This window comes from Sus scrofa, chromosome 5, assembly GCF_054392235.1.
Source record: "Sus scrofa isolate SSC_HxYL_T2T_F1_AM1 chromosome 5, Sscrofa_HxYL_maternal_Yorkshire_Landrace_v2.0, whole genome shotgun sequence".
NCBI lineage: Eukaryota > Metazoa > Chordata > Mammalia > Artiodactyla > Suidae > Sus > Sus scrofa.
The window spans coordinates 70,135,647-70,279,825 of NC_139387.1; the positions used below are offsets into that span (position 1 = coordinate 70,135,647).

General features: G+C 41.7%; 3 protein-coding genes across 6 annotated transcripts in view; 2 read left to right on the forward strand and 1 right to left on the reverse strand.

Moving 5' to 3' along the window:
* The first annotated feature begins 37,456 nt into the window (after positions 1 to 37,456).
* Positions 37,457 to 66,756, forward strand: LOC110257980 (antigen WC1.1-like). The gene is made up of 15 exons (XM_084956802.1): positions 37,457 to 37,601; positions 50,261 to 50,575; positions 56,175 to 56,483; positions 56,573 to 56,881; positions 58,607 to 58,699; positions 58,788 to 59,102; positions 60,722 to 61,036; positions 62,347 to 62,388; positions 62,480 to 62,794; positions 63,021 to 63,053; positions 63,447 to 63,584; positions 63,995 to 64,090; positions 64,296 to 64,379; positions 65,393 to 65,539; positions 66,560 to 66,756. Exons 1-15 carry the CDS (start codon positions 37,541 to 37,543, stop codon positions 66,706 to 66,708), a joined length of 2,721 nt encoding a protein of 906 aa, XP_084812928.1. The 5' UTR covers positions 37,457 to 37,540; the 3' UTR covers positions 66,709 to 66,756.
* Positions 66,757 to 75,721: 8,965 nt separating this feature from the next.
* Positions 75,722 to 105,141, reverse strand: LOC110258535 (antigen WC1.1). Its single transcript, XM_084956810.1, has 14 exons — positions 105,022 to 105,141; positions 98,018 to 98,347; positions 91,947 to 92,255; positions 91,548 to 91,856; positions 86,243 to 86,335; positions 85,847 to 86,161; positions 84,750 to 85,064; positions 80,855 to 80,896; positions 80,440 to 80,763; positions 79,475 to 79,606; positions 78,968 to 79,042; positions 78,613 to 78,699; positions 77,565 to 77,711; positions 75,722 to 76,440 (listed from the first exon to the last, which is right to left on the reverse strand). The coding sequence occupies exons 1-14, from the start codon at positions 105,089 to 105,091 to the stop codon at positions 76,295 to 76,297; spliced, it is 2,694 nt and encodes an 897-aa protein (XP_084812936.1). The 5' UTR covers positions 105,092 to 105,141; the 3' UTR covers positions 75,722 to 76,294.
* Positions 105,142 to 120,430: 15,289 nt separating this feature from the next.
* The window catches only part of LOC100627089 (antigen WC1.1), a 24,076-nt gene continuing 327 nt past the window's right edge, over positions 120,431 to 144,179 (forward strand). Inside the window, exons 1-14 of one of the 4 annotated variants that reach the window (XM_084956804.1) lie at positions 120,431 to 120,575; positions 127,946 to 128,260; positions 134,435 to 134,743; positions 134,834 to 135,142; positions 136,467 to 136,559; positions 136,641 to 136,955; positions 138,030 to 138,344; positions 139,889 to 139,930; positions 140,022 to 140,336; positions 140,563 to 140,595; positions 140,989 to 141,126; positions 141,537 to 141,632; positions 141,838 to 141,921; positions 143,143 to 143,289. In XM_084956804.1, coding sequence (XP_084812930.1) covers positions 120,509 to 120,575; positions 127,946 to 128,260; positions 134,435 to 134,743; positions 134,834 to 135,142; positions 136,467 to 136,559; positions 136,641 to 136,955; positions 138,030 to 138,344; positions 139,889 to 139,930; positions 140,022 to 140,336; positions 140,563 to 140,595; positions 140,989 to 141,126; positions 141,537 to 141,632; positions 141,838 to 141,921; positions 143,143 to 143,289 — 2,578 coding nt within the window. In that variant the 5' untranslated portion in view covers positions 120,431 to 120,508. The remainder of the gene's footprint in view (positions 120,576 to 127,945; positions 128,261 to 134,434; positions 134,744 to 134,833; positions 135,143 to 136,466; positions 136,560 to 136,640; positions 136,956 to 138,029; positions 138,345 to 139,888; positions 139,931 to 140,021; positions 140,337 to 140,562; positions 140,596 to 140,988; positions 141,127 to 141,536; positions 141,633 to 141,837; positions 141,922 to 143,142; positions 143,290 to 144,179) is intronic. The other 3 variants (XM_084956805.1, XM_084956806.1, XM_084956807.1) reach the window with 3 other exon arrangements.

A 144,179-nucleotide genomic window follows, 5' to 3' on the forward strand; every position in this document is an offset into this window, starting at 1 on the left:
CCTTGCTCAATTACCTATATTAGTCCTTATCCAATAGGGCTTTTAGGGTTGGAAATGTCCCCAAAGGTTTATGGTTTCTTTGTCCTCTTCTTTCCTCAGATTAAGTCACCACTCCCCCCATTCCTTTTTTATCAGTTGAGGAGTGAGCTAGAGATTTGCATTTCCTACAGTCAACAAAGTCTGTGCGGAATTTGCATTTCCTGTAATAAAACAAGTCCTGTGGAGGTGTTACTCCCTAGAGCCCTTAAGCCACAAAGGTTAATCAATATCCATATCAAAAGAATGTATCAGAGCCCAAGCACCTGCACTATCTGAGTTAGTATTCTGTCTCACTGTGGTGTAGGTCGCAGAAGTGGCTTGGACACCCCCCCCCCCCCCCCCGCCCCCGTTGCTGGGGCTGTGTGTGGGCCAAGAGCTGTAGCTCCAGGATTCAACCCCTAGCCTGGGAACTCCCATATGCCATGGGTGCAGCCCTAAAAAGCAAATAAAACAAAACAAAAACAAAACATCAGTTTAAGAGCCACAGCTAGCTTACCTCTAGCAAACTTCAAGGTAATGAATTACATTTCTTCATAATTCATGTGTGTGCTTAAAGGATTATTTTAACTTTTGACATGCTGTATGCCATTTGTCTAATTAGAAAATGAAGGAGTTCCCATCGTGGCTCAGTGGTTAGTGAATCCGACTAGGAACCGTGAGGTTGCGGGTTCAATCCCTGGCCTTGCTCAGTGGGTTAAAGATCCCGCGTTGCTGTGAGCTGTGGTGTAGGCCAGTGGCTACAGCTCCGATTAGACTCCTAGCCTGGAAACCTCCATATGCCGTGGAAGCAGCCCTAGAAATGGCAAAAAGACAAAAAAAAAAAAAAAGGAAAATGAACAAGGGATATGAAAGACTTGACTTTGGCAGGATGGCATCTAGGGGGTCACAAGTTCTGGCATAATACTTGGATAGTTGCCCCTCTTCTCTGGTCTTCATTGCTGCTCCATTTGGTCAGGTTCTCATCAGTTCTCTCCAGAGTGGATATCAGAGCTTACTAACTAGTCTCTTTACAACTTTCTTATGCTCTAACCACTCTTACAGATGGTCATAATAATGTTGGCAGTGTCAGCTTTAAAAAAAATGCATAACCTGAAAGTTGAGAATTAAATTTTATTTGAGGCAAAATTAGGACTTAAGCCTGGGAGACAGCATCTCATCTCAGCATCCCTGAGAAACTGCTCTGAGGCAGCGAGTGGTGAGCTAGGTTATATAGGATTTTTTGTAACAAAGGGCAGGCAGCAGGAGCCAAAGAGGTTTGGATTCACTGAAATCATTCCTTTGACATGCACCTCTACTATAGGGGCCAGTATCCTGAGTTTTCACAGCTCAGGGTTCACGGCTCATCCTTGGAGGTGGCTGCATTCACAGATGACTGTGAAATTCCACCCCAAAGAGTCAGGGGGAAATAATGTCTGTGTGTATGATAAAGGGCGGGGGGGGGGGGGCGGTGCATGCAGCCATGCACACGTTTTACAAACGTTTGCTGCTGGTCTCATGAAGGTTATTGATAGTCTCAAGGAGCAGACATCGCCATGAAGGATTTTAGTGATTTCATAGTTATAAGGACATGCAAGAATTGGGCAAATTAAATCTCTGAGAAACATCTGACTATCTGAAGACCTGTTCTTCTAGTTTTCCCAGAGCCCAGAATGCCTCATTCCTGATCTCCCACCCTGAGCTACACTCAAGGAGTGCTGTGGGTTGGTAGATGCAGTGGCTCATGATTTAATCTATGTAGAGGCTGATGGCAAGTGCCAAACTCCAGTTCACAGCAGTCTTGTTACGGCAGATACCCAGCAGCCCTGCACTGCAGCGTATCAGCTCTGGCGACAGCCCGGTGGCTGTAGCGTACCAGCTCCGGCAGCTTTGTGGCTATAGTGGATCAGCTCTTTTACCCGGCAAGAAACCAAGCGAGCACTCGGAGAGTTGGAGAACTCAGGTTTATTACGCCGGCGGGCTCAGAGGAGATCGCTCTCCAGAGTCTGAGCCCGGAAGAAGGGTTTCACAAGGCTTTTATGGGCTACGTCTTCGGGTCCAAGCTTGGCTAGTTGGACCGGAGTGACGCCAGGCAAGGTAGTAGATGCGGAAACAAATTTACAAAAGCAGATGCTTGGGGGAGGACTGGTTGGGGCAGTTGGCTAGAATTTGCTTAGTCATCATGGCTGGGGTCTCTCCTTTCTACATTTTATTGGGATATTTTCTCCTACAGTCTCACTGAAAAATTATAGATATTTAAACATTAGTATATTTTTGCGATTAGAAAAAATTAAAAATTTGCAAAATACAAAAATGAAAAATAATCACACAAAATAAAGAAAACGTATATAATATTAACACACAGAGAAAGCACCAAGAATTTGAAATATCAACTTCTGGTGGATAAACATATGAACACAAAATATTTTAAAAGAAATTAGTATTATACTATGCTACAGGTTATTATGTGTACTGTTCTTTAACATTTTTATTCCATCATATACTTACTTATAATGCAAAGTTTTGTCTGTGTATGTTTCCTTCAATTAATAAAACCCTATGAGTGTATATTGCAGTTACTTGTTTTATATTTTAATTATCTTATAAGTAAATAAATTATATTTCATAGTTCTGATACAGAAATGGCCATTTTTCTATATTTTTCATATTTTCTAAAGATTTATTTAATGCCAAAGTTAGAGCCTGACAATATTTTATTGTGGGTTTTTAAAATTTTGTTGTTTTTTAAAAATCATATAGTTTTATTTCTTTTAATTGAAGTATATTGCCTTACAATATTATATTACTTTCAGGTGTACAACATATTGACCTGACATTTTTATACATTACAAAATGATCATCATGATGTCCAGTTACCATTTTCACCCCACGGAATTATTACAATATTACAATATCATGAACTGTATTCCCTATGCTGGACATTACATCCCCATGATTCATTTGTTTTACAACAGGAAGTTCGTAGTTTTTAACCTTCCTCATCTCTTTCCCTCACCCCTCTACCTCCCTATTCCCTTCCAGCAACCACCACTTTATTCTCTGTATCCATGCATCAGTTTCTGTTTTGCTATGTTTGTTCATTTGCTTGGTATTTTTATATTTCACCTATAGGTGAAATCGTAAAGTATTTCTCTTTCTCTAATGTGATTTAGCATAACGGTCTTTTGTTCCATCCATGTTGTTGCAAATGGCAAGATTGCATTCTTTTTATAGCTAAATAAAATTCCATTGTATATATATACCACCTCTTCATCCATTCATCTACTGATGGGCAATTATATTGCTTCCAATCTTGGCTATTGTAAATTATGCTGCAATGAACAGAGTGGTGCATATATCTTTTTGAATTAGTGTTTTTGTTTTCTTCTGAAAAATCATCAGAAGTGGAATTGCTGGACCGTAGGGTAGTTGTATTTTTTTTTTTTTTTTAAGAAAACAACACACATTTTCCATAGTGGCTGTACCCATTTATATTCCTGCCAACAGTGCACGGATTCCTTTTTCTCCACATCTTCAGCAACACTTATTTCCTGTCTTTTTGATAATAGCCATTCTGACAGGTGTGAGGTGATATCTCATTGTGGTTTTGATTTTCATTTCTCGGATGATTAGTGATGTAGAGCATCTTTTCTCATGTCTGTATGTCTTCTTGGGAAAAATGTCTATTCAGGTCTTCTGCCCATTTTTTAATTGTTACTTTTAAAATGTTGGGTTGTATGAGCTCTTTGTATAATTTGATTATTAACCCTTTATCAGATATATTGTTTACAAATATCTTCTCTCATTCAGTAGGCTGCCTTTTGATTTTGTTGATGGTTCCCTTAGATGCATAAAATATTTTTAGTTTAATGCAGTCTCATTTTTTTTTTAACTTTCTTTTCCCTTGTACGAGGAGACATCCAAAAAAAGAGCATTAAGACTGATGTCAAAGAGCATACTGCCTATGGTTTCTTCTAGATGTTCAAGTTTTAGGGTCTTACATTTGTCTTTAATCCATTTTAAGTTTATTTTTGTACATGGTGTGAGGAAGTAGTCCAGTTTCATTCTTTTGTAGGAGACTGTCCAGTTTTCTTGACACCATTTATTGAAGAGGCTATCAGTTCCTCATTGTATATTCCTGTCTCCTTAGTCATAGATTAATTGACCATATAAGCATGGGTTTATTTGGGGGATTATTCTGTTCCATGTTCTATGTGTCTGTTTTTGTGCCAGTATCATACTCTTTTGATTACTGTTTAATATTGGAGCTTATATTTTTGATGATTCCTTCCAACTCTAACTTTCTGTGTGTCTATAAAAAATTTGCAATAATTGTCTCCTCACATCTGATATCTAAACTCATTGAAACTACGTATTTATCAGGAAAGTCTTATTCTAGGTTAACAGGGTTTGTGATCACCACAAGTCCAATACATCACAAATATGCCAATATTTTAGCATCTAAACTGCTTTCCCACACTTCACCACACCTAGAGTTATCACAAAAAAATCATCATTATGGTCCAAAGAACTAACATTCAGGGAGTTCCCGTCATGGCTCAGTGGTAAAGAACCTGACTAGTATCTATGGGGATACAGGTTCGATCCCTGTCTCTGCTCAATGGGTTAAGGATCTGGTGTTGCTGTGAGCTGTGGTATAGGTCACAGACATAGCTCAGATCCTGTGTTGCTGTGGCTGTGTCACAGGCCGGCGGCTGCAGCTCCGATTGACCCCTAGCTTGGGGACTCCCTTATGCTGTGGGTGTGGCCCTAAAGACCAAAAAAAAAAAAAAAAAAAAAAAAGAGAGAGAGAGAGAACTAACATTCAAATTTGAGAAATATGGTCATAGAAGCACAACATGTGTGCAACAGGGGCGAGAAGGTGGGAGGGAAGTGTAACCACAGAACCCAAGATTTACCCAACATCTGCAAAGACACAGAAATGCCAGAAATGCCTTGAAAAGGGCAAAGTTGATGCATGAGAGAGATAGGAGCTCACTCAGATTCTCAGCTTTCAGAAAGGACAGCTGTACTTTCCTTGGTCACTTAGAGAGCCCGAGGTGACAAATCTCTGTCTCCTTCCCCCTCCGTAAGGGAGATACCCCTCACTCACTGATGGAAGGAACAGCGGCAGACAAAGCCACTCGTTTGACTCCTTAGAAATCATCACTTGGGGTTATTCCGTTCTGACTTTGGACTCTAAGGGCAAACATGGGTCTCAAGGACAGAAGCAGAGGTGAAGTAAAACCTGATTTAGGGAAGCGGAGACATTTGTACAAATGACTGAGATTACAGTGACTTCAGGGGAAATTGGGGGCAATTCACTGAATATATTCAACTATAACAATAAATTATATATTCTTATGTATACAGTGGTGTATTGGAGTAGACACTATAGTTATTTAAAATTGAAACCACCATATACTGGAGGCCCTGCCATGGAGCAACGGGTTAATTATCTGACTGCAGTGGCTCTTTTCTCTGAAAGTCTCATCTTTCCTCTTACCCTTATTGCTATTTCAAAATCAAATTTATAACCACCAACTGGAAAAGATTTAGAGCCACTTTTCTTTTAACGTTTAGCATGTACTAGGGGATTTCCTTACTGAGTCAGTCGAAAGATGACTGGAAAGAGAAACATCACAGATGAAAAGGAGAAACATTTCCACCTACAGGAGGTAAGAAGCACTCAGAGTGAAAGCTCAGCTTGATAAATGCTTTCTCCAGAGAGAAGCCTCAGAGGCTTAGCTGAGAGGATGGAAAGTCATGTGCAGAACATGAGGGGGCTGGCTCACTGGGACCACTTTTGCGCACAATGTCTCAAACTATCCAGTGCACAGACTGTGGACCTGACTCTGCTCATGGGCAGAAAACCCCAGAGGTGAATGGTGAAAAAATTCATCTGGCCTTCCTAGATGGCCCATCTTTATAATATTGCCATCTTTATCCTTATCCATAGCATTGCACAGAGAATATCTATATCTAAGCAAGACAAAGTTCCCTGGGTCAGAGACAAATATCTGGAAGCTCTTTCATACATCCCCAGATTCTATAGGATTTCCTACATCCTTATTCCTGGGCATTAACCTCAGCTCAGTTAGGGCCTCAATACTTCCTCATGCCCACAGATTTACCAGGAATGGTCTTCTTAGCCCAGTCCTGACCTAGGGTCCCCAGGTATTTCCCATCGTAAGTGAAAATATGATTTTTAAGGTCATTGAAAGTCCTTTAAAACCCAGAGAAGAGGAAATATTTTCTAAGATCCTGTAGTAAGGAACATATTTGCCAACCTTCACATGTTAATGGGTCCTTTCCCTTCCTTCCATATATACATTTTCTAGGCCTCACATTGAGAAAATTCTTTATGTGTTCATCAACCTCACTGAAGAGGGGGGAAAATGAGAAAAGTACATTGAAAAGGATGGTCATGGTAAATAGGACAGACAGCCCAAAGGCCATCAGTTAGGCGTACGCTGGTGCCTAATTCAAACCCACACATGAAGATATGGAGAAGGACAAAGGGATTCTCTGTGCCAGCTCTGTCATACTCTGAGTGATGGGGATGGTGAAGTCACAGGAACATGAGAGTAAAGCAGGCTTCAGTGGGGATTGGCCAAGCCTTCTCCCCTACACATCATAAAGGAAACATTGGGTAAAATCTGATCGCTTCATTTCGACGAAAGCCTCAGTGGCTCCCAAACACCAGCATATCTAAACTCAACCAGGAAGAGAGAAGGCTTTGGAATCATAGCTACATAAAAAGGGAAAGGCTTGATTGCTCAGGTTCCTCTGCCTTAGAGCCAGCTTTATTCAGAGAGAAAGAAATTTAAACTGGAGGATGAAGAAAGATCAAATGTTCCTGGATAGCAAGTCCAGATCCTTCTCTAGAATCTCCAGAATTCCCTGTAATGCTAGACTTACTCATCTCAGGGATATGTGTCCCATTGATTGTGGGAATACTCCCCAGACACAAGAGAAAGGGATGGAGTAGGATGGTTACACAGTTGAAGTTCCAATAAGGGACCAAAGATAGAGAGAGAGGGAAACCTAGGGAATTTTTGGAGATCACTTTGGAAGTTAATAATTGCCCAGGAAGTCCATCAGAATGAAGCAGCCTTGCTTGACTAGTGGAGGTGCGATGTATGCCTCTGGTCATTGGATGGGGGATGGGGTGAGGCCTGCATTCAGGTTCAGACCAAAAGCAGGAGTTCAAGGGCCACACTTCTTCACATCATGATAGCCCTAGTTTGACTTTATAGGGTCAAATATCTCTAAAAGTTTATGAAGGAGGAGCTACTATCAAAGAAAGAGGAAGAGGCAGCCTTTTGCCACCCCCACTCCCCTTGGTTTATTAAATTGTAGCCCACCTAATCCTCAGGGCAGAGCCTCCCTGCCTGCCCACTTGCATCTCTCACAAGTGTCTTATCTAAATAAACTTATTTCTTGCCTACAACATTGCCTCTTACTAAATTCCTTCTGTGCTGAAGCACAAAGAATCTGAACCTCAGTGAGTTCAGACACCTGGTGAGTGATTCTGATTTAAAAATTGTGGGTTCAAGTCTCAATCCAGGTTTAGGCTGGGTTTGAGTCCTGACATGTGGGTTCAAGTCCCAGCACATTGGTTCAAGTCTCAATCCAGGTTTAGGCTGGGTTTGAGTCCTGGCATGTGGGTTCAAGTCCCAATCTGGGTTCTGGCTAGGTTCAAGCCATAAGTGCTGTCAGCTTCACAGGCACCAGAAGGGGGAACAGTTTATTTTCTGAGATAAATACAATGTTGATTTCTGGACTAAATAGACTATGAGGCAATGGGATTTCTCTGAATATCACCATAATGTGCTTCCTTGGTGCTAAGCTGCAGCTCTGGAAATGATGGGGAAAGAGCCAAGGGATCAGACTGTAGCATTACCTCATACAAGAATATACAGCCCTGCTCAAAAATGGAATTTGCTTTGAAACAGTATCTCCTCATTCTCTACTCTAAAAACCAATCTAACATTTTTCAAAGAATTTAGATCAATCAATTCTCCCCCATTCAAAAGAGCACCTGACAACTCAAGTTGTCTTATGCTTCAGTCACCTTCCACAGAGACTCCCAGCCCACTGCCACAGGGAACACACTGTCCCATCACCACTGCCCAGTACACACAGTGATCTCAATTCCTGGCCTGAACTCAAACATCTCAAAGATGACAGGCCAGTACAGATGTATTGACAAGATATTAGTTTGGTTCCATATCTTTGACAGCATTCAAGACTTGTTACATACCATTTTCAAGCACTTTCAAGCCTCATCTCCATCTGCTATGAATGCATTTCCTCTCAAGGTCCACGAACCCCCTATTTCTCACCCAAAACAGCAAAGAGAAGTCACTGACACCAGGACACTACTTTAGAGCAAAACTGTGCCCAATGCTGGATTGAACAAGAAATATGAGGTCTAAATACTGCTTCTCATCCAGCTGAGAAAATAAAATCCTAGGAAGAACAGGCAAGTGTTGTTTCCATGTCTTGGCTATTGTGAATAGTGCTTCAATGAATACAGGGGTACATGTATCTTTTTGAATGAAGGTTTTATCTGGATAATATGCCCAGGAGTGGGATTGCTGGATCATATGATAGTTCTATATTGAATTTTCTGAGGAACCGCCATACTATTTTCTATAGAGTTATGCCAATTTATCCAATCTCTTGGGATAGAACATAATGGAAGACAGTATGAGAAAAAGAATTTGTGTGTGTGTGTATGTGTATATATATATGTATATATATATATAGGATCACTATGCTGTAGAGTAGAAATAGACACAACACTCTAAATCAACTATACTCTAATAAAATAAAAAGAAATTTAAAAAAAGAAAAGGCAAGTCATTTGGGTCTGCAATAATTGGGGGATTCCTTATGAAACATTAGAGAGGACAAATGACAATTAAACAAATGGAACTGAAAAGAAATGATCTTCTGAAAGTCACAGTGACTTCCCAGTTTCAGAGGATGGAAACAGGGAAGCTAGATGCCTATGTGCCTTTTTTGAGCTTCGTCTTGAGGACACTCTCAGAAGTGAAAGATTTCTCAACCAAAATTTAAAAAATATTTATTGAGATAAACATCCATGGTTAGAAGCTGAAATGAAAAGCAATTGCTGATATTTTACTTATTGCTACTAATAATCAATAGAAAAAAATAGCAAAAATAGCTACTGTGTTTTGTTTCATTCTGAATACTTTCCACAGGAAGACCTTCGTTGTTCATGGGCAGGTGTTTTAGGCCTAAAGATACTCAATGACTCCAGCATATCTTTCTCCCTCCAAAAAGCCATTTCCTTCTTATGCAGAACTCTTTTCAAATATTTTTATTCTTTTTCATATAGAGTCTGTTTATTTCCCCTTGTATAAACATGAGGAAAAAAATACCATTTTAATAATCATGTGTGAGATATTTTAAAATATATATAAATATTTGCTTTCCCATTTAAAAACAGTGTTTGAAACTTCAATGACTCAAAATGTTAAACAGCTAAAGGAAAACAATGTGGAGTTGTTAACATTTAAGTAGTATACAAAGATCATATGGAGATGTATTAATAGTAAAGTGTTACCATCCCTTTTTAAATTTGATATTTAGCATTATTTTATCAATGGTGTGGCAGTTGAGGGGGGTTCTGGAACTTTTATTCCACAGCATTGTTAATATAAGAGATAACTCCTTTTGACTTTGGAAATTTAGCTATGATAAACTATTTATTCAAATATAAGGGAGGTAACCACCCATTGTCCATGAAAAAAACTATTAGGTTATCTTGAATCTCAATTTAGGTCCCAGAAACTGGATATCAATGTATAGTTATAAATAAATATATTAGTATATCCCTTACCAGAAAGCATCTTTGAAGAGCAGTGGTTTCCTGGGAAGGAAATTAAGACTAGAATATTGGCATCCCACACATAAGATATGCAAGTTTAAATAGCCAAGATCTGGATGAAATGGAAAGCTATTGTGATTGCGGTATGCTTTTAGAAAGAAAAGAAGGAGTTCCCGTCGTGGCGCAGTGGTTAACGAATCCGACTAGGAACCATGAGGTTGCGGGTTCGATCCCTGCCCTTGCTCAGTGGGTTAACGATCCGGCGTTGGCATTGCTGTGGCTCTGGCATAGGCCCATGGCTACGGCTCCAATTCGACCCCTAGCCTGGGAACCTCCATATGCCGCAGGAGCGAGGCAAGAAATAGCAAAAAAGACAAGAAAAAAAAAGAAAGAAAAGAAGATAGTTTCCATACTTGGAATTAATTTCTAAAAGGATGGACTTTCAGCAGAGTGGCCATGTTTAGCCCTCCTGACCCAGGACCATGAAGAATAACTGTGAAGAAAAGAAGTAGAAGTAGCTAGAGGAGTCCTGTGGTGTGATCACAAGGTTTTCTGCTGAAGGTAAACAGAGAGCTTCCCTTTGAAACTGAGTTGCATTACCTCTTAGCAATTCCTCACCAACTCTGCCTCTTTTTATGCTCCCCCTAAATGGTGGGGGCTGGGAGACTGAAAACTACATTTCCCAGAATGCCTTACAAGAGGAATCAGAGCCAAGCTCCACCAACCATAAATTCTCCTATTCAGGGGAGATTCAGTTTTGCAGCGGCCTTTGCACTTGCCTGAAAATTGCTCACCTTGGTGTTGCAGCATCCTTTAGAAGTGGTTTCTTGGGGTTTTTGAAACTCCCTGATGAGGATTTTGTAAGCACATGATTTCCTGTAGTAAACCGCTTCCTGCTCTAAATACTTGCAGGGGTTTCTTTTGATGTCTTATTTTAGAGCCTTGGTTCTCCTTGAATTCACTTAACCCTTGGAAGAATTACATTTCAGGAGCAGGGCGATTGGGCTTTAGGGTTGCATCATCTCATTCCAAAGTAGCAAAACATGAGAACAAAAACATTTGTAAGAAATTTGTTGGGCAGGTAGATAGAGAAAGTAAAAGAATCAGTAAGAAATAATTTGAAACTTAGAGAACAACTAGAAAAGACATGCACAAGCCCAGAGATGAAGAAAACAAAAAGTTATTTTAAACTTTTTAAAACACTCAAATTATGAAGAATCATCAGCAAGATTTAATAAATAATGTACTAAAAAGAGAACAATAAAAATAAAATAGGAAATAAAAAAGAAGAAATATGTTTCCCCAAACTGCAGGCACACCTAGGAAGAGAAAAGAATACACAAACATAGAAAATGACACACACCCCAAAGAGACAGATGCAGAAAGAAAAGACCAACATCCTGTGGCTATTTTGAAAATCATCTTACTAGACATATACACAGTTTTACAAACACCAAAATGAATTAGAATTTCTTTCTTTCTTTTCTCTTTTTAGGGCTTCACCTGCAGCATACGGAAGTTCCCAGGCTAGGGGTTGAATCAGAGCTCAGCTGCTAGCCTATGCCACAGAGCAATGCAAGGTCTGAGCAGTGTCTGTGACCTATGCTGCAGCTTGTGGAAATGCTGGATCTTTAACCCACTAAGTGAGGCCAGGGATAGAACCTGAATTCACATAGATACTAGTTGGATTCTTAACTAGCTGAGCCACAATGGTATCTCCAGAATTAGGATTTCAATAGTTCTTTAGCACAAAATATTACAATTATTAGACAACAAAGGGAAGTTTCCATCTATTTTAACTTCCCATTCAATGTGGAAATTTCTCAGCTAACTCTTCTAAAAGGTAGCACCAGACTTTAACATTTCTACTGACAGGAGTTTCTTTCACCTCAAAACAACACATTCGGTGTCTCTAGCCCAGGCATTTCCTCTTTTCCCCTCCCCTCCTCAATCCTCCCCTCCTTCCCTGTCCCCACTTCCTTCCAGTTTCTCTGTTTCCTTCTTCCACCTCCTCTTCCAGTCTCACCCACCCACTCCTTCCCTCCATCCCTCCCTTCCTCCTCCTCTCTTTCTTCCCCAATTTCACCCCCTTCAGTTCCTTATATACTTCTCTCCAACTAGAAGTTCCAAGAAGATGCCTTAATCACCCATCAGGACAAACATACTGCACTTCAAGTGAGGTGAACAGAGAGGTAAGCAGGTAAATGTGATAGGCAAAGATGATGGAGAGTTATGTGTAGGAATGTACATGGAAAAAAAAATCCCTGATGTGGAAGAGGAGAAATAAAATTTAGTTTCACCTGATAATAAAGAAGAAATGTTTGGGGGCCATTGTGTTTTGGGTAGAAAAGGAAAATCTATAGAAATTCCTTCCCTGTGCATCTATTTCCCTGAAACCATATTCCATTGTAAGGTGGGAGAGGAGCCTGGAACTGATACAAGGAAACAGTGTAATCTGAACAGAACATTTTAGAATATTCAGATGAATTTGTTCTGTGATCATCTTAGGCGGAGAGAGAAAATTCTCAGCTACTGTCCTGGATTAAGTGACTGCTTCATTTTATGGGGGCCATGAGCTTTTCTTCCCCTGGAAGAATGACTGCATACATTGCTTTAGGAGAATAAGATAACGTAAGTCTTTCGCCTAAAATTTAATCTTGAAATAGGAAGTTTGCTTGAGATTTGGGTTGAATAAAAGCAGTTGAGTGTAAGATGCTATCCGTTCAAAAAAAAAAATTCTCTGGTAGAACAGAACTTTTCTGAGAGTCTCAAAATATTTATTATATTTTTTCCGGTATAAAAACAGGTAATGAGGGTCGCAGACTCCCTTTCCCATCTGGGATATGACGTCACAGGATTCCTTACAGGTTCAACCCCTCTCAAACTGATGGCCCAGGGGAACAGATCTCAGCTTCAGAATCTCTGGGCTCTCTTGCTATCCTCACGAATAGTGGGGGATCTTTTCTCATCCTGTCTTCCTTCCCTCTGAGAACATCTCTCTTTGGTGACTCCAGAGGGCAGCCTGAAATGAGAAGAAAATTGCTTGACTCCACCTGTGCCCTAGAAGAATAACATCCATTTTAGGGAGCAGAAACAATGGAGGAGATGCAGGTTTTAAAAATTTCTGTACATCATCAAACACTCTGAACAATCCCATCAGGACCAGACTGTATGACTCTTGGCCCACAGTCTGGGAAATTCTTGTCACAAGAGATTATCATTTCTCAAGGTGAATATACAAGATATGGAAGAGGGGCAAGCACAGCTCCAAAACAGTCATTCTTCAGTGACAGACTGACCTTTCCTTTGTGACATTGTCCTGCTTCTCCAAATATCTATGTAGAGCCTCTCAAACTTTGTAATAGTTGTTATACAAGGGGAGTTGTTTCATGAGCTATAAAGAGGTCAGTCTCTGCTAGAGGGCCCACGACTTTTACCTTACACAGCAAAGAGAAAACAGAGCTTTCTCATTAAAAATATTATAGCTGATATTTTCTACATCAGCTCTAATGCTTTTATCTCTAAGGTCCTATGAGTTTCTAAAGAAATCTGGAATAACACTCCCCATCCAACTATATATCTGCAAAGAAAGTCAATCTAGTATATTAGGAGCAATGGTCATCATAAAGTAGGAAAATTACGAAATATTCATATTTTGGCATTTCACTAGACTCCCCATGCTTTGGTTCACATGCAGAATTAGTGCAAAAATAATGTGACAGAGTCCAAGGAACTAATATTCAAATGAGAGAAATACGGTCATAGAAGCACAACATGTGTGCATCAGTGACAGAACAGGGGCAGGAGGGAGGGAGGGAAGTGTAACCACAGAACTTGAGATCTACGCAGCCTCTGCAAAGACACAGAAATGACAGAAATGCCTTGAAAAGGGCAAAGTTGATGCATGAGAGAGATAGAAGCTCACTCAGATTCTCAGCTTTCAGAAAGGACAGCTGTACTTTCCTTGGTCACTTAGAGAGCCCGAGGTGACAAATCTCTGTCTCCTTCCCCCTCCGTAAGGGAGATACCCCTCACTCACTGATGGAAGGAACAGCGGCAGACAAAGCCACTCGTTTGACTCCTTAGAAATCATCACTTGGGGTTATTCCGTTCTGACTTTGGACTCTAAGGGCAAACATGGGTCTCAAGGACAGAAGCAGAGGTGAAGTAAAACCTGATTTAGGGAAGCAGAGACATTTGTACAAATGACTGAGATTACAGTGACTTCAGGGGAAATTGGGGGTAATTTACGTAATGTTTCCAACGATAACAATAAATTATATATTCCCATGTATATAATGACAGTGTTGACTAGACATTCTGGTTGTTTACAAGTAAAACCATGATCTATCATCTTTTACCAAAGCAACCCGATAGCCTTTTACAGAGCGGGCATTTCCATCTTGTGTGAAGGGAACCTAGTCAGAGTACCTGTAGGGAGGTAACATTCCTATGAGGGAGTAATGTGGTGGACTCAGGGAACCTAACCGTCTAGGGTGTCCTCTCCCTGTGATGTAAGCCTGAAGATGAGCAGAGCTGTGCTAACCGGGAGAGACAAGTTGCCTCACATCCACAGTCTGCAGGACGTCTGGTCAACAAGTGGTCACTAGCGCCCCTAGAAAAATGGACTTTCAGTCTCCCCAGGTTGTTTGACAAACTCATCACCTATCCCCATCACAAAGACAACTTTACAACAAGTGCCTGGAGAAGAGGAACTTATTCATTGTCTAGCGAGGAAAAAAAAAAAGTAGCTTAGTCACTGAGTCACTTGAGAGGGAAACCTGGTAAGAAGGGAAACATCTCAAAAAGAGATGAAAAAAAGAACAATGTTTCTACTTACAAAAGGCCCTACAGAATAAACTTGTGTTTATTATGAAGTCAATGAGTTAATGAGGACTCACCATCAAACTTCTGCTTGAAAAATGTTTTTCCGAGAGAGGACTCTGGAGGTCTTAGGCTAAAGAGAACATGAGGGGGCTGCCTCGCTGGGTCCAGGTTTGAGTTTGGGGTTCTTGGCTATCTAGCACACAGATCATGGGAATAACTAACACTGCCAGCTTCTGGCCATATGTACCCAAAGGTGAAGGGCGAAGAATACTCACCTGGCTTTTCTCGATGATCAATCTTTATCTCATTGCTTTCTTTGCCTTTAACAGCATTGCGCAGAGAATACCTGCATCTGAGCAAAACTAACACAAAGCACAGAGTCAGAGCCCATCAGCTGGAAAGTCTTTCAAACACCCCCAGATTCCACAGGGTTTCTTATATCCTTATGCCCGGGCACTAGATAGGCTCAGACATGGCCCCAGCTACTGCCTCATTCTCCACAGTACACCAGGAATAGACGTCCTAGCCCATTCCTAACCTGTGTTCCCCAAGTACTTCTATCCTATATAAGTTCTATCCTATATAAGACTTCTAGCCTTGGGTCGTTGAGACCTTCGAGAGAAAAGAGTACACATTTCTCGGAGTCCCCGTCGTGGCTCAGTGGTTAGCAAATCCGACTAGGAACCATGAGGTTTTGGGTTCGATCCCTGGCCTTGCTCAGTGGATTAAGGATCCAGCCCTGCCGTGAGCTGTGGTGTAGGTCGCAGACGCGGCTTGGATCCCGCCTTGCTGTGGCTGTGGTGTAGGCTGGAGGCTACAGCTCCAATTAGACCCCTAGCCTGGGAACCTCCATATGCCATGGGAACGGCCCTAGAAATGGCAAAGAAAGACCAAAAAAAAAAAAAAAAAAAGAGAGAGTACTCATTTCTCTTCTTGTTCCCCACGTTATTATATATATCTCCTCCTCCCTCTATACACACATTCTCTCATTATAGTTCCTCCTGCCCGAGAGCCCACCAAGGCACTTACATTTCTTTACATGTTGGTCTATCTCAAGTAAAAAGGGAGAAAACATGACAAAGAGAAAAAACACAAAGAGCATAGCAAACAGGGCATAGAGCCAAGGGACACCATTTGGGAGTAAACTAGCCCCTGGTTTAACTTCCGCCATTGAATCTGAGGACACGGAACTCTCTGCCCCAGCTCTCTCATCTCCTAGGTGATCAGGGTAATGAAGTCACAGCTCAGGCACAATAGGAGTGATGAAGATCTGGATGGGGATTGGCCAAGCCTCATCCCATAAATGCTAGATAGAAACAATCTCAGGGAGCTTCACTTCTACCATAGATCCATTAAACCCAAGAATACAAGGTGATCAAGTCACAGCAGCAAGAAGGTAGATTGTATTATACATATTTAGAATGTGCATATCGCTGCGTCAGAATCATATCCATTCACAAAATAAACTATTTTCTCAGACTTTACAGTCTTGGAGCCAATCTTATTCAATAGAATGATGTCTAAGTTAAAGGACCCCAAGAAAGGACAGATTCTCCCTGCCACAGGGAACACTCTGTCCCACCACCACTGCCCAGTACACGCAGTGATCTCAATTCCTGGTCTGAACTCAGCCTTCTTTAAGGTGGCCAGCTTGTGCAGACCCAATGGCAAAGATACTAGTATGGTTCCCAAGGTTTTGCCAGCTTCTAAGACTTATTACATACCATCTCCAGGAGACTTCATGCTTCATCTCTATCTGCCATGAGTGTGTGTTTCAAGGTCCACAAACCCCCTTATTTCTCACCCAAAAGAGCAAAAAGAAATCACTGACACCATGACACTGCCTGAGAACAAAAAATGTGCCCATTTCTGGATTGGACAAGAAATGTGAGATCTAAATACTGCTTCTCATCCAAATGAGGAAATAAAATCCAGGCAAAAACCCAAAGAGTCATTAAAGACTGTGATAATCAGGAATTCTTATGGAACATAAGAGAGGAAAATAACAGTTAAGTAGCTGGAACTGAAAGGAAATTATTTACTGAGAATCAAAATGACTTCCTGATTCTAAGGTATGTAAACAGGAAACCAAGATGTGCCTTTATTGGCTTCATTTTGGATGAGTCTCAAACGTTAAAATTCTCCAACCTAAGTTTTTAAAGAAACTTATTAAGGTAAGAATTAATGTTTAAGGCTGACATAAAAAATTATTCATATGATTTTACTCTTATCATCACTAATAACCACACTAGAATAACATCTATATGATTGTGCTGTTTGTGTGTGTGTTGATACCTTCATATAGAAAGCCTCATGCTTTTAGGCTAAAGCAACATTCACCTTTCTTCTCGCAATAAAACTCTTTCCTCCTGATGCAGAAATGCATTCATTTTAGGCTAAAGCAATGTTCATCTTTCTTCTCGCAATAAAAATCTTTCCTCCTGATGCAGAAATTTATTCATTTTAAAATTCTTTTTCATGAAGAATATATAAAGTCTGTTTGTAACCACTTGTAGAGCAAAAAAAATTGGGAAAAATACAATTTAAATAATCATGAGTGAGGAAGCTTTTTAAAAACACTATACCATTTGCCTTATCCTTTTGACAAACAGGGGGTTTTAAATCTAAAGCTTCATTCAAAATATAAATACAATAATTAAAGGAGAATAGTAGGGGCACAAAGATGTTGAACCTTCCTATACTATAGGAAAATGGTATAGAACTAAAAAAAAATGGTTCATTAGAATCTCTTTCAATTTTCTTTAGAATTTCTTTCCGGAATTGAGATATAATTGACATATAGCATTGTGTAAGTTTATGATATACAACCTGATGATTCGATACCCATATGTGTTGTGAAATGATTACAATAAGGTTAGTAAATGCCTCTATTGTCTCATATAATTACCTTTTCTTTCTTCTTGTGTTGAGAATATTTAAGATCCACTGTGTTAGCAAATTTCAAGTATGTTGTACGGTATTAACTCTAGTTAATATTGACATTAGGTTCTCAGAACTTATTCATCTTATAGCCTGGAGTTTGTACCCTCTGACCAACCTTTCCCCATTTTTCCACTCCCTCAGCCCCTGGGAACCACCATTTACTCTATTTTTAAGAGTTCCACTCTTAAAAATTCCTTATGTAAGAGATATCATAAAGCATTGGTCTTTGCTGTTTGGCTTATTTCACTAACCAGAATGCCCTAAGGTCTATTTATGTTGTCATAAATGATAGGATTTCCATCCTTTTTTGGCTGAGTAGTATTCCATTATATATATTCCATTATACATATATACATATATATGTATCATATTTTCTTTATCCATTCATCTGTGGAACACTTAAATTGTGGTTTCCATATTTTTGGCCATTGTGAATAATGCTGCAATGAAAACAGGAGTGAAGACATCTGTGTGAGATAACTGATTTCATTTCCTTTGGATAGGTACCTAGAAGTTGGATTGCTGGTGGTTCTGTTTTTTGTTTTTGTTTTTTTTCCTTTCTTTTCTTTTTACAGCTGCACCCATGACATATGGAAGTTCCCAGGCTAGGAGTCAAACTGGAGCTGCAGCTGAGGCCTAGACTGGATCCACTAAGCCAGGTCAGGGACCAAATCCTCATCCTCACAAACACTATGTCAGGGTCTTAACCCCTGAGCCACAGTGGGAACTCCCCCCTTTCCCATTTTTTAACTGAGACTTTTTTTTTTGCTATTAAATTGTATGAGTTCTTTACATAATTTGGATATTAACCCTTTATCAGATAGACAGTTTGCAAATATTTTCTCCCACTCCTACACACCTTTTCATTTTGTTGATTTTTTTTCCTTTGCTGTACAGAAACATTTTAGTGTTATGTAACTCATTTGTTTATTTTTGCTTTTTGTTGCCTGTGCTTTTGGTTTCACATACAAAAATTGGTGTCAAGACGAACGTCCAGGAGCATTTCACTGTTTTCCTCAAGGATTTTTACAGTTTCAGGTCTTACAGTTAAGCCTTTTATCCATTTCTATGTAATTTTGATAAAGGGGTATAATGGTGGGGTCCCATTTTATTCATTAGTTTGTGAATATCAAGTTTTACCAACACCACTTATTGAAAAGACTATCAGAGTTCCTGTTGTGGTTCAGCAGTTAACAAATCTGACTGGCATCCATGAGGACGCAAGTTTGATCCCTGACCTCACTCAGTGGGTTAAGGATCTGGTGTTGCCATGAGCTGTGGTGTAGGTCACAGACGTGGCTCAGATCCTGTGTTGCTGTGGCTGTGGTGTAGGCCGGCAGCTACAGCTCCAATTTGACCCCTAGCCTGGGAACCTCCATATGCCACAGTATGGCCCTAAAAAGACAAAAGAAAAAAAAAAAAATGAAAGAATGAAAAGACTAACATTTCCTAATTGAGTATTCATGCTATCCTTATCAAAAATTAGTAGGACTCTCGTAAGAGAACATATTTTCAATAAAATGAATATAAATTACCCAACCATAGTATGCCATTAGGTGTAGAAATTTGTAAGCCACTTAAAAAAATGGTTTTTTGAGACTTACAAAGTACTCATATACTATGCCTTTTAACCCACAGTTCCTCCTCTGAGTATATTCCTGAGAAAAGCTTTCACCAATTTTGAGTAATAGTTGGCTTATATGAAATATATCATTATATAAGTGTTTCAGTAGATTAATACTTTTTTGGTTCCCTATCATCTCTCTCTCACATAGGTTCTACTTATAAAAGCCAAAAACTAGAAATACTTTAATGTCCAAACATAGTAGAACAAATAAATGATACAGACTTGTATTAGAATATCAAATTGCCCTTTAAAAATATTGCTATATACAGTAACATATTTGAATTTTGCAGACATACTATTTTGTAACAGAAGTGGGGAGGGTGGATTCTCACTGTTCGAACAGCTCAACAACAGGAAGACATAATCTATGAAGATAAGTCAGTCGAGTGGCAGGCAGGGAAGGCAGACGTGAAAAACACGAGAAAATACTCTTTCTCATGACAAACACATATATGGGTATATGGTTATGTAACAGTTCTTGAGTTGTACACTTAATATTTGTGAATCTTACATAAGTTTATAACTCCATAAAAAAGTAAAATTAATATTATATTGGGCTTTTACCATGAGATCCTGTTATATAGCATAGAGAACTATACCTAGCTACTTGTGATGAAACATAATGGAGGATAATGCGAGAAAAAGAATTATATATATCCATCCATATATATATATATATATCCATCCATATATATATATATCCACAGATAGATAGATAGATAGATAGATGGTAGTGTCACTTTGTTGTACAGCAGAAATTGACAGAACATGGTAAATCGACTATAATAAAAATTTTTAAAATACTATACAAGGCTTTTAAAATGAGCTGGGGTTTTCCCCTCTATTTTCTTCAATGTCTGTTTTGTTTTAATTTGAATAGTAATTATTGCTTGAGAGTTTAATGAAACTTACCAGTAAAACCATATATCCTGTGTTTTACTGCGAAGATTAATCTTTGACTAGCACTTCAATTCCATTATACTTATCGTCAAATTCAATTTGTGTTTCTTCTTCTGAAAATAACAGAATTATATATACATATTTTTGTAAAATTGTGGGCTTATATACATATTTCTCTCTCACTTAGGAGTGATAGTTTGCTGTACTTAAAATTCCAAATTCAGTGTTCTAGTTCTAAGCTATTACTTTGTTGTCTTATAAGTAATGTTGCTACTGATAACTTTAGATTTGATCTCTTTCTCATTTCTTGGCAGATGATGTGCTCTTTTTCTGGAAATTTTACTTTGCTGTTTAAAAAATTTCCATATAGTTTGTTTGGATGTGAATGTTTTTCCTTATTTCACTTGCAATCTACAAATCCTTCCAAACGAGACCTTAAGTATTTTCTTTTTTTAATTCTGTGAAATTTGCATCTACTATTCTTCAGCTCTTTTCTTCTTTTCAGTTTTCTGCTTCTTTCCTCATGGGGGTCCCTGTTAAGTATATGCTGGTGCTTTTCTCCTGTCCTCTACATCCTAGCATTTAAATTATATTTTCTACTTTCTATTCTTTTCTCTTGCGGTCATGAAAAATTACTCAAATTTTTATTCCAACTCACCCATCTGTTCTTCATCCACATTCATCCTATTATTTATTTCCTAAGTATTTCCTTTAAATTCCTGGCAATTTTGTACTTGCCTGATACTAGCCATGGACATAGCGAGTAGCTTAGGTTGCTGCCTTAGATTTCTATGGCTAAAAGACAAGTGATAAAATGAATTGGGGGAAAAGTAAGAGCAGAACTCTCCTCTGGGCTACACTTGGCATTTTCTCCCCCTGAAGCTCTCTTCCCAGGTTGCAGCCATTCACCAGCCTCTGCCTGGTCCTCTCTCCACTCACCAGTGCAATCTGGGTTTCAGGGTATGCTGGGGATAAGCTCACACTGATGTGGTTAATTCTTTAGTTACTTATTTCCCTGTTTATCTCTATTATTTCTCCAGAGTCGATTTTGGGAATCGGCAACCCCTGTTAGTTCAACGTTTGTGCAGGAATAGGGTCTTGTGGCATATAAAAGAAATTATCCCATTAAAGAAGAAACATTTTGAGAACAAAATACAAATATGGGTCTTTTGGGGGACAAACGACACTAAATATGATCAATAATACACAGTTCAAATTTATAAAATTATAGTTACCCCTTTATCTTTACAACTGATCAATGGTGAATCTGCCAGTTGAGGAAATTCTGTAGAGAGTATAGATTTTTCAGAGCAAAATCAGATATATGAAGTGCACCACAAATTTCTGCCAAGCAGAGATTGGCAAGGCCTCATACATTACTGTTCATCAGATATACTAAAGGCACAGGATGTTTTTCTGTTCATCATTAGGCCCATTTGCACCTGTAACCACAGTAGTATGTAACAGGAAAGAAAATTCTGCTATATCGAAAGAAATAACAGCAGTTGCTTTTGTATTCAGGAGAAGGGGTGGGTTGTGCATAATAGTAAAAGTTAACATTCTATGTGTGCATTTTACAACAGGGGACCAGCAGATGCCGGCTTGCAATCCTTGAATACACCAAACTGACATTCCTTGTAGCAACTCTGCTACGTGGACAAGGTTACCGTATGTACCTCTTAATTAGACTAATCTGTTTTTATGCTGAAATTCCTTCATGTTCCTATACAGAAATGTAGGCGGTCCTTGCCAGATCAAAGCACCAAGTTGATCTAAACTCCAAATAGGCAGAATGTGCAAATCGTATTTAGTGGGAACCACTTATGCTCAAAGATGCCTTAAATATGAGAATCAGGGAACCAAAAGCTGGCCAGGCAGTGACTGCTGAAGGGATAAACTGTTTCTTAGATTTCCAGTCCATGAATCAAGTATACAATCTGGACAAAATTCTTCTTCTTTGTCTTTGTGGGAGGAAGGGTGGTGTACTCTCTCAGTATCTCTCTATTCTTGAGACAGGTGGGTCAGTTTCAAGAGCACTTATGGGTGGCATTTCCAAACCTGTAAGAAAAAAAAACATCAGGAAAGATCAATAGAGACAGGAGAGTGTGTACTAAGTAATGGTGACGGGGTGAAAAATAGAAAGAGAAACCAAGAGAGAAATCCTTCAGGCAGAGGGCATGGGAGAGGACAACAGTGAGATATGAAGATGAGATGAAATTTGCTAATTATTTACATCTTGCCTCAGGCTATTTTCCCTCCTCTCCCTCCTTTAACACTAAACATCAATAAATGTTGACTACATAAAATAAGCGTTTGATAGTAATTTTTTGGAGGAGGAAGAAGCAGCAAAATGTCTATCCCTTCAGTAAGGTGGAGCAGAGAGAAGATAGGAGGCACATAATAAAATGAAGAAAAAGGAGACTGAGAATTTCACAAAAAACACACTTTCAGGAAGTAGTAGTTAAAAGTGAGATAACCCAAACACACTCAAGAACTATTAGGAATAGGTCCAGTAAACAAAGCTAATGAATCAAACCACTTTATTTCTTATTATTCAAAGGACCTGAGAACTTGGACATGTCAGATGTAGGAAGTATACCTGTCCTCAGCAGATGTATGAATGCTAATGATTTTCTCAGGAAGCTCAGAAGAATGGCAAGTCTGACCCTCCTTTGTATAATATGTAATCCTGCTGACCCCAACACAGCAGGTGAGAAACTAAGGACCTCATCCCCTTCCCTTTCCACTGATGGGCACACCTGAGAGTGGAATTTGCAGTTGAGAGTAGGCACTTTTTGCTAGGAAGGACTTATCATTTGACTTCTCTGTATTCCTAGCTTGAATCTAGGAGGTTACTTTATGTCTTCCAAACAAATAATGCAGAGATAGTGAAACAGAGAGTAAATTTATGGAGAGAACGTAACTGCTTATGCTAGAACTGCTTTCCAAAATGTCAGCACCAGTATTTTCCAGGATATGAGTTGAGGAGACTACTCACCTTCACCATGGCTGTAACGTGCTGAGGGCACAAGAATGGGCCAGCTCCCAATGGATCATCACTCACCCTGACTCTAATCCAGATCCCAGATCTTCTCTTATCCACCAAGAGGCACAGAGTTTCTGATTTTTTTCTATAGCCAGAGAAGGTGAGAACAGGGAACTAAAAATTGTTTTCCCAGCTAAAATCTGACCATACAATGGAGAAACTTGAAATCACATACTTTTTTTGGGGGGGCCTCACCCTTGGCATCCGAATTTCCCATGCCAGGAACTGAACCTGCGCCACAACAATGACTGAATCCACAGCAGTGACAACACCAGATCCTTAACTGCTAGGCCACCAGGGAACTCCAAAATTATTTACATTTTAAAGTGTCACTGTACTTGAGGACATAAGAAATAATCCTCATTTAAATTAACCAGGTAGGAGTCCCCACTGTGGTGCAACAGGATTGGCGTAGTCTCTGAAGCCCTGGGATTCAAGTTTGGATCCCCAGCCCAGCACAGTGGGTTAGGGATCCAGTGTTGCCTCAGCTGCAGTATAGGTCACAACTGCAGCTCGGATCTGATCCCTGGCCCAGGAACTCCATATGCCTAGGGACTGCCAAAAGATAAAAATAAAAATAGTAAATTAAGCAGGTGGTACACACTATGTGCTATACCCCAAACTCAATCATGAAAAGTCAGAATTGGGATGGATAATAAGTCGAGGCCTCAGAATCTTCACAACCAAATTTACAAAATTAACAGAAAAACATTCTGTTTCCCATCAACGTCTGTCCTTTCCTGTTCCAATTATGCCTCTGAGAAGTTTTTAGATTTACTTTCAGTCTGATATTTCTGCCACACCTACATCTGCCTCCATCAAATTGAATTCCAGAGTGTACAAGGGAGGAGCCAAAATTATGTAAGAAAAAGTGATGTAATTAGGATAGAACATTTCTGGGATATTCAAGAGCTTCTACTATGAGGTCATCTTGGAAGACGATAAACTTTAACTCTGGATCTAGATTCAGCACCTCTTAGTCTGGCCATAGATCACTCACCTATGGTTTCACTAAGGAGGAGAAAATAATATTTAGTGGGGGTTCACTTTGTGGCTCAGCAGTAATGAACCTGACTAGTATCCGTGAGGATGTCGGTTGATCCCTGGCCTTACTCAGTGGGTTAAGGATCCAGTGTTGCTGTGGGCTGTGGTGTAGGTTGAAGACAAGTCTTGGATCCTCAGCTGCGGCAGCTATGGCAGCTGCAGCTCTGATTCGACCCCTAGCTTGGGAACTTCCTTGTGCTGCAGGTATGTCCCTAAAAAGCCAAAGGAAAGAAAAAGAAAAAGAAAGAAAGAAAGAAAGAAAGAAAGAAAGAAAGAAAGAAAGAAAGAAAGAAAGAAAGAAAGAAAGAAAGAAAGAAAGAAAGAAAGAAAGAAAGAAAAGAGAAAAAAATATATATGGATGTTCCCAGGCCAGGGGTCAAATCAGAGCTACAGCTGCTGGCCTATGCCAGAGCCACAGCAATGCTAGATCCAAGCCGCATCTGGGACCTAGACCACAGCTCTTGGCAACGCTAGATCCTTAACCCACTGAGCGAAGCCAGGGACGGTACCCAAAACCTCATGGTTCCTAGTCGGATTTGTCTCTGCTGCACTATAATGTGAACTCCCAGAAAATATATATTTAGTGGCTAAATGGTTGTGTTAAAGCCTCTAACTGTACACAAAAATTTCTCAAAAACACGGAACTGATGTGAAAGGACCAAACTATTTATTAATGGAAAATGTGTATAAAAATGGAACACAGGTCAGAATTATCCTTTTTGGACATAGGCAATGATATTTTCTGAACCTCTAGTCTGGATCAAAATGTGACATGGTGTTTCAATAGATGCACACTTTTTTCTCAAATGAAATTCCATTGCTTTCAAGCTCAGCACCTTCACTTCCAAGCTCATAGACTTCGGTCAGGAGTTTCTCCTCTCCCAAATCTTCTTTCCTTGAGGAATGTGAAAACCAGCCTGCAATAGCAAATTTAGGGCCTGGTTATGATTATGGCTTGGAGACTAAACAGAGCCCTCTAGAGGCATCAGAATCATAAGTAAGATGAGAACAGCTATTCCTGGCATCTCAGATTGAGATCATTTCTGCATGATATAAAATATATTAGGAGGATTTCCCTTTGTGGCTCAGCGGTAATGAAACTGACTAGGATCTATGAGGATGAGGGTTTGATCCCTGGCCTCGCTAAGTGGGTTAGGGATCCAGCAGTTGCTGTGAGCTGTGGATCTGGCATTACATACATGGCTCGGATCTGGCATTGCTGTGGCTGTGGCTGTGGCCGGCAGCTGCAGCTGCGTATCAGTCCCTAGCCTGGGAACTTCCATATGCCATGGGTGTGGCCCTAAAAAAAATATCAGGAAAAGAATGTTAGATACAAACTGCTGATCTCAGAACATTGTCTAGGAAGTATCTGTACTAGAGATTAAAAAATTCTATGAAATCTGTTTCTTAGTCTATACAAACAGTGGGGATGTAAAATTGGAGAAAGGAATTATGAGCCTATAAATTTTCCCAGTAATATTGGACTAAATCAGAGGAATTTAATGACAGGAAGGTACAACTTAATTGCCATCGATCCCATGAGGACTCTTGGGGACCAGATCCTGAATTCCCAAATGTCTGCAGAGATAATCTCAGCCTTTTCTGAGAGTCGTCAATAGCTGTAGCTCCTCCAGCGTCTACGGTTTTCTCCTCCCAAGGGATCCAACCACCCACACACAGCTATGGTAAAGATGGTTTATTGGGCCCTCCAGCTTTGAAATTCCATGGATGAGGGCCAACTTCCTGATCATGCAACCTCTGCAGTTGCACAGGACCCTATGCTCACAAGGGCCTGGTGCTTGGTTTAATGCTCTGCTGTCACCATCAAAGTCTTAAAGTCTTAATCATTTTTGAAAAAGGAATCCCACATTTTCATTTTGCACTGGGCCCTGAAAATTATGAAATAAGTCCTGCCATGGGCCTTAAGGAATTATGTGATTCTCACCTTTTATAAAAAATCTGCCTCTATGAAAACACACACTTATCAGAGTAATCTTAATATTTAAGTAGTTAGAGAGTATCAAAAAGTATCATAATATCAATGTTTTGCCATTTTAACTGTATCTGTCACCTTGTTGCATCTTGAATCAACCCAAGAAATCTTTTGATAATCTATGTGATTGTTGTGACAGAAAATACAGCCACAGCATCAAAAAACACACGTGTGGCTGTAACTGCAGGAAGGCACCTACCATGAAATCTAATCTAGTCCCATCCTTCCTAGAGATACATAGAAATAACTGAAATAAACTGAGAAGCTAATTCTGGTTGTAAATAAGAAATATAGGCCCACTCAAATTTTGTCTTTACAAGAAGGACTGGCAGCTAACAGCTCAAACACATCTTCCCAGGAAATAAGACTATGATTACAAGATATCAGATTTCCCTTTTACTTGTCACTGAGGGAATATTTTCTAGGCTATAGGATTTGGGGGGGGGGCTAGTGCAAAATAAAATGCAGATCCCCTTATCCAAACTACTAAAAAATTCAAGATGGCAACAGGAGAGCAATAAACCAAGGGCAAGGTCTTTTTGATGTGCAGATCTGTGCAATGGCAGAGGTAACTTTCCCACGAAGGTGGCCCTTCACATAGCCATCAGATCTCCGTAAGAATTTCAGACATAGGAAACCCTTTAATTATTATTATTATTATTATTTAATAGTTATTTCCCCAATACATTTTTTTCTACAGTACAGCATGGTGGCCCAGTTACACATACATATACACATTCTATTTTTGCACATTATCATGCTCCATCATAAGTGACTAGACATAGTTCCCAGAGCGACACAGCAGGATCTCATTGCTAATCCATTCCAAAGGCAATAGTTTCTATACTTTTGTAACTGTATTGTGGGCTACCTGTCTTCTGTCCTCTAATAGCAGTTGAAGGTCTCTGGTGGAAAGCATGTAGGTGGAGTGGACCTCTCCTAGGAATCATCCTGGTCATCCTGGATCTAACAGTGACTCTGTGTGACCTGGAGAACTCACATATTATCCACTCTTCTTATGGAATAGTATTTGACTATATAGTCCTTACAATCTCTTCGAGTACAGATAACCCATTAAAAAGACTTCTGGATAATTGGTCTACCATTATCCAGTCTGCCATTAAAAGCCTTGTGGATAATTGGTGGATATACCAGCTTCAACATTTGGTTGCATTTTCCCCATGAATCACCAAAATATTCATCAAATGCAACATCTTTCAGTAAAATAATCTTTCTCAGTGGTCTCCCACCCTAAATGATGTTTTGTCAAACCAAGAATCTTGGTTTGGGAAAAACAGTCACATTACCTCTATATGTGCGCAAAACTGAAACTATTAGAGCAGCTCTTCACACAGAGAACTCAGCTTATTTCTTCCTCTTTGAGGTCATGGGGCAGTCACTGACATGCCAGGAAAAAGCAGACTTTAAACCAGATGGAGAAATGGTCATTCAGTTGCTCAGAGGCTGGTCCCCAGGAAACCAGAGAAATGAGGTGGCAATCTCCCCAAACCTTATTCCTTCCGTGTCTCCTCAACACAAGGCCTTCCTGACCTCATCCCCCTTCCCAAGAGCAGATTACCCTGCCCTGCCTGTGTAGGACATGTCCAGAACCAACTTTGTCTTCACTCCTTAGCACAGGGTGGCAGCTTAGCCGCGGAATCATCTGACAAGTAAGAAGCATTCCAAGAACAGACATGAAAAGAGAAATTTGTGAATTCAGCTCAGTAATGATATGCAGAACTGCTGAGGTGAAGTTTTGCATTCTCTCCTTTTAACTTCCTCTTCCTTCTCCTCTGGGAATGTCATATTAAATATACCAGAAATTCTCTTGGGTGTAAAGAAATTCTGCTTTCTTCTACCAGGACGTTGCTGAAGGAAATTATGGATGTGACACTGGATTTATAATCACCACTTCTGTTTATGTGCCCAAGTCAACCATAAACCCTAAAAAATACTGCAGATACTCCACTAAGGGACAAGGACATCATGTTGCATTTTCAGAAAAAAAATTAGATTGAAAATTCTGTAATCACAGAACTGGTAACATTTTCTCATTTTTTTTTCATAGAAACTTTACAAATATGTGTCAAGGTTTAAAAGTATATTCTTCCTTTTTGTAGTACTATAGTAGATCCATAATTTCATGACATAAAAGAAAGAGTTCCCTTCGTGGCTCAGTGGTTAGCAAATCCGGCTAGGAACCATGAGGTTTCGGGTTCGATCCCTGGCCTTGCTCAGTGGGTTAACGATCCCGCGTTGCCGTGAGCTGTGGTGTAGGTTGCAGACGCGGCTCGGATCCCGCGTTGCTGTGGCTCTGGTGTAGGCCAGTGGCTACAGCTCCGATTCGACCCCTAGCCTGGGAACCTCCATATGCCACAAAAGTGGCCCAAGTAATGGCAAAAGACAAAAAAAAAAAAAAAGAAAAAAAAGAGAAATTCACACACATAAAAACTAGTTATGGGGTCAGAACAGAATCTCAGGCTTGAAATAGTTCCTCCTGGAGAGAAGACAGTATGTGCTGGGAAGCAGAGATATCTGCTGATATCTTCGGCGCATGGAGAGCTATGGTTCTGAGGTGGGATGCAGGAATCTCATGTATAGACGCTGTGCCCACAGATGCTGTGAATCACCCCAGTGACAGTGTATGTCCAGAATCACACTAGGGAGGGTGAGGGACATCCACCTGACTCCAGTTATTTCTCCTCCCCAGCCTCATGGTTGCCATCCATGTCCTTATGTTCAGCCTCAAGTAGATGATATTTACATGAAGAGAAAGTGATACAAAGGTTCTCAGTCAGAAACGCACATCTTGAAACACCTTCATGTAGAGCCACTTTGATGTCTCTGAGGCTGCTCTCAGATCATCGGAGCCAGTAACTTCATGTCTTGTGGGCATAACAGAATTCCCATCCCAGTCCTAATCTGTGTCCCTCTAACGACACTAAATGTACTGCTGTTAAGTACGATATCATGCTTTCTGGGGTCTCCTAGTTCAAGGTCGCTGAGGCCAAGAGTTCAGAAAAATACGGTATCATTTCCCAGAAAATGTAATAAGGGCAAGATGCAGATTCAGTACACCTTCTCACGCACTGCCCCACACACTCTCCTCATCTTCATCTCCTTTTTAAAACTTACCATCACACTTTATTTTCTTCCTGCACTGCTGAACAGCCAAGAAAACGAAAAAGAGAAACATACAGGGTCCCAAGACGCAACCGAGGATACCTGTCACAAAGAAGATCCCAGGGCCAGGGTGGGAGATGGAGTAATTCCCTAAAAAGAGCATATCCTCAGGATGGACGGAATCCTACCCCTTACTGTCCCCTGCTGGGTGCTCAGGGTGATGAAGTCACAGCTTCAGACACAATGGGAGATTGTGAGAGCCTGGCAGGGGCTGACCCAGCCCCTGTCCTTTGGGGATCTCAGCTCCACCCTGTACTACTCCAAGGAGTTACCTGAGAGGATGCTAAGGAATATCAGGAAGCTTCACACCAGCCATAAACTCATAGTTCAGAGGCATCACATCAGTCTTTTTTGCAAGGGTAGAGCTTTCCCATATGAGAGCAGAGAGAGAGAGAGCTCAGAGAACTCCTGTTCAGGATGAGACTATACTCCAAAGGGAATGGCACCTGCGTGCACAGCAAGTGATCTGTTTCCCAACTTTTCTGCTGCAGGTCAGCCCAAGGAAGAGAACAATTTCCCAAGGAGGGCTCCTGACCCTGTTCAGAATATCCCCTTAGGGCAAATTCAGTCCTGTTTGAAATTGGTGCATCAGAAAGAATCTGAGACTAACTCTCTTGGCACAAAAGACAGAAGGAATGGAACACTGTACCTGGAAATATGAGGCAAATTTCCGCTATCATCTAGACAGTAAAGAAAGAACCTCAGAATGTCCCAAGATCACCAGGATATGCCCCCGGACTCCTTCATCCCATATTCCCGAGAGGCCCTAGGTCCTCCTCCAAAAGTGCCTGGAGAAATCCAGTATTTCAGGCCTTAGCCTCACCTAGTATAAGCACACTTACAGTCCATGGAAGCACTTCTTGAAAAAACATTTTTTGCTTTGCTACCTTGTTTCCTACTGCAGGCTAGGTAACTTAAGACAGAAATTTATTCTCTGATAGTTCCGGAGGATAGAAACCCCAAATCAAGGTGTCAGTGGGCCTGTGCTACCTCTGGAGGTTTTAGGGGAGGATCCTCCTTGCCTCTTCCTAGCCTCTGGTGTTTGTCAGCAATCCTTGGCCTTCCTTGGTTTATAAACACATCACTCCAGTCTCTGCCTCCATCATCACACGGAATTCTTCTTGTGTCTCTTGTTTTTACACGGCATTTTTGCTCTGTGCCTTTGTCTAAATGTCCCTTTTATTATAAAGACAGGAGTCATTGACTTAACCCCCACCCTAATCCAGTAAGACCTCATCTTAATGTGATTACACCTACAAAGACTATTTCCAAATAAGGTCACATTCTGAAGTTCTGGATGGACATGAATTTGAGGTGGGGGGCACACTATTCAACCCAGTATATACCTCATCCTCAAAGCTTTTAAAACTAACTCTCCTTTACAGCGTTTCAATTCGGAGCCCAGGCCTCTCCACTCACCAGAGTACTTCACTGCAGCATCTTATTTATGCTTATTGTCTACTGCAAGTGCTGGCTGTGGGAGAAACCACACCTTCAGGTACCCACTAGTTTGTATGAATACATCTTGGAAATCCACGTGGGTTGTATAGCCAAGAACAAATATATTCAATCCTTTTTTTTTTTTTTTTTTTTAATTTGTATGGCCACACCTGCAGCATATGGTAGTTCCCAGGCTAGGGGTCCAATTGGAGCTTCAGCTGGCGGCCTACACCACAGCCACAGCAACACAGGATCTGAGCTACATCTGAGACCCACGCCATAGCTTGCAGCAACACCAGATCCTTAACCCACTGAACAAGGCCAGGGATTGAACTCACTTCCTCACAGACACTATGTTGGGTTCATAATTCACTGAGCCACAATGGGAACTCCCAATCTTTTTTATATGCCCAGTGGAACTGGTACTAGCAGCCTATGATCCGTAGTGACCCATACCTCAGTGTATCCATGTCATTCTGTAGAGCTATAGAAATGCACACAGAGTAAACCTTGGTCCAAACTCTCCAATGGGTCTTTATATGTGGTACCAAAATCAAGAACTAACATTTGGAACTGTCACTACTAGAGTGGTTGGATATTTTTCACTCTGACAGAAATAACTGTTACAAGTCAAGTTCCTCTGGAAATGAGCTGTAAGGCAGAGATTGAGGACAGGAAGTTTATTGAGGATACTCTCTTAGGAGACCAGAGGAGGCAGATTTATCAGAGGGAGAAGCTGAACTGACATCTGAGATGTCAAAACAAAAGGTTGGGTGACCCAACAGGGAGCTGGAATGGTCCTTTATATTTGTCCCACAGGGAAGCAAAGGGGCTGGGTTTATAAATCCATGCTCCCTGAGACTCTGCCTATTTACCCCAGGTAAACAAATCCCAGGAATCATGTTTATAGGAATTCCAGCCTCTCCAAGACAAGCATATTGGAGAAAACTTTGTATTGAGTGGAGAATAGGTGCGTTGGGACATAAAGGGCACATGAGAACTGATGAAACATTATAGACTCACCAACACAATAATCTTTCCCTCTCCCCTGAAAGGAGGGAGGCCATAAGGAATGGACAGACCCTATGGGAATGGGGCAGAGAGATCCAGGGAGGCCTGCTGAATTTCACCTCCATTAAGAGTTCAATTTCTTCAAAATCCACTCAACTCTCATTCATTGTGGACTTCAACATTAGTTTTATTAATAAAAACGAGAACTAGCAATGCTATAGGGCTTGATTCTGTGTCAGGAAGTGCCGGAGGCCAGCTCCGGCGGCCAGGGAGCGTACGCTTTTTCCCCGATAGGAGAGGGATGCGGCATCGCATCGGCGAGTGTACAGTCACGGAGACAGCCTCTTTGTCCCTTCTTTCAGGGCGCTGGACTGCTCAAATTTTATTGGCATAAGTGGTTGATTATATAGACAGCTTTTTGCTACAGATTACATCACAGTGTTAAAAGTACATTGGTCAACTATTACATGGTATAGCAGCCATACATCATGTTTTAAGATCTTTGTTTTAACTAAACTTAGTGGGTACAGTTAGGGGTAATTAGGTACAATACGTCATGTTAAAAGATCTCTATCTTAACTAGACTTAGTGAGTACAATTTAAGGGCAATTAGGTACAATACATCATGGAAAGGAGGAGACAGTACAAATCATCCCATGGCCAGCCAGTCTTTACAATTTGAAGAGTTCACAGACACAAGAATTTGGCATTCACAAATCTTGTTTTTAGACTGGTGCTTATCTTTAAAGCCTTATGGCAGGGAGACAGTGTAAGAAAATATAAACCAACTTAACTAGATGTCACTTAAAAGCTTCTATAACTCATAGCTAGGTATCTTTTGGTCAAGAATAATATATGTCTAACTTCTATGAACCTCATTAAAATCCTAACTCTAAAATTTACTGTATAACTAATTAATAGATAAACACTATGTTTTAACTAAGTTGGATTAAAATAGGGGAAAGTCCTTCAGGATGAAATTCTGATTATATTATTGTTGTAATTTTGTTAAATCACAAATCACCATAGGACAATAAGAATGGGAAATAAGAATAATAAGTAAATAATCAGGAAAGACTGAGAAAAACTGAATAGCAAATAAAATAGCAGGAAAGACTAGGTCACCTGAGAAACAATCCATGTTCTTCAGTGCAAACATGGAAATTGCTTTCCCAGGAAAGCCTTAATTCTTCCCCATCAACATCGAAGTGAGAGCTGTGTACCTGAGGCCTGCCCTCGGCTTGTACCATGCAGGCAGGCTTTCATCCTGACCAGAGGCTCACCTTCGGCATGCACGTTCAGGTGAGCTTTTTTCCTGACCAAAAACCCACCTTCGACTTGTACCATTCAGGTGAGCTCCCTTTCTTGGTTAAGAACCTGCCTTCAGGTTTTTCTGCCATTAGGCAAGGTCCTTTTTTGAGTCCCTGCATTTTCTCTAAGTACTTCATTCATTTGAATACTGTAATTGCTCTTATAACCCAATCATATAGATAAGGATACTGAAGCATAGGGATTACTTAAAATTTATGTGACAGAACTGAGTACAGTTCTATGGACAAACCGAGGCAGCCCAGCTGTTAATCTCACACCTTTAACCATTGGGATATCCTGCCTCTCATTCAACTAAAATACTGTGTTCAGCCAAATTATTTATGACATTAAAAAAATTACCACATCCTGGCAGTAATATACTGAATTAGACAATACATTGAGGACAGAATAATTTTAAAGTGTAATTGTTACTACAATAGATAGAAACTGAGGATCTGAGACCATAAAAATATCACCACTGTTAAGAAGTTCTCAAATCATTGAAACTTTAAATTATCCAAGGACTATTAATGTAAAGTGGAAGTAAGAAAAATTTGATACTGTTTCCTACATCAAACCATATCTCAGATCATAGACAAGGTGTTATATTGCTGGTGATAACATTCATCAAATGAAAAATCATTCAACAACTTTAAAAATTTTTGATTAAAAATTATTTGGAAAAATATCGTAATGATCTGATAAAAAGGTGATGCTATGACTTAACCTATTTGGTAAGCAATTTCAAAATATTTAGAGTATTATTTATTCAGAAATTGCAAAGAGATATTTTTAAATTAGTATATATTGATTTATATTATATATTTTATTGTATATTATTTTACTTCATTATATAACAGAGGTGAAAATATAATTACCAAATCTATGGCCATGTTTCACAGAGTATGCATATTGTTGATAAAGAGAATTGCTACTTTATTCATAAATTTTGTCACTTGATAACTCTAACTACAAAAAAATTGTCTGTGAAATAGCGATTCTATATATTGTGACTAAATTTAAATTTTGAAAGAGCACAGTACATAATGTATGTGGTAAATAAATTTAAAATTGTTAGTGTGTCAACCATATGTGGGTTCTTTTAAAAATTTTATTGGAATATAGTCTATTTACAGTATTGTATTCATTTCAGGTGTACAGCAAAGTGAAATAATCATATATATAAATATAGGCATTCTTTTTTCCCATATAGGTTATTACAAATTATTGAGTAGATTTTCTAGTGCTATACAGTAGATTCTCATTAATCATCTATTTTATACAGTAGTGTGTATATGTTATTCTCACCCTTCCAATTCTTCCCTCTCCCAACAGTTTCACCTGTGGTAACCCTAAGATTGATTTTGAAATCTGAGCTTTTATTTCTGCTTTTTAAGTAAGCTCTTTTGTATCATTTTTATTAGATTCCACATATAAGCGATATCATATGATATTTCTTTTTCTTTTTTTTTTTTTTTTTTTTTCTTTTTGCCTTTTCTAGGGCTGCTCCTGCGGCATATGGAGGTTCCCAGGCTAGGGGTCGAATCGGAGCTGTTGCTTCCAGCCCACGCCACAGCGACAGCAACGTGGAATCCAAGCCACGTCTGTGATCTACACCACAGCTCACGGCAATGCTGGATACTTAACCCACCAAGTGAGGCCAGGGATTAAACTCACAACCTCATGGATTCGTTAACCACTGCACCACGGCGGGAACTTCTGATACTTGTTTTTCTAATTTGCTTCACTCAATATGATCTCTAGGTCCATCCATGCCATATGTGTTCTTGATTGTAAGCTTATCTGAGTTGGAAGGTGATAACACTACTCCAGGGAAGTTTCTATGTTTAGTTAGTAGCATTCATAGTAAGGACACCCAGTCTACTAGATGCATGTTGACAACATTTTGAGAAGAAATGTGAAAGCAACCACAGAAACTTTAGAATATTTATTTTTTTAACTTTTATCAGAAACTACATGGTGAGATATATACATATATATATATATATATATATATATATATATATATATATATATAGTTTTTTTAGGACTGCACTCACGGCATATGAAAGTTCCCAGGCTAGGGGTTGAATTGGAGCTTCAGCTTTAGCAATGCCAGATCTGAGGCGTGAGCTGTGATCCATAACCCACTGATGGAGGCCAAGGATCAAACCTGAGTCCTCATGGAGCTCATGGATACTAGTTAGATTCATTTAGCGCTAAGCCATGATGGGAACTCCAAACACACAGTTGGTTTTTTGTTTGTTTTTGCTTTTTAGGGCCTCACCTGCTGCATATGAAGATTCCTAGGCTAGGAGTCAAATCTGAGCTACGGCTGCCGGCCTAAACCACAGCCACTCCAACGAAGGATCTGAGCCACACCTGAGACCTACACCACAGCTCAGGGCAACACCAGATCCTTAACCCACTGAGCAAAGCCAGGGATGGAATCTGCAACCTCATGGTTCCTAGTTGGATTCATTCCCGCTGCGCCACGATGGGAACTCCTTGATGCCATATCTTGAAAATTAACCTCCACGTTTCTATCAGTAGTCAGTTCTAAGAATTTCTCCTGTAAAATACTAGTCAAATATAACTTACCTTTTGATGAAAGATAACACACAAAAACAATGAAAATAATACAGGAACAAATAGACATATTTACTGAAGAGATAGAAATCATAAAAAAAGACCAAATGGAAATTAGATTAAATTAATGAAATGACAAAATGCAATAGGGAGTTCCCACAGTGGCCCGGTGGGATAAGAGTCTGAGAGCAGCACAGGTCACCTCAGAGGCATGGGTTCAATCCTCAGACCATTGCAGTGGGTTATAGTACCTGGTGTTGCTGTATCTGTGGTGTAGGTCACAGCTGTGACTTGGATTCAGTCTCTGGCCAGGGACCTTCCATATGCCATGGGTATAGCCATTAAAAGAAAAGAAAAATGCAATGAAGAGCATGCACAGCAGTACTCTACAAATGGAAGACAGAATGAGTGATCTAGAGGTCAAGAATTTTGAAATAAACAAGAAAAAAAATAAAAGATGAAAAAGAGGATAAAAAAACCTATGTGATCTGTGGGGCACTGCCAAAAGAAAAACTGTTACAGTAATGTTATATGTCCTTTACATTTCAATAAAAATAAGAAAAATTAGTGATAAAATGATCAGGACTTGTCTTGTTGATAGCAAGGATGAGATAAGCAATTTGTGTAAAATTGATTCCCATTCCAAGCACTGTGATGACAGCCGTCTTGTTTTTTCAAAGAGGCCTGTAAAAGAATGTGAAAGTAGACCAACTGGCTTATCTGAAAATAAATGGAGGAAGAGGAGACCCAGGGACACTAATGTTGAAAAAGAGAACCCAGGCACAGGAGGGCTTACACTTTCTAACCACTGAAGCCCGGAGTATCAGGTGCACACTGCCACGTCCTAAAACGGGACTAACCGGGTAATTAACTTGTAAACTTTCGTCCCGCCATGTCCCAGGGAACCATAATTTCTTCCCAGGTGAAAACATTCTGTCTGTATCGGTCATGGTGGTCTTGAGGGCAACAAGTTCTCTGCGATGAGAGGGAAGGAAAGACAGACTTCAGGCCTGTTCAGGACCATCAGGAGCCCGAGACCTTTACGAGGCTTTCACTCACCAAGTAGAAATGGAAGGAGAGGAAAGCCACCCTACAAAGCCAAATATCTTGTCCCCTGCTGCTCACCTAACCCTTTTTTCATTTACCTGAGAATTTGTCATCTTTATAATCCCAATTCTGTACCTGCCTGAGTTTTGTTCTCTGTTAGAGACGTCTTTGTTTCTTTGCAAGCACAACCTGTTGGCTACTTGACACTGAAGACCTATGTCTCCAGTTTTTAAAAATTCATCTTTTCTTGGGCCCGTGGGGAGGTAGAACTAACCTAGAAACAGCAAGTTTGGCTGATCCCACCAGCTGAGCTGAACCAGCCATTCAGTCCAATTATTGCTGGGGAGGAGAAAAGAAAGCCATGTATTTTTTTTTTTCAATATGGCTTTTCTGTATCAGTTTTAGGGGTAGAATGAAACCTGACGTCAGAAACCCTTGTATCTCATATAAGGAGATAAATTTAAGATTCAGCATCTAATTGGTATTTGAACTTCAGAAAGTTTCCTTTTCTATAGTATCTGATGGCACGGAAGATGTTAAAGAGGGTTTCTATTGGCTCGGAAGGTGGCAATGTCAGAGGATGGGTCTATATAATCCCCTTCCTGCATAAGAGACTCCATTAAGGGCCTGGAGGATTCTTTGTGTGGTTTGAGGAAACTGAGGCTCTTGCCCAAAGACAAGAGGGTCGGCACGACCGTGAACATGCAGTGCTTTCTCCAAGGACTTGTTTTTCTCCTCCTCGGTGTCTTGTCGAGTGCTCAAGGTAAGCATCCTCAAGATCAGCTGAGATACTGGATTAGCCATAAGATTCTGGAGGGAAGGATCCCTGTGTTGTAAAGACCACACCTCTCTATGGACCATAGGTTTTGACCAAATGTGATCCTTAGATACAGTGAATGTTGATTTTTCCCCTCATGGGGCTTTGTTTTTCAAGTTAAGCAGTAAGATGTTGCAGAGAGATAAATTTTATTCTCCAATTGACCGGTGTCAGTGTTTTCGCCCTTCCCGGTCAACACCTAACAGCTCAGAAAATGATCACTTCCCGGTTTTCCTATCATGGATTGTGGCTGAGGAACCTGTTCAGGCTGGGTTTCTGATTTACCCTTCCTGCACTCCATATTGTATGCTCTCCATGGGTATTTTAGTTATTTCTGGTCTTAGCTTATGGATCGTGTATGTGTGTGTGTGTGTGTGTGTGTGTGTGTGTGTGCATGTATATGTATTATTTCAAGACTGGTGTGTGGGGGGGGAATGTATGAAGGCTAAAAGTGTAAAAAAATATATCTGTCCGGCGGACGTCAATCTTTTAGATAGGAGTCCATAGAACTGACACCCTCAGACTGGTAGATTAAGCCACACTGCTGGATTTGGTGTTGGTGGTGGTAATGAGAATGATGATATGTGTGAATGTACATTTGATGAGGGCAGATACGGAAACTTTCCTTTCTATGAGGAAAGCCCTCCCGACATAATCTATAATTACACCTTCCCGGGTTACTCTGCGCCTTCAATCTATGTCTCACTTTGAGCTTCTCTTTATTCCCCACAAACCCTCAGCTCAGACTTTTTTTCTGCTTCTGCAGTCTTTCTCCAGCCCTGAGTTCTTGGCAGACCTCCATCTTCCTGCCTGTGATGTTTTCTCTCTCTACCTCTTGTATAAATGGTCTTCCAACTCCACTGGGCAACAGAAAGAAAACTAATGCCAAATGTAGTTGTCATAAGTGGATTGATATTAGCATTGAATGCAGAAGAGGGATTTAGCTTTAGAGATTTGAGGATGTGCCTCTTTTGGTCAATTTTCTCTTTCCCAGTGGGGAACTCAAGCTCGCTCCATGACATCTTAAAAGCATCAGTTGCTTAGGAAGAACCCTGTGCTTGTGAATGTCCTTTGGGTGAATTTTCTCCCTTGTCATTCCCACGGACTCTGTATGAAACTTGGTCTCCACTGGGCCCCTGACTCAGAGGAGTCCAAGATATCAGCTTTGAGCTCCTGAAATTAGGATGCTCTAGCCACATGCCTGGAAGTTCAGCTCTTCTAGGTATGAACCTTGGTCCTGGCTGCTTTAGCAGAGCTCCTCACCTCTTCATCCCTTCCTTATCCCATGTTCCCTCCCTATCTCAAGCCTCCCCAGTCAGAAATCTCTGTCTCTCTTCTTCAGGAAATTCTGTTCCTCCCAACAGGAGCAAGAAGTTCTACTCCTCACTCCCGTGTTAAATTTCTTCAAACTTCCAATTCCTTGGGTGTAGGCCATATTATAATGATGGCTATCCTTTTTCAGGCTGTGCAGGCTCTTATGGATAGAGGTGGACTCTCAAGATGAAATATAACATTGGTGCTCTGATTAAATTTGGGGCTCTCTAGCCATGGGAGAAGTGGATAAATTTCTCCTTAGGCTGAGAATAAAGCTCACCTCCCTCAAGCATAACGTTTCCTCAGAGAGAACTTTTTGTAGGATCTTATCGTTAAAGCACTAATTTACATACTAAGGCATTCAGTTCACATGAGTTTGCCTTATCTTGGCAATTTCAACCTTGGTATGATGGTTCCAAACAGCATTAAATATTTCCTGAGCCTGACACATGTCACAGAGCCTCTACAGGAGGTCAGGATCTGCTAGCTCACTTTATTTTTTATTTTTTATTTTTTTTATTATTTTCCCACTGTACAGCAAGGGGGTCAGGTCATCCTTAGATGTATACATTGCAGTTACAGTTTTTTCCCCCACCCTTTCTTCTGTTGCAACATGAGTATCTAGACATAGTTCTCAATGCTATTCAGCAGGATCTCCTTATAAATCTATTCTAGGTTGTGTCTGATAAGCCCAAGCTCCCGATCCCTCCCACTCCCTCCCTCTCCCATCAGGCAACCACAAGTCTCTTCTCCAAGTCCATGATTTTCTTTTCTGAGGAGATGTTCATTTGTGCTGGATATTAGATTCCAGTTATAAGTGATATCATATGGTATTTGTCTTTGTCTTTCTGACTCATTTCACTCAGGATGAGATTCTCTAGTTCCATCCATGTTGCTGCAAATGGCATTATGTCATCCTTTTTTATGGCTGAGTAGTATTCCATTGTGTATATACACCACCTCTTCCGAATCCAATCATCTGTTGATGGACGTTTCGGTTGTTTCCATGTCTTGACTATTGTGACTAGTGCTGCAATGAACATGCGGGTGCATGTGTCTCTTTTAAGTAGAGCTTTGTCCGGATAGATGCCCAAGAGTGGGATTGCAGGGTCATATGGAAGTTCTATGTATAGATTTCTAAGGTATCTCCAAACTGTCCTCCATAGTGGCTGTACCAGTTTACATTCCCACCAGCAGTGCAGGAGGGTTCCCTTTTCTCCACAGCCCCTCCAGCACTTGTTATTTGTGGATTTATTAATGATGGCCATTCTGACTGGTGTGAGGTGGTATCTCATGGTAGTTTTGATTTGCATTTCTCTTATAATCAGCGATGTTGAGCATTTTTTCATGTGTTTGTTGGCCATCTGTATATCTTCCTTGGAGAAATGTCTATTCAGGTCTTTTGCCCATTTTTCCATTGATTGATTGGCTTTTTTGCTGTTGAGTTGTATAAGTTGCTTGTATATTCTAGAGATTAAGCCCTTGTCAGTTGCATCATTTGAAACTATTTTCTCCCATTCTGTAAGTTGTCTTTTTGTTTTCTTTTGGGTTTCCTTTGCTGTGCAAAAGCTTTTCAGTTTGATGAGGTCCCATGGGTTTGTTTTTGCTCTAATTTCTATTGCTTTGGGAGACAGACCTGAGAAAATATTCATGATGTTGATGTCAGAGAGTGTTTTGCCTGTGTTTTCTTCTAGGAGTTTGATGGTGTCCTGTCTTATATTTAAGTCTTTCAGCCATTTGGAGTTTATTTTTGTGCATGGTATGAGGGTGTGTTCTAGTTTCATTGCTTTGCTTACAGCTGTCCAGGTTTCCCAGCAATGCTTGCTGAATAGACTTTCCTTTTCCCATTTGATGTTCCTGCCTCCCTTGTCAAAGATTAATTGACCATAGGTGTCAGGGTTTATTTCCGGATTCTCTATTCTGTTCCATTGGTCTGTCTGTCTGTTTTGATACCAGTACCACACTGTTTTGATGACTGTGGCTTTGTAGTATTTCTTGAAGTCTGGGAGAGTTATGCCTCCTGCTTGGTTTTTGTTTCTCAGGATTGCTTTGGCGATTCTGGGTCTTTTGTGGTTCCATATAAATGTTTGGATTGTTTGTTCTAGTTCTGTGAACAATGTCATGGGTAATTTGATAGGGATTGCATTGAATCTGTAGATTGCTTTGGGTAGGATGGCCATTTTCACAATATTGATTTTTCCAATCCAGGAACATGGAATATCTTTCCATTTCTTTACATCTTCTTTGATTTCTTTGATTAAAGTTTTATAGTTCTCGGCATATAGGTCCTTTACCTCTTTGGTCAGGTGTATTCCGAGGTATTTGATTTTGTGAGGTGCAATTTTAAAAGGTATCGTATTTTTGTATTCCTTTTCTAAAGTTTCATTGCTGGTATACAGAAATGCAACTGACTTCTGAATGTTAATCTTATATCCTGCCACTTTGCTGAATTTATTAATCAGTTCAAGGAGTTTTGGGGTTGAGTCCTTAGGGTTTTCTAGGTATAGTATCATATCATCTGCATACAGTGACAGTTTGATCTCTTCTCTTCCTATATGGATGCCTTTTATTTCTTTTGTTTGTCTAATTGCTGTGGCTAAGACTTCCAAAACCATGTTGAAGAGCAATGGTGAGAGTGGGCATCCCTGTCTTGTTCCAGATTTGAGTGAGAAGGCTTTCAGTTTTTCCCCATTGAGGATTATATTTGCTGTGGGTTTATCATAAATGGCTTTGATTATATTCAGGAATGTTCCCTCTATACCCACTTTGGCGAGGGTCTTGATCATGAATGGATGTTGAACTTTGTCAAATGCTTTTTCTGCGTCTATTGAGATGATCATATGATTTTTGACCTTTTTTTTTGTTAATGTGGTGTATGATGCTGATTGATTTGCGTATGTTGAACCATCCTTGTGAACCTGGGATGAACCCAACCTGGTCATGGTGTATAATTTTTTTGATATGTTGTTGGATTCGGTTGGCTAAGATTTTGTTGAGAATTTTTGCATCTATATTCATCAATGATATTGGGCGATAGTTTTCTTTTTTGGTGGTATCTCTGTCTGGTTTTGGAATGAGGGTGATGGTGGCCTCATAGAATGTCTTTGGGAGTATTCCTTCTTCTTCAACCTTTTGAAAGAGTTTAAGGAGGATGGGCACCAATTCCTCTTTATATGTTTGATAAAATTCACCTGTGAAGCCATCTGGTCCTGGACTTTTATTTGTAGGGAGTGATTTTATGACCTCTTCAATTTCATTTCTAGTGATCGGTCTGTTCAGTTGGTCTGTTTCTGCTTGAGGAAACTGCAATCAGAGAGAAGTCACTCAAATAAGCCAGCATACAGACTTCATCATGAACATGCTTCAAACAAAATAAAATTAAAAAGAAAAAAATAAAAAAGAGTCATCAAAACCATAAAATGTGGGCAAGGGATGTCAGGAGGTAAATAACCCTTTTTGTTTATATGTATGTCTCTCTTCTTAATTTTAATATAGTAATGAAGTGTTTGAACTTACAGGACCATCAGGCTAAAACACACATTTATGGGAAGGGGTTAGCATACTTAAAAAACAGGGCAATCACAAGCCAAAACCAAATATTGCATTTGCAAAAAATGAAAAAAAAAACCCACTCAAGCAGATAATAACAGGAGGATAATAACAGGAGACCATCCAACCAAAAAAAAAAAAAAAAATGGAGAACCATAGAATCAACTGGAACACGAGGTTCAAATGGCAATAAATAATCATCTATCAATTATCACCTTAAATGTCAATGGACTGAATGCCCCAATCAAAAGACACAGAGTGGCTGAGTGGATAAAAAGGCAAAAACCTTCAATATGCTGCCTACAAGAAACTCACCTTAGGACAAAAGATACATATAGATTGAAAGTGAAAGGGTGGGGAAAAATATTTCACGCCAATAGACATGACAGAAAAGCAGGAGTCGCAATGCTCATATCAGACAAAATAAACTTTAAAACAAAAGGCATAAAGAAAGACAAAGAAGGACACTATTTAATGATTAAGGGATCCATCCAAGGAGAGGATGTTACTATTGTCAACATATATGCCCCAAATACAGGAGCACCCAGATACACACAACAAATATTAACAGACATAAAGGGAGATATTGATGAGAATACAATCATAGTAGGAGACCTAAATACCCCCCTCACATCAATGGACAGATCCTCTAGACAGAAAACCAATAAAACAGCAGAGATCCTAAAGGAAACAATAGAAAAGTTAGACTGAATTGATATCTTCAGGACACTACATCCAAAAAAAGCAGAATACACATTCTTCTCAAATGCTCATGGAACATTCTCAAGAATCGACCACATATTGGGACACAAAGCGAATCTCAATAAATTTAGGAGCGTAGAAATTATCTCAAGTATCTTCTCTGACCACAATGCCATGAAATTAGAAATCAACCATGGGAAAAGCAAAGAGAAAAAACCTACTCCATGGAGACTAAACAACATGCTACTAAAAAACCAATGGGTCAGTGAGGAAATCAAGAAGGAAATTAAAAACTACCTTGAAACAAATGATAATGAAGACACAACCTCTCAAAACCTATGGGATGCTGCGAAAGCAGTGCTCAGAGGGAAATTTATAGCAATCCAGGCCTTTCTCAAAAAAGAAGAAAGATCCCAAATTGACAACTTAACCCTCCACCTAAACGAATTAGAAAAAGAAGAACAAAAAAGTCCTAAAGTCAGCAGAAGGAAGGAAATTATAAAGATCAAAGAAGAAATCAATAAAATAGAGACTCAAAAAACAATAGAGAAAATTAATAAAACCAAGAGCTGGTTCTTTGAAAAGGTGAACAAAATTGACAAACCCCTGGCCAGACTCACTAAAAAGAGGAGAGAAAGAACCCAAATCACCAAAATTATAAATGAAAAAGGAGAAATCACAACGGATACAGCAGAAATACAAAAAACCATAAGAGAATACTATGAGCAACTGTATGGCAACAAGTTTGACAATCTGGAAGAAATGGACAATTTTCTAGAATCTTACAGCTTGCTAGCTCACTTTAGATTTTTTTCTAAAGACTTTGCTTTAAAGCTCAGTCTCTACACACACACACACACACGCATAGAAACTCTCTCTCTCTCTCAGTTGAATCATAAAGTTCCTGTACACCATTTTATATCCACTTTCAAAATTAAAAATGTATTCAAAATTTCTTTTTGCCCTGTTAAGACATCTTCTATGTCATTTGTATGGTTGCCTGCCTTTCAGCCATACTCTGTTACTGAATCATAATTTATCTAATCATATTTCCTTATATTAATGTTTTCAATTACAATGCTGTGATAAAAATTTTATGAACATCAGCATTAATCTAATAGAAAATCCACTATTCTTTTTTCAAGATAACCATTCTAAAGGATTCTCTTTACATATATTCCCTAGTTATCCATCAGAATAGTTTCAATAGCTTTCATTCTCAGCAACATTAACTGAATTTAAAAAGTATTATTGGGAGTTCCTGTCATGGCTCAGTGGTTTACAAATCTGACTAGGAACCATGAGGTTGTGGGAATTCCTATTTTTTCTTTTTTTGACTGAGTAGTATTCCATTGTGTATATATACCACATCTTCCTAATCCAATCTTCTGTCACTGGACATTTGGGTTGTTTCCAGGTCTCAGCTATTGTGAATAGTGCTGTAATGAACATGCAGGTGCATGTGTCTTTTTCAAGGAAAGTTTTATCCGCATATATGCCCAAGAGTGGGATTGCTGGGTCATGTGGTAGTTCTATGTATAGTTTTCTGAGTTACTTCTGTACTGTTTTCCATAGTGGTTGTACCAAATTACATTCCCACCAACAGTGCAGGAGGGTTGCCTTTTCTCCACACCCCCTCCAGCATTTGTTGTTTGTGGACTTCTTAGTGATGGCCATTCTGACTGGTGTGATGTGGTCACCCCCAAATAACTTTTAATCCTGTTTTGTTTTCTGCAAATAATTTTATAGTTCCACTAAAGACTATGTAAAACACTGCTGTATCTGAATTTATTTTACTCTGTGTGATGGGGTGATACATTAGCAGATAGAAATTACATTTTAGATATGTGATACCTCAGTTCCATCATAAAATGAAAATACATTGTTTCATGATTTCATGGGTGGGACACAAGAATAGGCAAAAAAGCAAAAATAAAATAGACAAATGCAAATATATCAAACTTAAAACCTTCTGCAGAGCAGAGGACACATCAATAGAGTGAAAAGGCAATTTGCAGCAAGTCATATAAACAGATTATTTCCAAAATATATAAAGAGATCCTTCAACTCAAGATGAAAAAAAACAAAATCAAAAACATAACAACTTGACAACCCAATTAAAAAGTTGGTCAAGGACTTGAGTAGACATTTCCCCAAAGAACACACACAAATGCCCAACAAGTATATGACAAAATGCTTGACATTGCTAATCATCAGGGAAATGTGAATCAAAACCACAGTCAGCTCTTACCTCACACCTATCAGAGTGGCTTAGATTCAAAGCCAGTATTGGCAAGGTCGTGGAGAAATTGACACTCTTCTGACTATTTATCCCCATTAAGTGTGTAAATTGCATCTCAGTAAAATTATTACCAAAGACCTGTATGACTTATAGTGCTGTCTCTTTTCATTCTTGATATGTTAACTTCATTTTTCTCTCATTCCTGATTAGTATTGCTCAGTGTTTATCAATTTTCAATGAGCCACATTTGAAAGTTTTTCCTCTATTTTCCCTATCTTATGCTTACTTTCTTTTTCACTAATTTGGGTTTTCTTTATTAATCTCAACTCTCTATGTCCTCTAGGCTTTATTCTCTCATCTCCTAGTTTCTTAAACGGAAGCTTACAATTTTTCATTTTCAGTCTTCCCTCTTTTCTAAGTCTAGGGTATAAATTTCCCTTAGGCACTACTTTAGCTTCACTAGAAGAATTTAGTTATATACCACATCTTTATTATCATTCTTTACAATATTTTCTAATTTTTAAATTTTATTCCAGATCGAGGTACTGTTTTGGAAGGATGTTTCTTAACTTTTCCAAATAGGGATGGCTGCCCTATATTTATTTATTAATTATTATTTTTATTCCACTGTGGTCAGAGTAAATACTCTGTATGAATTCATTTCTCTGAAAGTTTTTATCATATGCTCATTATTATTATTTTTTGGTCTTTTGTCTTTTTAGGGCCACAACCGCGGCATATGCAGGTTCCCAGGCTTGGGGTCGAATTGGAGCTATAGCCGCGAGCCTATGCCATAGCCACAGCAATGCCAGATCTGAGCTGCATCTGTGACCTATACCACAGCTCACAACAATGCTGGATCCTTAACCCACTGAGCGAAGCCAGGGATCAAACCCGCATCCTCATGGATCCTAGTCGGGTTTGTTAACCCCTGAGCTATGACGGGAGCTGCCTATGGTCATTTTTGCTAGGTGCTCCTAGTGCATTTACAATAATGTGAATTCTTTCACTGTTGGGTGCACTGTTCTACATATGCTGTATTGTTTTATATCTCCTTCATTCTTCCTTCTTTTCTGTATGCTTTGTCAGCATGCTATCAGATGTGTTAAAGTTCCCCATTTTAATAGTGATTTTTGTCTATTTCTTCTTTTCACTCTTCCAAGTATATTTCAAAGCTATGATTTGTTTTTCCTTATCTTCTTTTTACCGCTACACCCGCTGCATAGTTCCCAGGCTAGGGGTTGAATTGGAGCTGCAGCTGCAGGCATACACCACAGTCATGGCAACATGGGATCTGAGGTGCATCTGTGACCTCCACCACAGCTTGCACCAATGCCAGATCCTTAACCCAGTGAGTGAGGCCAGGGACCGAATCCACATCCTCATCCTCGTGGAGACGACCTCAGGTCCTTAACCCACTGAGCCACAACGGGAACTCCTCAAAGCTATGTTCTGATATCTTTCTTGGATTTTGATATCTATAATATTTTTTATTAAGGATTTATCCCATTATAATCATGAAAATTCTCTCGTTAACTCAATTGGGGTGTCTTGCCTTAAAGTATACTTTCTGTGACATTGATACAGTTTTCTAAAGATTAGTGTTTACATAGTACATACATTGTCTTCCATCATTTTACTTTCAAACTTTCTTTATCCTCATATAGGCACTGAGTATCCTGCAAGGAGTATTTAGGTGAATTTTGTTGCTTTATCTACATGGGCTTTTATTTGAAGTATCTAATCCACTTCCTGTAAATACAATACTGATACTGTTGGGCTAGTATCTACACTTTACTTTTAATTGACCCATCTGCATTATGTTCTCTTTTTCTCTTCTTCTGAGTATTCTTTTGTATTAAACAAGCTGTTAGTATTCCAGATTTTCCTTTTCTTTTTTGATTTTCATCAGCTTTACTAGGTGTGGGACTTTTCACACCCTTCCATCCATTTTTTAAAATTCTCTAGCATTGTATCTTCAAACAGTACTTCTTCTGCTCTGTCTCCGTTTATCCTTTCTTTCTTTCTTTTTTTTTTTTTTTTCTCCACACCTGTGGCATATGGGAGTTCCCAGACCAGGGGTCAAATCTGAGCCTCAGCTCTGACCTGCACCACAGCTGAGGCAACACTAGATCCTTAACCCACTGTGCCTGGCCAGGGATCGATCCAGCACCTCCATAGCAACCAGAGCTGCTGCAGTGGGATCCTCAACCAAGTGTGCCAAGGTGGGAACTCCTATCTTTATTTATCTTCTCTTCCTTATCTTTCTTCTCTTTCTCACCTCTCCTTTGTAGGATACCTCTAAGTCATTAATTCTGTGTCGATTGTATCTAAGATGCTTTTAGGAGTTCCCCACATGGCGCAGTGGTTAACGAATCCGACTAGGAACCATGAGGTTGTGGGTTCAGTCCCTGCCCTTGCTCAGTGGGTTAACGATTCAGCATTGCCGTGAGCTCTGGTGTAGGTTGCAGATGCGGCTCGGATCCCGTGTTGCTGTGGCTCTGGCGTAGGCTGGTGGCTACAGCTCCGATTAGACCTGTAGCCGGGGAATCTCCATATGCCACGGAAGCGGCCCAAGAAATAGCAAAAAAAAATAAAAATAAAAATAAAATAAAATAAAATGCTTTTAAATCTATTCATTCAGTTTTTCATTGTAGACATTTTATTTTCAGTGGGCAATTGTTCCTTTCATATATTTTATATATTTACAATTTTTTGTTAATTTTTTTCGTCTTTTCACCTGTTTATTCTCCGCTTCCATCTTTTTTTCCTAATTATACTGATCATAGTTAAAATCTTTATCTGCCAAATTCAGCATCTCTATCATGTGTGCCTCTGCTTTCTCTCATCTTTTTCTCACTTTGTTTATTTGACATTACATTACCTCTTTATACGCCATGTAATTTTTATTGAATGCTAGAAATTATATATGAAAAAAAAGAAATTCCAGATACATTCTCTCTATCTCTCTGGCTATGCCAACAGCATGTGGAAGTTCCTGGAACAGGGATTAAACTTGTGCCACAGTAGCAACCTGAGACAATGCTGGATCCTTAACCTGTTGCACCCCAAGGGAATGCCCTCCACATATATTTTCTAACACCTGAAAGGATTCACCTTTTGTTCTGCTAGGCAGGTGGGAGAAAGGTTGCAGATCACCCAAATATCTGTATACAACCTAGAACAGAGTTGTGACCAGTTCAGATTGCAGTTTCGGTAACACTCCATGTGCCTTCCATTCTTCTGTTTCTACGCCATGGGCTTTCAGGGCTTTGAATTGATAGTTTGGAAGTTTTGGTAGCTCAGCACTTAAGAGAATGAGGGAATATCTACTCTACTTTCCAAAATTTTTACATAGTTCTTTGTCCTCCTGCCCTTCACAGCTCATATACTGGGCAAATATTTGAGGAGAAAACTTGTTATATGAGAGTAGCCTTCGATTCTTGAATTTTTTCACTCTAGCACCAGGTAACCCTCAAAGTTACACTGACCTCTCTGTCCAGACAGGAGTCCTCTGCTTGCCTGAGCCCAAATTCTAAGCCATGTACCAAATTGTGAAATTCCCACAGAGAAAAAGTAGTTGTGGATCCTTGGCTAACATTGAAACATGTTTCATGGTCTCACTCTTCCGAATTTCAGCATATTTAGTCTGTGTTATGTTCACAAATGTCTAATAAATTTACTTCTTTGAAAAACATTTTCCAGGCTTTAAGCTGTAGACAGCAACCATTCTTCATGGAGGTAGAAAATGTTAGGTTTTCTTCTTTACTTCATCATTTACTTAAAGTGCAACATCATTACACATTATTTAATCTTTCTTTACATCACTTTTTACATACAAAAGGAGAGAATAATACACTGAGTCTGTCAAAATTGTTTCTTCATGTGCTTTCGGACCAGGAATATAACTTATTTCTTCCCTGTGGTGGGGTTAGAAATACATGATGTTTTCCCTCTAAAGACTAAATCACTCTACATGTTGAACAACAGTGACTCCTGACACAAAATCCAAGTTGAGATGAGATTTATTTGGGAAAAGAAGTGCCATTCTAGGAGTTCCAGTGGAATTTGGCCAGTTCCAATCAATATTTTACCTCCTCTCTCATGCAAGTTTCCACAATCTGCTTAAAGAGATTATATTTTTTGAAACTAAGAATCCAGATCTGGAGTCTGAAGCTGTGAACTGTAAGTGAAGGATTCTGAGGCAAACCATGGCATATCATGGTATGTTTCTTAGTTTGGAATGACTATACCAAGAACGATTCTAAGTAGTAGAGGATTCATGGCTGCTAGCCGAGGCTTCTGACGAGACCAGTTCCTCACTCCATTCCTTTTAATCTAATCCTTTTAACTCTCAGGTCAATGGCAGCAAAGTGTGTGTGGGGTATAAAAAAATCCATCCAGCTGCCAGCCCTTTGCTATGACTCTGAACTGATATACCTGCTCAGGGTAGAGAGGCTAACATTTCCTGTGTATCTTTCTCAAATGCTATGAAGAACTCTACAAACCAGAGGTTAACTCATATGACCTGGGCTATACCTCCTGTCTCACACTACTCGCTAGAGTATTTTCAATTTAAATTTTCCTTTTTTCCCTATTTTTCAACACTATTATTCTCTTATCACTGCCATAAGAAACTAGAGCCAGGTGCTGCCTCAGTGCAATGACTCCCTGTCTGAACCAGCAGGCTCTGCAGCCTCGGAGGAGAGTGCCTCCAACTGTTCAGGTAGGGATCGCAAAGGACCAGAAAACCCTTATTCCCTTTGAAAATGTCACATTGTCCTGACTCTCTCCTCAGACAGCAATCAGCTCCGCCTGGTGGATGGAGACAGTCCCTGTGCAGGGAGAGTGGAGATCCTTCACCAGGGCTCCTGGGGCACCGTCTGTGATGACAACTGGGACTTGAACGATGCGAATGTGGTGTGCAGGCAGCTGGACTGTGGAGAAGCCCTCAGTGCCCCAGGGTATGCTCAATTCGGAGTGGGCTCAGGAATCATCTGGCTGGATGAGGTGAACTGCACGGGAAAGGAGTCCCACTTATGGAAGTGCCCTTCCCAGGGCTGGGAGCAGCACAACTGCGGTCATGGAGAGGATGCAGGAGTCATATGTTTGGGTATGGTCTGTGCATTGTTCATTGATTGAGACAATGGAAAGTTCCAAGGAAGCTTGTGTCTGATCACAGAGCAATAGGAGATGGATGGGCTAGAGAGGTCTGAGGCATCTACCCATCCTCCCTGAGTGCACAGAGTACCTGTGACGGATGGGCTTCATTTACATTCATGTTACAAGTCTCTGCTCTTCTTTTCTTCTCCAGTGGTCTTACCTGACAGAGTTTAATCTATTATCCCAGTTAAAATTAATCTTCATAATTCTTTTAAAATTCGTTTTTTGAAAAACTGAAGCATTTGCGAATCACAACACAAGCATTCCCTTTGCATGGTGAGACTATGGAAGGGAGGGACATGGATGTACTTTCCTTGGTTGAGTTGTTTCTGTATTGTGTAGTGAGACTATTTTACATTAGGTTAGTGTGAGTGGAGGCACGTAGGATACTATTAAACAAATCAGAGAGGAATTTATGGATTTGTGCCAAATTGCAAGTCTCCTTGACAATTTTGATATAAATAGTTGTAGTCCTTTGGTTGGTAGGACCAGAGAACTGTGGATGAAATGCTCTGAGTCATATGTTCTCATTAAATTGTTAATAGGAAAATACTATCTCTCCATTTTTTTCTCTTAAAATATCTTTATAGATGAAAACTTTGTAGGAACACTTAGCCATGCACTGATAAGTCAATGGTGGATGCAATAAAATATTAATTTCTATATTTTATGGTAAGAGATTATATAGTTACATCTGATGACTTTAATGGTATAAGAGAATATTTTTATTGAAGTATAGTTGAATTATAGGGTTGTATTTGTTTCAGCTGTATAGCAAAGTGATTTAGTTACATATATATGTAGATATACTCTTTGTCAGCTATTTTTCGTTGTAGGTCATTACAAAATAGCAGGACAAACATAATTTTTGAAGAAGGTGAAGGAAGCTTATAGTACCCAGGAGGGAGGGAATGGCAATGGAAGCTGACAAAGGGACATGAGGTTCTCTGAGTGGCATGGTGTGTCCAGGTGTGACATAGAGGATGCTGTGTGTACCTAGGGACACAGGATGTTTATACAACAGGAGACAAGACAAGGATATATCCGATCACAATTTTCATTTTGTCTTAAGTGGGGTTGATTTACATAAATAAGTAATCCTCTGATGGAGCAGTTTCCCTTTCTGCAACCACCCAAGTCTCTCATAAACTTTTCAGAGGGCTTGAAACTGTCTACTCATTTTTCTCCTCCATTAGACATAAAGCCCCACAAAGATACGAATATTGATTTATTGGGATTTAAATTCCCAGCATCTACCAAAGTCCCTGGAACAAGGCAAATTCTAAAAAGGTGTTTTTAATCTTTAATACAACCACATGAAATTGGCCAAATACCACATGCAACAGACACTTCCTATAACTCACGCAACACAGTGTTCTACGCTAATCAAAATAGTAGGAACTGGAGAGATGGATGAAGAGCCAGAGGATACAGGGGAGGAGAGGCTGATGGTCAGAGGCCCTGAGAGTTGGTGTGGATGCAGATATGCATCATAGCTACAGGCAGGACAGAAGAGGCGGTCTTGGTCAAAGGGAGAGGAATAGGGATGTGATCTAGAGGACAAATGATGAAAACCAAACTGGTCACCCTTGCTCTCCCGCGTCCCCGGACAAAACAGAGCCCCAAAGTTATAACAGTAAGAGGGACTATTTCTTCTGGCCCAGAGAGCCCTAAGCAGAAGCTGACATATAGAAAACTGGAGGCTTCCCAGGTTCAGGCATAGGTGCAGAAAGAGTACTTTCCTGAAGAACTGGCCCCCTGAGATCCCTCCTATGACTCAATTTGATGTCTCTCTTGCAAGTGAGAGAAGAGTGAGTAGAGGTGAAGCACCAAGGAGAATGGGCCATGGTGCACACTGAACACCAAACCTGGAGGAAGATGAGCTGCTGGGCAGTAACCCCCGACCTGAGAGCACAAAGCAGACAGAAGGGTTTCCGTCTCTAACTCTGTGACCTTGAACAAATGGCTCTTGTGACAGAACCTCCCTAGACTCTATCTTCTCTGGCCTAAAGTAAGAGCATAGTGCTCAAGCATTTCCAATATCATTTACAGACTGAACACTTATTGACCTTAGCCCTGAAAGAGGCCATATTTTGCTTGGTGCGGGCCTGGGTATCTTCTTCCTTTTGACTGAAGTAATGGTGTGTCTGCATCTCTTCGTATCTATGACCCAACATGTGACCCTAGTTCTCCATGGTACAAGACACAGGGTTCAAATTTTAGGGGCTTTTGGTTACCTTCAATGTTTGTTATTTTGGTCCTTTGGACTTTCTGTGGCATCGGGTAGACATATTAATTCTAAATTCGGTAGTCCATTTTAAAACTGCTTTTCCTCTGCCATTTTCTCTGCTTAGGCAGATATTCAGAAATGTATCCTGACACCTCTGAGGTCCGATCAAGACTGATTTCCATTAAAAAGACAAGAAACTGGTCCGGAGCTATCCTAGTCTTCACCCTAAAAAATTCACTCACTCTCTTCAGATGAACCAGTGAGGAGCTCAGTGAAGAGCTCCATGTCAGTCAGGACTTCCTTGGCCCTCATTTGCACAGAAACTTATAAATAAGTGTATAAATGTCACCCAACAAGCGCGTAACGTCCGCGGTGAGCCCAGATTCTGCTTTACCTCAGATGACAACATCTGTGGAACTAGTGGATTAGTAAAACTACACTTCTCACTAACAATACCAGTCTTGGGCAGATACTAGAAAGTCCTTCCCAAATCATAGACCAATGACAAGATTTCTGTTACATCGCAGAGTCAAACGATGTCAGTCAACATGAAATCCGGGGGGGTCATGTTAAATGACATGAGGAAAAAAATTACTTTCATGAGAAAGCCATAGAATGTGTCTTCTTCACAGTCAACCCTGTTTTTCAAAGAACATCTCTAATTCATCATTTTCTTTCAAAGTCTCATGCCTCAATCTGATATATACACATTTATCTACCACAAAATTTATTTTTGAGATGGATAGCAAATAAAGATTTATTTCATTATTTTCAAATCAATCCCTCCGTTCTTCAGTACTCTTTGTTGAATAATCTACCTTTTGTAGTGACTTCAAATACTACCTTCTTCAAATACTAAATTTCTATGTTTGTATGTGTGTCTTTGAGTCCATTAGATAGTTATACTCTACCGCATCCACTCTAGTCTACTGTTACACAAGAACGTGATTGGTTTTATTGTATTCAATGGCTTATCCTCTCATATCAACCTATTTCATAAATTTTCTTGCAATGTTAACACATGAATTTTTCTATGACACTTTAAAATAAAGTAGAAAATCAAAAATAATAATTTGTCTCAGGAGGCTCTTTCCCAATGTGTCTAAGACTTTATTGATTATCAAGCATATATTTGAAAGTCTGACATGTGTCCGGCTACATAAAACAGTGTGCAAGGAATATTTCTTGTTCTTTCTAAATTGATAATATCATGAGATAATGCAGAAACTAACAGGTTGTTTAGGAAAAAAAAAAGAAATGCTTTAATTAGAATGAGTAGCCTATGACCAAATTCCAACCAGACCAGACTAGGGGTCCTAACCTGAGCCTCTCTGTGGGGATGGAAATGGATAAATAATCAAGGGCAAGCACAGCGTTTTCTCTCTCACCCTTCATTCTCATAGAAAGGGTCAAGCTAATCCTTCCATTCTTCAGTTTCTGTGGTGTCTTTTCTGTTTCCTCCTGCTGTCTGTGGCAGATTTTTCTCTGTTAGAATATTTTTTCCAAATCCTCAATCAGAGTCCTTTATCGGAAAGAATTCCACCATGCACATAAATAATAATCATAAGCACACTCAGAAATCAGTCAAGTGTATCTTTAAAATGGTCCTCTATGATTTGAGGTTTTAATTCTTTTCAAAGTGAATTATCTTTTCTCTATTCAGAATATGGCTCCCGGGAGTTCCCGTCATGGCTCAATGGTTGACGAATCCTACTAGGAACCATGAGGTTGCGGATTCGATCCCTGGCCTTGCTCAGTGGGTTAAGGATCTGGCATTGCCGTGAGTTGTGGTGTAGGTTGCAGACGCGGCTCGGATCCCACATTGCTGTGTCCCTGGCGTAGCCAGCGGCTACAGCTCTGATTAGATCCTTAGCCTCGGAATCTCCACATGCTGCAGGTGTGTCCCTAGAAAAAGACAAAAATGTATTTATATATATGGCTCCCGAAAGACCAAATCATGATCACAAGTCTTTTCCTTGGTCTCCTTCCTTCAGGTTCATACTCCACCCACTCCCAGTTCAACCTACCACACACCCCATCCACACTCCACTTCTATAGAAGTGCTTCCCTCTTGGAGTTCCCTTGTGATCCATTTGTAGCGCTTAAGAGGGTTTGTTTGTTTGTTTTTTCTTGTCTGCTGTGGGAGAAATGGGAAAGGGTAGAAGGATTAGGTGGCAAATGGTAGCAACACAGGGGATAAAATGCACTAAAAATTTGTGGGACAGGTTTTTTTTTCCCCCAATATTTCTGTCTTTCATCCATTCCAGAGCTTTTGCAATTTGGAAGACTCCAAATTGTGTCTGGCTTGTTTGCTTTCTGTTCTTTCTTCCTCACTCTCCTTTTTGGCAGCATGCTGGCTATTTCTCAAGAACCTAAATAGGAAAGAAACATGCAGTTAGCATAGAGGTAGGAAGAAAATACACGCAATTACTGTCACTCCATAGCATTTGCTAAGATAGCCATTTCTTGGAAGCAAAACCCCCTAGAATGAAGTAAACAAGAAACTCAGCTCTCTTGCACACTGCTGCTGAGAACTCACCCTCTCCCAGGTTCATTGATAAATCCCAGGCTTTCAAGAAAGATGGCCAGGACCAGCCCCCTTCTCTCCTATGACTCTCTGAGCTTTCTTAATATCCAAACTCATCTGAGGAGAACTCCTTTCAAAATCAGCTCACCTAAGAAACTCTTGGAATTTCTTACCATCAAAAATGATGAGGAAAAAAAGTGATGTCACGAGGGTGGATTGTTATAAAATCAGTATTTCCACCCTTGAGCCAGAAGTCTGCCTACACTTTGGCACATCCATCCCTCGTGTTGTTCCTTATTCTCAGTGACTTAAGCATTGACTCCCCAGAGAAAGCTGCCCAGAATTCTAGCCTCAGAAATCTCAGGATGGCTGGCTAACCTTGTCTGCCTCATAGACCTCAAACCTCTTGAATCCCACGGACTTGTTTCACTCTGGGTTAGTTCAGATCGTCATACCCATGCACCCAATTTTGAATGCCCACTACAGGGCACTTTGGGGGAGGGGGGCCCTGTAGTTTCCAGACCATTGGGTGAGGAATTCACATTCCTCACCAACCTCAAAAGATACATTCTTGGGAATCAGACATTCCACACTGACCCTGCAAATCCTGGATTTCTCTTTAGAAACTTTCCTATGAAAATGCAAATCTGACAATGACTGACAAACTCTCTTTCCAGGCCCCAGCCCTGGAAAAGAAAACCTTTCACACCCTTGCTTGTAACACATTGTTTTCCTCTGCCAAGCCAGGATCATGAACCCTCCCTGGCTTTGCTGTTTGCCTGTTTCTCTTAGGATTTGTGCATCTGGTTGGAGGAAATGGACCCTGCTCAGGGCGAGTAGAAGTGCATTCTGGAGAAGACTGGACACCAGTGTCTGATGGGAACTTTACATTCCCCACTGCCCACGTCATCTGTGCACAGCTGGGATGTGGCAAGGCTGTGTCTGTCCTGGGTCAGAGGCCCCTCAGAGGGTCAGATGACCAGGTCTGGCCTGAAGAGTTCAGGTGTAAGGGGGACGAGCCTGAGCTCTGGTCCTGCCCCAGAGTGCCCTGTCCAGGAGGCACTTGTCACCACAGTGGAGCTGTTCAAGTTGTCTGTTCAGGTGAGACGTGTATCAGGACTTCACCTCCCTGCCTACCCAGTTCAGGTAAGAAAACTGAGATGTTGCTGAAATCCGTCTTCTCCCACCAGCATACACGGAAGTCCGGCTCATGAGAAATGGCACCTCTCAGTGTGCGGGGCGAGTGGAGATGAATATTTCTGGAGGATGGAGAACACTCTGTGCCTCCCACTGGACCATGGCCAATGCCAATGTTGTGTGTCGTCAGCTCGGCTGTGGAGTCGCCCTCTCCACCCCCAAGGGAGCAGAGGGAGGTGATCAGATGTGGAAAGCCCGATTTCGCTGTTCTGGGGCTGAGTCCTTCTTGTGGCATTGCCCTGTGACTGCCCTGGGTGTTCCTGACTGTGCCCATGGAAACACAGCCTCTGTGATCTGCTCAGGTAAGAGAGGGAAGGGCTAACTGGTACTCAGGATGCTCCTGGAGGGGAATGTCCCTAAGGGCAAAGAGTGCTGGAAAACTGGCTTCAAAATAAGATATGTCGTGGTGATATATGGTTCTTCTGATTGCTCATTTCTTCTTAAGTTCAGGCCAAGTTGTGTTCTGAGTTTAATGTATTTAAAAAATATTATTATTTGTGTATAATCACAGAAAACCATGTAGAAACAATAAATGTATACCTCAGTCATGTATTCCAACCCAGAGCAACAAAAAGAACATTCAGAGCACTGCAGAAGTCACTCTTCCTTCCAGTAACTATGCCCTCCCTCCTCTCCAACGAAAACCACTTACCTGACTTGTACTAATGAGACTATTTTATCAATTCTTGAACTCTATATAAAATCAAGCAGTGTGTTTCCTTTTGTGTCTAACTTCATCAACTCAGAATTATGTTTAGGATTTACTCATAATGTTGTTTGTCGCAGCACTTTATTCATTTTTTGTCACTGGATAATATGCCTTTGAATGATCACATGACCATGCCCTGATCCAGTTGACTAATGGTAGAGAATTGAGTTTGTTTCCAGTTCTTGACTATTGCAAATATGATGCTATAAATTACCGTGACAATGACTTTTGGCACAAATATATGTTACTATTTTTGTGTTGTTTAACCCTTGGCCTTTTATTTTCATTTTCTGTATTGTATGATGTTCTATGATGAGCCAAATTCTTAATCTTAAGGAAATATAACTTACCCACGTCTTCCTGTACATTTAGTGTTTCTTATATCCCTTTCTTTTTTTTTTTTTTTTTTTTTTTTTTGTCTTTTGTCTTTTTGCTGTTGTTGTTGTTGTTGCTATTTCTTGGGCCGCTCCCACGGCATATGGAGGTTCCCAGGCTAGGGGTTGAATCGGAGCTGTAGCCACCGGCCTACGCCAGAGCCACAGCAACGTGGGATCCGAGCCGCGTCTGCAACCTACACCACAGCTCACGGCAACGCCGGATCGTTAACCCGCTGAGCAAGGGCAGGGACCGAACCCACAACCTCATGGTTCCTAGTCGGATTCGTTAACCACTGCGCCACGACGGGAACTCCCCTTATATCCCTTTCAAAAGAACTTTGCCTACTCCAAGATCATAGAAACATTCTCCAAAAGGTTCTTATAGTTTAATTCTTTCTTACGTGTAATTATATATTCCTTCTGAAATTTATTTATCTATAAGATAAGGTTTAAGTTTCATGTAGATATCCAGATGAGACTTTTTCTGAAAAGACTCTTCTCTCCAAGGCATTGCCAACTCTGTCATAAGCAGAGTGCATGTATGGTTGAGTCATTTTTTTAGATCTTCTATTCTATTCCATTGTATCATTTGTTTATCTTAGCACCAATACTACATTTTCTTAATTATTGTAACATTATAGTAAGTCTGGGTAATTTTAATTTACAGGAGTTGCTTTACATCAATTCATCTTTGTTGCTTTTCTTGCCAGCTGTGTTAGTCCCCTTATTTAATCATTCCTGGTGTAAAACCTGCTTTTAAAAAATGTGTGGCGTTTTCAGGAGCAGAACTCTTCATGGAGAAGGTGAACTCTAAAATTACAATAATTTTATTGCTATGTTACAGCTTTCATCTCAGACCCCATCCCTGAGTTGTTACTTAGTTTAATTCAGTGTCCTGTACTCCAACCCCACCAACCCTCTGTTCATTGCTGTTTCTGCAGGAAATCAGACCCAGGTGCTGCCTCAGTGCAATGACTCCCTGTCTGAACCAGCAGGCCCTGCAGCCTCAGAGGAGAGCACCGCCAACTGCTCAGGTGGGGGTCAGGGGTCGCATAGGACCAGAAAACACTTCCCCTTCCCTGTGTAAATGCCCCACCTGTTTTTCTGGCTCTCTCTCCTCAGACAGCAGACAGCTGCGCCTGGTGGATGGAGGGAGTTACTGCTCAGGGAGAGTGGAGATCCTTCACCAGGGCTCCTGGGGCACCATCTGTGATGACAGCTGGGACCTGGACGATGCGCACGTGGTGTGCAAACAGCTAGGCTGTGGAGAAGCCCTCAGTGCCCCAGGGTCTGCTCACTTTGGGGCGGGCTCAGGCCACATTTGGCTGGATGACGTGAACTGCACAGGAAAGGAGTCCCACGTGTGGCAGTGCCCTTTCGGGGGCTGGGGGCGGCACGACTGCAGACACAAGGAGGATGCAGGGGTCATCTGCTCAGGTCCTTGCCACAAATTGTCCACAGGCTGGGGGTGGGGCGGGGGCTCTGGAAGTCAGAGTCTGAGCCATCAGGGAGAGTTACCTCGCAGGCAGCCTGTCTTTCTAGCAGATGTAAGGATTGAATGCTTTCACTTGCTCCTGCAGCAGTTGAGGTTTATCAGCAATACCCCCTGGCAGAACCATTTGTTACAGTTTCCACTTGAAAGTAGGCTTACTCTTCAGTCCTGCCTGGTACAAAAATCTTACACCCACTGCACTAGTTTCTATTTGCTTCTGTAATAAATTACTACATAGTGGTTTAAAACAACAGATTTTTATTGCCTTCCAGTTCTGTAGATTAGAGTCCAACAGGGATCTCACTGGGCTAAAATCAAGGTTTCAACAGGGCTGCATCCTTTCTGAGGCTCTGCGGAAGAATTCATTTCTTGTCTTTTCAAACTTCTAGACACTGCTTGTATTCCTTGCTCACTGCCTCCTTCATTCATCACCAGGCCAGCAATGTTGCACATCTCTAACCATTATTCATTGTCACAGTGCCCTCTGACCAGAGCTAGTATGAGTATTCCACTTTTATGACAGTGGGTGTAAGGATGTGATTAGACCAGCCCCGCCTGGTCAGTCCACAATATTTCAGCTTAATCTCACATCTCAAGGTTCTATCTTAATCACATCATTAAAGTCTCCTAGGCCAAGTCATACTTTCACAGGTTCCGGGGATTATTCTACCTACCACACTGTGTGCTATCCATATCCCTTTCACAAAGATTTTAGAGGTTTTACTTAAAAGAGACACATGCACCCGCATGTTCATTGCAGCACTATTCACAATAGCCAGGACATGGAAACAACCCAAATGTCAATCAACAGATGATTGGATTAGGAAGATGTGGTTTATATACACAATGGAATATTACTCAGCCATAAAAAAGAATGACATAATGCCATTTGCAGCAACATGGATGGAACTAGAGAATCTCATCCTGAGTGAAATGAGCCAGAAAGACAAAGACAAATACCATATGATATCCCTTATAACTGGAATCTAATATCCAGCACAAATGAATATCTCCACAGGAAAGAAAATCATGGACTTGGAGAATAGACTTGTGGCTGCCTGTTGAGAGAGGGAGGGAGTGGGAGGGATTGGGAGCTTGGGGTTATCAGACACAACTTAGAATAAATTTACAAGGAGATCCTACTGAGTAGCATTGAGAACTACGTCTAGATACTCATGTTGCAACAGAACAAAGGGTGGGCAAAAAAAAAAAAAAAACCATACACATGTAAGGATAACTTTATCCCCTTGCTGTACAGTGGGAAAATAAAGAAAAAAAAAGATTTTAGAGGTTTTATCAGGAAGCAGGATTCACTGCCCACTCCTGCAGGTGCCCAGGTAGGTGTTCCTCTTGGTTCATATTTCACTACATCACTGTGGTAGAAGTAGAAAGACAGACAGATATGGAAAAAGTCACATAAAAGAGAGACAGAGTTCAGTCTTGTCTCCCAGTGGGCATCTCCTCAGCTGGTTGGGGATGAGTGTTCACAATTTCTGGGAGAGAAGAAAACCCCGAGCTTTGAGTGGAGGGCTCACTGTGTCGTGGTCCCCCCTTTTCATTGCAGAGTCCCTGGCCCTCAGGATGGTGAGCGAGGACCAGGAGTGTGCCGGGTGGCTGGAAGTTTTCTACAACGGGACCTGGGGCGGTGTCTGCCGCAGCCCCATGGAAGACATCACCTTGTCCATCATCTGCGGGCAGCTTGGCTGTGGGGACAGTGGAACCCTCAACTCTTCGGTGGCTTTTAGGGAAGGTTCTAGACCCCGGTGGGTAGATTTAATCCAGTGTCGGAAAACTGATCGCTCTCTCTGGGAGTGTCCTTCTGACCCTTGGAATTACAATTCGTGCTATCCAAAGGAGGAAGCCTATGTCTCCTGTGCAGGTGACTTACTGTCCGTTTCTGTGTGTCCGTCTGAACCCTGTAGTATGTTGTTAGTGAGATTTCATATTTTTAAATGTAAGCGATGAGTTTAAATCAAGTCTACAAAATGAAGTTTGGATGGAGCTCGTTTAATCCACAAATTCATTATAATTGATATATAATTCACATAACATTGGTTTCAGCTGTACTTCATAACACTTGTATATCTGGATGTATTGGGAAATGATATCCATCACCATAGTTACAATTTTTTTAAGATGAGACCGTTAAGATGTATTTTCTTACCTACTTTGAAACACACAATATAGTATTAGCTTAGTCACACGCTATACATCACATTCCCATAACTTATTTATCTTATAGCTGTAATTGTGTATCTTTTGACTGCCTTTACCCATTTATCCCACAGGACCTACCCACCTTTGGCAACCACCAAAATTTTCTCTGCATCTCTGAATTTACTTGTTTATTTTTTTGAGAATGCCCATGCAAGTGAGCTCATGTGGTATTTGTCTTTCTCTGACTGGCTTATTTCACTTAGCGTATTGCCCTTGAATTCCTTCTATGTTGTTGCAAATAAGATTTTCTTTTCTTTCTTTATTTCTTTCTTTATTTATTTTGTCTTTTTATGGCCATAGCAGCGGCTTATGGAGGTTCCCAGGCTAGGGGTCTAATCAGAGTTACAGCTGCTGGCCTACACCAGAGCCACAGCAAGGCCAGATCCAAGCCACATCTACAACCTACACCACAGCTCACAGCAAGGCCAGATCCACAACCCACTGATCCAGGCCAGGGATTGAACCTGCAACTTCATTGTTCCTACTCGGATTTGTTTCCGCTGTGCCACGACGGGACCTCCAGATTAGGATGAATTTAAAGGAATTATATTTCACTGGATTTTGTTTGTTCAGTAAATATTTATCAAACCCACACCACTGTATTTAAAGGAGTTCTCCATACATATTGAATGTGGGCATCCAATGTGCACAGTCTTGAAAAACAAAGTGAATAAGATTTGAAAAGTCTTTCCACTAGTAGAGCTTTCATGGGAGGTGTAAGTGTGTGTGTAGATATATTTGTAGGTGTCTATATGTGCATTTGTTCTGGGATATGGAGACTGATAAACCAGTAAATAAAAAAATATTTCAGCTTATGAAGGATCAAGTGAAAGTCTGAGCCCATTAGATTATGAAGCCTGTGTTTTCATTTGTCATTTGCACTGAGCCAAATGTCATAGATAACTTTGTTTGGGGGACAAGACAACCCCAGCTGTCCCTGACTCAGGACGTCCCTCTCCTTCGCTTCTGCAGGAAGGAGACCCAAGAGCTGTCCAGCTGCTGCGCCCTGCACAGGTATGTCAGCCCCTCCAGCCTCCCCTGTGCCTCCCAGGGGCTCCCTCCTTCCCACCAGGGGCAGTCACAGGAGGGGCTGCTGCCTTTTCAGACAAAGAGAAGCTGCGACTCAGGGGAGGAAACAGCCTGTGCTCAGGGCGAGTGGAGGTGTGGCACAGCGGCTCCTGGGGCACAGTGTGTGATGACTCCTGGAGCCTGGCAGAGGCCGAGGTGGTGTGTCAGCAGCTGGGCTGTGGCCATGCCCTGGAAGCCCTGCGGGATGCGGCATTTGGCCCTGGAAGTGGGAGCATCTGGCTGGACGAGGTGCAGTGCAGGGGCAGGGAGTCCTCCCTGTGGGACTGTGCTGCGGGGCCCTGGGGGCAGAGCGACTGCAAGCACGAGGAGGACGCTGGAGTGAGATGCTCTGGTGAGTGGAGGACCAGCTGAGGGGCTAGGACTGAAGGACATGAAAGTTTGTGTCCCGAAACCTTCTCTGGAGTAATCAGTTGTTTGGCGCTCTGGCTCCAGGAGAGGTTACTGCCTGATCTCCTGGAACCTGAAACAGTTCAATGTGCCAGGGATGGTAAGAGTAACCCTATGGCTTTCTCAGGCCAACTCAATATAATGATGTATTCTTTTTCACTTCTCTCCAGGCGAGAGGACAACAGTTCCCCCGACTCGTGGAAGTAAGTGGTTCTGTGGCTCTGAGCCATGTGTTAGAGGAGACTCCCATATTTTCAAGGAACTCCACTGTACATGTATTTTTGAGCAAATTTCCGTGTCAGTCAGAAAAGCCTAAAGATCAGATGTTTATATTCCTACTAAGTAGTGGCAGCTGTAATGTCCAGAGCTTCACCAGCTTTAATTGAACAAAAACCCTTCAGAAGCAGATCCAGAAGACAGTTGGCACAGCTCAGGCAAGGACCTGGATCAGTCTCACCTTGGGGATCAGACAGACCCATTGTATCTGAGTGGTGACTTCAGTCTTGAGGATTCAGAAGATGACTGGGATAAGGAGGAATTTGGGTGTTCTTCTGGTCTTATAATCCTCCTGAAACCTCATGGCCCTCTGTCCTCAGGCACCACTGCAGGCTCAGCTCCTGTCCTTGGCCTCTTCTCCCTTCCTGGGATCCTCTGTATCATACTGGGGGCCCTTCTCTTCCTGGTCCTCGTTATCCTGGGGATTCAGCTACACAGATGGAGAGCAGAGCACCAAGGTAGGCTGTAGGGATGCTAAATGATCTGGAAAGTAGTGGGAAAGGTATTGATCCAGGTGTGACATCAAGAAAAATACACAAGTATTGGTCTCCATCCTCATTATCTGTCACAATTCCAACTTTTCTAAAATAGACAGAAAAGCTTTGAAAGGATGAATCAAGCCCTGGCCCTGGACTGAATGTCAAATCTCTCAACAATTATAACTTCCTACGTGAACAGGAAGGAGAAATTTCAGTAGAAATTGAGTGTGGAATGTGTGGGATGAAGGTCAGGGTCGGGAAACCCAGTTCTGTTTTAGAAGGCTGATAAAAGAGCCCCGGCACCCCAGAAGAGTTTCCCCAAGTGCATTGGGTCTGTTGGTGAAGGGAACATCTCCAGGGACAGCCTCTAAACTCTTGCTGCTTCCCAGCCTTATCTGCTTTTGAAGATGCTGTCGATGAAGGCTTGTACCAGGAGATTGATGACCTCATAAAACCAGAGAAGGAGGACCTACTGGACAGCCCAGGTGTGTCCCATGCCCTCTGCTCTCTCCATGAGCTAGCTGTGTGTTACCTGTAGCAAGCACAAACCCAAACACTAGCTCAAACTCACACAAGTTGCAAGCCCTTCTCTACAAGGACAAAGCCTCAATATTTCCTCTAAACGATGACGCTGGGCTTCCTGCTATGGGAAATGTTTCTGTTTGTCTGTGATGTTTTTCTCCCTACCAGCAAGCCTGTCTGATGACTCAGTGACTCGGCTGCCATATTACACAGGGGACACTGAGGAGGATGGAGACCCTGAATATGCTCCAGGTAGTAGAGATAGGCCTTCCCTTGGATGGAGGGCATGAGGAGGGGTAATCTTATCTGAGGGAACCCTCCTGTGATTAGAATAGGAAGGATCTCTTCTCACCAGTCCATGATTGCCCACTGTGGACCTCAGTTCTCTGTAGCCACAACTTCTTCTCAGATACAGCCATCATCTAATGTATTAAAGATCCAAAGTCCATGTTTTTTAAACAAAATAAGACTCCACATGGATAAGCTCAAATTTCTCTAGCTAAAGAGAACATTTGTGACCTATGCTTGGACAGAGCAGTACTATGCTATCTGAATTATTTCATGGAGTTTGTGCATATTGAGACAAAACTATTTTTTAAGCCAAACCAAATAATTCTCACTTATTTGAGACAAAACTATTAATATTGATAAGACCTGGAATATATGGAGTGATTGATGCCTGTAGTTATCCACTACTAGAACCTCTTCCTCACAAGGAACCTGAGAAAAGAGCATGTCCCCACCTGGATCTTCTCCAGAGTGTAAAGATGGGTAACTCATGGAGATTAGATTCAACCAAGGACCAGAAGGGTTTGAAACCCAGGCATCCAGAAATTGGGACTGTGGGATATCCTGTCTCTGAGTGACTGATGTCCAGGCTTCCTCTTCCTACCAGCCCTGTTGACTCCCAAAGCTTCAGAAGGCACAGGGACCCCTCATTCTCTTGGTCCAGATTCATCCTCCCCAGTCACTGATGTACACATAAAATATGTGACAACTCTGTGTCATATGCTTGAAAATAGTACCTGAAACTCATGGCACAATAGCTTTTGTTGATGCTTTACAGTGTGAGATGCCATGTTAGAAAACTGCGATTGGCCATGATATATTGAAATATTTTGAAGATTTAAATGATTTCTGAGAACAAGGAGATCAAATAGATGCCTTTGGCACAACCCTGGAATATGGTATCTATATTTATCATCTATTAGAGTCTCTGCATCAGAAGGGGCTTAGGACATCCCTTAGTCCAGCTCTGTCCTTAGAGCCTCGGGGAGAGCATGTCAATGCCACAGGAAATGGTTACGATGATGTTGAAGAGTTACCTGTTCCTGAAATTCCTTTCTCTCCTGGGAGGAGTGAGAATTATTTTTCCACAGAGGATGGAGGTGGTGACAGGTATTCCCAGACAGGTGAGTGGACAGCTCGGTAGGCTGACTTCCTTATCATGGAGGAGATTACTTTTGGCTCATCAATAGTCTGTTTTTACTTACTGTCAGGGTCTCAGTACACACCTATCCCCAGATAAGATCAGCTCTGCCTCACCCTTGTTACATTGTAGCTCATCTCATCTTCTGAGAAGTGTGTTCTCTGTGTCTGTGTCCACCATCAGTTGGATGTGGACAGGTCTGTATGGTTGCAGAGGCTTTCCTCCTATTTTCATACCCCAAACTGATGAATGTTCTGACAGCAAGTTTTGCGGTTCTTTCGTATTGTGAGAAGTACTCTGGAAAGTTCTTTTTTTGATGGTAATTTTTTTAATTGAAGTATACTTTCTCTGGAAAGTTTGTAAATAGGAGTGTCAGTAAAATTTAAGATCTGTAAAAATTTGTTTTGGAAACATTAAACCCAATGTTTAGTGATGATATTTCTCACTCTTTGAGCAGAATTGGCAATGAAAGAGACATAAAATCTCAGCCCTCCAGGGAAACCAAGACACAATTTTCTCTCACTCTTTCAATTGACAAATGAAGACCCTCATCCCCCAGGACAAGGCTTTCTGCTTCTGGGTGAACATGTGGTCCTTGGGGAGCAGGGGTTTTGGAATTTGGTTGAGCTGTCCCCCTTTGGCATCTGACACAGGAAGCAAGTTGCTCTCATCAATACTTATAGGTCAGGCTTGATCTTTTATCAAGGTGCTGAGCAGGGGGCAACTGAGGCACTCTAGTTGGTCATCTCCTGCCTCCATTCCTTATGAAATCAGAGCAGACTGGTGTGGAACAGGCATGCCTGTCTCCTTTCCAACTGGCAAGGTCAAGACAAGACTTTGCATGAGTAGCTGAGAGTGTATGAAGTAGCTTCATCTAGCCTTTCAGAAAAGTGCTGTGTTTCCACAGATATTCTGTAGTCAGTTTGACTAGTCTCCTTCCACCATAGGACTACATCCAGTCTTCTTGTCACCACTCAAACTGGGATTCTCCTTATTGTTTCAGGCATCTCTCTGCAGTCTCCTAGAGAAGCTGTCAACTCTAGCATGGAAGAGAAAGAATCCTCATTGGTCCTGAGACGAGAAGATCCTGGGTATGACGATGTTGATCTTAGCATCATGTCGTGCCACTTTTTGAAGCAAGAGACACTTTGAAGAAACGTCCACAATATTGTTTCTCAAATAAATGAGAGTTTTGTTTTCGTCCTGACTCTAGAGTTTTTACATACGGCACTAATTAAAGAAATTGTTCGTAATGAACACTCTTGAGCTTCACAGACAAAAGTTGTTCTCTTAAGAATCTTGGGGTATTCACCACCGCTGACCTTGGAAAATCATCTTCAAATATACCCCTTTCTCCAAGTGAAACCTCACTTGAGAATCAGTGTTATTCACCTCCCCCACAGACTTCAGTCTTGCCTTCCCTTAGGTACAGAGAAATTCGTGCTTTCTGAAGTAACATTAAACTCTGAAATCTGGTCCTGAACTAGGTGTTTACTCTTAGAGCAAGAAACTCAAAAAAAGCCTAACAATATTTCAAAATATCACACCTATCCTCCACTGAAACCTAGGAGTGAGGTTCAAAGTGAATTGGGTTGATCAGATAGAGGGAAATGGTCGTTGCCCTTCTAATTTTATCAAATTTTTGTATAATAATAATAACACCAAAAACCTGCTGCTACCTAACAATACCTTTTACTCTAACTGCCCTCTGTCTTTTCTAGTTTTTCGACAATATCCTAAATCTCTGCCCTTTCTATCAAATTGCACCTTCTATTCTTTGTAACTTCTGTCATTTCCCATCCTTTCCATTAGTATGTATTTTCCATTCCCTTCTCTGGCTCTTTGTGTGGAGCTACTCAACACCTCTAAACCCCCATTCGTGTAAAAATTTTAAGTGGTTGTGTTTACTTTGAACTCTTCCCACCCCAAACTATCCTCACATATTTCCTAGAGTTGTATCAAGACTGAGAGATAGCTGGGGAGCCAGGGACGAATAAGCCAAACAATGCTATTCTCCTTCCCCAAACCATTCTCAGACTCAAGTTTACCAAAATCAACCATTTATAACAATTATCTGAATCAAGAGACATAACTAGTCAATCACCTGGAAAGAACTCCAAGAGTTCAACGGCCACACTATAAGGTAAGTACGTTTTGTTTTGAAGGAACCGTCTCTTTTCCAGAGTGGCTCTATTCCCACCAGCAATATAGGAGAGATCTAGTTTCTCTGCATCTTCATCAGGATTTGGTATGACCACTACTGTTTAGTAAAGCAGCTCTAATGGGTGCATTGACTCAGTCTATGCCTTTTAATTAGAGGGTTTGGTCCACTTACACCTGATGTAATGATAATATAAGTGGATTGAGTTCTACCATTTTACCCTTTCCCTCCTGTTTCTTTTGGTCCTCTTGTTCTACTTTCTTTTAAGTAATTGAATACATGCAACATTCTGCTTTAATTCCTCTGTTAGCCTTTTAGATGTATTCCCTAGCATTTTTTTTAGCAGTTATTCTAGGCATTGTAACATGCACCATTATGTCCTGAGTCTCCTCTAGCTTCTACCTAAATTAAGTTCCTGTGAAGTATCTTCAAATTGTTGTGATTTACTTTTTTAATTACTCAATGAATTTTATTACATTTATAGTTGTACAATGATCATCACACCCTGATTTTATAGCATTTCCATCCCCAAACCCCCAGCGCATCCCCCCACTCCCCCCAACCGGTCTCCCTTGGAAACCGTAAGCTTTTCAGAGTCTGTGAGTCAGTGTCTGTTCTGCAAAGAGGTTCATTGTGTCCTTTTTTGAAGAGTCCACATGTAAGTGATAGCATTTGATGGTGCTGTCTCATTGTCTGACTGACTTCACTTAGCATGATAATTTCTAGGTCCCTCCATGTTGCTGCAAATGCTGTTATTTCTCTCCTTTTACTGGCTGAGTAATATCCCATTGTGTATATGTACCATGTCTTCTTTATCCACTCCTCTGTCAATGGACATTTAGGTTGTTTCCATGTCTTGACTGTTGTATATAGTGCTGCAATGAACATTGCAGCTCATGTACCTTTTCAAGTCATGGTTTTCTCTGGATCAAAGGGTAATTCTATTTTTAGTTTTCTGAGGAATCTTCATACTGTTTTCCACAGTGGTTACACCAGTTTACATTCCCACCAACAGTGTAATAGCGTTTCCTTTTCTCCACACCCTCTGCAGCATTTATTGTTTGTAGACTTTTTGATGATGGCCATTCTGGCCGGTGGTACCTCATAGAGGGTTGGATTTGCATTTCTCTAATTATGGGTGATGTTGAACATCTTTTCATGTGTTTTTTGGCCATCTATATGTCTTCTTCGGAAAATTGTCTGTTTAGATCTTCTGCCCATTTTTTGATGGGGTTGCGGTTGTTTTGTTGTTGTTGTTATTGAGCTTCAGAAGGTGTTTCAAATTTTGGAGTTTAATCCCTTGTCAGTTGCTTCATTTGCAAAGATTTTCTCCCATTCTGTGAGTTGTCTTTTTGTTTTGTTTAGTGTTTCCTTTTCTGTGCAGAAACTTTTAAATTTAATTACGTCCCATTTGTTTATTTTTGTTTTTATTGTCATTACTCTAGGAGGTAGATCTGAGAAAATATTGCTGTGTTTATGTCGGAGAGCATTTTGCCTACGTTTTCCACTAAGCGTTTTATATTTAGGTCTTGAATCCATTTTGAGTTCATTTTTGTGCATGGTGTTAGGAAGGGTTCTACCTTCATTCTTTTCCATGTGGCTGTCCAGTCTTCCAAGCACCACTTATTGAAGGGACTGTCTTTTCTCCATTGGATGTTCCTGCCTCCTTTTTCATAGGTTAGTTGACTGTAGGTGCGTGGGTTTAATTCTGGGCTTTCTATCCTATTCCACTGATCTATATTTCTGTCTTTGTGCCCGTACCACATGGTTTTGATGACTGTAGCTTTGTAGTATAATCTGAAGTCAGGGAGCCTGATTCCTCCAGCTCCAGTTTTCTTTCTCAGGATGGCTTTGGCTGTTCTGGGTCCTTCGTGCTTCCAAACAAACTTTAAGATATGTTGTCCTAGTTCTGTGAAATATGTCCTTGGTACTTTGATAGGGATTGCATTGAATCTGTAGATGGCCTTGGGTAGTAGAGTCATTTTGATAATATTGACTCTTCCAATCCAAGAGCATGGTATAGCTTTCTATCTGTTTGTGTCATCTTTGATTGACTTCTTCAGTATCTTACTAACTTCGGCGTACAGGTCTTTTGTCTCTTTAGGTGGGTTTATTCCTAAGCATTTTATTCTTGTTGATGTGATGGTAAATGGGGTTGTTTCCCTAATTTCTCATTCTGCTCTTTCGTTGTTAGTATGTAGAAATACAGCCGATTTCTCTGTATTAATTTTGTTTCCTATGACTTTGCCAAGTTCATGGAAGAGCTCTAACAGTTTTCTGGTGGAGTCTTTAGGATTCTCTAGGTATGCTATCATGTCATCTGCAAATAGTGATAGTTTTACTTCTTCCTTTCCAATTTGGATTCCAATTGTCTCTTTTTCTCCTCTGATTGCTGTGGCTGGGGCTGCCAAAACTATGTTGAATAGTAGCAGCAAGAGCGGACATCCTTGTCTTGTTCCCTATCTCAACAGGAATTCTTTCAGCTTTTCACCATTGAGGATGTTGTTAGCTCTGGGTTTGTCATATATGCCTTTATTATGTCGAGGTAGCTTCCATCTATGCCCACATGCTGAAGGCGTTCTATCAGAAATGGGTGTTGGATTTTGTCAAAGGCTTTTTCTGCATCTATTGAGAGGATCATATGGTTTTTATTCTTCAGTTTGTTAATGTGGGGAATCACACTGATTGATTGGCTGATATTGAAGAATCCTTACATCCCTGGGATAAACCCCACTTATCATAAGGTACAATCCTTTTAATGTATTGTTGGATTTGGTTTGCTGGTATTTTGTTGAGGATTTTTGCATCTATGTTCTCTCAGGGACATTGGCCTGTAATTTTCGTTTTTTGTGGTATCTTTGTCTGGTTTTGGTAGCAAGGTGATAGTGACCTCATGGAATGACTTTGGGAGTGTTCCTTCCTCAATAGTTCCAAACTATTGTTTGGAATGTTTCAGAAGGAGAGGTGTTAGGTCTTCTCTAAATGTTTGATAGAATTCGCCTGTGAAGCCATCTGGTCCTGGACTTTTATTTGTTGGTAGTTTTTTCATCACCGTTTCAATTTCAGTACTTGTGATTTGTCCATTCATCTTTTCTATTTCATCTTGGTTTAGTCCTGGAAGATGGTACTTTTCTAGGAATTTGTCCTTTTCTTCTATGTCGTCCGTTTTATTGGCATATACTTGCATATAGTAGTCTCTTTTGATCCTTTGCATTTCTGTGGTGTCTGTTGTACCTTCTCCTTTTTCATTTCTAATTTTATTGATTTGAGTCCTCTCTCTTGTTTTCTTCTTAAGTCTGGCTAAGGTTTTTTTTTTTTTTAATCAATTTTGTTGATCTTTTCAAAGAACCAGCTTTTGTTTCACTGATCCTTTCTACGGTTTTTTTGTTTCTGTTTCATTGATTTCTGCTCTGATCTATATGATTTCTTTCCTTCTGCTAACTTTCAGTCTTCTCTGTTCTTCTCTCTCTAGGTGCTTTAGATGAAAGTTAGGTGGTTTATTTGAGCTTTCTTGTTTCCTGAGGTGGGTTTGAATTGCTGTACACTTCCCTCTTAGAACTGCTTTTGCCGCATCCCATAGGTTTTGGAGTGTTTTGTCTTTCTTGTCATTTGCTTCTAGGTATTTTTTAATTTCCCCTCTGATTTCTTCAGTGATGCATTGGTTGTTTAGTAGCATGTTGTTCAGTCTCCACGTGTTTGTGTTTTTTGCAGTTTTTTTCTTTTTGTTGATTTCCAGTCATATAGCATTGTGGTCAGAAAAGATGCTTGATATGATTTCAATTTTCTTAAAGTTACTGAGATGGGATCGATGTGATCAATCCTAGAGAAATTTCCATGTGCATTTGAGAAGACTGTGTATTCTGTTGCTTTTGGATAGACTGTCCTATAAATATCTATTAAGTCCATCTGGTCTAATGCTTCATTTAGGGCCCTTTTTCCTTGTTGATTTTCTGTCTGGATGATCTGTCTATTACTGTAAGTGGGGTGTAAAGATCCCCCACTATGACTGTGTTATTGTCAATTTCTCCTTTTAAGGTTGTTTGCTGTTGCCTTATATATTAAGGTGATCCTATGTTGAGTGCATATAGATTTACAATTGGTGCATATTCTTCCTGGATTGATCCTTTGATCATTATGTACTGTTCTTCTTTGTCTCTTATAATATTCTTTATTTTAAGGTCTATTTAGTCTGATATAAATATTGCTACTCCAGCTTTTTTAAAATATATATCTGTTTGCATGGAATATTTTCTTCCGGCCTCTCACGTTCCTATTTGTATGTGTCCCTAGAAGTGAAGTGGGTCACCTGAAGACAGCATATACATGGGCCTGTTTTTGTATCCATTCAGCCAGTCTATGTCTTTTGGTTAGGGCATTTAGTCTATTTGCATTTAAGGTAATTATTGATATGTATGTTCTTATTGCCTGTTTATTAACTGTTTTGGATTTGTTTTGCTTGCGCTTTTTTCTTCCCTTTCTTTCTGTTCTCTCCTCTTGTGGTTTGATAACTATCTTTAGTGTTGTATTTGAGTTGATTTTTCTCATTTGTGTGTATCAGTTGTAGATTTTTGGTTTGCAGTTCCCTCAAGTTTTGATATAGGAGCTATATGTACATACGAGATTGTTTTAAGTTGTTGGTCTCTTAAGTGCAAGTGCATCCCCAGTGTCCTGCATTCGTACCCTCCTTTCCTCATGATTTCTGGTTTTGGTCGCATATTTGTGCATGGGTGATTTCCTACATTTCCTGTGCATATGCCTTTACTGGTGATCCTTGTCATTTGAGGTGTTTTTGTTTCTGGTTGTAGCCTTTTCTTTTCTGCCAAGAGAAGTTCCTTTAGTATTTGTTGTAAAGCTGGTTTAAGGTTTCTGAATTCTCTTAGCTTTTGCTTGTCTGTAAAGCTTTTGACTTCTCCTTCAAATCTGAATGAAAGCCTGGCTGGGGAAAGTAATCTGGGTTGGAGGTTTTTTCCTTTCATCACTTTAAGTATATCATGCCACTCCCTCTGGCCTACAGAGATTCTGCTGAAAAATCTGCTGACAAACTTATTGGGGTTTCCTTGTGTGTTATTTGTTTCTTTTCCCTAGCTGCTTTTGGTATTTTCTCTTTGTCTGTAATCTTTTTTTTTTTTTTTTTTTCAATTTTATTTTCCCACTGTACAGCAAGGGGGTCAGGTTATCCTTAGATGTATACATTGCAATTACAGTTTTTCCCCCCACCCTTTCTTCTGTTGCAACATGAGTACCTAGACATAGTTCTCAATGCTATTCAGCAGGATCTCCTTGTAAATCTATTCTAGGTTGTGTCTGATAAGCCCAAGCTCCCGATCCCTCCCACTCCCTCCCCCTCCCTTTGATCTTGGTCAGTTTGATTAAGATCTCTCTCAGGGCGTTCCTCCTTGGGTTTATTTTACATGGTACTTGTTGCTTCCTGGATTTCAGCAAGTGCTTCCTTTCCCATGTTAAGGACATTTTTGGCTATTGTCTCTTCAAATATTTTTTCTGTCCTTTTCGCTCTCTCTTCTCCTTCTGGCACCACTATAGTACAGTTATTGGTGCATTTAACATCGTCCCAGATTTCCCGTAGATTGTCTTCAGTTCTTTTCAGTCTTTTTTCTCTTTTCTGTTCTGCATCAGTAGTTTCCACTAGGCTGTCCTCCCCCTCACTTATTTGTTCTACTGCCACCTGTAGTCTGCTGTTGCTTGCTTCTAATGAATTTTTCATTTCCGTTATTTTATGTTGCATCTCTGCTTGCTTACGTTTTCAATCTCCTATTTCTCTGCTCACCATTTGCTGTAAATTATCAATCTTCGCCTCCAGTCTATTTCCAATGTCCTGCATCATCTTCACTATTATCGTTCTAAAGGCTTTTTCCTGGAGGCTGATACTCTCCAGATCACTTAGCTGTCTTTCTGTTTTGTTTCGTTTTTCCTTGCTCCCTTACCTGAGTTATAGCTTTCTGCATTTTCATTTTTTAGGTTTTTGGTGTGATCTCCTTTTTGCAGACAATAGAGTTGTAGCCTCTCTTCCTTCTGATGTCTGCCCCGATTGTGGCTAAAGATGGTAAGGGTGGCTTGCTCTAGTCTTCCTGATGGGAAGGTGGATCTGATTCTTATCCCTCTGGTGGGTGGGCCTTTGTCTCCTGGTGAGATTAGAGGCAGCCTGATTACTGATGGGTGGGGCTGTGATCCCACCTGGATGATCCTTTGGCCTGGGCCTTCTCAGCACTGATGGGTCAAGCCAGATTTTCCCAAAATGTCCACTTCTAGAGGAACACACACTGATGAAATATTCCAGAAACATCTCCTCCCATCTTCTTCCCCCACAGCAAGCCACAGACACCCCCCATTTTCCCAGGAGATCCTCCAAGCACTGCAGTGAGGTCCAACCCAGATTCCTATGGAGTCCCTGGGACCCAGGGCACATGAAAAACCGTGTGCCTCTTTCAAGAATGAGGTCTCTGTTTCCCCCAGTCCCATGGAGCTCCTGCGCACACGCCCCACTGGCCTTCAACGCCAGATTCTCCAGGGGCTCTTGCTCCCAATGCCAGATCCCAGGCATGGGGACCTGATATGGGGCTCAGTACTCTCACTCCTGTAGGTGAGTCTCCGTGATACAGGTACTTTTCTGTCCGTGGACTGCCCACCCGGTGGGCATGGGGTTGCTTATGTGATTTCTATTTCTTCCTAGAGTTCATTGGTGTTATCTTTGTCAGACATGATCAAACCCAAGTTTGCCATTTCCAGAATCCCCAACCATGATTTTCAATTGCTGTTCCTTTAGATCCACTTACTCTCTCAAAGCTACAGCAGTAAACAAGTAAAGGCATTAGCATTCAATAAAGTCTGGAGTTTCCGAGCTTCTTATACCCTGAATTTACATAAATGTGGCAAGATGTGCCTCCTTTAGCTTCACAAAAACTCAATTCATCCTTCTAAATACTTAAGAAAATTCATGCAAAACGGAGATTCTCAAATATGGACACAAAAGAGAGAGCAATTAAATCAAAAACCTCTACTGAATAACCATTTATGTTGCTGCAAAGAGAACACTAAGACCCACCAAGAATCATTGAAGAGTTGGATAAAGACTATGATTAGGAGTTCCCGTCATGGCGCAGTGATTAACGAATCCGACTAGGAACCATGAGGTTGTGGGTTCAATCCCTGGCCTTGCTCAGGGGGATAAGGATCCAGCGTTGCCGTGACCTGTGGTATAGGTTGCAGACTCGACTTGGGTCCCACGTTGCTGTGGCTCTGGTGTAGGCCGGTGGCTACAGCTCCGATTGGACCCCTAGCCTGGGAACCTCCATATGCCACTGGAGCGGCCCTATAAATGGCAAAAGACAAAAAAAAAAAAACAGAAAGACTATGATTAACAGCAACACATCAGCTGTATGAATGTCTATATCAATAGCATGGCTCTTCTTCTAAGGACAAGTTTGAAATACAAGTTTATGTTTTCTGATCAAAGACTATCCTTAGTTAATTCAATAACTTCCATTCTCCATATAAGACAGGGGCCTTATGTACCAGATAGACTATCCTTAGTCCAAATTCAAACATCACTCTCACTCTTTCATTAACAACTCAGAAACTACGAGTATTACAGCAATAGATCAGGGATCAAGGATATTTGGTGAACAATCATAAACAAATCCCAGAAGGACAGCTGTGAATGATATTATAGTAGGACCTAGCCAGATTTCTTAAAGAAGATCAAATTGGTAGAACATACGTGTGAGCAGCATTTTCCTGCCTTCAACTTGCAGTGAAGAGATAGAGGAGCTGATATAATTCACTTGGAAGGCTATATAATTGGACAACAAATAACAGTGTCTCAAAGAAACAGGAAGAAGTGATGGAGAAGAAAGACTGTATATAAAGATTTGATAACCAACTAGACATGAGAGAAGAGTGACGAGGAGTCTGTATGGCCACAAGGAATAAACAGAAAAAGTAACCTGAGGACGTAGAGACGGAAAAGGAATAGGCAGGTGTGTAGAATTTGATGTTTTATTTGATGTTTTATTTTTAATTTTATTCCATTTTTTATGTATTTCTTAGGCAGGACAAGGAAAGCTGTATCCATTCTCTCCCATGCGCCAACCTCCAACCTTCAGCTTTGAAAATCACACGCTAGTTTGGTGCCTCTCAAGGAAGAGGCTCAGACTAGTTCAGATGAATCTTCAGGGTTACTTACGTCTTTCTCCATGAGCCCATCTTGTCAGGAATGAGGGTGTGAATTTGGACCAAGTTTAGAGTCTCTTGTCTAAGTAAGAGTGACCTGGAGCATCTGTGAGCCTGGGCACAGACATGACTTGAACAGCATTTGGGGGAGATGAGAAAACAGGGCAGTTCACTCACCTTGCCATTTCCTTTGAGAGAACATAGCAATTTGGGATCAATTCACTGAATGCATTTGACATGATGCATTAAATTACCAACAAAGGGAAAAGTACTTTACTCAGAACATTTTACTTTGAGCAGTTTCATTCTAATACAATTATACATCAGCAAAACACTGTTGAAATACAAGCCATTTGAGTATCTGAGTCTTCATCTCATATCATTACAACATCATGGGAAAGCCACCGTGGAGGTGCCAGGGGGACTTAGTTCAACGTCATCATACTCAGGGTCCCCCTTTTCCCTCTGGAGAAGCAAGGGGTTATCTTCTCCTTTCCCAGGATCAGCCGTCTCTCTAGGGAAGTTCAGAGAAGAGCCTGAAATAGTCCAGAGAAGTTTGCTTAGAACCGACACTCAGGGACAGGACAGTGTCCTGTGGTGGAAGCAAGTCTAGCAGGTGGTGATGGCAAAGCATCCTTGGGGACCCAGTAATGCTCAGAGAGGCTCAGACTAATACGTATGAGTTACAGGACGGATGCATCGGGGCTGTCCTATGGGGATCCAACTCATCTGGGTCTCTGGGGCCTCAGTTTACTGTGAAACTTGGCACCACAGGACAGGTCATCTGTGCCCAGGAGCTCTGTGAAGACCTGTTTCCTGGCTTAGACAATCAGCAAGGAGATGGCCCATGAAGGGAAAAATCTCTAGAAGGACTTGAAAACTTTGCTCACAATTGACAGGTCTACCCTGACAAGGACAGGAAGACAGGAAACCACATCTAGAGAAATCTCAGCTCCTCACTGACGATCCAACTCTGCCCTTGGTGGTCTTGACTTGTGTTCCCAGCTGCCCACCAAAACAACCACAGGCTGCTTTCATAGCTGCCCCTTCCCCGGGAATTGTATGGACCTCAGAAGGAGAAATACCCTTCTCTAGAGAAGGAGTGGATTCACTTGGACATTACAGTCTCCGGAGCAAAATAGCCCTAACCCGCCCACAAATCTGAGTCTAAAATCCACCACCAAGGGCTTTATTTTCTAAGGACACAATACAGCATAGACGTTATACCTACTTGGGCTGACATGTGGTCACAGTGCATCTTAAAGTATAAAAATGCTTCACAAATTTCAATATTAAAAGATCTTCTTAAACCTCTAACTGCATTTCATTCATGAGACAACCCCCCCCCCCCCAAAAAAATGTTACCTGAACATGTGTTCCATGTTTGGATTTGGTAAACATAGTCAATTAATCTATAAGTCTTAATGCAAGAACATCGAGGATAAAGCTATGAAGACATTGATGCCCAGTATACAAAGTGATTCCTCCCTCCCAACAAGTCTGACAGCATTACACAAAGGAATGTGGTGGAGGTGATGCTGTCAAGCAGAGGAGGTCATCCAAATTTTGATTCTCCAGGATGGATTGGTATTGAGGAGCTCACATTCATCCTTACGAGACAGAGACCAAAGATGACAGGAGATCAGTCAACCCCACTCACCTGTCTGAGAGGCCCGCATCCCACTCTCCTCTTCTGGAGGCACTTCCCTGGTGCCCTTCGGAGAGGCAGCAGGAGCCCCAGGCACGGGTACCTCTTCAGCATCATCATAACCCTCACTGGGGGCATCAATCCCCTGGGCTGAGGGTTCTAAGGGCATACAGGGGGGTCAGATGAGAGCACAGTAAGTGGGTTTGCCTGGGAAATACTGAAAGTCCATTCTGACCTAGCGTCTCTGACCTGATAAATACAAGCACCATCCACTCATTCACTTCTTCTTTTTATTTCTATTTTTCCTTTTTTTTTTCTTTTAGGGCCACACCTGTGGCATATGGAAGTTCCCAGGCTAGGGGTTGAATAGGAGTGGCAGCTGCTGGCCTACACCACAGCCACAGCAACACCCCTTCCTTAACCCACCAAGTGAGGCCAGGGATCAAACCTGCATCCTCATGAGTACTAGTAGGGTTCATTATCTGATGTATTCCAATGGAAACACCCACCATTCACTTCTTCTTTCAACAGGTTTCTTTTCAAGGCCATAACTTTTATTGTAATGTGCCCATAAAGCAGAAAAATCTGTTGGATTTTTTTCTTGATTAAAACCGCCTGTTTCAAAGTAGCTAGTACATGAATGAGCTCTACTAAAATGTTTTGTCAAATTATGTTTTCCTGATGTTGCTATGTAAGATAATGGCTGCCTGGGAGTTCTCCTGTAGCACAGCAGGTTAAAGATCCAGCATCGTTGCTGCAGTCAGTGGCTTGGGTCACTCCCGTGGTGCAAGTTTGATCCCAGGAACTTCCACAGGTCAAGGACACAGCCAAAAGCAAACAATGTGTGCTTGTTGTGACTGAATGAGGACGGTTTTTGGACACAGAGAGCTCAGCCCCTACAAGAGACTTCACAAAACAGCCAGAGAAGGGGAGGCTGGACCCCATCTGGAGACAAGAGGTCCCCTAATCCCAGTCAAAGGAGGACTGTTCCCCTTGGGGCCCATCCTTCAGGCGGAATTTCCCTGCCCCCAACACCCAGCCCAGGCACAGCCTCCTCTACCATCTGGAGCAGATTTGGAGTCTCTGCTCTCTTCACCTTCCCCGGTGTAATACGGCAGTTTCGTCACTGAGTCATCTGACAGGAACCCTAAGGTGGAGAAAATCATCATAAAGGAACAGAACAGACCTTCCCACTCCCATAGGAGCCTCAAGGCTGAGAGGAAATGCTGGGACAGGCTTGGTTCCTGGAATGTGAAGGGAGCTAAGAACACACAGGTGCTCTGGAGAGCCCCATCTTGCTGCCTTTGAGGCACAGGGCCGCCTCCGTGAGCCTGGGGCAGATGTGGGGTCTGCGGTTGATGAGAAGACTAGGCTGACCACCAGGGGTCCCAGGAGGGCAAGGCAGAGACACACACCTGTGCTTCCCAGCAGATCTTCCTTTGGTATTCCAAGGTTATCAATCTCCTCATACACGGCCTCATCGACAGCACCTTTGTAATCAGATAAGACTGAGAACATTACCAGGAGATCAGACATTACTACTCTTGACACCCTCAACCAGCAGGCTACCTCTCCATCTCCCCGATGCTCACACATGGAAACACCTTAGGGCTGTTGTGAATTCTGTATAGTTCACACCTCAGGAAACATGTCGGCACCTCTGCCCTTGCCTGACCCTAAATCCACATCTCAGTCCTGACTCTCTCTTCTCTCACACAAGAGACCATGACTTATGTGTGCTCACGCCCCAATCCTAGGAACCTCTGTCTATTCAGCCCTTAGAGTTTAGCATGGAGCAGATGGAGTTTTGCAGACTAATGGGGTAAAAACAGAGAACTCACCGATTTTTCCCCTCTTCACACTCAGCCCCATTTACCGCCTCCACATACTCTCCCTGTTACCCAGTTCTCTCAACAGCCCACCTCTGTGCTTTGCCCTCCATCTGAGCAGCTGAGCCACCAGGATGATGAGGACCAGGAGGAGAAGGGCCCCCAGGATGAAGCAGAGGATCTCAGGCAGGGAGAAGATGCCAGGATTTAAGTCTGGTCTGGTCCCTAAGAAGAACAAGGCAAGAGGGTTTGGACAAGGTCATGGGCACAGGGAAACTCCCTGCTAGCATTTCCACAGAGCTCTGGACAATGAAGTCCCAGCCTCTGACACAACTAAACCCACTGTGACTGGGCTCCATCAGTGTCCTATCCTGAGATAATTGGCTGTGATTATCCTGGTTCTTCCCTGCTGAGACAGCCTCTGAGTACCAGGCTCATGATTTCATCCCTTCCCCTTGGGCTTCACGAGTCCAGAGCATCAAACAAGTCCTCGGACTGGCACCTTGCTGTTGAGGAGGAACACTCATGGGCAGGTAGGAAAGCCTTAGAACCCACAGCTCAGCAACCAGCCCTCCTTGACCAGGTGCATGAGAAATTTCTGGCCCCACGGAAATTTCCCCCATGGAAATTCCCCAAGGAAAATGTCTGCTCCCTCCCCACCAGCCAGTGGCTCCTCAGTATCTTTTCTCTTACGAGTTGACTAATTTTGCCAGAGAGTCTACAGAATAGGTCCCAAGAATCTGAATATCCTCCTCTATCCATGGGTGTTTCTGTGTGCCTACTCTAGTGGGGAGAAATATAATTCTTTAACCTAGAGAAAAAGAAAAGTAGGAGTTTGGAGCACAGGACGCAGGGTAGCCCGTTTTCCCTCCCTGAGTCCTGAAGTCACCCCTCAGTTACCAAAACCTGCTGAGTCCTCCCAGCTCCCCCTCTCCCAGGTCCAGAGCTACAGCACCAAGATGCTTTCTGAACAATCTCCCCATCAAACCCCTGCCATGCCCATGGACCCATCATTGCCCCAACTCACCCAAACTGGATCCCTAGCCCCCCACACTCACCAGAGCACCTCACTCCAGCGTCCTCCTCATGCTTGCAGTCGCTCTGCCCCCAGGGCCCCGCAGCACAGTCCCACAGGGAGGACTCCCTGCCCCTGCACTGCACCTCGTCCAGCCAGATGCTCCCACTTCCAGGGCCAAATGCCGCATCCCGCAGGGCTTCCAGGGCATGGCCACAGCCCAGCTGCTGACACACCACCTCGGCCTCTGCCAGGCTCCAGGAGTCATCACACACTGTGCCCCAGGAGCCACTGTGCCACACCTCCACTCGCCCTGAGCAGTTGTTCCCTGAGGTGTCTCCTCCCCTGAGTCGCAGCTTCTCTTTGTCTGAAAAGGCAGCAGCCCCTCCTGTCACTGCCCCTGGTGGGAAGGAGGGAGCCCCTGGGAGGCACAGGGGAGGCTGGAGGGCCTGACATACCTGTGCAGGGCGCAGCAGCTGGACAGCTCTTGGGTCTCCTTTCTGTAGAAGCAAATGATGCCTTGTCACTTACACATGCCACAGGCATAGCCAAAAACAAAAACAGCAACAAAAATGGGGATCCTTTTTTTTTTTTTTTTAAGGAATGGAACTCGTAGAATTTAGAGAAAGACAGATAAGAGGACAAAAAGCTAGGTTGTAAGTATCCATAAAACTCAAATAAATGTATTGAAAACTCTGTATTAGGAGGACTCATGTGTCTTTTTCAATGAAAGGTCTGTACAGGTGTATGTCCAGGAGTGGGATTGCTGGATCATGTGGTAGTTCTATATTTAGTTTTCTGAGGTAGTTTCATTCTGTTTTCCATAGTGGTTATAGCACTTTACATTCCCACCAACAGTGTAGGAGGGTTCCCTTTTCGGCACACCCTCTCTGGCATTAGCTATTTGTAAACTTATTAATTATTAATTATAGACATTCTGACCGGTGTGAGCTGGTAACTTACCGGAGTTCTGATCTGCACTTTTCTAATAATTAGTGACACTGAGCATTTTTTCATGTGCCTGGTGGCCCTCGCTATGTCTTCTTTGAAGAAATGGCTATTTAGGATTTCAGCCCATTTTTCAACTGGATTGTTTGTTTGCTTTTTTTTTTTTTTTTGCTGTTGAGTTTTATGAGTTGTTTGTATATTCTGGAGATCAAGCCCTTGTCAGTTGCATCATTTGAAAGCGTTTTCCTCCCATTCAATACATTGTCAGAATGAGAAAGGCAAATACCAAATGATATCACTTAAATCTGGAATTGAATATATGACACAAATGACCCTACCTACAGAAAGGAAACAAACTCATGGACATGGAGAACAGACTTGTGGTTACCAAGGGGCAGGGGGAGGGAGAGGGAGGGACTGGGAATTTAGGGTTACTAGTTGCAAAAGATTGCATTTGGAGTGGATAAGCAAAGAGATCCTGCTGTAACACAGGGAACTATACCCAATCTCTTGTGACGGAACATGAAGGAGAGTAATGTGAAAAAAAGAATATATATATATATATATATGTATGTGTATATATATATATATATATATATATGTATAAAACTGGGTCACTTCTTTGGCCAGCAGAAATTGACAGAACATTGTAAATCAACTATAATAATTTTTTTTAAAAAGACATAGATTTTTTAAAAAAGTATGACCGAAAATGAACCCATATAAAAGTATCAAAGGAAAGAAAATAGATATAAATTCAAAGCAATGAGAGAAAACAGATATATACACAGTATTTGTCATAAAAATATCAGAATTGGCATATCCTTTCCATATCATCCTATCAAACTCCTACCATAAGCAGCAAGACATCCCTGAAAACAATGTTAGGAACTCTTTTGGGTGCTTGCTCATGTTCAGAACTGGAGACCTCACTACTTTTCAATTCATTGTATTTGATTTTAGAAAATCTTCATCAGTAACAGGTCTTTCATTTAATATCCCTTCAACTTTCCACAGGAACCAGGAAAAGGGATTAAGGGAGGGAGGCAAGGAAGGGAGTGAGCTTCTGCCTTTGAAATATCTTTTCCCACCCTCTCCCTCTGCTGTGGATTTCAGGCAACACCTAGCATACCTTATATTGTCAAGGGTGTACCTGAATGGGGTGTGTGTGTGTGTGTGTGTGTGTCTGTGTGTGTCTGTGTGTGTGTGTGTGTCTGAGAGAGAGAGGGAAAGGAGAAAGAGGCAGGGAAAAAACTGAACAAAGGGAAAATACTGTGAAACTTCAAAAGAAGGAAGGAAGGAAATGATGGAGGAAAGGAAGAAAAGAGAAAGAAACCAAGAGCAAAACAACTGCCATCCTTATTTCAGACTTTAAATGTCTTAGGATGAGACTTGTGGGCTTTGTAAACTTACTGACCCTGCAGTTCCTATATGAGTTCGCTTTAGTTAACAGTTAGGTTATTTGAAAAATCCAGAATTTTCTATCTAGACATGAAAGTGATTGGAAAAAGTTAGCCACTAGTCCTAGAAAGTAATTTCACAATATATATTAAAGCCTGTGTGTCTATGTACATGTGTATGTATGTACCCTTTGATCTAATAATATAAACATTGGGAGTAATCCTAAGTAATAAACTCAGCAACATAGAGAGATACATGTATCAAAGGCTTACTACAAAATTGTTTGTGGAGGGGAAAAAATTAAAAACAATTAAACTACCAATAAGTAGGCAAATCGTAACATGAACTGGAGTGCCAACCTGTCATGAATAAACTATTATGCCATTGTCCTACAAATGAGTTAGATCTCTCTGGAGGAATGTCCATGATATTTTGTTAAGTGATGAAAAGTGAATTTGACAATAATGTGTATGACATAATCCCAATCTTGTAAATATAAAAAAGCTGCACCATCAACATAAGCTCTTTTATGGGTACATGTGTTTGGATATGTTTATGTGAAAACGGAGGAATTTGAAAAATGACAATATCAGTCCATTAATCTGGTTTACATCAGGAGGATATGAACGGACAAGAGGTCATGGGATGGGCTTCATTTCTTACTACATTCTCTATGTCCTCGCTGTTTACAGTGAGTATAAAGTCTTTGCCATTTAGATGAAAGAGAAAGGAACTAGTGTCTCTAAGCATAAAACAGGGCGGTGGAAAGGACACAACTTCCCTAGTGCCAAGCGCGGTACAAACCAGCAGGAGGAATTGTGGCAGATTCAGGGAAAAGACAGACAGACAGGTGGGAACTTAAGGGAAGGAGGGCTGGCCATCCTTTCACGGTTTCAGTGTTCCTTTACTTGGCAGTATTGTTCTTTCCCTGGGAGATCACCACAAGGGTGAGGTTCCCTTACACTACTGTACTGAGGGTGAACATGAACCTGTCTCCTTGGAATCTCCATCCTTTATCAGGGTCCTGTACCCAGAGCAGCTCTGCTGAGTCTCCTCCCTCTTCGTTGGGAAAGTCTTGGGGTCAACAATTAGGGTACATTGACTGTGCCATTTCTGATGATTCACCTGATTACAGACTCCCTGTGATGTGGTTTCCAATTGTTTTTGCACTGGATACACAGTCAACCCACCTCCTTGGTATTTTTCACATAAACTGTTGTCAGTCCAGGTTTCTTTACTTATTTTTTTTTGAAACAGTATTGGAACACGTGGATTAAAGAATCATGATCCAAGATTTCTTTTGTAAACTTTCCTTAAAATAGACACATGCACCTGTATGTTCATTGCAGCAATAGTCACAAAAGCCAAGACATGGAAACAACCCAAATGTCCATTGACAGATGATTGGATTAGGAAGATGTGGTATATACACAATGGAATACTACACAGCCATAGAAAAGAACAAAATAATGCCATTTGCAGCAACATGGATGGAACTAGAGACTCTCATACTGAGTGAAGTAAGTCAGAAAGAGAAAGACAAATACCATATGATATCACTTATATCTGGAGTCTAATATATGGCACAAATGAACCTTTCCACAGAAAAGAAAATCATGGACTTGGAGAACAGATTTGTGGTTCCCAAGGGGGACGGGGAGGGAGTTGGATGGATTGGGAGCTTGGGGTTAATAGATGCCGACTATTGCCTTTGGAATGGATTAGCAATGAGATCCTGCTGTGTAGCCCTCGGAACCATGTCTAGTCATTTATGGTGGAGCATGATAATGTGAGAAAAAATAATGTATACATGTATGTGTAACTGGGTCACCATTTGTACAGTAGGAAAAAAATGTATTGGGGAAATAAAAAAACTAAATTAAATTTTAAAAATTCCTTTTGTAGACTTGCCTTAAACTCATCACTTATGTTTGAAAATATAAAATCTCACTAACAACATACTACAGGGTTCAGACAGACACACAGAAACGGACAGTAAGTTACCTGCACAAGAGACATAGGCTTCCTCCTTTGGAGAACACGAAATGTACTTCCAAGGGTCAGAATGACACTCCCAGAGAGAGCGATCAGTTTTCTGACACTGGATTCTATCCACCCACCAGGGTCTAGAACCTTCCCTAAAAGCCACTGAAGAGTTGAGGGTTCCACTGTCCCCACAGCCAAGCTGCCTGCAGATCATGGACAAGGTGAGGTCTTCCATGGGGCTGCGGCAGACACCGCCCCAGGTCCCGTTGTAGAAAACTTCCAGCCACCCGGCACACTCCTGGTCCTCGCTCACCACCCTGAGGGCCAGGGACTCTGCAATGGAAAGGGGGGACCACGACACAGTGAGCCCTCCACGCAAAGCTCGGGGTTTTCTTCTCTCCCAGAAATTGTGAACACTCATCCCCAACCAGCTGAGGAGATGCCCACTGGGAGACAAGACTGAACTCTGTCCCTCTTTTATATGACTTTATCCACATCTGTCTGTCCTTCTATTTCTACCACAGTGATGTAGTGAAATATGAACTGAGAAGAAGACCATCCTGGGCACCTGCAGGAGTGGGCACTGAATCCTGCTTCCTGACAAAACCTCTAAAATCTATGTGAAAGGGGTAGAGACAGTGGAGTGGCAGATAGAATGATTGACCCCCAGAGACGCCCGCATCCCAATCCCTGGAACCTGTGAATATGTTCCCTTACTTTTCAAACAGGACTTTATAGATATCATTATGATCAGGACTTTGGGGTGGGGAAATTAACCTGGATATCATGAATTAACCAAGTAAACTAATCTAATCACATCCTTAGACCTACTATCCTACTATCCTTTAAATGGGAATATTATTCCTGACTGTGATAAGAGGGAGGTAAGACTTGGAAGAATGGTAGAGGAGGGAATACTCTCTGCCTGAAGAAAAAAAGAGAGGGAGCTCCAGACAGGATCAAGTGAAAACATCTACTTCACATCTGCTACAAAAACTGGCTCCCTAGGAGGAAGCATCCTCCTCTGGCCCTTTCAGCACTATCCTTCAGGGCTCAGACTCCCACCTCCAGAACCTGCCCCCCTCTCCCGCCAGTGGACAATTTGCAGCAAGGACCTGAGCAGATGACCCCTGCGTCTTCCTTGTGTCTGCAGTCGTGCCGCCCCCAGCCCCCGAAAGGGCACTGCCACACGTGGGGCTCCTTTCCTGTGCAGTTCACCTCATCCAGCCAGATGTGGCCTGAGCCCGCCCCAAAGTGAGCAGACCCTGGGGCACTGAGGGCATCTCCACAGCCCAGCTGCCTGCACACCACATGTGCATCGTCCAGGTCCCAGCTGTCATCACAGACGGTGCCCCAGGAGCCCTGGTGAAGGATCTCCACTCTCCCTGAGCAGTAACTCCCTCCATCCACCAGGCGCAGCTGTCTGCTGTCTGAGGAGAGAGAGCCAGAAAAAAAGGTGGGGCATTTACACAGGGAAGGGGAAGGGTTTTCTGGTCCTGTACGACCCCTACCTGAGCAGCTGGCGGCGCTCTCCTCTGAGGCTGCAGAGCCTGCTGGTTCAGACAGGGAGTCATTGCACTGAGGCAGCACCTGGGTCTGGTTTCCTACAGAAACAGCAATGAACAGAGGGTTGGTGTGGTCGAAGAATGAGAAATTGAATTACGCTAAATAATAACCTAGTGATGGGGTCTAAAATGAAAACTGTAACTTAGCAGTTATCATAACCTTAGAGTTCACCTTCTTCTCCATGAAGGTTGTGCTTCTGACAATGCCAAAATTTCTGTTTTAAGCCAAGAATTTCACTAAGAATGAGTTTACAAAAGGGAGAAAATATTAATACTGTTGATAGTGTTGCAGAGCTACCAAGGCTGTGAGAATTTCTAGATCCATGCCCTAAGTCTCTGAAAAGCTCATCTGAGATTTTGCCAGACTCACAGGGCTCGGGGAACACAAAGCATAATTCAGGCTGGCCAAGGGAGAGGAGCCCTGTTAACCAGAACCCTTGGATCACTGAAGGAAGAGTGAACTAAAATTAGGCTATTCTTCACAAGGATGGATGCCCAGCTTATAATTACTTTGCTTCCTTCTAAATAAGGTGATCACCCCCTAAAGCAGGTGCCTGGAGGAAGCAAAATAAGATTCCTTTTGGAGGATCTCTACAATGTTTTATCTACAGTGTCTGTCTATTAAAACCACTTGGGCATAAAAGAGAAGAAATTTGAGGAGATTTTATGAGGAAGAAAGTATTAAAAAAGAAATTTACCACACATCCATCTATTGGAGTTACCTGACAGGGAATTTAAATGACCAGGAATATAATGTTTAAGGAATGAAACAAGGCAGTATTTTGGTAGAGAAATGACAACAAAGAATCTAATAAAATATTCTAGGACTGAAAAAGTCAATATTTGAAATGAGACCTCAAAGGATGAGAATAACAGCCCATTAGATCAGCAGAAGGTAAAAGTTGTTAAATGGAAGCTCAGAAGAAAGTACACAGTAGAGGGAGTTCCTGTTGTGGTTCATCAAGTTACAAACCCAACTAGTATCCATGAAGATGCAAGTTCGATCCCTGGCCTTGCTAATTGGGTTAAGGATCCTTTGCTGCTGTGGGCTGTAGGGTAGGCAGAAGGCACAACTCAGATCCTGTGTCACTGTGGCTGTGGGCTGCAGCTCCATTTCCACCCCTAGCCTGGAAACTTCCATATGCCACAGGTGTGACCTTAAAAAAAAAAAAAAAAATGGAATAAAAGTATGTAGGTGCCCTAAAAAGTAAAAAAGAAAAAAAGTACACAGAACAGAGAACAGAAATACAAAACTGGGAAATATGAAAAAAATAATAAAGATCTTGAAAAATTCTAGCATTCATACATCCATACTCCTAGACATACAAAGCCACAATTAACAAAAGTAAAAGTACGTCGGTGCTCCAACGTTTGGTGAGTATAAATTTATGACTTTAAATCTTCTTGATGAGTTGACAACTTTATTATTGTAAAATGACCTTCTTTGTCTCTTACCACTTTTTGGCTCAAAGTCTATTTTGTTGGATATAATACAGCTCTCCCCGTGCTCTTTTGGTGTCTATTGCATGGAATATCTTTTTCAATCATTTCACTTTGAGTCTATATATTCTTAAAACTGAAATGAGCCTCTTTTAGGCAGCATATAGTTAGGTCTTAATTTTTCATCCATCCAGCAACTCTGTGCCTTTGGCAAATTCAGTGCATTTATATTTAGAGTGATTTTTGATTTGTAAGAAATAGTATCATCTTACTGCTTTCTTATTGCTTTGAAGTTCCACTATGTCTTTTTTTTTTTCCTGTTTCTGCCTACATTTGAAGTTGGTGATTTCCCTTGGTGGTATGCTGTGATTTACCTTTCTTTATCTCTTGTTTATATTGTCTAGGTTTTTGCTTTGCATTTACAATGAGTCTTATGTAAAATATATCACATACAATTCAGTTCATTTCATGCTGAGAGCAACTGAACTTAGAATTTTTCTAGCCCTCAAACTCACCCCTTTTAATATTCTTGTTGTCACAACTTACCTCTTTTTATATTGTGTGTTTCATTAACGAAGTTATTATATCTACAGTTATTTTAATACTCTTTTTTTTTGTCTTTTTGCCAATTCTTGGGCCGCTACCACGGCATATGGAGGTTCCCAGGCTAGGGGTCTAATCGGAGTTGTAGCCGCCAACCTACGCCAGAGCCACAGCAACACGGGATCCCAGCCACGTCTGCAACCCACACCACAGCTCATGGCAACACCAGATCCCTAACCCACTGAGCAAGGCCAGGGATCAAACCCCAAACCTCATGGTTCCTTAGTCGGATTCGTTAACCACTGAGCCACGACGGGAACTCCGATTTTAATATTCTTTTCATTTAACTTTATGCTATCGTTATATGGTGAAACCACCACCCTATTGCAGAATTTGAGATTCTGTATGATGTCATTTATATATAGAATCTAAAAAATAATACAAATAAAATTCCATGCAAAAGAGAAATCGATTCACAGCTATAGAAAATGAACTAGTGAGTAACACAGTGGAGGGGGAGGGGGGAGGGGCAAATCAGGGATAAGGAATTAAGAGATATAATCTACTATGTATAAACAAGATAACAAGGAAATAATGCATAGCAAAGCCATTATCTTTAATAACTGACAATACAGTCTGTAAAAATACTGAGTTACTGTGCTGTATACCTGAAACCAATGTAATATTGTAAATCAACTATACTTCAATGAAAATAGCAACAACAAAGTGTTGAGAGGAAAAAGTTACCAGCCATAAATACTCTATCAAGCATGTTATCTTTCACACATAAAAGAAAATAAAATATTTCTACCAACCAACAAAAGCTGAGAGAGCTCATCACAACTAGACTTGCCTCATAAGAAATACTGAAATGAGTTTTTCAACTAGAAATGAAATATTGCTTATAAAGTCTAACAACCGATGAATGGATTAAGAAGAAGTGGTACATATATACAATGGAATACTACTCAGCCACGAAAAAGGAAAACTAATTCCAGGTGCAGCAACATGGATGGACTTAGGGATTCTTTTCTTTTTAATGATTTTATTTTTTCTATTACAGTTGATTAACAGTGTTCTGTCAATTTTCTACTATACAGCAAAGTGACCCAGTCACACTCACACACATATATATTTCTCCATGCAAGAGGCCCCACTGACGAATTCAAATGTATGCTGTGTCACCTTAGGGTAAGGGGCAGCACTGGCAAAATCCTATAATCCTCTCCAATCGTTCAGCATGTTTTCCTTTTTTGGGTGTGGGTGTTTTGTTTTGTTTTGTTTTGGGATCCAAAAGAGTAACAAAACTTCTCTTCCGGAATCCTGGATTTTACCTAATTTTATTCATAGGTGTTTGACAAGGTCAGCATTCTCCAGGTTTCACCAGGCTGTCCCTGACCAGGGTCCAGGGACAGGGACAAGTTCACCGGCTCTCGCTAGGTCTGCAGTCTGTACCAGTGTTTATCTGTCTATTACTGGATGCCCAGGTGGGTGACCATTCTCCTGGTCCCCTGGTATAAGATATTGTATCCCACAACTTTCACAGAGGTGCTTTGTGATCATGGATGAGTGGTTACTTAATTGCTAAAAACAGAGGCAGAAAGGAGAGATCTTAACCACCATGATGCCAATGTCACTCCCCCTTTGCTGTGACTTTAAAATATTTAGCTATTTTGGAGAAATTCTTTGAAAAGCACCACTTGAAATGACACAAGAATCAATAGGAAATGTGAATAATGCTGATTTATTAAAAATATTGGGTTTGTAATTAAATTTGTCTATGAAAACTACTTCAAGTTCAGATGTATTTTGTTAAGTTAAAAATATCATGTGAAACTAAAATTTCCTGAATTTGAATGAATCTTTGTACTTAATAAATACAAGGCTGAGATCCTAGTAATGGAATCTGATGCGTAAAGTAATTCCCAATAGTTTGCATGGTTAGAAAAAAAAAAAAAAACCCTCACAGCAAAGGAAACCAAAAAGAAAACAAAGAGACAACTTTCAGAATGGGAGAAAATAGTTTCAAACGATGCAACAGACAAGGGCTTAATCTCTAGAATATATAGGCAATTTATACAACCCAACAGCAAAAAAGCCAATCAACCAATGGAAAAATGGGCAAAAGACCTGAATAGACTGTTTTCCAAGGAGGATATACAGATGGCCAACAAGCACATGAAAAAATGCTCAACATCGCTGATTATAAGAGAAATGCAAAGCAAAACTACCATGAGATACCACCTCACACCGGTCAGAATGGCCATCATTAATAAGTCCACAAATAGCAAGTGCTGGAGGGGTTGGGGAGAAAAGGGAACCCTCCTGCACTGCTGGTGGGAATGTCAACTGGTACAGCCACTATGGAGAACAGTTTGGAGATACCTTAGAAATCTATACATAGAACTTCCATATGACCCCGCAATCCCACTCTTGGGCATCTATCCGGACAAAACTCTTCTTAAAAGAGACACATGCACCCACATGTTCATTGCAGCACTAGTCACAATAGTCAAGACATGGAAACAACCGAAACGTCCATCAACAGATGATTGGATTCGGAAGAGGTGGTGTATATACACAATGGAATACTACTCAGCCATAAAAAAGAATGACATAATGCCATTTGCAGCAACATGGATGGAACTAGAGAATCTCATCCTGAGTGAAATGAGTCAGAAAGACAAAGACAAATACCATAGAATATCACTTATAACTGGAATCCAACATACAGCACAAATGAACCTTTCCACAGAAAAGAAAATCATGGACTTGGAGAAGAGACTTGTGGCTGCCCAACGGGAGAGGGAGGGAGTGGGAGGAATTGGGAGCTTGGGGTTATCAGATACAACTTGGAATGCATTTACATAGAGATCCTGCTGAGTAGCATTGAGAACTATGTCTAGATACTTACATTGCAACAGAACAAAGTGGGAAACAAAATGTATACATGTAAGAATAACTTGGTCCCCATGCTGTACAGCGGGAGAAATAAAAATAAATTAAAAAAAATAAAATCAATTAAAAAAAAAACCCTGATTGATATAGAAACTTATTGCTTCTACATTATTCTCCGTGATTATACTCAAATACTTAAGTTTATTTTTTAAAATTTCCACTTAATGCTTCTTGCCCTGATTTGAAAAATGGATAAGCAATGAGAAAAAACATTTCACCATTAAATATCTTACTTTTGAAGCCAATTTTCCAGCACTCTGTTTTTATGAACATTTAACTCGTGAGTAGTGTTGGCCCTTCTCCCTCTTACCTGAGCAGATCACAGAGGCTGTGTTTCCATGGGCACAGTCAGGAACACCCAGGGCAGTCACAGGGCAATGCCACAAGAAGGACTCAGCCCCAGAGCAGTGAAATCGGGCTTTCCACATCGGATCACCTCCCTCTGCTCCCTTCGGGGTGGAGAGGGCGACTCCACAGCCGAGCTGACGACACACAACATTGGCATTGGCCGTGGTCCAGTGGGAGGCACAGAGTGTTCTCCATCCTCCAGAAATATTCATCTCCACTCGCCCCGCACACTGAGAGGTGCCATTTCTCATGAGCCGGACTTCTGAGTACACTGGTGGGAGAAGACGGGATTTCAGCAACATCTCAGTTTTCTTACCTGAACTGGATAGACAAGGAGGTTGGGTCCTGATCTGCCTCTCACCTGAACAGACAACTTGAACAGCTCCACTGTGGTGACAACTGCCTCCTGGACAGGGCACTCTGGGGCAGGACCAGAGCACGGACTCCTCCCCCTTACACCTGAACTCTTCAGGCCAGACCTGGTCATCTGACTCTCTGAGGGGCCTCTGACCCAGAACAGACACAGCCTTGCCGCATCCCAGCTCTGCACAGATGACCTGGGCAGTGGGGAATGTAAAGTTCCCATCAGACACTGGTGTCCAGTCTTCTCCAGAATGCACTTCTACTCGCCCTGAACAGGGTCCATTCCCTTGAACTAGACGCACGAATCCTAAGAGAAACAAACAAACAAAAAACCCAAGTAGTGTTCATGATCCTGGCTTGACAGCTGGAAAAAACATGTCACAGGCAATGGTGTGAAAACTTCTCTCTTCCAGGTGTGGGGCATGGAGAGAGAATTTGACAGTGTCAGAGTTGCATTTTCACGAACAAGTTTCTGAAGAGAAATGCAGGAAGATTTGCGGGGTCAGTTTGGAATGGCTGAATCTCAAGAATATATACTTTGAAGTTGGTTAGAAATGAGAATTCCTTATCAAGGGGCCTGGAAATTACAGAGCTCAAGACTGGTCATTTGGAATGATCGACTATTAGGAACACGTACTTTAGCATTGGTTGGAAAAGTGACTTTCTCATTTAGGAGCATGGGACCTAAAGAGCCCAAGGAAATAATGCACAATGTGTGGGCACTTCAGCTTGAGTATAGAGATGTGAAGAACAGAACCAACTCAGAGTGACGTGATTATGAGAGGGCAGAGACCTGGCACATAGACAAAAGTTAGAAAGCCATCCCGAGCATTGTGGGGCTAAGCATCTGATAAATTTTCTCCCCAGGACCCAGTCCTCAAGGGACTTGGAGTAGAGAAAATCATGAGGGCTGGATCCATGAGGGTATGCTGCCCTGTATACAGATGAGGGCTCAAGAAAAGAAATATAGACATAATAAATAATCTACTTTTATGGTACCATATTTTGTTTTTCTAATAATTTTTGATTGCAAAATTTCCAAGAATTTCTTAGGTGAAAAGATGAGTCTGTTAAGTTATGTAAGGAAAGTTCAGAGAGTCCTAGGTGAGAGATCAGTTGGTCCCAGCCATTTCTCTTGAAAACCTAGGATTTGTCCATGAACATGGGAAAGAGTGAGCTCCAAGTGGAAATTCAGGGGACTGATTTGCCAAATTATTCCTACTAGAGGTTTTTCTTCTTTAACATTATGGTAAGCTCCTTAAAAGGGAAGATATAGCCCTTAAAAGGGAAGATATAGCTCATAAAAATAGAACACAAAGATAGACTCTTAAAATATTCAATTAAAGACTAAAATGGAAGAAAGAAAACATAAAATAAACAGCATGCTGGAAAACTTAAACCTAACCATAATGATAATTACATTAAACTTAAATAATTTAAACACTCCAACTAAAATCAAGATGATCACATTGGATAAAAGGAAGACAAAACCGGAGTTCCCATCGTGGCGCAGTGGTTAACAAATCCGACCAGGAACCATGAGGTTGCGGGTTCAGTCCCTGCCCTTGCTCAGTGGGTTAACGATCCGGCGTTGCCGTGAGCTGTGGTGTAGGTTGCAGACGTGGCTCGGATCCTGTGTTGCTGTGGCTCTGGCATAGGACGGCGGCTACAGCTCTGATTTGACCCCTAGCCTAGGAACCTCCATATGCCGTGGGAGCTGCCCAAGATATGGCAAAAAAAAAGACCAAAAAAAAAAAAAAAAAAGGAAGACAAAACCATATGCTGTATACAAAAACATACATAATTAAATGTAAATATAGATGGGGTCAAAAAAAGATATACCATGCAAATGCTAATCAGAGAAAGCTGTATGTACTATCTATGTTAATATAATACAAAGTCAGACAATAGGACAAAGAATATATTTAGAGAGAAGAAAAGGAACATTTCACGATAATCCAAAAAAAGTTTGCAGTTTTAAAATCAGTGTGCTACATCTAAAATTGTGCTAAAAAAAAAAATTTAGAGCATTGTTGCTTCCTCATGATTTCAATAAGACAGAAAATAAAACTAAGTACAAATAATCCAAATTCCATCTCAAGAATTTACAAAAATAACAGCCAATCATAACCAAAAATAAAGAAAAAACAGCAGAAATCAATGAAATAAGAAACAAATACACAATGAAAAAAAATCATGGACTTGGAGAATAGACTTGTAGTTGCCCAGGCGGAGAGGGAGAGAGTTGGATGGATTGGGAGTTTGGGGTTAATAGATGAAGACTATTGTCTTTGCAATGAATTAGCAATGAGATCATGCTGTGTAGCACTGGGAACTATGTCTAGTCACTTATGATGGAGCATGATAATGTGAGAAACAGAATGTATACATGTATGTATAACTGGGTCACGGTACAGTATTGGGGAATGATGTACTGGGGAAATTAAAAAGAAAGAAAGAAAGATAGAAAAGAAAATCAGGAATTCCTGCTGTGGCTCAGCGGTAACAACCCAACTAGTATCCATGAGGACAGGGGTTCGATCCACGGCCTCACTCAGAGGGTTAAGGATCTGGCACAACCATGAGCTGTGGTGTAGGTCGAGGACGCAACTCGCATCTGGAGTTGCTGTGGCTGTGGTGTATGCCAACAGATACAGCTCTGATTAGACCCCTAGACTGGGAAATTCCATATGCCCCAGGTGCAGCCCTGAAAAGAAAAAAGAGAAAGGAAGGACGGGAGGGAGGGGGGGGGAGGAAGGAAGATCAACACAGTCAATTGGTAATTCTTTATTTTTCTTCCTTCCTCCCTTCCTTCCTTCCTTCCTTCCTTCCTTCCTTCCTTCCTTCCTTCCTTCCTTTCCTTCTTCCTTTCATTCTGGCTGTGCCCATGACATGTGGAAGTTCCCAGATCAGGGATCAAACCTGCACCACAGCAGTGACAACAACAAACCCATAACCCACTAGGCCACCGGGGAACTCTAATTCTTTTTAAAGGGATAATAAAACTGATATTCCTCTAGCAAAAATAAGAGAATACACAAATTTAATGACACCAGGAATGAAGGGGGGTTATCACTATAGATCTTACCAATATTTAGATGTGAGATATGAACAAATCTTATCCTAGCCTGAAAAATAGCTGAGTCCATAAAAACTGCTTGAAAAATATAACTCACCAAAATCTGATACTATAAAAATGGAAGATCTGAGAGTTCCTAAGTTTGTTAAAGAAATAGAACCCATATTGTCAAAACTTCCCAATAAGAAAATGGCAACCTTCAAAGACTAGTTCTTCCACAGAGCTCAGAAACTACTGCTACATCAAGGTAAAGAAAGAAGGGAGGGAAGAAATGAGAGCAGGAAGGAAATCAAAGCAGAAGCTGTGGTCAATACACCAGTTAAGAAGGACCTTTCTGATGGGAGGGGGAGGGAGTGGGAGGGATCGGGAGCTTGGGCTTATCAGACACAACCTAGAATAGATTTACAAGGAGATCCTGCTGAATAGCATTGAGAACTATGTCTAGATAATCATGTTGCAACAGAAGAAAGGGTGGGGGAAAAATGTAATTGCAATGTATACATGTAAGGATAACCCGACCCCCTTGCTGTACAGTGGGGAAAAAAAAAAAAAAAAAAAAAAAAAAAAAAAAAAAAAAAGAAGGACCTTGATCCCAAGCCCCCCTCCTTTATCTCCTCACCACTTCATACCTCAGGACCCAGTCCTTCTAAAGTTGTGAAACCTGTCCCCAAACTTGCCCCTGAACCCCCTGAAGTCCCCTCTCATTTCATACAAGCTCCTCTACATTCTTCTCAGGCCATCGTTTCTATCTCTAGATTTCTCCTAAACATAGCTCATTACTTCCAACAATCCACTAAAGAGACAGAAATTTTTCTCCCACACCCTATTTCTAAAATTAAGAGGAAGAAACTCCAAGAGTTCAATATTAATTAGAAAATTTAAAAGGCATGTTTTCTACTCTCATCTCTGCTATATCATCACCGCTTACACTTACATTCACATCGCTAAATACGTTTTGAAAATATAAATTAGCAGAACAAACAGTAACTTCATTAAAAAAGGGGAGCCTATACTAGAGCAGTGGTATTCATGGAATACAATGTTTAAATGCCATTGCACTTTCAAACTCTTCTTATTTTTAAGGGTGTCTCAACTGGAATTAATATCAAGACATTGATTTTCTTGAAACGATAACATTAAAAGCTCTAATTAAAAAAAAATCCCCAATATCACAGAAATTTCCAACATTAACCACTTCATTTTTATCAAAATAAGTCAGGGTCTCCTTTAGGGTTTCTGCAAGCTTATCTGCAGTTTAAACCATGATTCGGACTTTGTAACAATTGAGAATGTTACTCAGAATGCCAGAAAAGAGGTTTTCTTGAAAAAAATGCCTAATTGAAACTCAAATGCCCCTTGAAAATAATTATCTTTAATAATAATAATAATAACGGAAGAAAACTTTTACAGTGATGAACAGATTTGTAGCATAGATTGTGGTAATGGTTTCACAGATGTATACTTACCTCCTAAAACAGTCAAGTTGTGTACAATACACACATACAGCTTTTGTATGTCATACCTCAATATAGCAGCATAACATAATTATTTTCTTAGGGACCTCAGCCAGTATAATCAAAACCTGCTAAACATAAGACTAGAACCATCTCTTCCCCAACATAACATCAAAGATATGATTGGCTATGGCTGCCAAGGACCTACTGCGAATGGTCTCAGGTCTCCCCCTGTTCCACCTGTGTTAACCCTTTCCTAAGACCCAACCACCTATATTAGGAATTCTCTGTCATATCTGATAATATCTTCCTCCAATCCAGCTTTTCTGACTGGATTAATGCCTTGGACATTTCATCCACCGTTGTGATAACAGCTGGAAACATGTCTGGCAGATACTGCAACCACCCACTCACACTCTAGATTCACTGAGTCTTTACTGGGTTCACCTTGGCACAGGTCAAATGCACTTAGACAGTACTGACCAGAGTTTGTGAGTCACTTCAGGTTTTCTCAGCCTCACTGCTCTTTGTACTTACTTCGCTCTAGCTACTGTATTGTAAATTCTAAAACTTCACATTTTTCCCATGGCCTCAACATCCCCACAAACAGGATGTAAGCAACGGACCCCAGGTGACCAGGTGCACCAATGTGATAAGACTAGCCCCTGCCACAAATATCTCTTCTTGCCCTAACTGAATGCAACCTAGTAACATGCAAATGTACCAATGCTGTGAATACTGGTGTAGAAATATCTGTTTGAATCCCTCCTTATAGTTCTTCTGGGCCCATATCCAAAAGTGGAGTTGCTGGATCATACGCTAATTCTATGTTTAACGCTTTTACTTTTTTTGGACATGCCCAAGGCATGCGGAAGGTCCCAGGCCAGGGATCAAACCCAAGCCACAGCAGGGACAATGCCAAATCCTAAGTGATAGGCCATGAGGGGATTCCTCAATGAAATCCTCTCATGCCTTTTCCTTGTATAACTCTACCCTGATCCCCAAAATAATCACTTGTCTACTCCCTCTTGGTTCTTCATGCTTCAATGAGCCAGCCCCCTTGGAGACCACTCCACCGTGTGGACTCCTTTTGCCTGTGGTGAGTTTTCTCTCTTTGGCCAGCAAGTACAATAAACTATGTTTGCCTGACCCTCTCTTATGTCTTTTCTTGCGGCCCAGCCTGACTGACCATCCCATGAAAGGATAAAAAGCAGGTACCGTAATGAAACTAATTCATAAAAGTACAGCCCAGCAGTGGTACCTGTCGGAAATATTTGACCTCACCTCCCTTCTTCTTAGGACACACCACAGAGATCTGAAGGGTCCAGTGGTCCACAGGTCTGGAGCCTTTATTGTCCAGGGACAGGCAAGCCCTCATGCTCCCTTGAGCACCTAATGCTCTAGGATCACTGTGTGACCAGAGTCTTCATGCAAGTGTGTTCTAAAGGCTGTGATCTCGTTTATCCAGAGTTTTTCTGGGAATGAGACTGAGGCTTTTCCTGCTGGGGATCCCCTCCCAGACCAGACAGGCCTTACCTGAGCAGACTGCTCCAACATCCTGGTCGTGAGAAAAGGTATGATTATAGTTTTTAAAGTCGAGATGAACACAACCATCAATACTGAGAGGTGAATCTGGCTTGGTATTGTTGCAGTAAATAGTGAAAACCCAAATAGGACCAAGCCTTGGTCCAAAATAAGACCCTCTGGGAGCATCAATAGCAAGTCCACATCCCAGCTCTTTGCACACCACTTCTGCAGCCTCCATGAACCAGTACTGAGTATATACGGAAGCCCATATTCCTTGGTGCTTCACTTCCACTCTCCCCTCACAGCGGTGGCGTCCATCCTTCAGCCTCAGCTCCAGAGCTGTAAGAGAGACACAGACACAGAACACAGGACACAGGACAGATTTTAGAAGACCATGCAGTTGTATGCTGGTAGGTATTAAAAAATGCATTCTCACACAGGGAAAAAATCCCTGTGTATTGCATTGGTTAAGTTTTGTTTGTAAATTTTCCCATGGTGATCAATTCTAAGCTACGAGTGTGGTATCACAGAAGTGGGAAAATATCACCCAAAAATTCTAACAAGCGTGGTGAACCAACACCCCTGAGGATAGCACTTCAGAGACTCTGGGGGCTGCCTTCCCAGCAGATGTGCCCAAGGCCACTGGGGGCCCAGCTTCCCTGTCTCAGCTACAGTGAGGACCATGATCCCGGGGAGAAATCTTCCCTCTCCTTCTATGTTCCATAGAGAGCACTCTCGTCTCACTTGGGAACAGAGGACTATGGTGAGCAGCCTCTCCAATGTCCTGACGATTCCCACCACCTGGTACTCATCCTTGTGTAAACCCCACACTTGACTGTAGCTAACAACATGCATCTAACAGATGGGATCTGGCAAAAGTGATGTCGAATAGGAGGTTAGGTTTCAAGATGACTCTGGCTTTTCCTGTGTTCATCTATCTTGTTCTCTCTTGCTCTGATGAAGCCACTGCCACGTCTGAGCTGCATATGGAGAGACCCCTGTGACAAGGACCTGAGGGAGGCCTCAGCCGACAGCCAGCAAGGGACTGCGGCTCTTGATTTAACAGCCCACCAAGGTCATGTGGGTTGTATCCACCCTGGCTAAACCTTCAGATGACTGCAGCCTCCTAAGGGATCCTGAGTCAGAGGACCCAGGTAAGTCGTGCCGATTCCTGACCTACAGAAGTTAGGGGATGCTAGACGTTGATTATTTTAAGCTGCCAAGTTTGGTATTAATTTGTTGCACAGCAATACATGACTAATGCAGAGCTTCTCTCCAGAGTCAGAAAACAGCAGGGTGATCAAAGTCCTAGGGGGGCAGATTTCATTCTGAGACCTCTTCCCTTGGTTTGCAGGCATTGCCATCTCTCTATATGCTTACGTGGCGTTTCCTCAAGACGTGTGCACAGAGATAGAAGGAGAGAGATATCTCCCTCCCTTCCTTCCCTTATAATGCCACCTGCGGGATCAGGGCCCCACACTTATGACCTTATTTTAACCTTGATTACCCCCTAAAGGCCCTATCTCCAAATTAAGTCACCCTGGAGGCTATGCCTTTAATATATGAATTTTGGAGGGACACAGTTCAGTCTAGAGGCCTGGGGGGCCCAGGGCTAGGAAGGAAATAAAGATAAATGGGAAGGAGGCATATGAGCTAGTAGAAGCAGGGAGATATCCTGTGAAGCTTACTCAATGATTTGTTTTAGAAGTCTGACCTTGAGGTGGGAGTAAACGATTGAAATGAGACCCTAAAATTACATAAGAATCCTGCTTTTATTAATACCAAAATTATCCATTTCAAAATCAGGTCCTATACTCGGTGCTGTAAATGCAGAAAATAACATGATATTCTTGTCTTCATGTAGCTTTTACCTAGTTGATGACACAAACAAAGTAGATTATTTTATTGCTATGAACAATTCTAGGAGATTTTCTCAATAATGGTAGGTTTGGTTATTGAGGCTATATATTCTGCTGAAAATAAATAAAGTAGAAAAAATTACTAAAACTTATCTTGAAGGCATTAAAGTCCTGATTGAAGAGGAAGAAGAAAAAAAAAAAAAAAAGCCGGGTCAAATCTGGAGGGGACAAGGGAAATTTGCTGAGATACAGGAGAATGGAGTGTGCTTGTGTATTTGTCCTGATGATATTAGCCTGTGCATAGTTGGGAAGGGGGGTGGAATGTGCTTCATTTTTGTTCGTTTGCTTATTTATTTTTAATAATAGAAATTTTTTAGCACTTTTTCTTTTTTGGCTACCCCACAGGATATGGAGTTCCCGGGCCAGGGATCATATCCGAGTTGCAGTTGTGACCTGATGTGGCAATGCCAGATCCTTAACCCACTGTAAGAGGCTTGGGATTGAACCTGTGTCCCAGCACTCCAGAGACACGACAGATCCCATTGTACTGCAGCATGAACTCCAAGTGTGTTTTTATGGGCTTTGTTGGTGAAGAGGCATAAATCAAAATCCAAACCCACATACAAGTAGATGAAACATCCAACAGAAGACATTCTCCACAATCAGCCAGGACACCCACCAGTTGAAACAGAGGTGCTCTTGCATAAAGTTATATTCAAAATTTCAATCTCTAGACTATCTGGTTTGTGTCCGTTTTTGAACTTGTATTAAGGTGATCCACTACTAATAATAAAATGAAATAAAAAACTAATAAAAATAAAACCATTTCTAGAGTAAATTGCCTTGTTCCTAGGCTTCGAATTATTTCTATGCATAATATTTATAAATATAGTGACCAGTATATTGTCAATTAAAAAAAGCAAGCACACAAAGAAACAAAGTTCCATTAACAAGAACCAAGAGAACCTCCTGAAGCAGACACAGAGACTTCTCATAGTGAATACATCACATACTAAGCTATACCACTACCACACATACAATATTTAAAGAAGGAAAAATATACTCTTAAAGAATCTTCAAGGGACCAGAAAATGCATGGACAAAATTTAAAAACCTAAAGCTAACTTCTAGGAATGAAAATGTATTTGTTGGAAGTTCCCATTGTGGTAATGAGCCCAACTAGTATCCATGAGGATGTGGGTTGGATCCCTGGCCTCACGCAGTGGATTAAGGATCTGGCCTTGCCATGAGCTGCACAGAAGATCACAGTTGCGGCTTGGATCCCACGTTGCTGTGGCTGTGGAATAGGCCAGCAGATGCAGCTCCGATTTGACCCCTAGCCTGGGAAAATCCAAGTGCGGCCCTAAAAAGCAAAGAAAGAAAGAGAGGGAGGGAGGAAGGAAGGAAAGAAGGGAGAAAGCAAGAAAGAAGGAGGGAGGGGGAGTGAGGAAGGGAGGAAGGAGAAAATATATTTGCTGAAATTAAAATTTTTATGTAACATTAAACTCAGGTAAAGAGAGAATTAATGAAGCGAATGATAAATCAGAATGAATTGCCTGGAATGCTGCACAGAGAAACACAACGATGAAAATTACAGAAGAGACAGAAAATGGAAATAGAAGGGTGTAATAAAACATAGAAAGGAAGAGAGAGAGATGAGAGAGAGAGAGACACGAAGGACAGAGTCCCAGAAAGAGAGAGAATTGAGCAGAAGTAATATTTGACAGATATTGACTGAGAGTTTTCCAGAATTGATGGAAGACACCAATCCTTAGAGTGAATAAGCCCAAGAAAACTTAGGCAAGCTATATAAAAAGGAATTCATTTGTAGAATCGTCATAGAAGGAAAAGCAACTAGTGTTCAGTGATACTTAAAATTCTCTTTGGAGTTCCCATAGTGGCACAGAGGAAAGGAGTCTGACTGCGAACCATGAGGTTGCGTGTTCGATCCCTGGCCTCTTTCAGTGGGTTAAGGATCTGGTGTTGCTGTGAGCTGTGGTGTAGGTCGCAGACACTGCTCAGATCTGGTGTTGCTGTGGCTGTAGCATAGGCCGGCAGCTGTAGCTCTGATTAGACCCCTAGCCTGGGGACCTCCATATGCTGCAGATGCAGCCCTAAAAAAAATTTCTCATTTACTAAGCACATGGGAATATTAACACTTCCTAGTCTGTTTGAAGTTGAGCATCACTATGTGATCTGACTTACCCAATGAAGTATGAACAAATGATGTGAGTCACTACCACACAGAAAGATGTAAGAACCAATATACTTTTCTACCACAGCAAATACTGCATCCTTGGGTTGCAGTGGTGGCATGAGATGGTGGAGATTTCAACAACCTGAGCAATTGAATAATTACAAAGCAGAAATCCTGCCAAATTGAGTGGAACATGGCATGTAAGAATAAATTTTGGTTACGTGTTACTACAACATAACCTACCTTATGCTTACCAAAATGGTAAGAAACAGCAGAAAACTGACAAAAGAAATTAAGACAGAAACTAGGTATATAAATTAAGAAGCATCTATACTAACATATAAGTCCCTGTGAATAAAAAGATATGCTAACATAGAGTAGATTGAAGCCTTAGATGTGCCAAAAGAAAAAAATGCCAGTCTAAAATTCTATATTCAAAACCATTCTCTCAAAGAATAACTTCCTTAAACATGACATAATCCGAATGCTGATATAAAAGATGATGACCTCTATCCCCTCCAAAAAGTTCAAAAATTCAACAGCTGTCAGGAAAAAAACAATCTTTGAAAAGATCTGGAGTCCTCCAAGAAATTTTACTACATCAAGACACTGTCCTTTTGACAACTTTCCATCCTCCAAGCCAGGATTGCTCAATGCCAGGTGCGCCAAGAGAGTTCCTCTCACAAGGACAGTAAGAACAGGCTGAGCAGTGTCCCTAGTCTTTGGGGGCACCTCATGAGAGTCCTGCTTCAGTTTTGCCTCAGGCAGACCTACAAAGCTGAGCTAGCCTTATAGAGATGACTGGGAATAAACAAGAAAAGCAAAGACCAAGAGAAGCCATACTACAGAAGCAATGACAGTTCACAGTGACCTGCTCTGCAGAAAAATGCAGCAGATTTTACCCCTGAGAAACAAATAGCTTGCACAGATGATGCTGAAGTTATTGCCAGATGTAGCCCAGTGTACACATGCTGCTTCACACTGGACGCCAGTCCTTGCCTGCTCCCTTCCCGTCCACTTCTTCCAGAGCCCTGTAATAGCGCCAGTTTAGTGTGTAAAGGAATAGTTAATGATACAGAGAAATGTCTGAAATATGTGATTGATTTTAAAAACATGTTAAAAAATAATATATACTAACATCTAATCTTGGGTCTACGTTTTTGAGCATAAAAAGTAGACCAAAGATTGCATTTGAGGGATAATGTTATGCCCGTGCTCATCATGGATTTCATGATGGAGACTCCTGTAGTGTGTGCCCAGCTCAGAAATCATCAAATGCTGGAGTTCCTGTTGTCACTCAGCAGGATACCGACCCTACCGGTATCCATGAGGATGTGGGTTCCATCCCTGGCCTTGTTCGGTGGCTTAAGGATCTGGTGTTGCCTTGAGCTCTGATGTAAGTCACTGATGCAGCTTGGATCTGGCATTGCTATGGCTGTGTTGTAAGCTGGCAGCCGCAGCTCCGATTCAACCCTTAGCCCAGGGAATTCATCAAATGCTCGAAAGGCCAGGACTATTGTTTACTAAGGAGCAGGTCCAATGTCATATGAGGTAGAATATAATTTTAGTAGAATAACACTGAATGGTGTTGTTTCAGGGAAAACGAAAAGAATACTTGCTTTGGTGAAATACTCTTGCTGCTAAGGAACTACCGAGGAAACTCCCTATAGTTTTCCTCATAAGGGAGCAGGCCTTGTATCAGAGCATCTATTATTTGCCCCCCTTCATGGGACCAAAACCCACCTCTGCCCTTCAGAGCCCTCAGGAGGACAATCTTCACTAGCATCAGATCAGCACTCCAGGAGCAGAGACTGGAGGGGGAGGTTTTCCCAAGGAGAGTTATGGCACTAGAGACTGAGGTCTAAGGGGACAACAATGAGCGTTGAGATGAGACGGCACTGTACTGAGGCTTGGCTGGACCCATTCCCAGATCTGAAAGAGCCACCTCCTCCAGGCTGAAGACTAGGTTTTCAGCAGCACTAGCTCTGAAGCCTGCAGTCCTCTCCCTCAGAGGAAACCTGCTCATAGGGAGGAAAGAAAAGGGCCTGAGAGAGAAAATGCACCTACAGAATTTGCAAGAGATCCTAGAGAATTGAAAGAACCCTTGCAGGACCCCAGCATATCAGCAAACAATTTGTAGGGACTCAGGAAACTTTCTACATCTGGTGATGAACATCAATGAATCTCTATAAACAAGGGGCCGCTTTCCTGGCTGCAGGTTTCTCTGCTCTAAAATGACCACCTGGAAGGAACAAGTGAGGCCAGGAACTAAAGACTCATACAGCCCAGTGCTGGGCAAACCTCACAACAAGCAGAGAGGAGGCATCGTGGGGTTGAAGGAGAGAAGCAGGCAGGTGCAAGTTTATCTATGATCTGGTTACATGCAGCTGACATGACCCCCCAACCATGTGGGCACCCACTGTGTTTCACAAACCAACTGATTCAATCCCTTCTTGGCAGCCCTGTTCCTCTCACACAGACAGGCTTCACACACCCTCGCACACCCTACACTCCTCACACACACACACAAGCACAGAGCCTAAAGGAGCCTAAATGCGTAAAACATGGGAATCCCATGGAGAGTCCTCTACAAAGCAGCAAATGGCGTGTGTGGGGAACAGCCCAGAGACCCAGCTGAGGTCAGTCTCTGGACCTGCCACACCCTGGGAGCCACTGGGACTCCACAGAAGCTCCCTGAGAGCAAGGGAGACGGTGGGCAGGACGGAAACACACTCACCTCAGTCCACACCAAATAGCATTCCTCTGTAAAACCTGCTGCTACGACCAGTCCACCCTCAGCAGGAGAGGAACCAACATTCACAATCAGCGTAGTTCCCTTTTGGTCAAAAACATAGGGTCTCCACAGAGGCTTCGGCTCCATACCTCCAGGGACACTTCCCTGCACTGAGGTGTCCATACATTGGTTGTTGATCCCAGGAAAGAGACGAAACTCTTACCTTGACCCCCCACCATGATGAGCAGGAGGAAGCCGAGTCTCTGAAGAGAGAGGTGTCTGTTTAGAGCCATCCTGACTCCCAGGTCATCAAGGTTGAAGTCCCTGCCGCAAAATAACCAGAGAGGGTATCAGGGGACCGACAAAGGTCTATATAGACCCATCCCCTGACATCCTCCCTACCGACAGCCAATAGAGACACTTTTTACCATTTCAGATGCTATTGGAGGCTTCATCTCCACTTTCTGAAGCTTAGACACCAATTAGCTTCTGAGTCTTCAACATCTCCTTATATGAGCAACACGGTCCTTTGACCTCATCCCCGAGGAATAAGGTCCCCGTGACCAGGGCAGGGGTAGAAAAATTATATCAAAAAACATGAATACATCTCTCTCCCTCTCAGATCATTCTGGCTGATCCCCACAGACTGTGAGATCTCACAGGGTCAGGGTGCTGGGACCAGTTGGCCTGTGGAGAATATCTTTGGTGTAATCAACATTGATCTTCCCTGTGACTGAGCCCAAGCTGAAGCAGAGAAACAAGGAAGGCTGGAAATATGACAATACTTATCAGAGGAACAGAAAATGAGGACCAGGAGCAGAGGACTACACAGGTGAACGTGGAAGGGGTGAGGTGGGAGCCACCAGTTGGGAGGTGTGATTGTCAGTCTTTCCCTGCTGCTCAGAGTAATCTATTTACTGGGTCCTGGAGCACATAGGGGGCTCATAATATCAGGGGGCTTTGACAGAACCTAGCTTTTCCCCTCCAGGACCTTTCTCATCCCCTGTGTCCTGTACATACATGCCAGTAGAGGTCGAATTCTCCTTCTCCAGGATGAAAGGGGGAGGTAACCTACAGGGTATTTACAGACAGACCCAACCTCCTCCTCTTGTACAACTGCCCAGGGCCAGCAGTCCTGCCCTAGGAGCTGGGCTGGGGTTCAGGGGTCAGAGCCAATCAGCCGATGCACCTGCACAATTTTTTTCTACATCCACCCTCCTACTCTTTTGGAATCTCTCTCTATCTCTCCTTCCTTCTCTCTCTGGCATGCTTTTTAGGGCCACACATGCATCATATGGCTGTTCCTATGCCAGGGGTCAAATCAGAGCTGCTGCTGCCAGCCTACACCACAGCCAAAGCAATGCTGGACACTTAACCAGTGAGGCCAGAGATCAAACCCAAGTCCTCATGGATACTAGTCAGGTTCGTTACCGCTGAGCCACAAAGGGAACTTCTGGTATCTCTCTTAATTCAATGCCTGATGTAACATGAGGCTTAATTCCAAATACATATTAGCTTTGCTATCCCTGACATATGTACTCATTCTTTCATTTTCACTGCCTTCACTGTTAGTCACCCCAGAGAAAGAAACTAGGGGAGATAGAAATAACAAGGCTTCATAAGATATAAATGCTCAGGTGAAAGTTGCCAGTTACTGGGCATAGCGCACAGCACATCATCAGCTAGCACTTGCTAAGGTGCTGCTCCACAGCACTGCACATAAGCATGCCGTGGGCTGGGAATAAAGCAGTGAACAAGAGAGACACTATCCTTGATCTCATGGAATTCACATCCAGCTGGTGGTGAAATATTATACAAACATTTACTTCTACAAATATAAGTATATACAAATTATATATGTGTGTAAATAATTATTTAACAACATACGTGAAAAACTATGAAGAAAAAAGATAGTGAGTAATAAGAGGAGGGTGAATGGGAAGCTTCTTTTTTTTTTTTTTTTTTTTTTTGCTTTTTAGGGCTGCCCCTGTGGCATACAGAAGTTTCCAGGCTAGAGGTTGAATCAGAGCTACAGCTGCCGGCCTAAGCCATGGCCTCAGCAATGCAAAATCCGAGCTGCCTCTGCAACCTACACCACAGTTCACGGCAATGCCGGATCCTTAACCCACTGAGCAAGGCCAGGAATTGAACCCGCATCCTCATGGATACTAGTTGGTTTTGTTACCAATGAGCCAAAATGGGAACTCCCAGGAGAAGCATCTTTTGGAAAGGATATTTACCTGAGAGTGAGGTGGGTACACCAGGGAAATCAAGACCATCCACCACACCCATGGTCCCTCCCTCAACCCTGTAATTTCTGAAAAACATGCCCTTTCTAAATGCGTACATATTGAAATTCTATTCTACTACTTCTTGCTCTTATTCTGACCATCCCCATCCTTCAAGGCATCAGTACCTCTACTCCCCTTGAAATCTTTGTTTGACTGAAAATAGAATGCACTAGGAATTGGAGAAAGAATTGAAAACCAGATTACCAAGAGATGTAATTGGGTTGACTGAGGAATAAGCATCCAGAGCCAGTCCTCAGGGGTCTAGAGTTTGAAGAACTAAGCTAATACTGTTGAACTTGTTGGGAAAAGAGAGCAAGAGCAAGAGGGACAGTGAGACTACCGTCTTCTTCATGGTTCAGGTAGAAAAGGCCGCAAGAGTGAAGCTACTTTGGCCCTACTATTTCATGTTGCATTGGGTTTCATGACTTCTCGCAAACCAAAGCTTTGGTGCATTAAAGGGAGGGCGGACTCAGGAAGCTCCAGCCAATAGGAGCCTCAATTAGGGACAAAGCCCATGAAACTCTGAGCTTAACACAGAAACTATGACAGAGAACAAGGACAGCTGTAGAATCTGTACATTCTGTCCAGAAAAAAAAAGGAGATAACCGGTGGAAATCTATCTGATAGAAGAATAATTGTGCAACATGGATGGAACTAGAGGCTCTCATACTAAGTGAAGTAAGTCAGAAAAAGAAAGACAAATACCATATGATATCACTTATATCTGGAATCTAATATATGGCACAAATGGACCTTTCCACAGAAAAGAAAATCATGGACTTGGAGAACAGACTGTTGGTTGCCAAGGGGGAGGGGGAGGGAGTGGGGTGGATGGGGAACTTGGGGTTAATAGATAGAGACTATTGCCTTTGGAATGGATTAGCAATGAGATCCTGCTGTATAGCACTGGGAGCTATGTCTAGTCATTTATGATGGAGCATGATCATGTGAGAAAATAGAATGTGTACATGTATGTGTAACTGGGTCACCATGCTGTACAGTAGGGAAAAAAAACTGTATCGGGGAAATAACAATTTAAAAAGAGTAATTGTGAACACTACCTCTCTGCAGCTTGCAAACTCACAGTGGAATGAACTTTGTCAAGCTGATTCACTGAAATCGTATTTTGTTAATAGCTGCACTATTAGGAGAAGCTTTTCCTTCATCCACTTGGGCAGACGTGAAATAAATGAAAGGTAATTCACTATCAGAACTCTGAGAAATATTTTGCTTATTAGATCACTGGTTCATTACAAAAGGCTATAATTCCGGAAGAACCAAATGGAAGAGATGCATAGGACAAGGTAGTGGGAAGGAACATGGAGCTTCCATGGCCTCTCCCTGCACACCACTCTCCCAGCACCTCCACATGTTCACCAACACGGAAGCTCTCTGAACCCAGTCCTTCATCGCATACACATATTTCATTATATGGGAAACATCCCTTTCAAGCAGCTACCAAATGAAACTTTGGGAAAGAAAGAGATCGTTAATACAGAAAACAAAGTCATCATTCAACTAGCTCTGCAAAACAGGATTTGGGGGTCACCGAGAAGGAAATAAATAGTTTTGAAAGACTAAAGTTTTTTGTTCTTTTTCTTTTCTTTTCTTTTCTTTTTTTTTTTTTATTTTCCCACTGTACAGCAAGGAGGTCAGGTTATCCTTACATGTATACATTACAATTACATTTTTCCCCCACCCTTTCTTCTGTTGCAACATGAGTGTCTAGACATAGTTCTCAATGCTATTCAGCAGGATCTCCTTGTAAATCTATTCTAAGTTGTGTCTGATAAGCCCAAGCTCCTGGTCCCTCCCACTCCCTCCCCCTCCCATCAGGCAGCCACAAGTCTTTTTCTTTAGTGCTGCATGTGCGGCATATGGAAATTCCCAGGCTGTGGGTCGAACTGGAGCTACAGCTGCCAGCCTACACCACAGCCACAGCAACGCCAGATCCAAGCTATGTCTCCAACCTACACCGGAGCTCTCAGCAATGCCAGATATTTAACCCACTGGGTGCAGCCAGGGATCGAACCCACATCCTCATGGATACTAGTTGGGTTTGCTTATGCTAGATCCACAATCGGAATTTTTGAAAAGACTAAGGCTTTCTAAATATCAAACCTTCATCCCCTTTATATACTGAGAGTTTGATTTAGTAGGACTCAGACCACAAATTGTAGTATAAACCATAGTTAAAGGACATGCAAAATAGGCCTAGACAGAAAAGGGAAATAGAAGGTCTTTTGCTGGAGGGTGGCTGCAGGCTAGGGGGCAAAGAAGAGGCATGTGAATCAGAGGGGAAGGAACATGCAGCCTGAAACCATCAGTGACCCCCACTTCCTTCTGAGGTCAAGGTTTTGGCAAGACTGGAAGCTCATGTGCGTTGAGGAGAAAGATAAAGGCAGAGGGACTTCAGCCCATTTTAGCCATTGCTGCCTTGTCATGGTGTCCATTGATCAGAGAAGCTCCCTGATGCTCCCAGAAAGTAACCCTGGAATGAACAGAGAGACTGCGAGGGCAGTAAGGGGAGGCAAGATAGAGCCTCAACCTCAAAATTCAAGGTCACCAACATGCTGCCACATCCTTCTCACCCCCTCCGGCTCAGGGTTCACGGGATGTACCCCTGCAGTCCACACAGCCCACCCTGTGGCCCCCTCACCCTAGCTCTCAACATTTCAGCACCTAGATGTGGGAAGGAAGCATTCTATGTGGGACTCACACTCCCCAGAGCCCCCACCAGAGCTCAGAGCCAGCTTCACACCCTCTTCATTCCACACCTGAAGTTCTCCATGTGACAAACACTGAGGGCAGCTGCAGGTCAGTCCCCAGCCTTGTCACATTCATCATAAGGATAACACACTTCATCTGGTCAGCAGACACAACTTCTCCTTTCTGCCATGCCCGTCCTTTCTCCTTGAGACTCAGGTAAATGGAAAGGAAGAAAAGGCAATGGAACACATGCATTTCTTCCCCCGAAATATTCTAATATTTACCCAATCATTTTCCAAGGATCACTCACTTGTCATCTGCTCTTCTCACTCCTAAGCCCCATGGCTAGATATGAGCCCTATCTCTTTCTGTATCTGTAGGCTTAAAACACCGATGACAATGACCGATTATACACACCAGAACTGGAATTTATTTATTTATTTATGTATGTATTTATTTATTTTATCTTTTTGCCATTTCTTGGGCTGCTCCCACAGCATATGGAGGTTCCCAGGCTAGGGGTCTAATCGGAGCTGTAGCTGCCAGCCTATGCCAGAGCCAGAGCAACGTGGGATCCGAGCCGCGTCTGGCACCTACACCACAGCTCACGGCAATGCCAGATCCTTAACCCACTGAGCAAGGGCAGGGATCGAACCCGAAACCTCATGGTTCCTAGTTGGATTCATTAACCACTGTGCCACGACGGGAACTCCCAGAACTGGAATTTAAACCCAGGTGCTAGAGTAGGACCAGGATTCACTTGGTCACTTGGAGTAGGTGCTATATTCCCTCTGACCTGAATTTATCACTGCTGACCCAATTTTAGACTCCACCGCATCACCAGAAACCATTCAGCCAGACACCTAGAACATAAGATGTCCTTGCTGGAGTCCATCCTGCCTCCCCACAGGAGGACATGGGGATGCATTCAGTGCAGCCATCTAGACATGGTCTCACTTACCCTGGGACGGAGCTCTCACCCATAAGACACTGTTATGAGCTCTAGATCCTGTGTCAGGGAAGGTTGGGCTGGAAAGGAAGGGCTAACTCAGGGCTGGCAGGCTGCCCCCAAGCAGCACCCTGTACCTCAGGGCTTGGGATGCAGGGTCAGCGTGGACCAACTCAATCCCTGATAAGGGATAGGTGAGACTACTTTGATACATAAGGAAATACCATAATACAATCTCATTAAACATTAGAAAAGGAGTAAAGTTTTAATGCTGGAGAGGCTGAGGAGAAAAGGGAACCCTCCTACACTGCTTGTGGGAATGTAAATTGGTACAACCCCTATGGGAAACAGTATGGAGGTACCTCAGAAAACTAAATATAGAACTACCATATTGACCAAACAATCCCACTCTTGGGCGTATATCCGGACAAAACTTTCCTTGAAAATGACACATGCACTTGTATGTTTATTGCACACTATTCACAATAGGCAAGACATGGAAACAACCGAAATATCCATTGACAGATGAATGGATTAAGATATGGTGTATACAATAGCCAGGACATGGAAACAACCCAAATGTCCATCGACAGATGATTGGATTCGGAAGATGTGGTATATATACACAATGGAATACTACTCAGCCATAAAAAAGAATGACATAATGCCATTTGCAGCAACATGGATGGAACTTGAGAATCTCATCCTGAGTGAAATGAGCCAGAAAGACAAAGACAAATACCATATGATATCCCTTATAACTGGAATCTAATATCCAGCACAAATGAACATCTCCTCAGGAAAGAAAATCATGGACTTGGAGAATAGACTTGTGGCTGCCTGATGGGAGGGGGAGGGAGTGGGAGGGATCGGGAGCTTGGGCTTATCAGACACAACTTAGAATAGATTTACAAGGAGATCCTGCTGAATAGCATTGAGAACTATGTCTAGATACTCATGTTGCAACAGAAGAAAGGGTGGGGGGAAAATGTAATTGTAATGTATACATGTAAGGATAACCTGACCTCCTCGCTGTACAGTGGGAAAATAAAAAAAATTATTAAAAAAAAAAGATGTGGTGTATATATACACAACGGACTATGACACAGCCATAAAAAAGAACAGAAGAATGCCATTTACAGCAATATGAATGGAACTAGGGACTCTCATACTAAGTGAAAGGAAGTCAGAAGGAGAAAAACAAATACCATATGATTTGACTTATATCTGTAATTCAATATATGGCACAAATGAATTTTTCCACAGAAAGAAACTCATGGACTTGGAGAACAGACTTATGGTTGCTAAGGGGGAGGGGAAGGGAGTGGAATGGACTGGGAATCCGGGGTTAGCAAATGCAAACTATTGCATTTGGAATAGATCAGCAATGAGATCCTGCTGTATAGCACTGGGAACTATATCTAATCCCTTGTGATGGAGCATGGTGGAGGATAATGTGAAAAAAGGAATGTGTACATATGTATGTGTGACTGGGTCACTCTGCTGTACAGTAGAAAACTGACAGAACTCTGTAAACCAACTATAATGGAAAAATAAAAATCATTAAAAAGGTAAAATATTTAAAAGAAATATAAAGAAAACAAAAATAAAGAGGGCACCAACCCAGCTGGTCCCACAATGCAGTGGTCAAGAGAAGAGGCTCAGGAGCCAGATTGCCTTGTTTTGACTTGCACCTCAGCCGCATACCATGCATATGGCCTTGAACAGGTTCCTTAAATTCTCTGGACCTTGGTTGCCTTATTATAAAATGAAGGATATAGCTATGTCTTAATGACAGAGTTTTTGTAAAGATTAGATAAGTTGGCATTAGTAATATTATAACTGCTAGCTATTAGTCGTACTTAGTAGTAGCAGAGAAGTAGCATTAGAGTATCTTTCTCCATCCCACCCCAGGAGTCACAGGACTCTAGAACGTGAAATTAAATTCTATTACCTCAAGCCTTGACTGGAGCCCATCAAAACTCTACCAGAGAACCACAGTGCTGTGATGACAATTGGTGCCCCTCAGGGCTGTGTTCCACAAGTGACCCCTCTCTCCTTTGTGCCTCATTCTACTGATCATGAAACTCTACCTTACCATCTGTAACCCTTCCATGAACTCAGTTTTCACTTGTCAGTTTACTTTATAAGCTGGAATGTTTTTGTCTGTGTCAGCATCACCAGGATATCCCCAATGCTTGGCTAATTCACAATCCCAAATTATGTCTGGTGAATGAATGAATGAGTGAATGAATGAATGAATAGCACTCTGCTAGGTGTTAACACAAATCATCCTGATCAAAAAGAACTGACTGGAGGAGTTCCTGTTGTGATGCAGCGCAAACAAATCCAACTAGTATCCATGAGGATGAGGATTCGATTCCTGGCTTCACTCAGTGGGTCAGGGATCCAACATGGCCAGGAGCTGTGGTGCAGGTCGCAGATGCATCTTGGATCCCAAGTTGCTATGGCAAAGGTATAGGCCGGCAGCTGTAGCTCTGAATCCATCCCTAGCCTGAGAAATTCCATATGCTGCAGGTATGGTCCTAAAAAGCAGAACAAACAAACAAACAAACAAACAAAAAAACTGATTAGAGAACAATATTTCACCTGTGATGAGGACTTAACAGCACAATGCAAGCTGCATCATTTGTAGTAATGATATGATGCTATTAAATGGTAAGAGCAAGGTGGGGTTCACTGCAACACATTTTTGCAGTAAATTCCAATTTCCAGCAATAATAATAACCACCGCCTCATTCCCAGAGCAGGGCTGAGACAGCCAGTTCTAAAAATATACAGATGCTGCCAGTTTCTTTCTGTATCCAAAGATACAGATGACAAACCACAACATACTGGCAGGTGAAGGCCATGAAGCCTTGTGCTCTGGTTCAAATCAGATACGGCTAAGTGGGCAGGATGTTTGTATATTTATCACTCGGCACAGGTTCAATTAAAAACCACACTCGACTGTAACAGGAAGATGATTTTGTTTTAAAATTTTTAGTTCAGCAGGCTCTATGTTGAGGAAGACAGTGCAGAAGTAAAAAGCACAAAGAATACTGTCCTTTAACTTAGGGAAACTCTTTAATTGGCCTTGTGGATTATAAAATAACACAATATTTTAAAGCAATATTGCCATGTCCCATTATCATTCCCAATTTACATATGAGAAAGTGGAGACGTAAGAGGTTAAGTAATCTCTTTTCTAGGATTGTTAATAATCAAACATCCTTGTTTAAAGGATGTTTCCTTAGGAGCTATCAGAAACAGAGTGACTAAGATACAAAATAGTCCTCGTGAATGAAAAAGATCTAGAGCAACATTAAAAGGAAATTATTAATTCAGTTGTTTTCACCAAGGCAGTAGAGAGTCACTTTACCAATCTGTGTCCTTTGCATGGCAGTACAAGGGTTAGGAAAGGCTCCTTTACCAGAGACCACTTCATCACAAGGCCATGAAAAAAGAGCAAGGTCATGAGCTCACCACGGCCCAGCCCATCATCCTTGTTCAGCACTTTGCTGAACATCTAGCAACATCTAGCAAAGAGCTGAGCACTGAGTTGGCCTCACTCATTTCACCACAATTCACACACATGACGCCCAGATACCGCACCTAATCAAAACTCCTACATCAAAGCCAAGCAGGTAGTAAGCGGAGAGTGTGCAGACTAAGGCCCCTTCCCCACTGCTTTTTTAATCTTATCCTTCCACCAGTCCTCAGCTAATGAAAAGGCAGACTGTGCTTTCTAAACCTCATTAATTTCTTCTTGACTTCCAGAACAACTTTGATTCTTGGATATAGTGCCCCACGCTTGGGCCCCTTTAATGACATTCTTGGCCTTTGGGTAAGAAATATTTTACTTATATCACTTAAATGTGAAGTGTAATTTTTAAATGATACAAAAAACTATTTGTTTGTTTGTTTGTTTATGTCTTTTTAGGGCCACACCCTTGGCATATGGAAGTTCCCAGGCTAGGGGTCAAGTTGGAGCTACGGCTGCCAGCCTACACCACAGTAACAGCATTGCCAGATCCAAGCCATGTCTGCGACCTACAGCACAGCTCGTGGTAACGCTGGATCCTTAACCCACTGAGCAAGGCCAGGGATCGAACCTGTGTCCTCGGGGAGCCTAGTCAGGTTTGTTACTGCTGTGCCACCACTGAAACTCCAGAACTTACTTATAAAACAGGGAACAACTCACAGATTTCAAAATCAAACTCATGGTTGCCACAGGAGAAACTATGAGTGGGGGAGGTAGTAGATAACTGCTGTATGTAAAATACACGCTATTATATACAAAATATATAGCTATTACATATAAAATAGAAATACACCATATATATATAAAATAAATATAAAAACTATTACATATAAAAAGATAACTAATTAAGGCCTACTGTATAGAACAGGAACATCTACCCAATATTCTGTAATAAGCTATTTGGAAAAAAGAATGGATATATGTATATGTATAACTGAGTCACGTTGCTGTATGCCTGAAACTAATACAACTTTGAAAGTCAGCTATATTCCAATATGATTTTTAAAAACAAGTAATTTTATGGAATTGCTTCTTTTCATCATCCCCCCCACCCCCAAAAATGGTGCCTCCAAAACATACACCCCTGGGAGCACAGGGCTAGGGCCCCTCTTAGGCTTTGGAAGGAACTGGTGCAATGAGAGGCTGTGAAGATGAAGCTTCATTAACTCCATGATTAACTCACTTCTGCTCAGATTCGATATCCTCAGCTACTCCAGAGCAATTGATTTCTTGTGGGTGGGGGCTCTTAAACCACTGAAATCCAAGGTTAGTGCACCCACAGTTTGAAGCCTGATGCTCCCACAGTGGTGCATCAGTGTGCATGAGCTTTGGTGAGGCTTAGTCCTGCCTGCAGACCAGCCTAAGCTCACTGGAAACACAACGAAGTGTGTTCTTCCCTTTAACATCAAAAATTTGTGAGTAAGAGTTCCCGCTGTGGCACAGTCAGTTAAGAACCTGACTGGAGGGGCTCAAGTCTCTGCAGAGGCGTGGGTTCGATGCCAAGCCTGCTGCGGTGGGTTAAAAGATCTGGCATTGCCACAGCTGTGGCTCAGATTCCATCCCTGGCTCCAGGAACTTCTATATGCCGTGGCTGTGGCCACACACACACAAAGTCTCTGAACAGAATCTCTTTCATGCCTCCTCTTTACCTCCCAGTTACCGCAACCAGAGTGCCTGAAATTTTCAGCTCATTTCTTTTGCGGCCGTTATTCTCCTAAACTAGATTTTGAGGAGAATGGCTCTGTTTTTCCACAAGGCAAATGTCCAGCGAATGACTGAATGGCACTGTTGTAGTCATTTAAAAGAAATTATCTCAAGTAAGAAGGAATATTTTTGAGGATATTATTTCACTGCTATTTTCATTTCAAAGGCACAAAATCTCAGCGATTTAAAAGGCAAATTTGAGTTTCAAGAACAAGCAGCTTATCACCAACAAATGTTTAACAACGAACACTGCAAATCTCTTTCTCAAAAGATACAGGAGACAAACCATAACATACTAACAGGTGGAAACGGTGAGACCTCTTTTTCAGTCTTGATCATACTGACAGTGGAGACAGGATATTTATACACGACTTATCATTTGGCTGCTTTCCAAGTAAAACCACACAAGATTATAAGAGGAAGAAAAACTTGCTATTAAAAAAGTAGTGTAATCTTGTGAATATGACATAAGGAGGGAGAGGAGGTGCAGAAAGAGTTCTTCTGCTTTGGGAAAAAAAAAACCAGCTTAATTAGTCTTTGACTTTGTAGGAGTCCTCTCGAGCTGATCTGCTTTAGTTAGTTCAGCGCAATAGTTAGAATTGTGAATTGAGGCGTTTCCGTTGTGGCTCAGCAGAAATGAATCCAACTAGTATCCAAGAGGATGCAGGTTTGGTCCCTGGCTTTGCTCAGTAAGTCGCAGATCTGGCATTGCTGTGAGCTGTGGTGTAGGTCACAGGAGCAGCTAGGATCCCAAGTTACTGTGGCTAGCAAATGTAGGCCAGCAACTGCAGGCCAGCAACTGCAGATCCGATTCAACCCCTAATCTGGGAAATTCCATAGCCTCGGGTGCAGCCCTAAAAAGCAAAAAAAAATAAAAAATAAAAAAAAAATAAAGAACTGTGAACTGACATTTTGGATAATGGTGTTCTTTGACTTCCTTGTCTACCTTTTTTGAAATACTACGGATTTTTACTTTTTGGTTACTCCCACTCTTACGCTTTGTGTTTTCAATGCCAGAATTTACCTCGTTTTTATATTCTGTATCCACTAACAATATACTGTCTCTATACTTATACGTATTTTTATATATATATAATGATTTTTTTCATTATAGCTTGCTTATAGTGTTCTGTCAATTTTCTACTGTACAGTAAGTCAGAAAGAGAAAGACAAATACGATATATCACTTATATCTGGAATCTAATATATGGCACAAATGAACCTTTCCACAGAAAAGAAACTCATGGACCTGGAGAACAGACACGTGGTTGCCAAGGGGGAGGGGAAGGGAGTGGGATGGATTGGGAACTTGGGGTTAATAGATACAGACTATTGCCTTTGGAATGGATAAGCAATGAGATCCTGCTGTGTAGCACTGGGAGCTATATATGGTCACTTATGATGGAGCATGATAATGTGAGAAAAAAGAATCTATACCTGGATGCGTATCAATAGTTATTTTTCGTGCTTTTGTCTTCTCACCTCTATGCCAGGGGTAGGAGGTTAACACATTAACATATTGCAGTGTTAGAGTGTTCTGAATTGGATTAAATACTTATATTTACAAGCCTGTAGTGCATTTTCATTTTTTCAGTGTAACTCATTCGCACCTCTTCATTAAGCTTGAAGAGCTCCCATCAGTGATCTTATAGGCAAGTCTAATATTGATGAACTCCCTTAACTGTTGTTTGTTTTGGAAAGTCTTTGGGGGGTTCTTTTTTTAAGGGCATATGGAAGTTCCTGGGGTAGGGGTCAAATTGGAGCTAGAGCTGCCAACACACACCACAGCCACAGCAACTCAGGATCCGAGCCGCATCTGAGACTGTGGCCACACTTTGCAGCCACACTGGATCCTTAACCCACTGAGCAAGGCCAGGCATCAAATTTCAATCCTCAGGGAGGCTATGTTGGTTCTTAACCTGCTGAGCCACAACAGGAACTCCTGTTTGTGGAAGTCTTTTGTCTTGACTTCATTTCTGAAACACAACTTTTCAGGGTAAAGTATTCCTGGTTGGCAATTGTTTTCTTTTAGCATTTTGAATATATCATCCCATTCCCTCCTGGACTTCAAAGTATCTTCTAAGAAACCCACTGCTAGTCTTAAGGGAATCTCCTTTAATGTGAGAATTTACTTTTCTCTTGCTGCTTTTAAAATTCTCTCTTTGTCTTGGTTTTAGACAACACGTCTTGGAGAAGATCACTTTCAGTTAAACTTTGGGGGTAACCTGACCTATTAGCTCTGTGAACCCGGATGTCCAAATCTCCCATCAGATTTGGGAATTATCAGCCATAATTTCTTTAAATTCAATCTCAGCCCCTTTCTCGCTCTCTTCCCCTTGTGGGACTCCAACAGTGTATAGGTTGTTTCTGTGAATAGTCTCCCAGAGTTCACACAGGCTTCCTTGACTCTTTTTCATTCTTTTTTTCTTTTTCTGTCCTCTGACTACATAATTTCAGTGGTCCTGTCTTCTACTTCACAGATTCTTTCCATCTCAAAATCCTTAATTTAATCACAGGTTCAATCCCCAAACCAGTACAGTGGCTTAAAGCACTGCCAGAGCTGTGGTATAGGTCAGAGCTGCGGCTTGGATTCAGTCTCGGGCCCAGGAACTTGCATGTGCTATGGGTGCAGCCTTTAAAACAAAAAAAGAAAGATAGAAAAGGAAAGGAAAATGCAATAAATTGCGTATGCAGCAGTACTCTACAAACAGAAGGCAGAATGAGTGATCTAGTAGTCAGTTCTAAGAATTTCTCCTGTAAAATACTAGTCAAATATAACTTACCTTTTGATGAAAGACAACACACAAAAACAATGAAAATAATACAGGAACAAATAGACATATTTACTGAAGAGATAGAAATCATAAAAAAAGACCAAATGGAAATTAGATTAAATTAATGAAATGACAAAATGCAATAGGGAGTTCCCACAGTGGCCCGGTGGGATAAGAGTCTGAGAGCAGCACAGGTCACCTCAGAGGCATGGGTTCAATCCTCAGACCATTGCAGTGGGTTATAGTACCTGGTGCTGCTGTATCTGTGGTGTAGGTCACAGCTGTGACTTGGATTCAGTCTCTGGCCAGGGACCTTCCATATGCCATGGGTATAGCCGTTAAAAGAAAAGAAAAATGCAATGAAGAGCATGCACAGCAGTACTCTACAAATGGAAGACAGAATGAGTGATCTAGAGGTCAAGAATTTTGAAATAAACAAGAAAAAAAATAAAAGATGAAAAAGAGGATAAAAAAACCTATGTGATCTGTGGGGCACTGCCAAAAGAAAAACTGTTACAGTAATGTTATATGTCCTTTACATTTCAATAAAAATAAGAAAAATTAGTGATAAAATGATCAGGACTTGTCTTGTTGATAGCAAGGATGAGATAAGCAATTTGTGTAAAATTGATTCCCATTCCAAGCACTGTGATGACAGCCGTCTTGTTTTTTCAAAGAGGCCTGTAACAGAATGTGAAAGTAGACCAACTGGTTTATATGAAAATAAATGGAGGAAGAGGAGACCCAGGGACACTAATGTTGAAAAAGAGAACCCAGGCACAGGAGGGCTTACACTTTCTAATCACTGAAGCCCAGAGTATCAGGTGCACACTGCCACGTCCTAAAACGGGACTAACCGGGTAATTAACTTGTAAACTTTCGTCCCGCCATGACCCAGGGAACCATAATTTCTTCCCAGGTGAAAACATTCTGTCTGTATCGGTCATGGTGGTCTTGAGGGCAACAAGTTCTCTGCGATGAGAGGGAAGGAAAGACAGACTTCAGGCCTGTTCAGGACCATCAGGAGCCCGAGAGCTTTACGAGGCTTTCACTCACCAAGGAGAAATGGAAGGAGAGGAAAGCCACCCTACAAAGCCAAATATCTTGTCCCCTGCTGCTCACCTAACCCTTTTTTCATTTACCTGAGAATTTGTCATCTTTATAATCCCAATTCTGTACCTGCCTGAGTTTTGTTCTCTGTTAGAGACGTCTTTGTTTCTTTGCAGGCACAACCTGTTGGCTACTTGACACTGAAGACCTATGTCTCCAGTTTTTAAAAATTCATCTTTTCCTGGGCCCGTGGGGAGGTAGAACTAACCTAGAAACAGCAAGTTTGGCTGATCCCACCAGCTGAGCTGAACCAGCCATTCAGTCCAATTATTGCTGGGGTGGAAAAAAAGAAAGCCTTGTATTTTTTTTTCAATATGGCTTTTCTGTATCAGTTTTAGGGGTAGAATGAAACCTGACGTCAGAAACCCTTATATCTCATATAAGGAGATAAATTTAAGATTCAGCATCTAATTGGTGTTTGAACTTCAGAAAGTTTCCTTTTCTATAGTATCTGATGGCACGGAAGATGTTAAAGAGGGTTTCTATTGGCTCGGAAGGTGGCAATGTCAGAGGATGGGTCTATATAATCCCCTTCCTGCATAAGAGACTCCATTAAGGGCCTGGAGGATTCTTTGTGTGGTTTGAGGAAACTGAGGCTCTTGCCCAAAGACAAGAGGGTCGGCACGACCATGAACATGCAGTGCTCTCTCCAAGGACTGGTTTTTCTCCTCCTCGGTGTCTTGTCGAGTGCTCAAGGTAAGCATCCTCAAGATCAGCTGAGATACTGGATTAGCCATAAGATTCTGGAGGGAAGGATCCCTGTGTTGTAAAGACCACACCTCTCTATGGACCATAGGTTTTGACCAAATGTGATCCTTAGATACAGTGAATGTTGATTTTTCCCCTCATGGGGCTTTGTTTTTCAAGTTAAGCAGTAAGATGTTGCAGAGAGATAAATTTTATTCTCCAATTGACCGGTGTCAGTGTTTTCGCCCTTCCCGGTCAACACCTAACAGCTCAGAAAATGATCACTTCCCGGTTTTCCTATCATGGATTGTGGCTGAGGGACCTGTTCAGGCTGGGTTTCTGATTTACCCTTCCTGCACTCCATACTGTGTGCTCTCCATGGGTATTTTGGTTATTTCTGGTCCTAGCTTATGGATCGTGTGTGTGTGTGTGTGTGTATGCTTTAAGTATGTATATGTGTGTGTGTGCATGTATATGTATTATTTCAAGACTGGTGTGGGGGGGGAGAATGTATGAAGGCTAAAAGTGTAAAAAAATATATCTGTCCGGCGGACGTCAATCTTTTAGATAGGAGTCCATAGAACTGACACCCTCAGACTGGTAGATTAAGCCACACTGCTGGATTTGGTGTTGGTGGTGGTAATGAGAATGATGATATGTGTGAATGTACATTTGATGAGGGCAGATATGGAAACTTTCCTTTCTGCAAGGAAAGCACTCCCTGCATAATCTATAATCACACCCCCTGGATAACCTGGCCCCTGCAGTCTAAGCCTGGCTGCTTTGGCAGAGCTCCTCACCTCTCCATCCCTTCCTTATCCCATGTTCCCTCCCTATCTCAAGCCTCCCCAGTCAGAAATCTCTGTCTCTCTTCTTCAGGAAATTCTGTTCCTCCCAACAGGAGCAAGAAGTTCTACTCCTCACTCCCGTGTTAAATTTCTTCAAATTTCCAATTCCTTGGGTGTAGGCCATATTATAATGATGGCTATCCTTTTTCAGGCTGTGCAGGCTCTTATGGATAGAGGTGGATTCTCAAGATGAAATATAACATTGGTGCTCTGATTAAATTTGGGGCTCTCTAGCCATGAGAGAAGTGAAGAAATTTCTCCGTAGGCTGAGAATAAAGCTCACCTCCTCCCTCAAGCATAACGTTTCCTCAGAGAGAACTTTTGGCAGGATCCTGTCATTAAAGCACTAATTTACATGCTAAGGCATTCAGTTCACATGAGTTTGCCTTATCAACTTGGCAATTTCAACCTTGGTATGATGGTTCCAAAGAGCATTAAATATTTCCTGAGCCTGGCACATGTTATAGAGTCTCTACAGTAGGTCAGGATCTGCCAGCTCCCTTTAGTTTTCTTCTAAAGAATTTGCTTTAAATCTCAGAGTCTGCACGCACACACTCACTCACTCTCTCTCTCAGTTGAATCATAAAGTTCCTGTACACCATTTTATATCCACTTTCAAAATTAAAAATGTATTCAAAATTTCTTTTTGCCCTGTTAAGACATCTTCTATGTCATTTGTATGGTTGCCCCTATTTCAGCCATACTGTTATTGAATCATAATTTATCTAATCCTTTTTCCTTACATTAATGTTTTCAATTACAATGCTGTGATAAAAATTTTATGAACATCAGCATTAATCTAATAGAAAAGCCACTATTATTTTTTCAAGTTAACCATTCTAAAAGGACTCTCTTTACATATATTCCCTAGTTGTCCATCAGAATAGTTTCAATAGCTTTCATTCTCAGCAACATTAACTGAATTTAAAGTGTTATTATTTTCTTTATAATCTCGTCTTAAGTGCATGATATCATGTTTTTATTCTAATAGACCATATATAAAAAATGTTACCTTATTTCTTATATTGCAATCTCAAGATAGCTTTCATAACCACTTTTATTTTTTCCTCTGGAATGTTTTAAATTTTCTTATTTATTTTAGGAAGTCTCTACAAAAGAATATCATTAGTGCTTTTCTTACATGATTTTTAAAAATAATTCCCTCATTTTTTAATGTTTTTAGGGTCATGCGTCTGAAGGGGGGCTCATATGATCAAATCTACAATGTTTACTTTTATGATTTCGGCTTTTAATGCAATGTTGCAAATGCCATTATTCATCCCCAAATAACTTTTAATCATATTTTATTTTCTGCAAATAATTTTATAGTTCCACTAAAGACTATGCAAAACATTACTGAATCTGAATTTATTTTACCCTGTGTGATGGTGTGATACATTTCAGTTCCATCACAAAACGAAAATGCATTGTTTCATGATTTCATGGGTATGACACCAAAAGAACAGGCAACAAAGCAAAAATAGACACATGCAAATATATCGAACTAAAAAGCTTCTGCAGAGCAAAGGACACATCAATAGAGTGAAAAGGCAACCTGCAACAAGTCATGTAAACAGTTTATTTCCAAAATATATAAGGAGATCCTTCAACCCAAGATTAAAAAAGAAAAAAACAAAACACTTTGATAACCCAATTAAAAATTTGGCCAAGGACTTGAACAGACATTTCTCCAAAGAACACATACAAGTGGCCAACAGGTATATGCAAACTATTGCCTTTGAAATGGATTAGCAATGAGATCCTGCTGCGTAGCACTGGGAACTATGTCTAGTCGCTTATGATGGAGCATGATAATGTGAGAAAAAGGAATGTATACATGTATGTGTAACTAGGTCACCATGCAGTAGAGTAGAAAAAATAATCGTGTTGGGGAAATGACAATAAAAAAATCTTTTTAAATAATAAAAAAAGAAAAGATGTTTGACATTGCTAATCATCAGGGAAATATGAATCAAAACCACAGTCAGCTCTTACCTCACGCCTATCAGAATGGCTTAGATTCAAAGCCAGTATTGGCAAGGTTGTGGAGAAATTGGCACTCTTCTGACTATTTATCCCCATTAAGTGTGTAAATTGCATCTCAGTAAAATTATTACCAAAGACCTGTATGACTTATAGTGCTGTCTCTTTTCATTCTTGATATGTTAACTTCATTTTTCTCTCATTTCCGTATTGCTCAGTGTTTATCAATTTTCAATGAGCCACGTTTGAAAGATTTTCCTCTATTTTCCCTATCTTATGCTTACTTTCTTTTTCACTAATTTGTGTTTTCTTTATTAATATCAACTCTCTATGTCCTCTAGGCTTTATTCTCTCATCTCCTAGTTTCTTAAACGGAAGCTTACAATTTTTCATTTTCAGTCTTCCCTCTTTTCTAAGTCTAGGGTATAAATTTCCCTTAGGCACTACTTCAGCTTCACTAGAAGAATTTAGTTTTATACCACACCTTTATTATCACTCTTTACAATATTTTCTAATTTTTAAATTTATTCCAGATTGAGGTACTGTTTTGGAAGGATGTTTCTTAACTTTTCCAAATAGGGATGGCTGCCCTATATTTATTTATTAATTATTATTTTTATTCCACTGTGGTCAGAGTAAATACTCTGTATGAATTCATTTCTCTGAAAGTTTTTATCATATGCTCATTATTATTATTTTTTGGTCTTTTGTCTTTTTACGGCCACAACCACGGCATATGCAGGTTCGCAGGCTCGGGGTCGAATTGGAACTATAGCTGCGAGCCTATGCCACAGCCACAGCAATGCCAGATCTGAGCTGCATTTGTGACCTACACCACAGCTCACAACAATGCTGGATCCTTAACCCACTGAGCGAGGCCAGGGATCAAACCCGCATCCTCATGGATCCTAGTCACGTTCGTTAACCACTGAGCCACGACGGGAGCTGCCTATGGTCATTTTTGCTAGGTGCTCCCAGTGCATTTACAATAATGTGAATTCTTTCGCTGTTGGGTGCACTGTTCTACATATGCTGTATTGTTTTATATCTCCTTCATTCTTCCTTCTTTTCTATATGCTTTGTCAGCATGCTATCGGATGTGTTAAAGTTCCCCATTTTAATAGTGATTTTTGTCTATTTCTTCTTTTCACTCTCCCAAGTATATTTCAAAGCTATGATTTGTTTTTCCTTATCTTCTTTTTACCGCCACACCCGCTGCATAGGGAAGGTCCCAGGCTAGGGGTTGAATTAGAGCTGCAGCTGCAGGCATACACCACAGTCATGGCAACATGGGATCCGAGGTGCATCTGTGACCTCCACCACAGCTTGCACCAATGCCAGATCCTTAACCCAGTGAGTGAGGCCAGGGACCGAACCCACATCCTCATCCTCGTGGAGATGACCTCAGGTCCTTAACCCACTGAGCCACAATGGGAACTCCTCAAAGCTATGTTCTGATGTCTTTCTTGGATTTTGATATCTATAATGTTTTTAGTAAGATTTATCCCATTATAATCATGAAAATTCTCTCATTAACTCAATTGGGGTATCTTGCCTTAAAGTATATTTTCTGTGACATTGATACAGTTTTCTAAAGATTAGTGTTTACATAGTACATACATTGTCTTCCATCATTTTACTTTCAAACTTTCTTTATCCTCATATAGGCACTGAGTGTTTTGCAAGGAGTATTTAGGTGAATTTTGTTGCTTTATCTACATGGGCTTTTATTTGAAGTATCTAATCCACTTCCTGTAAATGCAATACTGATACTGTTGGGCTAGTATCTACACTTTACTTTTAATTGACCCATCTGCATTATGTTCTTTTTTTCTCTTCTTCTGCATATTCTCTTGTATTAAACAAGCTGTTATTATTCCAGATTTTCCCTTTTTTCTTTGATTTTCATCAGCTTTATTAGGTGTGGGACTTTTCACACCCTTCCATCCATTTTTAAAAATTCTCAATCATTTTATCTTCAAACAGTACTTCTGCTGCTCTGTCTCTGTTTAGCCTTTTTTTTTTCCTCCACACCCATGGCATATGGAAGTTCCCAGACCAGGGGTCAAATCTGAGCCACAGCTCTGACCTGCATCACAGCTGTGGCAACACTAGATACTTAACCCACTGTACCTAGCCAGGGATTGAAGCTGCACCTCCATAGCAACCAGAGCTGCTGCAGTTGGATCCTAAACCCAGTGTGCCATGGTGGGAACTCCTGTCTCTGTTTGTCTTCTCCTCTTCCTTATCTTTCTTCTCTTTCTCACCTCTCATTTGTAGGATACCTCTAAGTCATTCATGCTGTGTTGATTTATGTAAAAGAATATTCATTCAATTCTTCAATTCAATTCTTAATTCTATTCATTTGATCCTTCATTCTAGACATTTATTTTCAGTGGGCAATTGTTCCTTTCATATATTTTATGTATTTACAATTCTTTGTTAATTTTTTTTCATCTTTTCACCTGTTTATTCTCTGCTTCCCTCTTTTTTCCTAAATACAAATTGATCATAGTTAAAATCTTTATCTGCCAAATCCAGCATCTCTATCATGTGTGCCTCTGCTTTCTCTTATCTACTTTTTCTCACTTTGTTCATTTGCCATGCCATCAGCCCTTCAAATGCCATGGAATTTTTATTGAATGCTACAAATTACGTATGAAAAAAGGAAATTCCAGATACATTTTCCCCCTCCCCTCTTTGGCCACACCAACAGCATGTGGAAGTTCCTGGGACAGGGATTGAATGTGTGCCACAGCAGCAACCTGAGCTGCCACCGTGACAATGCTGGATCCTTAACCTGTTGCACCCCAAGGGAATGCTGTCCACATATATTTTCTAACACCTGAAAGGATTCACCTTTTGTTCTGCTAGGCAGGTGGGAGAAAGGTTGCAGATCACCCAAATATCTGTATACAACCTAGAACAGAGTTGTGACCAGTCTGGATTGCAGTTTCGGTAACACTCCATGTACCTTCCATTCTTCTGTTTCTACGCCATGGGCTTTCAGGGCTTTGAATTGACAGTTTGGAAGTTTTGGTAGCTCAGCACTCAAGAGAATGAGGGAATATCTACTCTACTTTCCAAAATTTTTACATCGTTCTTTGTCCTCCTGCCCTTCACAGCTTGTATACTGGGCAAATATTTGAGGAGACAACTTGTTATGTGAGAGTGGCTTTCAAGTCTCCTATTTTGTCGCTTCAGCACCAGGTAACCCTCAAAGTTACACTGGCCTATCATATGTCCTCTGCTTGCCTGAGCCCAAATTCTAAGCCATGTACCAAATTGTGAAATTCCCACAGAGAAAAAGTAGTTGTAGATCCTTGGCTAACATTGAAACATGTTTCATGGTCTCACTCTTCCGAATTTCAGCACATTTAGTCTGTGTTATGTTCACAAATGTCTAATAAATTTACTTCTTTGAAAAACATTTTCCAGGCTTTAAGCTGTAGACAGCAAGATCATTGGGCTGCTGTGAATCCCTCCATTCTTCATGGAGGTAGAAAATGTTAGGTTTTCTTTACTTCATCATTTACTTAAAGTGCAACATCATTACGCATTATTCAATCTTTCTTTACATCACTTTTTACATACAAAAGGAGAGAATAATACACTGAGTCTGTCAGAACTGTTTCTTCATGTGCTTTCGGACCAGGAATATAACTTATTTCTTCCCTGTGGTGGGGTTAGAAATACATGATGTTTTCCCTCTAAAGACCAAATCACTCCACATGTTGAACAACAGTGACTCCTGACACAAAATCCAAGTTGAGATGAGATTTATTTGGGAAAAGAAGTGCCATTCTAGGAGTTCCAGTGGAATTTGGCCAGTTCCAATCAATATTTTACCTCCTCTCTCATGCAAGTTTCCACAATCTACTTAAAGAGATTATATTTTTTGAAACTAAGAATCCAGATCTGGAGTCTGAAGCTGTGAACTGTAAGTGAAGGATTCTGAGGCAAACCATGGCATATCATGGTATGTTTCTTAGTTTGGAATGACTATACCAAGAACGATTCTAAGTAGTAGAGGATTCGTGGCTGCTAGCCGAGGCTTCTGACGAGACCAGTTCCTCACTCCATTCCTTTTAATCTAATCCTTTTAACTCTCAGGTCAATGGCAGCAAAGTGTGTGTGGCGTATAAAAAAAAAAAAAAAAAATCCATCCAGCTGCCAGCCCTTTGCTATGACTCTGAACTGATTTACCTGCTCAGGGTAGAGAAGCTAACATTTCCTGTGTATCTTTCTCAAATGCTATGAAGAACTCTACAAACCAGAGGTTAACTCATATGACCTGGGCTATACCTCGCTAGAGTATTTTCAATTTAAATTTTCCTTTTTTCCCTATTTTTCAACACTATTATTCTCTTATCACTGCCATAAGAAACTAGAGCCAGGTGCTGCCTCAGTGCAATGACTCCCTGTCTGAACCAGCAGGCTCTGCAGCCTCGGAGGAGAGCACCGCCAACTGTTCAGGTAGGGGTCCCATGGGACCAGAAAACCCTTCTCCTTCCCTGTGTAAATGTCTTCTCCTGACTCTCTCCTCAGACAGCAATCTGCTCCGCCTGGTGAATGGGGGCAGTCGATGCGCGGGCAGAGTGGAGATCCTTCACCAAGGCTCCTGGGGCACCGTCTGTGATGACTACTGGGACTTGAACGATGTGAATGTGGTGTGCAGGCAGCTGGGCTGTGGAGAAGGCCTAGAAGCCAAGGTGTTAGCTCACTTTGGGGCAGGATCAGGACGCATCTGGCTGGATGACGTGAACTGCACGGGAAAGGAGTCCCACTTATGGAAGTGCACTTCCCCGGGCTGGGGGCAGCACAGTTGCAATCATAAAGAGGATGCAGGAGTCATATGCTCAGGTATGGTCTGTGCGTTAATCACTGATTGAGAGATTGGAAAGATCCAAGGAAGCTGGTGTCTGATCATGGGCCAATAGGAGATGGATGGGCTAGAGAGGTCTGAGACATCTACCCATCCTCCCTGAGTGCACAGAGTAATGGGCTTCATTTGCTTTCCTCTTCTGCGTTTCTGCTATTCTTTTCTTCTCCAGTGGTCTTACCTGACAGAGTTTAATCTATTATCCCAATTAAAATTAATCTTCAGGAGTTCCTGTCGTGGCGCAGTGGTTAACGAATCCGACTAGGAACCATGAGGTTGCGGGTTCGGTCCCTGCCCTTGCTCAGTGGGTTAACGATCCGGCGTTGCCGTGAGCTGTGGTGAAGGTTGCAGACGCGGCTCGGGTCCCGCGTTGCTGTGGCTCTGGCGTAGGCCGGTGGCTACAGCTCTGATTCAACCCTTAGCCTGGGAACCTCCATATGCTGCGGGAGCGGCCCAAGAAATAGCAAAAAAGGCAAAAAAAATTAATTAATTTTCACAATTCTTTTATAAGTTGCTTTTTTTTTTTTTTTTTGTCTTTTTGCCATTTCTTGGGCTGCTACTGCAGCACATGGAGATTCCCAGGCTAGGGGTTGAATCGGAGCTGTAGCCACCTGCCTACGCCAGAGCCACAGCAACGCGGGATCCGAGCCGCGTCTGCAACCTACACCATAGCTCACGGCAACGCCGGATCGTTAACCCGCTGAGCAAGGGCAGGGATCTAACTCGCAATCTCATGGTTCCTATTCGGATTCGTTAACCGCTGCGCCATGACGGGAACTCCTATAAGTTGCTTTTTTGAAAGAGTGAAGCATTTTCAAATCATAACACAAGCATTCCCTTTGCATGGTGAGCCTATGGAAGGGAGGGACAAGAACGAGGATGTACTTTCCTTGATGGAGTTGTTTCTATTTGTGTAGAGAGTCTCTATCTTGTGTTAGGTTAGTGTGAGTGGAGGTACAGAGAATACCACTAAACAAATCAGAAAGGAATTTATGGATTTGTGCCAAATTGCAAGTCTCCTTGACAATTTAGATATAAATATTCATAGCGCTTTGGTTGGTAGGACCAGAGAACTGTGGATGAAATGCTCTGACTCATAGGTTCTCATTACATTACTAATAGAAAAAGATTATCTCTCCATTTTTTCTCTTAAAACATCTTTATAGATTAAAGCTTTGTAGGAACACTTAGCCATACACTGACAAGTCAATGGTGGATGCAATAAAAATATTAATTCCTGTGTTGTACGAAAACGGATTATATAGTTTACATCTGATGACTTCAGTGATATGAGAGAATTGCATTTGGGGGTCATTTAAGAGGAATATTTTAATTTGAGTGTAGTTGAATTACAGTACTGTATTTGCTTCAGGAGTATAGCAAAGTGATTTAGTTACATATGCATATATTTATATTTTTCTCAATTTTTTTTCTTTGTAGGTTATTACAAAATATTAGGACAAACATAATTTTTTTAGTAAAGTGAAGGAAGCTGATAGTATCCAGGAAGGAGGGGATGGTAATGGAAGCTGACAAAGGGACATGAGGTTCTCTGAATAGCACTGTGGGTCCAGGTGTGATGTGGAGGATGCTGTGTGTACCTAGGGACACAGGATGTTTATACAAAAGGAGATAAGACAAGGATATATCCGATCACAATTTTCATTTTGTCTTAAGTGGGGTTGATTTACATAAATAAGTAATCCTCTGATGGAGCAGTTTCCCTTTCTGCAACCACCCAAGTCTCTCATAAACTTTTCAGAGGGCTTGAAACTGTCTACTTGTTCTCCTCCTCCACTAGATGTAAAGCCCCACAAAGACATGAATATTGATTTATTGGGATTTAAATTCCCAGCATCTACCAAAGTCCCTGGAACAAGGCAAATTCTAAAAAGGTGTTTTTATCTTTAATAAAACCACATGAAATTGGCCAAATACCACATGCAACAGACACTTCCTATAACTCACGCAACACAGTGTTCTACGCTAATCAAAATAGTAGGAACTGGAGAGATGGATGAAGAGCCAGAGGATACAGGGGCAGGAGAGGCTGATGGTCAGAGGCCCTGAGAGTTGGTCTGGATGCAGATATGCATCATAGCTACAGGCAGGACAGAAGAGGCGGTCTTGGTCAAAGGGAGAGGAATAGGGATGTGATCTAGAGGACAAATGATGAAAACCAAACTGGTCACCCTTGCTCTCCCGCGTCCCCGGACAAAACAGAGCCCCAAAGTTATAACAGTAAGAGGGACTATTTCTTCTGGCCCAGAGAGCCCTAAGCAGAAGCTGACATATAGAAAACTGGAGGCTTCCCAGGTTCAGGCATAGGTGCAGAAAGAGTACTTTCCTGAAGAACTGGCCCCCTGAGATCCCTCCTATGACTCAATTTGATGTCTCTCTTGCAAGTGAGAGAAGAGTGAGTAGAGGTGAAGCACCAAGGAGAATGGGCCATGGTGCACACTGAACACCAAACCTGGAGGAAGATGAGCTGCTGGGCAGTAACCCCCGACCTGAGAGCACAAAGCAGACAGAAGGGCTTCCGTCTCTAACTCTGTGACCTTGAACAAATGGCTCTTGTGACAGAACCTCCCTAGACTCTATCTTCTCTGGCCTAAAGTAAGAGCATAGTGCTCAAGCATTTCCAATATCATTTACAGACTGAACACTTATTGACCTTAGCCCTGAAAGAGGCCATATTTTGCTTGGTGCCGGCCTGGGTATCTTCTTCCTTTTGACTGAAGTAATGGTGTGTCTGCATCTCTTCGTATCTACGACCCAACATGTGACCCTAGTTCTCCATGGTACAAGACACAGGGTTCAAATTTTAGGGGCTTTTGGTTACCTTCAATGTTTGTTATTTTGGTCCTTTGGAGTTTCTGTGGCATCGGGTAGACATATTAATTCTAAATTCGGTAGTCCATTTTAAAACTGCTTTTCCTCTGCCATTTTCTCTGCTTAGGCAGATATTCAGAAATGTATCCTGACACCTCTGAGGTCCGATCAAGACTGATTTCCATTAAAAGGACAAGAAACTGGTCCGGAGCTATCCTAGTCTTCACCCTAAAAAATTCACTCACTCTCTTCAGATGAACCAGTGAGGAGCTCAGTGAAGAGCTCCATGTCAGTCAGGACTTCCTTGGCCCTCATTTGCACAGAAACTTATAAATAAGTGTATAAATGTCACCCAACAAGTGGGTAACGTCCGCGGTGAGCCCAGATTCTACTTTACCTCAGATGACAACATCTGTGGAACTAGTGGATTAGTAAAACTTCACTTCTCACTAACAATACCAGTCTTGGGAAGATACTAGAAAGTCCTTCCCAAATCATAGACCAATGACAAGATTTCTGTTACATCACCGACTCAAACGATGTCAGTCAACATGAAATCCGGGGGGGTCATGTTAAATGACATGAGGAAAAAAATTACTTTCATGAGAAAGCCATAGAATGTGTCTTCTTCACAGTCAACCCTGTTTTTCAAAGAACATCTATAATTCATCATTTTCTTTCAAAGTCTCATGCCTCAATCTGATATATACACATTTATCTACCACAAAATTTATTTTTGAGATGGATAGCAAATAAAGATTTATTTCATTATTTTCAAATCGATCCCTCGGTTTTCAGCACTCTTTGTTGAATAATCTACCTTTTATAGTGACTTCAAATACTACCTTCTTCAAATACTAAATTTCTATGTTTGTATGTGTGTCTTTGAGTCCATTAGATAGTTATACTCTACCGCATCCACTCTAGTCTACTGTTACACAAGAACGTGATTGGTTTTATTGTACTTAATGGCTTATCCTCTCATATCAACCTATTTCATAAATTTTCTTGCAATGTTAACACATGAATTTTTCTATGACACTTTAAAATAAAGTAGAAAATCAAAAATAATAATTTGTCTCGGGAGGCTTTCCCAATGTGTCTAAGACTTTATTGATTGTCAAGCATATATTTGAATGTCTGATATGTGTCAGGCTACATAAAACAGTGTGCAAGGAATATTTCTTGTTCTTTCTAAATTGATAATATCATGAGATAATGCAGAAACTAACAGCTTGTTTAGGAAAAAAAAAAAAGAAATGCTTTAATTAGAATGAGTAGCCTATGACCAAATTCCAACCAGACCAGACTAGGGGTCCTAACCTGAGCCTGTCTGGGGAGATGGAAATGGATAAATAATCAAGGGCAAGCACAGCGTTTTCTCTCTCACCCTTCATTCTCATAGAAAGGGTCAAGCTAATCCTTCCATTCTTCAGTTTCTGTGGTGTCTTTTCTGTTTCCTCCTGCTGTCTGTGGCAGATTTTTCTCTGTTAGAATATTTTTTCCATATCTTCAATCGGAGACCTTTATCGGAAAGAATTCCACCATGCACATAAATAATAATCATAAGCACACTCACAAATCAGGCAAGTGTATCTTTAAAATGGTCCTCTATGATTTGAGGTTTTAATTCTTTTCAAAGTGAATTACCTTTTCTCTATTTAGAATATGGCTCCCGGGAGTTCCCGTCATGGCTCAGTGGTTGACGAATCCTACTAGGAACCATGAGGTTGCGGGTTCGATCCCTGGCCTTGCTCAGTGGGTTAAGGATCCGGCGTTGCCGTGAGCTGTGGTGTAGGTTGCAGACGCGGCTCGGATCCCACATTGCTGTGGCCCTGGTGTAGCCAGCGACTACAGCTCTGATTAGATCCCTAGCCTGGGAATCTCTGCATGCCAAAGGTGCAGCCCTAGAAAAAGACAAAAAAAAAAAAAAAAAAAAAAAAAAAAAAAGGCTCCTGAAAGACCAAATCATGATCACATGTCTTTTCTTTGGTCTCCTTGCTTCAGGTTCATACTCCACCCACTCCCAGTTCAACCTACCACACACCCCATCCACACTCCACTTCTATAGAAGTGCTTCCCTCTTGGAGTTCCCTTGTGATCCATTTGTAGCGCTTAAGAGGGTTGGTTTGTTTGTTTTTTCTTGTCTGCTGTAGGAGAAATGGGAAAGGGTAGAAGGATTAGGTGGCAAATGGTAGCAACACAGGGGATAAAATGCACTAAAATCAGGTTTTTTTTTCCCCCAATATTTCTGTCTTTCATCCATTCCAGGGCTTTTGCAATTTGGAAGACTCCAAATTGTGTCTGGCTTGTTTGCTTTCTGTTCTTTCTTCCTCACTCTCCTTTTTGGCAGCATGCTGGCTATTTCTCAAGAACCTAAATAGGAAAGAAACATGCAGTTAGCATAGAGGTAGGAAGAAAATACACGAAGTTACTGTCACTCCATAGCATTTGCTAAGATAGCCATTTCTTGGAAGCAAAACCCCCTAGAATGAAGTAAACAAGAAACTCAGCTCTCTTGCACACTGCCGCTGAGAACTCACCCTCTCCCAGGTTCATTGATAAATCCCAGGCTTTCAAGAAAGATGGCCAGGACCAGCCCCCTTCTCTCCTATGACTCTCTGAGCTTTCTTAATATCCAAACTCATCTGAGGAGAACTCCTTTCAAAATCAGCTCACCTAAGAAACTCTTGGAATTTCTTACCATCAAAAATGATGAGGAAAAAAAGTGATGTCACGAGGGTGGATTGTTATAAAATCAGTATTTCCTCCCTTGAGCCAGAAGTCTGCCTACACTTTGGCACATCCATCCCTCGTGTTGTTCCTTATTCTCAGTGACTTAAGCATTGGCTCCCCAGAGAAAGCTGCCCAGAATTCTAGCCTCAGAAATCTCAGGATGGCTGGCTAACCTTGTCTGCCTCATAGACCTCAAACCTCTTGAATCCCATGGACTTGTTTCACTCTGGGTTAGTTCAGATCGTCATACCCATGCACCCAATTTTGAATGCCCACTACAGGGCACTTTGGGGGAGGGAGGCCCTGTAGTTTCCAGACCATTGGGTGAGGAATTCACATTCCTCACCAACCTCAAAAGATACATTCTTGGGAATCAGCCATTCCACACTGACCCTGCAAATCCTGGATTTCTCTTTAGAAACTTTCCTATGAAAATGCAAATCTGACAATGACTGACAAACTCTCTTTCCAGGCCCCAGCCCTGGAAAAGAAAACCTTTCACACCCTTGCTTGTAACACATTGTTTTCCTCTGCCAAGCCAGGATCATGAACCCTCCCTGGCTTTGCTGTTTGCCTGTTTCTCTTAGGATTTGTGCATCTGGTTGGAGGAAATGGACCCTGCTCAGGGCGAGTAGAAGTGCATTCTGGAGAAGACTGGACACCAGTGTCTGATGGGAACTTTACATTCCCCACGGCTCAGGTCATCTGTGTAGAGCTGGGATGTGGCAAGGCTGTGTCTGTCCTGGGTCAGAGGCCCCTCAGAGGGTCAGGTAACCAGGTCTGGCCTGAAGAGTTCAGGTGTAAGGGGGAGGAGTCCATGCTCTGGTCCTGCCCCAGAGTGCCCTGTCCAGGAGGCAGTTGTCACCACAGTGGAGCTGTTCAAGTTGTCTGTTCAGGTGAGACGTGTATCAGGACTTCACCTCCCTGCCTCCCCAGTTCAGGTAAGAAAACTGAGATGTTGCTGAAATCCCGTCTTCTCCCACCAGCATACACGGAAGTCCGGCTCATGAGAAATGGCACCTCTCAGTGTGCGGGGCGAGTGGAGATGAATATTTCTGGAGGATGGAGAACACTCTGTGCCTCCCACTGGACCATGGCCAATGCCAATGTTGTGTGTCGTCAGCTCGGCTGTGGAGTCGCCCTCTCCACCCCCAAGGGAGCAGAGGGAGGTGATCAGATGTGGAAAGCCCGATTTCACTGCTCTGGGGCTGAGTCCTTCTTGTGGCATTGCCCTGTGACTGCCCTGGGTGTTCCTGACTGTGCCCATGGGAACACAGCCTCTGTGATCTGCTCAGGTAAGAGAGGGAAGGGCTAACTGGTACTCAGGTTGCTCCTGGAGGGGAATGTCCCTAAGGGCAAAGAGTGCTGGAAAACTGGCTTCAAAATAAGATATGTCATGGTGAAATATGGTTCATCTGATTGCTCATTTATTCTTAAGTTCAGGCCAAGTTGTGTTCTGAGTTTAATGTATTTTAAAAATATTATTATTTGTGTATAATCACAGAAAACCATGTAGAAACAATAAATGTATACCTCAGTCATGTATTCCAACCCAGAGCAACAAAAAGAACATTCAGAGCACTGCAGAAGTCACTGCTGCCTTCCAGTAACTATGCCCTCCCTCCTCTCCAACGAAAACCACTTACCTGACTTGTACTAATGAGACTATTTTATCAATTCTTGAACTCTATATAAAATCAAGCAGTGTGTTTCCTTTTGTGTCTAACTTCATCAACTCAGAATTATGTTTAGGATTTACTCATGATGTTGTTTGTCGCAGCACTTTATTCATTTTTTGTCACTGGAGAATATGCCTTTGAATGATCACATGACCATGCCCTGATCCAGTTGACTAATGGTAGAGAATTGAGTTTGTTTCCAGTTCTTGACTATTGCAAATATGATGCTATAAATTACCGTGACAACGACTTTTTAATCTTAAGAAATATAACTTTCCCACATTTCCCTGTACATTTAGTGTTTCTTATATCCCTTTCAAAAGAACTTTGCCTACTCTGAGATCATAGAAACATTCTCCAAAAGTGTCTTATAGAAGTTTAATCTTTTTCTTGCATATAATTTTATGTTCCTTCTGAAATCGATATCTATGTTAAGATAAGGGTCAAGTTTCATGTAGATATCCAGTTGAGTTTTTTCCTGAAAAGACTCTTTTCTCCAAGGCAGTGCCAGCTCTGTCTTAAGCAGAGTGCGTTCACGTGTGTCTTTTTTTAGACCCTCTGTTCTATTCCATTGTATCATTTGTTTATCCTAGCACCAATACTAACTACATTTTCTTCATTATTGGAGCATTGTAGTAAGTCAGGGTAATTTTAATTCACAGGAGTTGCTTTACATCATCTTTTCTAACTTTGTTGCTTTTCTTGCCAGCTGTGTTGGTCCCTTATTCAACTCATTCTTAGTGCAAAAGCTGCTTTTAAAAAACATGTGACGTTGTCAGAAGCAGAACTCTCCTTGGAGAAAGTGAACTCTAAAGTTATGATAATTTCAGGGCTATGTTACTGCTTTCATCTCAGACCCCATCCCCAAGTTATTACTTAGTTTAATTCAGGGTCCTGTACTCCAACCCCACCAACCCTCTGTTCATTGCTGTTTCTGTAGGAAACCAGACCCAGGGGCTGCCTCAGTGCAATGACTCCCTGTCTGAACCAGCAGGCTCTGCAGCCTCAGAGGAGGGCACCGCCAACTGCTCAGGTAGGGGTCACACAGGACCAGAAAACCCTTCCCCTTCCCTGTGTAAATGCCCCACCTTTTTTTCTGGCTCTCTCTCCTCAGACAGCAGACAGCTGCGCCTGGTGGATGGAGGGAGTTACTGCTCAGGGAGAGTGGAGATCCTTCGCCAGGGCTCCTGGGGCACCGTCTGTGATGACAGCTGGGACCTGGACGATGCGCATGTGGTGTGCAGGCAGCTAGGCTGTGGAGAAGCCCTCAGTGCCCCAGGGTCTGCTCACTTCGGGGCGGGCTCAGGCCACATCTGGCTGGATGACGTGAACTGTACAGGAAAGGAGTCCCACCTATGGCAGTGCCCTTCCCGGGGCTGGGGGCAGCACAACTGCAGACACAAAGAGGACGCAGGGGTCATCTGCTCAGGTCCGCTCAACACATTGTCCACAGGTTGGGGAGGGGTGAGGGCCCTGGAGGTGGGATCTGAGCCCTGAGGGAGAGTTGCTGAAAGGGCCAGAGAAGGACGCTTCCTCCCAGGGAGCCTGACTTTGTAGCAAATGTGAAGTAGATGTTTCGCTTGCTCCTGTAGCAGCTGAGGTTCTGGAGCTTTCCTCTCAGCAGTATCTCCTGGCAGAGCCATTTCTTACAGTTTCCACTTGAAAGCAGGGCTCCCTCTTCAGTTATGTCTGGTACAAAATCTTACACCCACTTTACTAGTTTCCATTTGCTTCTTTAACAAATTACTACTCAGTGGTTTAAAACAACAGGTTTTTATTGCCTTCCAGTTCTGTCGATTAGATTCCAACAGACTTGGTCTGGGCTAAAATCAAGATTTCAACAGAGCTGCTTCCCTTCTGAGGCTGTGGGGAAAATTCTGTTTCTTATCTTTTCAAGCCTCTAGAAACTGCCTGATATTCCTGCTTCACTGCCTCCTTCATTCATCACCAGCAATGTTGCATGTTTCTAATCATTATGCATAGTCACAGCTCCCTCTGACCACAGCTGGGAAGAGTATTCCACTTTTATGACAGTGGGTCTAAGAATGTGATTAGACTGGGCTCACGTGATCAATCCACAGTATTCCAGCTTAATCTCACATCTCAAGGTTCTATTTTAGTCACATTGTTACAATCCCTTTTGCCAAGTAAAGTCATACATTCACAGGTTCCAGGGATTATTCCAGCTATCGCACCACTATCCACAACCCTTTCACATAGATTTTGGAGGTTTTGTCAGGAAGCAGGATTCACTGCCCACTCCTGCAGGTGCCCATGTTCGTCTTCCTCTTGGTTCATATTTCACCACATCACGGTGGTAGAAATAGAAAGACAGACAGATATGGACAAAGTCAGGTAAAAGAGAGACAGAGTTCAGTCTTGTCTCCCAGTGGGCATCTCCTCAGCTGGTTGGGGATGAGTGTTCACAATTTCTGGGAGAGAAGAAAACCCAGAGCTTTGAGTGGAGGGCTCACTGTGTCGTGGTCCCCCCTTTCCATTGCAGAGTCCCTGGCCCTCAGGATGGTGAGCGAGGACCAGGAGTGTGCCGGGTGGCTGGAAGTTTTCTACAACGGGACCTGGGGCGGTGTCTGCCACAGCCCCATGGAAGACATCACCTTGTCCATCATCTGCGGGCAGCTTGGCTGTGGGGACAGTGGAACCCTCAACTCTTCGGTGGCTTTCAGGGAAGGTTCTAGACCCCGGTGGGTAGACTTAATCCAGTGTCGGAAAACTGATCGCTCTCTCTGGGAGTGTCCTTCTGACCCTTGGAATTACAATTCGTGCTATCCAAAGGAGGAAACCTATGTCTCCTGTGCAGGTGACTTACTGTCCGTTTCTGTGTGTCCGTCTGAACCCTGTAGTATGTTGTTAGTGAGATTTCATATTTTTAAATGTAAGCGATGAGTTTAAATCAAGTCTACAAAATGAAGTTTGGATGGAGCTCGTTTAATCCACAAATTCATTATAATTGATATATAATTCACATAACATTGGTTTCAGCTGTACTTCATAACACTTGTATATCTGGATGTATTGGGAAATGATATCCATCACCATAGTTACAATTTTTTTAAGATGAGACCGTTAAGATGTATTTTCTTACCCACTTTGAAACACACAATATAGTATTAGCTTAGTCACCATGCTAGACATCACATTCCCATAACTTATTTATCTTATAGCTGTAATTGTGTATCTTTTGACTGCCTTTACCCATTTATCCCACAGGACCTACCCACCTTTGGCAACCACCAAAATTTTCTCTGCATCTCTGAATTTATTTGTTTATTTTTTTGAGAATGCCTATGCAAGTGAGCTCATGTGGTATTTGTCTTTCTCTGACTGGCTTATTTCACTTAGCGTATTGCCCTTGAATTCCTTCCATGTTGTTGCAAATAAGATTTTCTTTTCTTTTTTTCTTTTTTTTTTCTTTTTGTCTTTTTAGGGCCACAGCAGCGGCTTATGGAGGTTCCCAGGCTAGGGGTCTAATCGGAGTTACGGCTGCTGGCCTACACCAGAGCCACAGCAAGGCCAGATCCAGGCCACATCTGCAACCTACACCACAGCTCACAGCAACGCCGCATCCACAACCCACTGATCGAGGCCAGGGATTGAACCCGCAACTTCATTGTTCCTAGTCGGATTTGTTTCCGCTGTGCCACGACGGGAACTCCAGATTAGGATGAATTTAAAGGAATTATATTCACTGGATTCTGTTCAACTATACATTCATTCAGTAAATATTTATCGGAGTTCCCATTGTGGCACAGTGGAAACAAATCTGACTAGTATCCATGAGGATGAGGGTTCGATCCCTGGCCTTGCTCCGTTGGTTAGGCAGCAGGCATTACCGTCAGCTGTGGTGTAGGCTAGCAGCTGTAGCTCTGATTTGACCCCTAGCCTGGGAACCTCCATGTGCTGCAGGTTCAGTCCTAAAAAGTGAATAAATAAATAAATAAACAATACATAAATATTTATCAAACCCACACCACTGTATTTAAAGGAGTTCTCCATACATATTGAATGTGGGCATCCAATGTGCACAGTCTTGAAAAACAAAGTGAATAAGATTTGAAAAGTCTTTCCACTAGTAGAGCTTTCATGGGAGGTGTAAGTGTGTGTATAGATATATTTGTAGGTGTCTATACATGCATTTGTTCTGGGATATGGAGACTGATAAACCAGTAAATAAAAAAATATTTCAGCTTATGAAGGATCAAGTGAAAGTCTGAGCCCATTAGATTATGAAGCCTGTGTTTTCACTTGTCATTTGCACTGAGCCAAAGGTCATAGATAACTTTGGGGGACAAGACAACCCCAGCTGTCCCTGACTCAGGACGTCCCTCTCCTTCGCTTCTGCAGGAAGGAGACCCAAGAGCTGTCCAGCTGCTGCCCCCTGCACAGGTATGTCAGCCCCTCCAGCCTCCCCTGTGGCTCCCAGGGGCTCCCTCCTTCCCACCAGGGGCAGTCACAGGAGGGGCTGCTGCCTTTTCAGACAAAGAGAAGCTGCGACTCAGGGGAGGAGACAGCGTGTGCTCAGGGCGAGTGGAGGTGTGGCACAGTGGCTCCTGGGGCACAGTGTGTGATGACTCCTGGAGCCTGGCAGAGGCCGAGGTGGTGTGTCAGCAGCTGGGCTGTGGCCATGCCCTGGAAGCCCTGCGGGATGCGGCATTTGGCCCTGGAAGTGGGAGCATCTGGCTGGACGAGGTGCAGTGCAGGGGCAGGGAGTCCTCCCTGTGGGACTGTGCTGCAGGGCCCTGGGGGCAGAGCGACTGCAAGCATGAGGAGGACGCTGGAGTGAGATGCTCTGGTGAGTGGAGGACCAGCTGAGGGGCTAGGACTGAAGGACATGAAAGTTTGTGTCCTGAAACCTTCTCTGGAGTAATCAGTTGTTTGGCGCTCTGGCTCCAGGAGAGGTTACTGCCTGATCTCCTGGAACCTGAAACAGTTCAATGTGCCAGGGATGGTAAGAGTAACCCTATGGCTTTCTCAGGCCAACTCAATATAATGATCTATTCTTTTTCACTTCTCTCCAGGCGAGAGGACAACAGTTCCCCCGACTCGTGGAAGTAAGTGGTTCTGTGGCTCCGAGCCATGTGTTAGAGGAGACTCCCATATTTTCAAGGAACTCCACTGTACATGTATTTTTGAGCAAATTTCCGTGTCAGTCAGAAAAGCCTAAAGATCAGATGTTTATACTCCTACTAAGTAGTGGCAGCTGTAATGTCCAGAGCTTCACCAGCTTTAATTGAACAAAAACCCTTCAGAAGCAGATCCAGAAGACAGTTGGCACAGCTCAGGCAAGGACCTGGATCAGTCTCACCTTGGGGATCAGACAGACCCATTGTATCTGAGTGGTGACTTCAGTCTTGAGGATTCAGAAGATGACTGGGATAAGGAGGAATTTGGGTGTTCTTCTGGTCTTATAATCCTCCTGAAACCTCATGGCCCTCTGTCCTCAGGCACCACTGCAGGCTCAGCTCCTGTCCTTGGCCTCTTCTCCCTTCCTGGGATCCTCTGTATCATACTGGGGGCCCTTCTCTTCCTGGTCCTCGTTATCCTGGGGATTCAGCTACACAGATGGAGAGCAGAGCACCAAGGTAGGCTGTAGGGATGCTAAATGATCTGGAAAGTAGTGGGAAAGGTATTGATCCAGGTGTGACATCAAGAAAAATACACAAGTATTGGTCTCCACCCTCATTATCTGTCACAATTCCAACTTTTCTAAAATAGACAGAAAAGCTTTGAAAGGATGAATCAAGCCCTGGCCCTGGACTGAATGTCAAATCTCTCAACAATTATAACTTCCTGCGTGAACAGGAAGGAGAAATTTCAGTAGAAATTGAGTGTGGAATGTGTGGGATGAAGGTCAGGGTCGGGAAACCCAGTTCTGTTTTAGAAGGCTGATAAAAGAGCCCCGGCATCCCAGAAGAGTTTCCCCAAGTGCATTGGGTCTGTTGGTGAGAGGAACATCTCCAGGGACAGCCTCTAAACTCTTGCTGCTTCCCAGCCTTATCTGCTTTTGAAGATGCTGTCGATGAAGGCTTGTACCAGGAGATTGATGACCTCGTAAAACCAAAGAAGGAGGACCTACTGGACAGCCCAGGTGTGTCCCATGCCCTCTGCTCTCTCCATGAGCTAGCTGTGTGTTACCTGTAGCAAGCACAAACCCAAACACTAGCTCAAACTCACACAAGTTGCAAGCCCTTCTCTACAAGGACAAAGCCTCAATATTTCCTCTAAACGATGACGCTGGGCTTCCTGCTATGGGAAATGTTTCTGTTTGTCTGTGATGTTTTTCTCCCTACCAGCAAGCCTGTCTGATGACTCAGTGACTCGGCTGCCATATTACACAGGGGACACTGAGGAGGATGGAGACCCTGAATATGCTCCAGGTAGTAGAGATAGGCCTTCCCTTGGATGGAGGGCATGAGGAGGGGTAATCTTATCTGAGGGAACCCTCCTGTGATTAGAATAGGAAGGATCTCTTCTCACCAGTCCATGATTGCCCACTGTGGACCTCAGTTCTCTGTAGCCACAACTTCTTCTCCTCAGATACAGCCATCATCTAATGTATTATTAAAGATCCAAAGTCATGTTTGTTTGTTTTTTTATTTTCCCACTGTACAGCAAGGGGGTCAGGTTATCCTTACATGTATACATTACAATTACAGTTTTTCCCCCACCCTTTCTTCTGTTGCAACATGAGTATCTAGACATAGTTCTCAATGCTATTCAGCAGGATCTCCTTGTAAATCTATCCAAAGCCCATGTTTTTTTTAAAATAACACTCCACATGGATAAGCTCAAATTTCTCTAGCTAAAGAGAACATTTGTGACCTATGCTTGGACAGAGCAGTACTATGCCATCTGACTTATTTCATGGAGTTTGTGCATATTGAGACAAAACTATTTTTTAAGCCAAACCAAATAATTCTCACTTATTTGAGACAAAACTATTAATATTGATAAGACCTGGAATATATGGAGTGATTGATGCCTGTAGTTATCCACTACTAGAACCTCTTCCTCACAAGGAACCTGAGAAAAGAGAATGTCCCCACCTGGATCTTCTCCAGAGTGTAAAGATGGGTAACTCATGGAGATTAGATTCAACCAAGGACCAGAAGGGTTTGAAACCCAGGCATCCAGAAATTGGGACTGTGGGATATCCTGTCTCTGAGTGACTGATGTCCAGGCTTCCTCTTCCTACCAGCCCTGTTGACTCCCAAAGCTTCAGAAGGCACAGGGACCCCTCATTCTCTTGGTCCAGATTCATCCTCCCCAGTCACTGATGTACACATAAAATATGTGACAACTCTGTGTCATATGCTTGAAAATAGTACCTGAAACTCATGGCACAATAGCTTTTGTTGATGCTTTACAGTGTGAGATGCCATGTTAGAAAACTGCGATTGGCCATGATATATTGAAATATTTTGAAGATTTAAATGATTTCTGAGAACATGGAGATCAAATACATGCCTTTGGCACAACCCTGGAATATGGTGGCTATATTTATCATCTATTAGAGTCTCTGCATCAGAAGGGGCTTAGGACATCCCTTACTCCAGCCCATACTTTGCTACTCCACCTAAGTCCTTCTCTGTCTTTAGAGCCTCGGGGAGAGCATGTCAATGCCACAGGAAACGGTTACGATGATGTTGAAGAGTTACCTGTTCCTGAAATTCCTTTCTCTCCTGGGAGGAGTGAGAATTATTTTTCCACAGAGGATGGAGGTGGTGACAGGTATTCCCAGACAGGTGAGTGGACAGCTCGGTAGGCTGACTTCCTTATCATGGAGGAGATTACTTTTGGCTCATCAATAGTCTGTTTTTACTTACTGTCAGGGTCTCAGTACACACCTATCCCCAGATAAGATCAGCTCTGCCTCACCCTTGTTACATTGTAGCTCATCTCATCTTCTGAGAAGTGTGTTCTCTGTGTCTGTGTCCACCATCAGTTGGATGTGGACAGGTCTGTATGGTTGCAGAGGCTTTCCTCCTATTTTCATACCCCAAACTGATGAATGTTCTGACAGCAAGTTTTGCGGTTCTTTCGTATTGTGAGAAGTACTCTGGAAAGTTCTTTTTTTGATGGTAATTTTTTTAATTGAAGTATACTTTCTCTGGAAAGTTTGTAAATAGGAGTGTCAGTAAAATTTAAGATCTGTAAAAATTTGTTTTGGAAACATTAAACCCAATGTTTAATGATGATATTTCTCACTCTTTGAGCAGAATTGGCAATGAAAGAGACATAAAATCTCAGCCCTCCAGGGAAACCAAGACACAATTTTCTCTCACTCTTTCAATTGACAAATGAAGACCCTCATCCCCCAGGACAAGGCTTTCTGCTTCTGGGTGAACATGTGGTCCTTGGGGAGCAGGGGTTTTGGAATTTGGTTGAGCTGTCCCCCTTTGGCATCTGACACAGGAAGCAAGTTGCTCTCATCAATACTTATAGGTCAGGCTTGATCTTTTATCAAGGTGCTGAGCAGGGGGCAACTGAGGCACTCTAGTTGGTCATCTCCTGCCTCCATTCCTTATGAAATCAGAGCAGACTGGTGTGGAACAGGCATGCCTGTCTCCTTTCCAACTGGCAAGGTCAAGACAAGACTTTGCATGAGTAGCTGAGAGTGTATGAAGTAGCTTCA

Coding starts and splice junctions, on each gene's coding strand:
- LOC110258535 (XM_084956810.1), bottom strand. CDS start 105,091: ATGGCTCTAAACAGACACCTCTCTCTTCAGAGACTCGGCTTCCTCCTG. Junction 86,162..86,242: donor GAGCGCCGCCAGCTGCTCAG/GTAGGGGTCGTA, acceptor CTCTCTCCTCAG/ACAGCAGACAGCTGCGCCTG. Junction 79,607..80,439: donor CGCTGGAGTGAGGTGCTCTG/GTGAGTGTGGGG, acceptor TGTTCTTCTTAG/GGACCAGACCAGACTTAAAT.
- LOC110257980 (XM_084956802.1), top strand. CDS start 37,541: ATGCAGTGCTTTCTCCAAGGACTTGTTTTTCTCCTCCTCGGTGTCTTG. Junction 64,091..64,295: donor GGACCTACTGGACAGCCCAG/GTGTGTCCCATG, acceptor TCTCCCTACCAG/CAAGCCTGTCTGATGACTCA. Junction 65,540..66,559: donor TGACAGGTATTCCCAGACAG/GTGAGTGGACAG, acceptor TTATTGTTTCAG/GCATCTCTCTGCAGTCTCCT.